The sequence below is a fragment of the Lacerta agilis genome, chromosome 7 (assembly GCF_009819535.1).
Source record: "Lacerta agilis isolate rLacAgi1 chromosome 7, rLacAgi1.pri, whole genome shotgun sequence".
NCBI classification, from domain to species: Eukaryota; Metazoa; Chordata; class Lepidosauria; order Squamata; family Lacertidae; genus Lacerta; species Lacerta agilis.
The window spans coordinates 30,154,434-30,276,329 of record NC_046318.1 but is presented as its reverse complement, the minus strand read 5'-3'; the positions used below and the strand labels follow the sequence as shown (position 1 = coordinate 30,276,329).

Sequence of the window (121,896 nt, the reverse complement as noted above, 5' to 3'; positions counted from 1 at the left end):
AAAAGGTCCTAGCCCCTAAGAGCATACAGTTCCAAATCAGATGGCCCTGAGAGGGAAGAGGGAAGAGTGGGATTTCTTTTTTGTCCGCCCTTCACACCCAAGGCATACCTGACATGCTTTCAGTGCACTTAATGCCTGTGATGACATGTATTGCTGTCCATCCAAAGTTAAGTCTGCAATAACAGACTACTTGAGACATGTCCAAATGGAAACTTCCCAAACCGCAGTCGGCTTGTTTGGCACTTCTTTTTGGCACTTGCCTGCTAATGGGTGTGAGTGGTGATACTAATGCACATTGAGTATTTTAACAGTGAGATTTAACTAGGTGTATAATGTATGAGAAATCAACAGTGGGTAGAAGCATTTTCACATGTGAGGCTTAAGCAGATTTGTGCTCAGATCAGTCTATGATAAACCCTACATTGGTTAGAGGTTGTTGTTGTTTTTTTAAATTTTATTTCCAGTGGGCTAGCCATGTTAGGTCACTTCCAGATGATTTGTTTGGTGAGCATTCATCCGAATTTGTTCTCACAAAGTTTGCAGGAAAGTTAGAGAACATTGACTAAGTACAGTACACATTAATCTGTTTGTAGTACAAAAATGTAGTTCTTCTCAATATGGAATCATTTGTGCTAGTCTGCAATATGCAAGTCTTTTAGCTTCAGAACGAAACCAGTTTATTCAGAAGCACTTTTCAGAGGCAAAAAATATGCAAAAGATCTAAATTGTGCATGGACTAGGTACAAAAAACAACCAAACACAAGTACACCGTCTCCACTGATTTTAATAAAATGTCATGTGTACACAGCCATTAGCAATTGTTTGTCAAGCAAAATGATACTTCCCAGTGTATTTTTCAATCACTTTCCGTATTGCCAAAAGCTCAATTTTTGGTGGAGTGCTAAATCAACTTTAATGGCACAACCTGCATTTGCTATATGCGAATCCTACCCAAAAAGAGTCTGCCAGGGACCTTTGGTTGTTTTTGCTGCCACAGACTTAGGGTGCTTCCAGGCAGAGGGGGCAAGGAGGATCAGTTTACAAAAAAAAAGGTTCTCAAGATACTGCAAATCGGGGGTGTTGGCCAAAGGTTTGTTCGTGCTTGTTATCGGGCCCAGAAACATTACAAGCGCGAACTGGCATGCACAAGCAGCACCAATCCTACAATAATCTGGGTTCATATGTGGAAGCAGCAGCCCTTCCATTTCTTCTTCGTTTTAAAATAAGTATATTCATTTATTGAACAAAGTTTCCAGCAATACAACCATCTGCCCCCGGTCCATCCCTCAGTAACAATAACACCACAAGGCACAAATATGAGAGAGGGGGGGGGGGCTTTCTTTCCCGCGTCTGGTGCAAAAAGTCTGCATGCACAGTGGAGCTGCGCGCTCTTCACAGACAGATCCTTCTGAGGAAAAAGAGCCCCCATTCCCAGGATGGCGCGCGCTCCTCTCCCCGCCACCGCAGGTAACCTGGAACCTGCCCTCGCGCCCACACGCCGAGCCTCCGGGCTGGATGAAATTACGCGCCTCTCGCCCTCATGCATAAAACATGGAGCAGGAGGAGGGGAAGGCGGCGGGCGACCGCGCGGAGCCCAGCAGAGCCGCCTGTCCCCCGTCGCCGGGCTTCCCCAGAGCCGCAGCTGCTGCTGGTGGTGGGCCCCACGCCCCACCGGCCAGAGAAGAAACTGGGTGTCCTCGCTTCCCGCTGGGCCCGCGTCCCCTCGGCGCGTGGATTTACGCAGCGCTTCGCGCGCCGCTTTGGCCACCACCGCCGCCGCTTCGAGCTGCAGCCTCTTGTGACCATGGAGCTCCCTCCGCGCTTGAATTGCCGCTGCCTGCTGAGGAACCGGCCTTGGAGGCGCAGGACCAAGCGCGGGCCTTTCAGGAGTAAGTGCGCCTGCGAGGCGGGCGCTTTGGTTTTGGGCTGCTGCGAGGCCCCAAAGAAAGAGCGCGCCCCCAATTTCTCTTTCCTCTTCTGCTGCCTTCCCTCCCTCTGCCTCCCTCTCTACCAGAGACCTGTATACCACTGTTATCTTCTTCAGTGGGTTTGCTCCAGGAAGATCACATTTGTTTGTTTGTTTGTTTGAAAAAATTAGCTACTACACCTTAGATTTTGCTTAAAATTGCTGTACAGTACAGTACTGGATTATCTCACATGGCAAACTCACCAGCTGAATGAAATTTTCCAACGCCTTATACTTTTCGAGTTATAGCTCTGTTGGTAGAGCATGAGGCTCTTAATCTCAGGCTCATGGGTTCAAGTCCCATGTGGGGTGAAATATTTGAACCAGGTGGTCCTTGTGGTCCCTTCGAACTATTCTGTGATTCTGTGAAAGGGAGATGAAAATTAGGGAAATGTTATGCATGCATAATGCACTTTTTAAAGCAATTTTTTTTTTAAAAAAAAAAGCAATGTGGGCTAAAGTCAATTGTGCCTGGGCCCCTTCTGGGATTAGGGGCCCTGAAACATCAACTTCATTTGTTTCATAGCAGAACCGCCCTGATCAACCCCCATTATTGACTGCCTTTTTGTCTGCACAATGGAATTTAATTCCATTAGCTAACTTGATGAAGTGGCTCAGCTTCTTTACAGCATGGAAGAACATGCTGAGTAGTCACACAATTAATTGAATACCTATTAATTAAATGCCCATTCCCTGCCCCTAACTAACTTTACAAGGAAGACAATCGAATCAGGGAAACATTTTCAGATGATTTCATTGTGCTCAGGTAGTCTAAAACGATGAATGATTAGCAGGGCTGGCCCACCCATGAGGCACATTGAAGCAGCTGCCGGAGGTGGCAGAACCTCACTGGGGCAGTGCCACCATGGGCGCCCCCACCCGCTGCCATCCCATCTGGCTCCAGAGAAGCAAGGAGAAGGGGCAGCGGCAGGTTCTGGCACGCTCTCGTGAAATCTTGCTGCTGCTACCACTTCTCCTCATGGGTGCCACCTAAACCTGGAAGCCATGCAAAAAAACTAGGCCACACGACCCCAGCTATCCCTTTCACCTTAGGCAGTGAAACAGGTCGGGCTGCCCCTGATGATTAGGCCTGGGGAAAACTAATACAATTAGCTTCAAATTCAGTTTGCTAACCAAGTTTAGCAGCAGTGTAAAACATGCCATACCATGCATGGTTGATGCTGGCAAGAGATGAGAAGATGCTGGCAAATGCATGCTTCCTTATTTTCTTATTTCTCATTTCCTTACAAAATAGGAGATAAGAAGCTGTGAAGTAAAAGAGGAAACTGTGGCCATTCGGATGTTGCTGGACTCTAAATCCCATCAGCCCCAACCCTTATGGACAACTGTATGGGGAGGTGATAGGAGTTGTAGTCCAACAACACCTGCAGGGCAACAGGTTCCACAGCCCAACTTTAGACAGAAGGGGGTTCTGCATCAGGCCCACTTTTATCAGTGGGTACCCACAATACACAGGCTGCCTGTGCTGGTCCGATGCAGATCACTGCTTATCCAAATGGATAATAAGTACGTATGTGCAGCCAGCTATCCTTCTCTTAGGGCTGCTGAGAGAACGGCTGGTGGCATAAAATTCTCATGCATGCATAGAGGTGATGGGGAGGTTGTGAAGGGTGACTGGATCAAGCCTCAAGACATGGCAAAAGCCCTGTGAAATGCATTACCAAGTTGGGTAGGGTTGAGCTGAAAATGAGTGACTCACATCCCAGTGAAGTCAGTAGCAGCGCTACAGCACAAAACTATTATTCAAGGCACAATTCCCCACCTCCCTTTGCCTTAACTTGATGAAGATACACAGGCTCTTCAAACTCTTTAGACAGGCAGCTATGTGCATGTTTAATAAACGGGTAACCTGTCATCTTTCTGCCCCTCTGGCAAGGGGACAGTGAGCAAGTTAGGCTGCAGTTATGTTTTTTTTATATATCAAAGGATGGCTACTTTAGATCAGTTTGTATGCCGCATGACAGTCTTAAACCCTGATGAAGAGAACATGACAAATGGTTGTTGTTTTTGTTGATATTTTCTTTACTATTGGAACAATATTTGTGGAGAGGGACATCAGCACCTTTGATTTGAGAAGCTGGTTAATGCACACAACAAGTGAAAAACTGTAAATGAGGGAGTAGCTGATGGGCGAATGCAGGTTATTTGCCATGACAGCCTGGCTTAAGCCTGAGGCAATCATTTGAGTTGATACTGTGAAATATACAATAATTGCAAGAACCAGCATTAACCTACTTATCCACGATTAAATGTGATGCTGAAAAGACTTTGGGGTCCTGAAAACCTTGAGATGGAAGGGCAACGAGGTGGGTGGATGGGTGTGGATTGGCTGCTTTATAAAGAAAGCCTCAATTGTTTGGAACCGCAGTGCCGGCTGCAATTTCATTGATTTCCAAACATGTAACCCAGAAACGTCAGACAAACCTGTAATAGAAGACTTCTAAGAAGAATGCAAATGTGCTTTGGGTTCCCTGTAATTGCTTGTTTTTCTTGTGCTCTTGTGACAAATGTAGGCTGGGGTGGGACCACAGCACATGCTTTGAATGCAGTTAAGTTGCAGGTTCAGTCCCTGGTGCCTCCAGCAGAAAAGGTCAGGTTGATGGTGAAAGGTCCAAGCCTGAAAGTTTGAAGAATCTGGTGCCAAGCAGAGAAGACAGTAAAAACCTGGTCTGGTATAAAGCAGCTCTCCCTATGTGCCCTTTTAAACTTATTTTAATATAGAAGCTACTTACTTAGGAACTGGATGGACCAAACCCACAGATGAACTCTTCAACCATCATAATTCATCTGCGTTGTCATGAGCCCTGTGGGGATGGTCAGATGCCAAGGAGGAAAGGGAGGAGCTTGGAGAATTGCAGCCAGAGGACCCAGGGGAGGTTCCCAGCATGATGGAGGAGCTGAAATTGGGCTTCAAGGGGGTGTCTGATCCACCCCATCTCCAATGCCAGCAGTGGCAACATGAACAAGCCTTGCATGGCCACTCAAAGGAGTGCCCATTTGATTGCCCAGTCCCAGGATTCAGTATGTTTGCTGCGCAAATAGCTGTCTCTGTCCCCTACTTTAAAATGAAGCTGCAGGGGGCATGTTGCTTGTTGGATCAATGTATTTTCTAGTGCTGAGGCATGTATTCTTGCCTGTTGTGTACCTGCTGACCCTTGTAACCTGTACTATGCCTTTATGCACCAATCTGATTTGAGCATTATCGCCTTTAGCAGAACTCAAGCTGGGAGTTGCAAATTTTCATATTGCAGTTACAGGTAGGTAGCCATGTTGGTCTGCCATAGTCAAAACAAAACAAAAAATTAAAAAATCCTTCCAGTAGCACCTTAGAGACCAACTAAGTTTGTTCTTGGTATGAGCTTTCGTGTGCATGCACACTTCTTCAGATTTCATATTGCAGTGAGAGCCCGGACAGGCACAGCTTTTGTTGTTGATGAAGTAGATCCTTTAGGCTTATATGAGTTGTCATCAACTTCTAAAATAATGCACACTGACTGTTCATTGTTGTTCAGGCTCTCCCCTTTTAACTATTTCCAAATAAACAAAATGGAGACTTTAAAATTGGCCTGTATATAATCTTCCTTTGTCCCATCAAGCCAAATGCAGCCCATTAGCAATGTATGGCAAGTCACAATGGACTTTCTGCCTAGGACTATGAAATGGCAGGCCAAATTGCATGGCTGGATGGACTGTGGTCAGTTTGGCGAGTCACAATTTCTGTTGGGCTCCTTTTAAAGTGTGCATTTGACTTTGCAGATTCTGCCATTATCATTCTCTCTTTCCCTAGAAGCATTCCTTCCTCTGACAAGGCTGCTCACATTGCATTCAGCCTCCGCTGAATAGGCTTTGTTACTTTAGATTCTCTTGAACCCAAAGTAGTGCATAGGGTGGTTGCTATGACAACACAGACTAACAGCTTTTACCACCCTTTGGGTAGCTAACAGGATGAATATGCCGTGTAGCTAAAGGAAAACTCATTGACAAGAATAGCAGCTCAATAAGCGTTTCTCATATATTCCCGCAATATGGTGTTGGCTTCGCTTGAAGTGATATTTAGTATGCAATATGGGGAGAACTTGGTGTGTAGCTAAATGTTGCAACACACCTAAATTATCTGCCATTTCCTTTTTGAGTCTTACTACAAGTTTCACTTTCCTCATGTACAGTACTGTACTGTATTTGCATTTTGTTCCCCAGTGCATTTAAATGACTGGAAAACCAGCTAGCCTTCCTGCTCGCTTGTTCTTCTCTTCCAAATTGCCTTTACTTTGTTTCAACTCACACCACTCCCCAGCTACAGTTGCAAATGAAGATACTGTGTATACGAATACCTTCCAAACAAATCACCCTATCATGCTTTTAGGCTATAGTGTTGCAGCAGTAGGACAGGGAGGGTGGGTAGTGGTGGGGAGAGATTCCGTTATTTAAAATAAACTGGAAAGTATGGGCAGTATTCAACTACAACACCCCATCTGTTCGGGAATTTCCGCTTGTGCAACAAAACTTTTCTGGGTCTGCTTCTGCACACCTTCCCTAGATGGTTGAGGGAACCCCCAGATCAGGTTTAGGGGAAGGCGATAGAAAGGACGGCTCATTGCACAAGCAGAAATCCTTGTGTGCTGATGGAACAGTCGCATAGTGCTACATTGGATAGAACCCTCTGCAAGTCTTTGATTGTGCTAAAATACTTGTCTGTCTCTTTTAGGAGACATACCACCTCTGCTCTCTCTTGCAGCCTTGATTGGCTGGGGAAGGAGAGCCAGCTGTAATGGGGTCCAAATGCAGATTTATTGCAACTGTATGGCTAGGGCTGTGCTTTTCCCAGCTCTTTCAAGTCTGAGGAGGTGCCTGAATGTACAGAGCCAGCACAAGTCTTATAACAAGACAGAGTTAGCATTGTTTGCTCTGTTAAATATGCTTATACCAGGAGGTGGACAGGAAGAGCTTGTCTCTGTTGGTTCTGCCACATGTTTTGTGATTTCCAATATCCCTTATCATGGTATCCTGCTGGAATGGGTCTTGGATCACCATGCTTTATTTATTTACTTCATATATATGTTAGAGATATGTTAATTTATATTATGCTAATCCATGATTTGTTGCAACCATGGTTTGCTTCACAAACCATGAGTCATCTGACAGATGAGCAAGCATGATTTGTTTGTTCAAAGCTTGATTTGTTTTCACAATCCTCTTGCTGTATGTCTCTGTAGCTTGATAGGTGCTTGTTGTGGGGTGGACAAACAAACCATGGTTAAGCAAAGCTGTTGGGCTCAGACATACTGCCAAACCACAGTTAAAGCAAGTCATGTTTCCTAAGCCAGCAACAAATTACATCATAGTTTGTTGGTATTGTTACTCTGATGGGCTGGATTTTCACATTCAAACAAGCCATAGTTAGTCTGAAGAACCCATAGCTTAGTGTTATGTGCAAAATCAGACCACAGTCTAAGCTGGCATCGTGCAGCTTCCTATGCTAGAAAAAATTGATTTTTTTCTTTTTTCTTTCTTTCTTTTATGAATTCATTAGAGTTGTAGGATTTTATACAAATTGTGGTACACAGCAGAGACATGATGAATGAAATGCTCTTCTAACACAATCAAAGTTAATGTACCAGAGAACCAAATAGGACATTAAATGTCAGTATCCAACAAAAAGAAAATTAACCAAAGATATAATATTATTTGAAGTTGGGTCTAGGGGGCTTAAATTAGTGAATGGCTCAGTTGCAGATGAGGTTGAGTGCAACTGTAGAGGAACCATCTGTAGTGATAAATTTTGGCATTTAAAATTCAGATAATCATTCTTCGTTTTAAATCACTTCTATTATGTTTTATCATGTTACACATAAGCTCAGTTTTATAAATGGTACAGGAAATATCATTATGATATATTTTTACAGCATTTGCATGTCACAGGCAGCCTCTGTGCTATATTCAGATCATATAGAATTCAGATCACTAAGGAATCTAATTATGGAGAACTGCTGGGTTTACACAGCTGTCACTTAAATTCTAGGTTGCTGCTTTTAATTTAGTTCACCCACAGTGAAAAAGTGCATTGCTGATCTATTTTAATATCTTTTGGAAACAAACAAAAACAGCAGTATGTAAATTGACTCAGTGCATTCTCCACCCAGTCAACTGGATAGCGTGACATTTGCTCTTTTGCTGAAATCCCCAGTGGCTAGCTCACTCTTCTGTAAAATGGGTGACATATTTTTCTGCCATATATATTTGACCTAGTTAAGTAGATTACATTCAGAACACGAAAAAAGTGATGGCACAAGCTTTGATGTTGTGCCTCCGTTATATAGTAGATGCCAAAACATCTATATTCAAGGACGGCTATATATACATGGAGCAAATCTTCCGAAGTATTAAGTTCAGATATTTCAGAAGGCAAAGAACAAGGGCAATTTAAAACCAAAACCATTGAGGTCTGTTTAATGTCAAAGGCTTAAGGGGCATTCCTGAGGTCCTGCTATGCCAAAAAGCAGCATAATGTAGTTAGGATCCTATGCACTTCCAGCAATAAAATGATCAGTAAAATGACAGCATTTTAAGCAGGAAGAAAATATACCAACACCAGCAGACACCCCTACAGTGTATGTGGTATCCACCCACCATTCATGGTGGTGCACACTAACAGTGTTTCTACATGAGACATGCACATGTGGAACCAAGGAACACATGGTGATGGCAGAATGGCCCCATGAAGTGACTGCACCAGCACACACACAAAACTAACTGAACAAAGAAAACTGCTTTTAGCACTACTGTGGTTTGTGAGCCAGGCATGGACAGGCTTTAGAGCTCCCTGCAGATATAGGTTGAGTTTCTTCCCATTACAAATGAACTTGCACACCAGCATGTTATTGTGATGATGGCATCCATTTAGATGGTGCTTTTGTAATAATGTGTTGCTACCAGTACTTTGAGGCTCCAGTACTTTGGCCACCTCATGAGAAGAGAAGACTCCCTAGAAAAGACCCTGATGTTGGGAAAGATGGAGGGAACAAGGAGAAGGGGACGACAGAGGATGAGATGGTTGGACAGTGTTCTCAAAGCTACCAACATGAGTCTGACCAAACTGCGGGAGGCAGTGAAAGATAGGCGTGCCTGGCGTGCTCTGGTCCATGGGGTCATGAAGAGTTGGACACGACTGAACGACTGAACAACAACAAACTATTTGTTAGATACAACAAAGTGTGTGTGTGTGTGTGTGTGTGTGTGTGTGATGACGAAAAATAAACTAGGGCAGAGGAAGAAGGAAGCTTTAATATTTTTTTAATCTACATTGTCCACTAAGTGGCAGTGTGACTAGGCTCCAGAAATGAGTTCTTTTGTATCTGACATGACATGCCAGAAGTGAGAAGCAAAGAATAAGCACTACACAATGGGAGGGAAAAGTTGATTGATGGGGTGAGCTCCCATTGCTCGGTCCCAGCTCCTGCCCACCTAGCAGTTCAAAAGCACATCAAAAGTGCAAGTAGATAAAAAGGTACCACTCCGGCGGGAAGGTAAATGGCGTTTCTGTGCGCTGCTCTGGTTCGCCAGAAGCGGCTTAGTCATGCTGGCCACATGACCTGGAAGCTGTACGCCGGCTCCCTCGGCCAGTAACACGAGATGAGCACCGCAACCCCAGAGTCAGACACGACTGGACCTAATGGTCAGGGGTCCCTTTACCTTTTATAGTGGAATATGGTGGGAACATAGTCACTGCTCCCCTGTCATGCAGCGAGAAAACATTTGCTATGCCCTGAGTCCAGTAAAAAAAGAAAATAAGTCTGTTTGGCACAGAGAAGGACTATGATTGCACTACAGCAGAGCTCCCAGTTTCATGAGGGTGTCCTGAGGTAGAATTTTCAGTGCATAGCAAAAATCCCAGCACAATGATTGCTGCACTAGCATCCAAAAACCTTTTCCCATTGCGGCAGGACATGCTAGTGGCATTGAGCTAGCCCCCTACAATGTTCGCACCACACACACCCGTGAAATGTAGGCAGAGAAGACACATGGAGAGGTGGACCAAGGCAGGACTCGCAATGATTCAGTTTCATGCCGCTGTAAATGCCTTTTGGCCACCACTGCGCCAGTGATCTACAGTAATGCAACTCTATACTCCTGAAATACAATAGCATCGGGCTGCAAGACGTTCCCTGCTTGCTTTGTCACAGGAACTTCACCAGCAGTAACCACACTTCAAGCAGCACTGAAGTTCTAGATCAGGGATAGGGAATCTGTAGCCCTCCAGATGTTTTGGGTACAATTTCCATCAGGCCTAGCCAGCAGGACACTGGAAACTCTGTCTTTCTCCAACCAGCAAGTCTTGGGTAGTCAGGCCCACCTACCCTTCCACCTGATGGTGCTGTTAGTGAACACCAGGTCAGTCTATGACAAAACAACACTCCGTTGCAGCATGACTGCTGATGAAGGAGCTAAATGGATGTATATTACTGAGACCTAGGTGGGAAAGATTTGACTTAAGCTTTGCCCATTGGCTTCTTGATGCAGGCAGCTAGGTAGGATCATATAACCCCAATCCTTAAAACACTGTACTCTCTGCCTCTGAGTTACTGGGTCCAGTTCAAACCATTGGTACAAGTGTACAGTGCCCTATAATTGGTCCAGAACCCATGTACTTAATGGACAGCTTCCTCCAATACCAATCGATCAATGCTTTGAGATCAGCCAAGGAGACCCTGCTTAAAATCCTGCCAATGGACATGACCTGTGGTGTGTGATGACTTGAGATGGGCTCTTCTTGGTGGCAGCAAGCACCTCAACTGTGGAATTTCCTGTGTGATCATCCGCTATGATGTCATGTTTTAGATGTCAACTGAAAACATTTTTGTCCGTTCAGGCTTTTGAGACATATTTTTTTCCTCTGGGTCTTAACAGTTTTGTTGTGCTGCTGTATAACGTTTGTTATTTTAGTTTTCTAATCATTGTGTACAAGTGCTGTTATTTACATTGTTCACTGCCCTTGGCTCCATTGATAGGAAGGTTGGTATATAAATAAAATGAATAAATAATAATATTCTGCCATTTTTACCTGTTCGGTTATGTACCTCTTTCCATAGTTTTTGGAACACTTTCCATAACTTTTATCTTGAAAGAAAATGGCTACGGTGCTATACAAAATTACTCTGCCAACCCACTAAGTGGTTTGAGGCAATCCTGGGTTCTGCAGCAAGATCTCTTTTTGCTGCGACAGATGAATGCAATAGAGGAATTCCAATAAAACATGAGCCTTGGATGTGAATGAAGATCACTAAAGCAGTTGTTTTGTTGCTGCACATCTATATGCCTTGAGGAATTTGTAGATATATAGGGTTTACAAGCTACTGAAGAGAGCGCTTTGTTCTTGAAATGATGGTAAAACTTTGTGAATGGGAGAAAGGCCAGTGTTGAGTCAGGTTTCATTTGCACTCATTATGTGTTCGTGCCAAAAATATACAGCAAAATAGCAACAGAGGCAACTGTATGAAAATTCCTAGGTCCTGTTACAATTTAATGTGACCAAGAAACAGAGCCCAGGGTGAAGTTATGTTGGTGAAGCGGCTGGGCTATGCAGAAAGAACAGTTTCAGCTCAGTGGCTTGCATGAACGTTGTGATGGATCAGATCAGAGGTCTATCAGTAATCCAGCGTCTTGTTTTCCACAGTGGGCAACCAGATGCCTATGGGAAACCCATAGGCAGTAAATGATAGCAATAGGCATTTCCTTTGTTTCTCATCAGCAAATGGTACAGTAGTAGGAGATGTGGTGCCTGTGATCGTGGATGTAGTATGTACACCAGTTAGCATGATCAGTTGGGAGTTTGCTATAACTCTTCTAAATATCTGAAGAAACCTGTTGAGTTTGGATTCATTTGCCTTTTCCTGGAGTACATATATGGTGTAATAAGTAACTGAGGTTGACAGGGTGACTGCTTTCCCCAGTGGTGGAAATGCTTCACATTCCAAGTTGGTGGTTTGGCATCTCAGCTTCCATTCACATAAACTTTCAGCAATTTTCAGCTGTGCTATAAACAGCATCTGTTTGGAAGCCTAGGAGCTTCAAATGCCTGAAGGAAACAAAAGTTGCTGTGGTGTAGCATCTGTGTCTGCTGCCTTTGTTCTTCACTGATGTAATTTAGGACATGCCATCTTCTTTCATCTCCAGAAGGTTTTATTGAGATGAGAAAAAGCTAGCACGTGTCTGCTATTTAATTTGAAGATTTTATATTCTTTGTGGTCTGGCTTCTTATTTATGTTTACTAGCTATTACATAGGTCATAGCCCGACAGATTGTTATAGCTGAGCCAGCATACTTATTAGTAGAGATGTGGAAGCCGGGACAGGGGAAGGGTAAAAAAAAGAAACAGGTAAACTTTCCCTCCTTGTTCATTTCTAACTACTTTATATGATGTTTTCCAGTGGAAAAATATTGGGGGACACTGGAAAAAGTGTCTATGAAAAGCAATCTTTTTTAGAGTGATTGGTAAAAAGGTAAAGGGACCCCTGACCATTAGGTCCAGTCATGTCCGACTCTGGGGTTGTGGCGCTCATCTCGCGTAACTGGCCGAGGGAGCCACCGTACAGCTTCCAGGTCATGTGGCCAGCATGACTAAGCCGCTTCTGGGGAACCAGAGCAGCGCACAGAAACACTGTCTACCTTCCCGCCGGAGCGGTACCTATTTATCTACTTGCACTTTGATGTGCTTTCAAACTGCTAGGTGGGCAGGAGCTGGGACCAAGCAACGGGAACTCACCCCATTGCGGGGATTCAAACCAACGACCTTCTGATCAGCAAGCCCTAGGCTCTGTGGTTTAACCCACAGTGCCACCCTTAGAGTGATTGAGATGCCGTTAAATTTGTTTTAATCAATCACAACCATAGAGAATGGTAATTGTGACATATGCAACTGTCAGAATGAAGAATGGTTTTTCCACCTAGAGGATGCTGCCATCTTCATAAGAAGAGCATGAATTGCTGCTTGTCTTCTTCCAAAGACCTTTGGTTTGATTTGGAGACAGTCAAGCCAAATATTCTGCTTCTGCTGTCATTCTGGCTTTGGTCCTCCTTTGTGGTCAAACCTATCACCTATTCCTCATTGACACAGATACCCTTCCACGGGTTTTTTTGTTTTTAAAGCAGCTTATTGCCCAGTCTTGCTGGAGAATAAAAATATCAGAAGGTGTTAGGGCAGAAACTGCAAAAGAACTAGTTACAGGTAGGTAGCCGTGTTGGTCTGCCATAGTCAAAACAAAATAAAATTAAAAAATTCCTTCCAGTAGCACCTTAGAGACCAACTAAGTTTGTTCTTGGTATGAGCTTGGTATGAGAACTGTTGTGGATGCCAAAGCTTAAGAGGAAAAATCTGAAATGTTGGGTGAGAATTGAGGTCTAACAAATACCCACAGAAGAAAGATGTATTGAACTGGATATATTCCTAATTTTGTTTATACAAAACTAGGCATCTATAGAAATGCTCCCTTTTATGTTGTTAAAGGTGTAAAATAAGTTTAGGTTTCATTTAATTTTTTAAGTAGGTATAATGTATATTTCAATCCCTCCTCCCAAAATTTCTGTTGTTTTTTATTTTAAAAAAAATCTTGTCCCCCCCCATAGTTTCAAAATTCCCAGAAGTTTTACATCTCTATTTCCTGCACTCACAGTTATTTGAAAGATGACCTTTAACACAAAAAGGAGTTGAGTAATTATATTTCACAGTGAAACTTCACTTAGGATAGCTGTCAACCTTCTTGGAGCTCATTTATTTATATCCAGATTGATAGGAATTTCTAGTATTGGTCTTATGTGACAAAATGCCTTTCCAACTCTATCATTGTCCTTCCTAGTGAGTAGTTTTCTTAGGTGTAGCACCCAACATTTTCACACTGATGGGGTTTAGGCTATTGCTTTTGAGTAGCCTAAGGCAAATCTCATGAATATTCTGAAAGAAGGGAAATGGAGGAGAATATAAAATCAAACATATAAGAAAGCACATATATAATACAACATGCTTACCCAATGCACTGTTTTATCTTAGATGGGTTGGGGGGAATGCAAGGCCATAGGTTTACTAATCCATTTAAGGTGGGCCTTTGCACTTTCAGCCAGAGAGGAAAATAAACTCTTGAAGCTAATTTATGCATTTGATGTGTTTGTTTTAGCTAATGTGAATAGTGTGGTGTTAGAGGAGAATAAGACCACACACAACTGCTTCCATGGACAAGGTGTGTGGAAATCCTTTTTAGTGGAAGTAGCTACATAAGCCTAGTTTGCATGTTCTCATTGTGCCAAACGATGGCTTAGCAGAACCATGTGCAGGCTCCCAGATAAGAGCTTGCTCCTACCAGATCTTTTTTGCTGCCACACCACACTGAGCTAAGCCAAAGCTTTCAGCACCTTTCCCCCTCTGCAGAGGCGGGGAATCTATTAGGATGGTCTACCTTCAGAGGCAGAGGGATCCAATGGGTTTCCAGATGGCTTTCATGAATTTTCCAGCTAATATGCCTGGCACTCCTGTCAAAGCCCTGGCCAACCTCTGGAACATCCGAATGGCTTGGGCCATTGACACAATCGCCCCTGAGCACTCTTTCTCTCTTCATGGAGCCTTTTTGGTCACCCTGTATGATTATCTCTGCTGGGAGAGATTGGGGAAATGCATGCCTGTGAATTCTCATTGACCTCTCAGCGGCTTTTGATACCATCAACCATGGTATCCTTCTGGAGCGGCAGTCTGAGTTATGGGTGGGTGGCACTGCTTTGTGATGATGAACTATAAACAAGAACAAACATTTGTTTCCATTCATGCCTAGCAAAGAAAGAGCTTGCCCACAAGTCCTGATTTACATGACATGCTAGAAAGTGGGAGGCAAGAGCAGAGTGGAGAAAAAAGATTGGATGAGTGTCAGAGAAGATGGGAAGAGAGCTGGCGAAGTGGACAGTGAGGGGACTTGTGGGTCTCATAATGAAACCAAATGTTGAGCAACCCATTGAGAAGGCACTCTTATCACATGCAGGAGGGAACTGCTGGGTGCCACTGCTCCTGTACAGAGGGAGAACCGCCTCCGCAATCCTGAGGCAACAGCCCCCTCAGCCACAGGCTCAGGTAACACATGCACACCAAGGACGCACTGCAACATTTTGTTGTGGAGCCCCATTTCTAATATAGTAACAGAAATATATACTGAACATTTCAGGGTATATATATACATATCCTTGCTGAAATGTAGCTGCTTCAGGAATGAAGAATAGCAACAACTGGACAGTCTGCTAAAAGAAAATATTTGGGCTTCAAAAGTGCAGAGTACATGGGCATTTAGATCTCACAGTGCAGTGCATAGCTGCTCAGAAGCAAGTCTTATAATTTTAGTGGACCTTAACTTCCAGGAAAGTTTCCATAGAACTGTAGCATTGGTCAGGAACATTTCATCTAGTGAGCAACACAACATTCTGATTATCTCCTTCGGGAGTATGAAGTCATGACTTTGCATTTGTAGAACTGAAACCTAAATTCCAGGGGGGCTTGTTCAAGATCCAGGTCTGGCACCATTTAAACTATTGGGGGGGGATTGTTGTAGCTCTAAAAGCCTTATTTTGGAGATAATGAGATTATTTATTAATTTTTTAAAAAGGTTTTACAAGGCTATGTAAAAGAAATCAAAGTTATTTTTATCATTTATAAGATGGGCATGTTATTGCTCCTTAATATAAAAAATATTATTAGTTACTTTTAGCTAATAAAATGGAGCATTATAAGAAAAGCATAAGCATGCAGTTGAAAGCTAGGAGGCAACCTGAGCAAGGAAGCAGTGGGTGGGAAAGAGTTAAGGACCGTCTTTCCAAACCATTTCTCCACCCTCAATCACCCCTTTAAAAGTCATCTCTGCCCCACTCAAAACATTGCCTTGACACCATGGAGAAAAAGGTTGTTTTTACTATAAAAGAAGACAAAGAAAGAACCTTGCTTTATTCTACAGTAAAGTGCATTTCAGGAGTACTGGAACACAAATGGCATACATTCTATTCTATTCTTCTGTGTTGGAACATCATAAGGTGACTTCTCTTCTCATATGTGTATACCTTTTGTCTCCAGGAGTGGGTAGACGAAACAGCAAATATTCTAATGCTCCATCATTTGAATGAAGAAATGTCTCAGTACAAATGGATCTCTGTGGGGAAAATAGCTGGTCAATGTTAAACCAAGCCAGTTGGCTGCAACTCAAACCAGGAGTTGTCACGGGCAGCTTAGATCCCTAAGACTGGCAGGTGGCCAGTTCTTAAGCCTCCTGTGAATTAGGGTCTGTGGAGGTAGCTTTAAAATGGTTCCGGTTATGGGGATAATTAGAGGTGTAGTCAGAAGTGAAATCAAGACATAAAACCAATGGAGGTAGCCTTGTTACTGCTCATCTTTTTTTTTCTTCCTTTAAAAAATAGCACACCCTGGATATGGATGAGTTATGGCTAGCCATGCAATGACAAGAGTAGTTTGTGGGGAAAATAAGACTTCACACTGACAACGTTGTTTTAGGCTGTGTACACATTACTGTCTACAACGTCTCCAGTGTGCTTCCACCACTGGTGTTTGAAGCTGAGTTCACGTGGTGTTAGGCACAATCTGCACAGATCCTGCCATTTTTTTGATCAATACCCCTGTTTGATGCATTTTCCCTCCAGCCAGCTTCCATGCGATTTGAACATGTAAGCCGCAGTTAAGCTGAGGTGGGGGCCACTTCAAACAGCCGTTGTGCAGGCACACACATGGCAGCAAATGTGTCAGCCACAGCTTCATTTAATAGGAGTTGGGGAAGTTGTGGGTGCGATGAAACAAATCAGGTAATGCACATTGCTTGAAGACACCCTTGCTCCCTCTCAGGTGTGTACAGCAAGGTAAGAATGTGACTAGGAACATAGTGGAGGGAAACAACGGCACTGTGTGGTAAACCACTAATGTGTACGCAGGCGTAGTGTGGGAAAATGCAAAAGGAAAGCCTAAAGTTTTTAACTTCTGAAAAATAGCAAAATTTACATTTCTGTAACGAGTTTTTTTTAATTTATCTGACTTAAATATTTAGTCTGTCCAATAATGAAATCCTATATTTGGAGGATGGTGGAGCTGTGTTAGGGGCCTAGTGCCAAGAAGATCAGCACAATTTCTGGTGTGTGGAGTCTTTCATTGGTTAACATTTCAAAGACTACAACTGTTCCACAACATGAGAATTCTCTGATCCTTAATTAAGTAGCATTTATTGCTCTGTAAAAGAATAAATATAACATTACCGACAGTTCTATCCCCCACAATTCAAACTCTGCCCCCAACAGAATCAAATACATAATGGGGTCAACATTGTATCATTCATTTATCAGACAGGAAAGGGGAAATGCAAAATATGAATGAATGAGCTCTCACCAAGGTCTTAACTTTTACTGAAAGGAAGATTAGTGAAATACAAAAGGGTTCAAGATGAATTAATTCTGAATGAGTTTCAGAATTAATTTGTGGATATAGAACATGGGTAAGAGGCATCCCAGTTCTTGTTTGAAACCTATTAAGGATATGGATAAGACAGTGTCTCCTCCACCAAATTAGATTATGCTTCACACATACCCTTACTGTGCCAACCTGAATCTGGTGAATGGAAGTAAATCGTTTGAATATTCAATAAACCATTACTTCATCAACCAGTTGTTTGTACTGAATATTGTTGAGATAGATGGCACTTACATGCATGTTTAGAATTTGGTCCTTTGTCTGCTATTACAAACAGTTGTAGGATTATGATGAAAGAGGGATTTTGTAAGGTGAAGTCCATAGATCTGCACGCCAAACTGGCTTCAAAAAGCAAAAAAAGATGGCATTGGAACAATAATAAAGAAATGTAGAACTGTGGTTCTTATTGCAACTAGGACATTATTTAGTCAGGTTAGAAATAAGAGCCAGCTTTCTCTAATCTTAGCTAAGGCTTAATAAGAAATATAAACCTATGAGCAACTGAGAGAAAATGCAGATGTCATATAGTCATGGTCTGAGTTTGATGTCATGTTTCGGAAGTAGCTGTTTTTTTAATTCAAATCCTCGCAAGAGCTCCAAATCTGAAACTATGAAAACATGGGCTTCATGTTTGGGGATTATGAATTCTGATGAGAGCTTCAGATTCCTGGGTGGCAGGGATGCATTACATCAGGAGAGCGGATCTTCCTGCTGGCAGATTTTTATCCGCTGAGAACATAATTGCATGCCCGTCAAGTTTGATAGAGAATTGTAGCTCTTAAGTTTCTAAATGAGCTTAATGTTTAAAAGGACTAATTAAAGATGTGTATTTTTTTAGAAAACAAACCCCATTACGGCAAAATTACAAACAGTCCTTTTCTATTTTCATAACGAAACTTAAAATTCTGGTGGTGTAGCCATATTTGGTGTTTCCAGGTCATGCAAAATTAAAATAAGTGTCTGTGCTCTCTCTCCATTAGCTATCAAAATGAACAAAGTGTTACATTGATTCAGATGTGCTTGTATATTTGTTGATGATTCTCTGCTTCCTAAGTGGGCAAGTTTAGGCCAGTGGATGGTGCGTTGGAAAACCTTGATGAAATTTTGCCACAGCTTTGACTCGCTGACCCAATTCAGATTACACACTAAACCATGGTTATAGAAGCTAAACTGTGTTTTAGTGTAAAGTCTAGATGGACAGACCATGGTTCACAATTGGTAGGTGAAACAGACCCTCCAGATGTTACTGGACTGCAATTCCTATTGTCCCTGACCACTGACAATGATGGTCCACAGGTTCCTCACTTGCTCTACCTGATATTAATTAACATGAAGTTCAATCCTTCTGCTCAGAAGTAAGTCGTAGTGAATACAATGAGACTTAACTCTTGGGTAACGGGGTATAGGATTGCCTTCTCAATGGCTCACATATGAACATATAAACTGCATTAATTCAAAACTCAGAGCCGTCTCATCCATAGAAGCCGGTGGCGCGGTGCGCCAGGGCGCTGGGCGCCCCAGGGGCGCCCCCGCGAGCCCGCCGGCATACCGGGCTCCTCCTCCCCAACTCGCCCCCGCCCCCACGGGCAGGCGGGCACTCGCGCGCCGGCGGGCGGGCTGTAAGCCGCCCGCCCTCGCCTCCCAGAGCCCCAGCTGGAGCGGCGCGGGGCTTTGCGCGACCTTCCAGCACTCCAGCTGGGGCTCTGGGAGGCGAGGGCGGCCGGCTCGCGCTCCCGCGCGCAGCCGGCCGCCCGCCCAATGCAGCGCGAGCTGCCCAGCAGCGCCGCGCCGTCCAGCTGCGCGCGGAGCGCGAGCTGCGCGGGAGCGCGAGCCGGCCGCCCTCGCCTCCCATCCCGGAAGCGCTGGAAGGGCGCGCAGAGCCCCGCGCCGCTCCAGCGCCACGCCCCTCACCCCCCCGCTCGCCCACCCCCCTCCCAAGGGGCGGCAAGCGCGGGAGGGAGGCGGCGGAGAGGCGGCATGGCGGGGCGCCGGAGGGATAGCCGCGCCAGGGCGGCAGATCCCCTTAAGACGGCTCTGTCAAAACTCTTTCCTTTAAATAATATAAAAACTTGTTTGGCAGCTGTTTTACATCTGGAAGTTATCCCTTATTGTTGCAACTATCAAGACATAAAATGTGTGTTTGAATTCACCCATATGCCATGAACCAATATAATAATAATTTAATAATAATAATAATGAGCATAAGAACATAAGAGTCCCAGAGATTCAACTAATCTAGCATTCTGTTTCCCACACCTGTGGCCAGCCAGTTGCCTCCAAGGAAATGCTTATGGCTAATAGCTGCTGTTGATAGACTTGCTCTTTATGAATGTGTCTAAAAGGTAAAGGGTAAAGGGACCCCTGACCATTAGGTCCAGTTGCGGATGACTCTGGGGTTGTGGCACTCATCTCGCATTACTGGCCGAGGGAGCCGGCATACAGCTTCCGAGTCATGTGGCCAGCATGACTATGCCGCTCTAAGCTAGTGGTCATTGCCACAACTTGCAGCAGAGACGGCACAATCCTATTCAGTAGTCAGTTCCACAATCCTATTCAGTAGTTCAGTAGTCAGTTCCATCGGGACGTTCTCCAGGTAAGTGTGTCTAGGATTATAAACTCATTTCCCTAAATTGATTATGTGTACTTTCTTTGTCTGCCATTTCCACACATGATGCCAAGTTTTATAAACCACTATTATGTTCCTCTTTGGGGATATAAACTGCAGCCTCTTCTAATAGGGAAGGTGCTCCAACTCCCTGTTCATTTTTCTTGCCCTTTTCTGTACCATATGCCTCTACAATATCTTTTTTGAGATGGGGCAACTAGAATGGTACGCAAACATTCAAATGTGGTTGCACCATAGATGAGGGCATTGCAGTACTGAACATTCCATTTTGACTCTTACCTAATCCTCATTTTGGAGTTTGCCTTTTTCACTAGCTGGTCCAAGCTGGCATTTTCATTGACTGCATCTGCCTCAACCCCAATATCTCTTTCCTGTTGTGAGATGCTGTTGTGAAACATTTCATTGAATTCATTTCTGCTCTCATCATGACAGCTGTTTTGAAATGGAAAAGTGTAACTTCCTGTTCATAAAGTCTGCTTCAGCTTTTTTGTTTCTTCATTTCTTCTTTGCAATTACATCTGCATTTCCAGTGCTTAGAAATGCTATGTATTTCATGTGTTGGGTACAATTTTTTCAACTGTTTTCATACTGTATCTGTCCCATATTTCTTACACTGTGTCTACTTCTGCCACTGCAGGCTTCCTTTTTAAGCTAGGGTTATTACCATAAAACAATTTGATGGTGGATTTAATTTATTTCAAATAAAATAAGCTGCCTTCAAGACTGGTCATCCAAACTTTGTTTGGTATGTGTGTATATCTCCTCCATCCCTAATTATGAGACTGACAGCTTATACCAGACAGCTGATGTTGGACAGCTACCCAAACTGTTGGATTCATGATTCTTAGTGGGGGGGGGGGGGGGGGAGAGGATGATTAAGAAAAAATGTTCTCAATCAGTTTAGCTGTCACTGTGAAATCCTTGCAATGTAGCCAGGCTCTGGTTACATGTCAATTTAGAAATCATGTGGCGCTGCAGCTATAACAACTTGTTAATTATTTGTGAAGTAACAGGCTGTAAGATCTCTGGCTCACATTTTTCTTACTGTACATGTTGTTGATAGGCATGTAATATGAGAATAATCCCTTTGCTAATAGGCCTTGGAGGGAACTGGGTTGAGAATTTTCAAGAGTATGAAATAATAGCACTTAAGTAAATATTGTTTAGAGGAGGGGAAAGCAATTGTTGGTATGTTTTGGGATTGTTACCATTACTACTACTGCATTATATCTGGCATGCAAAGCCAGGAAAAGACTGGGCCACAGCAGGTTCTTTTGCAGCTGTCCTAATGGATGAGACAGTAGTATCATGTCAATGAAACATTGCCATTATAGACAGAATGTTAATGACTTTATAGAGCTGGGAACATAGGAAGCTGCCCTGTATGGAATCAGACCATAGGTCCATCTAGCTCAATACTGTCTACACTGACTGGCAGTGGCTCTCCAGGGTTTCAGGCAGGGAACTCTCCCAACTATAACCTGGAGATGCCGGGGAATGAACCTGGGACTTTCTGTGTTCAAAGCAGATGCTCTGACACTGAGCTATTGCTCTTCCCATGGGTTCCACTTTGAGATGCTATCCCTGACTCCTAACAATGCCCAACACAGCTGGCTACAACCCTGTCCCCAAGAGTGTTGTTGCATATTTTTCTTCCTTCCATTGTGCCTTGAAGGGAGTATTGGTAGCAGTAATGCCAGAGGCAGAAACCAGGCAGCGGTAACTTGTTTGAATGGAACAGCATATAAGCCCTGTAGTGTCTATCTGGACTTGCGTCCTCTATTTAAATACTTGGGGAGAGAGATGAGGAACAGTGGGTACTTCCCTTCTGTAGCAAATGATCTCTGTCAGAGTCTCCGCAATTGTGACCCCTGCCTTCTTTGCAGAGCTTGCACCTATCCCCAACTGCAGCTTGAGAGCAACTTTGAGAGTTTTTATGGTCAGCTTCAAAGGAAGATTGTATGACCAGCCATTCTTTGAACAGGCTGTAATATTCGTTTCTAATGCTAATGTGGCTAATGCTCCATTCAGAGATATATGAAACTTTCATTTTATTGCTGTAATATTTAAGTATACTTATCTTAAATATATTGTGTAATGATCTAAGATTCTAAGATTGAGACAGTAGAAAAGACCTGATGGACGTAAACAGGTGTAATTCCAGGTTGACACTATGTTCCTGTTGTTGTTTTTTGAATTACCATCCTTAAAGCTGTAGAAATGTCAGTACGGTCATACCTCTAGATACGATCGCTACGGGTTGTGAACGGCGCGGGTTACGAACACGCCGAACCTGAAAGTACTGGAACAGGTTACTTCCGGGTTCGGTGGTTTGCGCATGAGCAGACCCGTCAAATGACATCACGCGCATGCGCAGAAGCGCCGAATCGCTGCCCACGCATGCACAGAAGTGGCGCTGCGGGTTGCGTTCTGTTCAGGATGCGAATGGAACGGGGCTCCGGAACGGATCCTGTTAGCATCCAGAGGTACCACTGTAACTCGCTTGGTTAGAGTGTGGAGCTGAAAGTGCCAAGGTTGAGGAGACTGCAAATAAGGAAATCAAAGAATGTGAAGGGAAACAGGCTTATTGTCCAGAAATCTATGAACTTTATTTCCTTTCAATAAATCAGTATCAGTTTCTCTTTTGTGGGCACCAAACCAACACATTCCTGCATCATTCTACTTGGTTAAAGGTAAAACCTCTCACCTCTTTGAGGTAAAGAAGGGCTAGGTGTGAAAAGAACCACAATATGAACAAATTCATGTTTTCAACTTTCATTTGTGGGGATGACCATGCCATTTCTGAATTTCCCTTTACTTCACAATATTTCAAAATAGTATTTTGCAGTATATATTTAAGAAGCAGTTTTGCTGCTCCTGCCCTTGACAGTGGAGCAATCCTGCTTTAGTAACTCTGCTGTGACCTTGGATGTTAGCTATTTCCTGCATATGTGATGTACTGTGGCCATATTATCAGAGTGGAAGTTGAACTGGGTGGGCATTGCTTGTGGTCAGCTTTTCCTCCCTGCGGGTTCCGTTCCCATGTGCCCTCTTTATCTTGTGGTCTGAGAAAAAGGAAGGAAACTTTGCTGTTGAAATTGTTCAGAAGTTTCTGTACAAAGCTGACATCGGGTGTAGCAAGTATTGGCAATTATAGGGAAATAGCATTTTGCTTAAGAACTACCTGGAAGTCAAGTACAAATGTGGGAATGGGGCAAAGACTACAAGGACCACCTCTCCTCTTGTCAATGAGAAGCCTTCTTCTGAGGAGGTGACTATGAGTGGAAATCAGGTGTTGAGCCTGCACTGATACCTCCTCCATTTCCAAAGACATGGAGACATGGGTGTGAACAAACCTTGCAGACCCAACCCTCTCAAATGAGTGCCCATTTGCTTCTCCAGCTGCTTGCACTAAGTGTTGTGCTAACTCTGCTTTTCAAAAGGAAGGTGCAGGGGAACATCACTTGTTGGATCGTTGTCTTAACATGTGCTCAGCCATGAGTCTAAACTTCTTGAGTATTTCCTGCACCTTGTCTTATATCTTGCCAATGTACCAGTCTGATTTATGCATTAAAGCCTTTGCCAGAAACAAAGCTGGGAGTTTTAGTTTTTTGTCCAGCAGTGAGGGTTAGGATACCAATCTTGCTTGTAGATGCTGAGGGATGGACCTGGAAACTTCCGCATGCAGCAAATCTGCTCTGCCACTGAGCTGTTGTCCTTGTTTATTTTCACTAGGAGATAGATAGGAAGAGTGATTCTGTTGACTATCTGGGACTTCTTACCAGCTTTTGATACTTACTCATATGATATCCTTGGTTGGCAGTGTTTTGCTGTGGCTCTATGGTTCCTACCTTTCCTGAAGATTCCAGAATGTATTGGTACTTGTAGTAAAGATTTTGTAGTATCTTTCTTGTGGGACTTCATATCTATATGAAGCCACCATGAGAGGTCACTTGCAGTTTTTGAGTGGGATCTCTATTTCTACCTTTCTTTTGTACCAGATGTGGTGGTGTCATCTTTGAGTGACAGCATGAGGGATGGAATTAGCAATTTTGAAACTTAATCCAGACAAGATGTTCATGGTAGGTAGTCTTAAAGCTAGACAATTAATGAAATTACCTGTTCTGGTTGAGATGATTCATCTCCTTGAGCCAGGTCAACATCTAGAGTTTTAGGTGGAAGAAGTGGTCGGGAACATGTACTGTCAGCTTTTTGCCCCAGCTTTGCCTCTTCCTGAAAAAGTGAGACCCTGATTGAAATACTGCATTGAACTTTATGTGAGTCTGCCCTTGGAGTCAGTTCAGAAGCTTCAGTTGATGCATAACTCATCAGGCAGATATTTGCTGTTGCGAAATAACTGCAATACTGTAAGAATTATATTGGTTGATAGACTAAATGTCATATTGCTGGTTCTTACTTTTGAAGTCGTTTACAGCTCCAGTGTATGTGTTGCCCCAATATGAACCTCTCCAATCATTGAGGCCCAGTAACAAGTCTCTACGGCTGATCGCCGTAGAATTGATGCTTTTGAATTATGGTGCTGGAGGAGACTCTTGAGAGTCCCATGGACTGCAAGAAGATCAAACCTATCCATTCTCAAAGAAATCAGCCCTGAGTACTCACTAGAAGGACAGATCCTGAAGTTGAGGCTCCAGTACTTTGGCCACCTCATGAGAAGAGAAGAATCCCTAGAAAAGACCCTGATGTTGGGAAAGATGGAGGGCACAAGGAGAAGGGGACGACAGAGGATGAGATGGTTGGACAGTGTTCTCGAAGCTACTAACATGAGTTTGGCCAAACTGCGAGAGGCAGTGAAGGATAGGCGTGCCTGGCGTGCTCTGGTCCATGAGGTCACGAAGAGTCGGACACGACTGAACGACTGAACAACAACAACAACAACAAGTCTCTTCAACAGAAGTTGAATTGTCTGTAAGGCTGATAGAGAATTTTCAGTTGTGGTCTCATATCTATAAAGTTTCTTACCATCTGGGTAAGAATGTGGTCTTCTCATTCTTTAAAAATTGTTTTTTCTAAATATTTAGACTTCTATTGTATACCCTCTTATGCAAGAGTAAGCTACACTGAAAATAAGGGGAGTTACTTCTGAGTATGTGTGTATAGGATTGCATTGTTTGTCCCTTTTTTTACAGGCTGGGAGTTTACCTGCGCTGCATCTATTTTTTTGTGATTTCAGAATAAACTTCAGGTATAGCAACTGTCATATTTTATTATTGCTTTGATGTTTTAAATCATTCTCTCCCCCCCCCCTTACAGAACCCTTGCAAATGGAAAAGCTGAGTATACATTTTCTAAAGAAATAATACATAGTAACAAAATATAGGTCCTGGAGACACTGGGGTAAAATATTCAGAATATGTATAAAATGGAGTGATGTTGTCTTAAAACATTTAAATGGAAGCATATTTTGAAACATCTAAGCATTTTTTTTAAAATGACCAATCAACTTCTCCCCCCGGAGGCACCGTGCTTATTTATGTCATGTGCCATTGGGAATATAATTGCATTTGTCCTTAGATTTCTCTAAATGTATACCATGCGTGCACATGCCGAGTGCATTGAGATAGAAAATTTTGTTCAAGCTACCCAAGCAAATTGACGTGAGTCTTGGGAATTTTCTTACTGTTAGGAATGAAGTGATGACATCATTCCACCTGTTCTGGAAGCTATTTTCCCTAGATTCTTTGTGTGTTGGAGGGGAAGTTGTGGCCATCATCACTTGAAGGGTATTCCATTAAAGGAATCCGGCAGTCGTGGTTCCTGTCCGATGCCCAGGTGGTGGCTAGGGCCATGGCATGACCCACCAGTGACTCTAGGGGAAAGCTTCCAGTTGATTTGCATCAACAAGCTCCCCCTACAGGTTGTTAACCCTTGTGTGACTCCCTGCAGAGCGGGCAGGAGTCAAGTATAGTCTATTCGGATCCAGTGCCTAAGCCAATACCAATCACGTTCTGTAACCAATAAAGTTGTGGCCTTTTTTAGCCCATTAACCTAAAATACTTGTGTGCATGTGTCTTAATTCATCACAAAGTGGGGAGCGGGGCCTCGACTCACAAGTGCTTTCCACCAAAGAAACCACCATCTTTGTATAATCAGGCTGTGTTTTCCCAGTGATGGTTCCATGTTTTTCCTCTGCTACAGAAAACTCAACTTCTCTTTATTTTTTAAAAAGTATATGAAACATTAGCAAATACTCCACAGGTTTGGGAGTTTCTTTTCACTGTTTTCTCTTCTTTTTAAAAGCTTCCTCCCCCTGGTTTCTGCCTGATTAATTACATCCTCTTTGTACTTCTGCTAATATAATTGCCCCTCCCCCTGTAATTAGAGACATATCATTTCCCATTGTGTGTGTGTTCAATTAATCAGGCTGCAAGAGGGGAGGGTTGAACTTTCTTAGGGCAGCACAGACAACACGCAACCGGAGGAAAAGTCGCTGAGCGTAAGCTCCTTTACTGGCTCACCTTGTAGCAATCATTAAGCACCTGCAAGAGGTTGGGAGAAAGGAGAGGAGACTCATGCCTGTTGCATGGGTAGGGTATAACAGAATGCATAAACACACATAAGTGAAAATGTTCTGCTGCCATTCCTGATGCAAGAAAAAAAAGAGGAAAAGCAACTGTCAGAGAGCACTAAGAGCCTTGTATCTGGGACCCCCCCTTACCTTGACTTTACAACCTCATAGTAGTTGTTGCTGCAGACACAAGAGAAAGTTGCTAGGATTCAAATTACAGTCGCTAATGAAATGAACAGACCAACGATAAAAAAGGGGCCAGCATTAAACAATCTATTTATAATTTTCAAATAGGAAACCATGTTTCATCTCAAATAAAGACATCCCGCATCCTCCCCGTATATTTTTGGAATATACTTCATAGGATGCCATTTAAGTGGTGAAAGGGTGGCAATCAGAGAAACTTCTCTTAGGGGCCTTTGAAGTGAAGTTTGAGTCATTATTATTCATCACCAGGCTAGTTTGTGTGCTCATTTAGGTGACAGTTGTTTTCTCGAAAGAAAACAGCCTCTTGATGCTTTTTAATTCCTGAAAACAAAAGAAACAAGGACTGTCAAGGCATCCGGATGTAGTGCTTTGAAAGCAGTGTGCAAGGAAACAAATTTAAATCCAACGGAAAAACTGAGTGGCATAAGAAGGAAGGAGCCAACAAGAACACTGTTGAGCCATTCTTTAATGCTTCAGAAACAGTGTTATATGGCTAAGTGCAATACAGTGGTGCCTCGCAAGACGAAAATAATTCGTTCTGCGAGTGTTGTCGTATAGCGAATTTTTCGTCTTGCGAAGCACCAACGGGAAAATAGTGGTTTGACGAAAAAACATTTTTTCGTCTTGCGAGACAGCCTTCCGCTAGTGAATGCCTTTCGTCTAGCGAGTTTTTCGTCTAGCGAGGCATTCGTCTAGCGGGGCAATAATGTATATCTCTTAAACTACATTTGTAAATGATGTGCACTGTCTGGGCATTGCACAGTGCTGAACAAAGAAGGAATATGCTTTCATTGCTCTTCTGTGTCACCATGGCAATTTTAAAGTACCATTCCTGTAGCATTAATCAGAAATGCAAAGGCATAAGTTAAGGCCAGTGGACAGTGTATTGGAAAACCTTGATTCAAATTTGGCCACAGCTATGACTCGCTGACCCAATTCAGATTACACACTAAACCAGGGTTATTGAAGCTAAACTGTGCTTTAGTGTAAAGTCTATATGGGCAGACCATAGTTTACAATTGGTAGGTGAAACAGAAGTAGGGTTGCAGTTCAGCAGCACTTCCAGGGCAATTTACAAAAATCATAATACAATATAGAACTGTAGAGTTGGAAGGGACACTGAAGATTGTCTAAGCCATGCAGCTGTCCCATACAGGGATCAAACCTGCAACCTTGACATTGTCAGCACCACGTTGCAGCCAACTTTGCTATCCAGCCTCTAGGCAATAAATTGCAACAGATTATGATAGGTAAATGGAAAGTAACTGTGAGAGGTGTAGCTTACATTTTGCTCCGGGTTATTCTGGAAAAACAAGAGGCATCTAGTTGGAGAAGCTGGAATTTGGATTTACTCTGCAAAGCAGTTCTTGCAAAAGAACCTCCCTAATAGAACAGACAATTATGCTAAATAATATTCTGTTCGCTGGAGCTTGAGTATTTATTTTCTTTGATAAGAACTGGGCTCTATAACAATGTAGTAAATAAGTTGCCAGTCAAATGTAGATTGTCACTTGACAATGGCATGCTTAGTTTTTTTCATGGCAAGTCCATGAAAAGTCCATATAGTTTCCCAGCATAATTACATTCCACAAAAAGGGTACACATTGCATTCCATTTCATACAATGGGATGCCTTCCATGTGGGAAATCCATAGCATGTGAAGTGGCCTTACATAAGGTAATACACTCAGGGGTGGAGGAAGGGGGTGCGGTGGGGGTGTCCGCCCCGTGTGTCACCACTTGGGGGGGGAGACAAAATGCCAGACGGTACTCACTGCGGGGCCTGCAGTGTGCCTGAGCCACGCGGCTCTCCTGGGAGTGGCGTGGTGGCTTGGGTGCCTATCACAAACGGTCCACCCATTGCCTCCCCCCCAGCTGTAGGGTGGCTGAGTGGGAGGAGGCAGGCAGACTCCTCGGAGGCCCTGCAAAGCGTCCTGCCCCAACTTGCCCCACCCCACAGGCGGCTGGCCCCACCCCTGGGCGCAGGGCACGCGCACCACCCCAGGTGCCGAATCGGCTTGTTCCACTGCTGAATACACTTGATCATTTTCTCTTTGTATGTGCAAGCTTCTTAACATTACAGAACTTTACTACAGAATTAACCTAGCCACACTTCCTTCCTTTAAACAATGCACATAAGTCAACTCTTTTCTTCAGAGCCCTTTTAAGAGTAGATTGATGTGGTGAAGTGAATTCACCGTACGTTTTCTTACACTTTGCCTCTCTTTTTTCAACTTCCTGCCCCCGCTTCAGATCTCAAAAGCTACACCCAAGGTGGGGCAGGGAGAGAAACAAGACAGGCTATCATGTTCATGTAAATGAGGCTGTTTCGAGTTGTGCAGATGCGGAAGCCGCTGTCACCGGTGAAAGGAAACAGCCCTGCTGTAGTACTAAAAGCAGCTTTATCATTCAATTCAGTAGTTGTTTGGCAAGCTCATGCCCAAGATGCACATGGAAGAGGAGGATCTGGCTGTCTCTGATGAAGCAGATGATATCTTCTGTGAAGGTAAAAGATCTCTAACAAAGCTGCTGCTGCTTTTGCCGCCACATGTTGAAGATAGGGTGTCCACATTACACTTCTTAAAGGATCAAGTGTTCTTGAAGAGTCGGGAAGCTGCAGGGATGAAAACACACCACAAAGGGATGCCTTTTCCCTGTTAAATAAAAAAGCATTGTGGGTGTGATATAACAAATGAGATTCATATTAGTTACAGAGAAAGCTTACTGCAAAGGAGGGCAGTAGGGAGTAGCTAGACCTGCAGCCCTAGTCTGATGCATGTTTACTCACAAGTGGAGTTAGGGATTTACCGGCACTCGCTACCAAATATGCATAGAAAAGCTATAGAAAACTATAACACTAAATCTATAGTTGCAGGTTGCATGTCACTAAAGTGGTTGTCCTTACACATGTGCATAATAAACATTTGCAACTCCTACTGATATAATTTTTAGTATGCAAGCAAAAAGGATTACATCAACTTCAGTGCAGCTTGGCTGGCTTAAGTAGTTGTAGATCATGTCTCCGCATCTCCAGAAGTGAAGAGTATTACAACCGCCTGACAGCCATTTTCAGCTGGATTATAAAGATGTGAAAGCAACAGAGAATGTTTTATCTGTCTATCGTTGTGTTTGCTATCCTGTCACAGCTTTTCTTGTGTTGTATAATGTTAGCATAGAACTATAGCATGAAGTTCAATGAGCTTTTTGGTGGTTTAGCTCATGTGCTACAAGCTGCAGCTCCCAGTTGAAATCTCAGCTTGGCCATGAACCTTTCCTCAGCTTTCAGTCTCCAGTCTATACTAGCGAGCTAACAAAACTGACCTATTTTACAGTGTACCTGGAACACCAGGATTTTGCTACATAAATGTAAGAGACCCTCTGGGCCCACCACCCATGATATCCTGATAACAGCATGGTAGGGAGGTAGGATGGGTGGGGTACATGCTTTGTGGGACCCATCTCTCTTGCTGAATTTATATTTTCTTGTTTGGAACATTTGGAGCAGTTTTGCTTGTTTTATAATTGTAATGGTTTTATCTGTTTTCATAATTTTGCATTCTGTTGTTGGAACCTTTGGGTAAGAAATATTTTGAGCAACTAAATAAATAATGGCAGTGGACTGCCTGCGACTTGTAAGAAAAGCACAGCCAATGCCATCTTAATTTTTCCAGAATGCCACATTCCAGAATGTGTGCATGTGTACAGCTTGCTGAAATGTCATACATTTTGGAGCCTGAGATAGTGAAGGGTCATTAGAAGCAAATTTAGTGTCAATCTCATCTGCTGTTCTGAAATATTTCATTGTTTGGTATGACATCTTTAGTGTGGTAGATTAGCACAGGACTATTGATTCATTCACTAGTGGACAGTACATTCAGCATGGCAGTAGATACCAGAGAATCCAAGAATCCATCCAATTCTTTTTTTCATTGTATGATGCTTTCTAATTTGAAAGTTAGCTGGTCTTGAGCTGATGGAGCTTGGAGGCAACTGGAATGGCTGTTGATGATGGGCAAGCGTGGCTGTGGATACAACAACAGTTTCATGACACAATAAAAAGTGGAGGCTGAATAGAACTCTGCAGTGCACCAAATCTTTCAAACAGCACATTTGCATCTCTCAACAGGTGGTGAAACTGAGTCACTTACTGCTACCCTACCACAACAGGAGTATCTGTTTGCAATGAAGCAGAAGGGAGCATATGCCTTTAGTTACTGAGTTCTTACGTATTTTATTCTTGCCAAGGATCTCTGTGCATCTTTATCCTGATTAATCATGTATGCATAATCCATAAGAATTCAGTTTATACAAACAACTTGGTTCTCCTTCTTCCTTTTGAACAGCTGGTGATTTCACACGTCCCGTCGTCCTCCCTTTAAATCTGTATGTATGACAGCTAGAGATACTCAAAGTAGCTGACAAAAACAATCCCCTCACCTAGCTGGGTAGGACAGGTTTGTTTCCTGCTCTGAATTGCTTTGCCTGTCAGCAGTGTCCACTCACTTCTGGTTTCAAACAGAGCAATTGTAAGAACAGAAGTGAAAACACCTACACAAACCAAATGATTTGGGACAGGCCCGGAATAAGCTGCAGGTGGTACACTGCTCCAAGGTTGTTTTGTTTGTATTGCCTTTATCACCATAGCATTCTGGCAGAGTGAAGTTGCTGGGGAGAAAGAGCATCTATTGAAAGAGGCGCTGTTTGATTTCTATAGCGAAACATGGTGAACACTTCTGTACTCCTCCACCTGCTGTCATTCTTTACAGTAGAAGACAGTTTAGATATATCCAGGTCAGAAAACCTCCACATGTGTGGCAATGCATTTAGCAAAGTCAATGTACCTTTCCATATATTTCTTGAAAGCATAAGCCTGTTACCTTTTTTATATATATTGCTGGGAGGTTCTGCTGCGGCTAAGATTTTTTTCCATGACTTCACATTGGCTTGGTTTGCACAGCAAGTGGAGAGGAATTCATAGCTGCTTTGCTCTTCCCAGTCCCTTTGCTGCTATGCTGAGATAAGCAGGGGCGGAGGAAGCTGCTTTGCCACCCGGGGCGGCAAACCCAGGGGCGGAGTCACTCCGTAGTGTGCATGTGTAACGTCACTATGTATAATGCATACGTCATTACATTTGACGCATGCGTAGCGACGCACATGCACATTATGGAGTGGCGGCAAGTCAGGGAGGGGCGTCAGCGGCCCAAGAGAAGCCCGCAGAGGGGAAGGGCGGGCTTCTCTTCGGCTGCTGATGCCCCTCCCTGGCTCACATCCACCCGCAGCCCAAGCAGCAAAGCACGCGCCAACGGCTAACCTGCTCGGCGCGTGTTCTGCTATTTCCGGCTCGGTTTCCGAGCCCCTCCGTTGAGCGTGGCTTTTTACCGGTCGTCTGCGGGGCTGGCTTGGGTGTCACGCCGGGGGGGGCGCCCAGAGTGTCACCCCCTCCAGGGTGGAACACGGGGTTCCCCGCCCCCTTCATCCCCCTTCCTACGGCACTGGAGATAAGGTTTGGATTGGCATGCCATCCAAACTGGGATTTGTGGTTAAGGTCTGACCTCACTAAACACAAGCTGTAGCCAAGGTTTGTTCTTTGCTACTGTTCATGGTTGGTAGTGAGAGAGCTTAACTATGAGTCCCAGTTTGGATGACACACTAAGCCAAACCTTTGCTGAGCTCAATATGGTGCTAAAAAGGACCAGAGAGGAGACAATCAGTTAAGACCTTCCCAGAAGCTGGTTCCAGTATGCCATAGTTTGGTTTACTGTGTCATGTGAACCAGTGCTGGCACAATGAATCATAGAATTGTAGAGTTGAGAGGGATCACAAGGGTTGTCTATTCCAATCCCCTGCAATGCAGGAATCACAGCTAAAGAATCATGACAAATGGCCATCCAACCTCTTTCTTAAAAACCTCCAGTGAGCCTGACCACCAGACTTGGAGAGTCATTGGCCTCATACAAAGAAAAATAAATTATGATTAAAAAAAAAAAAAGATTATCTTTGAAGATGTTTAGTAGGGCCAGTTCTGGGGTGACTTCTAAAACTTGCTTAGTTATTTTGCATCTTTTTTGTATGATTGATGTCCAGAAGAGTTGGATTTTAGGACATTCCCACCACATGTGCCTGTGGAGGTGCATCCTCTCCAGCATTTTGGTGAGGTTCCTGGGCGTATTGGCGTTACTTTCCATGGTGTTAGGTACCACCTATAAGTGAGTTTCAGAGTGAATTCTTTTATTTTTGCTGATGTGGATTTAAAGGGAGGTTTAGACCACATTCTGGTCCATTGGGTAGGGTTAATCTCATAGCCTAAAAAATGGAATGGCTCTTCAAAGCACATACTTTACAGTGCCATACTAATCATATTTAGTAAGTTGTATTGAATTCAACAGGGCTTACACCCAGGTAAAATGGGGTTAGGATTGCAGCCTTGATTCTGCAGCCTTGGTTGCATTGATATTATTAGATCTCTCTCAAGACATAAGAGATGAATTAATATTAGCCCCTATTTTACTGCAATGTCCATGAGACAGCTACCCAACACCATGCCTATGCTTGCCTTTAGGGCCTTAATTGTTCCCATTCTTTCCATTTTCCAGCTGAGTAACTTGCTTGGATGCTCTTATACTACATGACCCATTTTTCAGCTGTTTCTGCAAAGATGACACAGAGTTTCTCAAACATTCCAGAACCCTCAAGATATCTCTCTTCAAAGATGTTTGAGCAAACAGTGAGCCTGTAACTTGCCACCAAGAACCTCTGAGATCCTTCTCATTTATTTATGTGTTTATTTTATTGAATATTAATTGCATCATTCTCCTTTAAATTAATTCAGATCATCTTTCCATTTGCCCTTTGCAATAAAGACATGCAAATCCCCACGTACGTGCACATAACCCCTAAACACTTTTATTTATTTATTTATTTATTTTTTAAAAGGTTATACAGAAGGGGGATATTGTGGTAGCTGTAGTGACAAGAGTTTGCAACGGTAACTTGCTGCACTGCCTGCCTGTATAGAAAAGCCTTTGGTGGCATCCGGCTTACCTCTTACTGATTCTCAGTGATATTGTTTGGCTTTGGTTTTGCTGCTTGAGAGAGATAGCCAGGGCGAGGCAGAAAGTAAAAGAAATCAGAAGCGAGGAAAGGAACGCTGGGAAGAAGGTTCAGTGCAATGACAGGAAGAGAAGAAGACCTGAGGCAAAGAGCCAAAAGGCGAAAATGAACAGAGAGAAGAATCACGTGTGGCTAGGAACTACAGAGCTCCTGCCAACATAGCAGTTCGAAAGCATGTCAAAGTGCAAGTAGATAAATGGGTACCACTCCAACAGGAAGGTAAATAGCATTTCTGTGCTCTGCTCTGGTTCACCAGAAGCGGCTTTGTCATGCTGGCCACATGACCCGGAAGCTGTACGCTGGCTCCCTCGGCCAGTAAAGCGAGATGAGCACCTCAACCCCAGAGTCGGACACGACTAGACCTAATGGTCAGGGTTCCCTTTACCTTTACCTTTAGGAACTACAGAACTGAGAAATGCTGAGAATCACATATTGATTTGAATAACTACTGCAATTAAATCTTTAATTCTGATGAACAGTTAATATCCATAGCCAGGTAAAAATACCCATTGCGTCCCACTCACCGGGGAGTAAGCCCCATTGAATTCAATGTGCCTTTCTTCTGAATAGACGTGATTAGGATTGCGCTATAAAAGCCTTTTGAACAGGGGATGTTTCAACAACTTCTGAATGCCAGAGGTTGGGCACCTGTGTGTCCCCGTGGGGCAGTGTTCCTGAGGCCCTGGGACCCTGTTTCTAATCCCCACAGGTAATTCATTGCCTAGAGCTGATTTGCTTATTGGGTCATGCAGCCACAATCTTGCTTTGCCTTCTATTGAGATGTTCCTTCCAGAATTGTAATTGCATAGAATTTGGATGGTATGGTTTAAAAATTTAAATAGAGTTGCATTCTGCCTCCCCCTCTCCCTCCCGCAGCCGCTGCCAATGCATGTTATAAACTCCATCTTTGAAGCTCAGGAAGCATTATACATACATACATATAGGTTAATACGTCTTTTTTAGACAGAAAAGGTGCAAGTAGCACTGCTATCAAGACAGTACATTGAAAGGGTACTTTTACTTTGAATAAGTGAAAGGACAGACAGATGGAATACATAATGTGAGCACTGGAGGGATAAAACATGAACATGTAGTGTTGTTCAGGAAGACCATTAACATTCCATAAGGGTTTAAGAAAACAGAGATGGCCTCTTTAAAATGTACAAAACACTTCTTTAAAATTCCAACCTTGTAGATTAAAAGAGAAACACTGAAATGCACAAATAGATTAGAGAGAGAGAGAGAAAATTAAATGGGCTTCCCCCTTGTAAGTAACCACAAAGCCATACATAATTTGTGTGTGTGTGTGTGTGTGTGTGTGTGTGTGTGCAACTTTTCCGCCTTAAGGGTTCGTCAGACACATTGCATGACCCAGTAATGGCTGCCTGTCTCTTCTAATCCTCAAGACCAGAAATGATCAACTAGCAGCTCACAGGCCAGCTCTCTCCCCACAGAGCAACTTTTATCTAGCCTCTAGTTTCCCTACCAATTTTTAAAGCAAGCAGAGCAGGAGGTGGAAATGTGCAAACGATTTCCTTTGCAAAGGAGACAATGCAATGGGATTGTGTTTGTTTTTCATACGCATTTCATTTCATGTCCCTTTCAAACCCATACTGGTAAGTGAGGAGGCCAAGGAACACTGCCTTTTCTCAGCTTTTACCACCAACACCCCAACCTCATACCACCCAAATGTTCATGCCTGTGAGGCTCTTGCTGGTAGGTATGCAATGCCAACTTTATTACCACACAAACCTTTCTCAAAAGTTTTCCTTTGGCAAAATTAGCTGCTGATCAGTAATCCTGAGAAACTGACAATACCTTTCAGCTGAAGTTTATGGTGACTTTTTTTAAGAACATAAAGTGGCTGCCGGATCAGGCAAATGACCCATCTCATCCTGTTCTCACAGTGGCCAGCCAGATGCCCATGGGACACTTGCAAGCAAGATCGGGGCACAAAAGCACTCTCACCTCCTGCGGTTTCCAGCAACTGGTTTTTGCAACACACTGCCTTTGACCATGTTTTTTCTGTCTTAAAACACAATGCTGTGATTGCTATATTCAGAAGCAAGTCCCACTATGTTCAGTAGGATTTACTCCCTAGTAAGGGTGTTCAGCATTTCAGCTTAAGCCATAGTTTTCATACTGAAACTTTCCAAGTTTAAAGATATTTAAGCTTGGCAGATATCCATACTAGTATTATAAGAACAGAACAGACTATGCAATGGAGACTTTATTCTGATTTTGCAGAGGATGGAAAGGATTCTGATTTTGTACTTAAACCTGATTATTAATAGATCACTTCTTCAGTACAACACACCCTCAAACTTGGATCCTAAACCTCTCCCCTACCACAACAATAATGCCATCAACAAGCAATCTTTGAAAATATCCTCTTTGAAATGTTGCGTTTTCCTTTCATAATGATTTCCTTTAATAACGATGCTGCTTCAGAATAAACATATGCAATAAATACTGCAAATTCTACGCATTTTGTGGGAAGCGCTGTTATATTTTAACAGACAGGCCTTCATTTTTTTTCCATTTTTCCCTTTATAAAGGCAAGTCAGTCATCTCCCATTCCTACAAAAAAAATAATGGAATGTTACCATGTATTCTTTGGTAATTATTCTGTAGCTGCCCAGTCTGCAAGGTATTCTACTTGTTGGGAGCCTGAGAGCAACTTCTCCTGAAAGCTTTCACAGCTCATTTATTCTGCCTATCCCCTTTGGTTTATCTCCCACTCTGAGGGAACATGAATGCACATGGAACTCCCTGAGCCCTGGTGGAAAGAAAGGATAATTCTCTCTAGTTCATCACCAAGGCAACTGAAATTTCCTATAGAATTTACTTCTCATAGCAGGTTTTTTTTTTTTTAAAGTTCCTGCTGTACATCAGCCCCTTGAGAGAAATCTGGAGCTCTGGGGAAGATGGTGTTTTTCTTCTGTGTGTCTCCCACCATTGATTTGATAGCATCCTCTTCCACAGCCTTCCCACAGAAGTGTGCAAAGCCCTTTATGCCTCCTAGCTTAACACTTGCTGAAAAACAGCACAGTCCCTTGAGAGAGGCCTTATACAAACACAATTGTAGACAGTCTTTAATAGATGTCTTCACAAATGTTGCCCTGGTTCATACATTATTATACTTGATGTCTTTGCATTGGGGGAAGAATGATAAACCTCCTCCCTTCCATCATGGAGATTAATGGATTGTCTGTCCTGAATGCTGCTCACATAATTTATTTCCCACGAAAAGGGGGGGGGACTGAGCCTCCATGTGATCAGACCTTCACATGGAGACCCTGACTCATAACATTTGGGTTGGGCAGAGTGGATAGACCACATTGTTCCTTTGCCTCACAAAGGCCCTAGGTAGTGTATGAACCAGGTCCTTGACATTTATATATATAATGTTAGTGGATTTTTGTGTGCTGGCACCACACACCTTTGGAATGGTTTTTGCCTTCCAAGCAGCCCCACTGGCCTGATATTGCTGGGACATTCTGTTCTAACCATTCACCAACAAGTCATATCTTAGGAACTAATTATTGCCTTTTGATTACTTCATTTAAGGTAATTAAGGCTTCAAGGCCATATTTATCGGCGTGGTGCTGATAATGCGAAGGTTGCAGGTTTGATCCCCACGTGGGACTGCTACATATTCCTGCACTGCAGGGAACTGGACCAGATGATCTTCAGAGTGCCTTTCAGCTCTACAATTCTATAAATCATTATTTGGGTGTTTTCATTTTGTTTAATCCTTTAAGCCACAGCCGTTGGTACTGTTCATCAGTAGCATCTTATCTGATACAAATTTGTTGGGGGTTTTTAGTTCCAAATCTATAATAATACCAGTAATTAATGATAGATTCTAACAAAATTTCTGGAAGAACTTTCTGACGATAAGAGCTGTTCAACAGTGGAACAGACGTCTACGAGAGGTACCGGACTCTCCTTCCTTGGAGGTTTTTAAAGCAGAGCTTGGATGGCCATCTGTCATGTGTGATCTAGCTCAGATTCCTGCATTGCAGGGGGTCATAATGGGGACATAACAAAAACAACCATACTGGGCTCTCCTGGCTAGCTTAATGAATGCCTGTACAGCCTGGTATGACATTTTTCATGTCAAGGCAACTGACACTGAAAGGAGAAGTGTCAGGCACAGTACAAGCAACAGCATGTCCCTTCTGCTTGTTCCTGCTACTGCCTCTCCTCCCCCCCTGCAATCTAGAGGCCCCACTAAGGAGGTGCTTTAGGAGGTGGTACCACAGGGAAAGCACACTGGGTGGGGTCTGCCAGGAGCTGATTGGGGGAGGCAAGGGGCATTTTTCCTGGAGGAGCCTCAGATCTAATCCTAGATCTGCAAACATGGCCCCAGAAAAAGTCGTCTCTTGAATCCTAATCCATCTTGTATCTGCCACTGATGACATGTTTGAAGGAGAGCCTCTAGAGCAGGGGTAGGCAACCTAATGCCCATGGGCCGGATGCAGCCCAATTGCCTTCTCAATCCGGCCTGTGGATGGTTCAGGAATCAGCGTGTTTTTACATGAGTAGAATGTGTCCTTTTATTTAAAATGCATCTCTGGGTTATAGGAATTCATTCATTTTTTCTCCCAAAATAGAGTCCAGCCCACCACATGGTCTGAGGGACGGTAGACCAGCCCATGGCTGAAAAAGGTTGCTGACCCCTGATTTAGAGCATCTTCTTGTTTTGGGGGGGAAAATGAACGAATTCCTATGCCCCACAAATAACCCAGAGATGCATTCTAAATAAAAGGACACATTCTACTCATGTAAAAACACACTGATTCCTGGACCGTCTGCAGGCCGCATTTAGAAGGCGATTGGGCTGCATCCGGCCCCTGGGCCTTAGTTTGGGGACCCCTGCTCTAAATGAAAAAGTTGTTTTCTCCATTCCCAACATTTTCCCACCACCTGCTAGGTATCTGAGTCCCAAATTCCACATACCGGTATTCACTCTCAGCATGGTAAAGTCATTGCTAGCTTATCATACCTCTTTAATTTCACACAGCAAATAGTTCTTATAAATGCTCCTCCATATGTTTGACAATTGCTATTTACCGCATAAGAGAAGCTGTTTGTCTTGACGCCTTCCACCTGGCATTGTAAATGTCAGAAATGGAAGCACATTCATTAAAAAACATCTACCACATGTAACTTACAAGGTTAAATGAACCCAGGGAGTGTCATCTCCCAATATCTCTGCATAGTGGGGAATCTTATTGGAGAAAACTTAAAATACAATGTACACTTTAGCTTACCTAAACTGTAGCAATATATAGTTGCACCATTGCTTGCTTGTGCAACTAGTTCAGTTCTGTGTTGAATTCTAGCGAAGTCCTTTTGCAATTCTCTCCTTCACCACAGCCCTTCCTCCTTCACTGTTAGATTCCATGACATCACACAATAGGAACATTCAGTGCAAAATGTCTTGTTACATGGGATTAGTTATAGCAATAGGAGTACAGAAACATTTCCTCACCCTTCTCCTGCTATGGGAACTGCATACACTGGTAGTTTAAGCTAAGACAGGGATGCAGCAATTAGGGGGTTGCCAGAAGATTACCAAATTTTTAATGGGGACACTCATTTTCTTTTCATTGGTTCTTAGGTTTATGCAGATCTTGTGGCAGTTCCAAAATCATTGCATGCCAATCTTGCTCATCTTATAGCATGTGGAGCCATATGCCCATCATGTGTGCCCATCATATTGTCACATGTTGACACCTTTTTGAGGGTTTCAGCTAAAGTGTGTTTCGAGATCCACGCTTGTCTCGATTCTTTGTACGGCATTCCCCCATAATATTTTTATTTAATAGTATTTGCTTTAAAATCCCAAAAAGTGAGTGGATTTAGCATAAGTAGGCCACAGAATAAATCCAATTTTACTCTTAAGCCACTTTGCCCCCCCCCCCTTTTCCATGGCTATGAAAACAGGCCTGAGTGGAGTTACAAAAATGAAAATCTAAAGAAATTGCATTATTTATTAAGATGCACTTAATTTCTAGAAAGCCTACCATAATCATTTTACCCAGCACCCTACGTTATAATTGTATTATCTGTTGGGTATACTAACAAGCAAATGGTTATATGTATCTGCATTAGCTCAACAACTAAAAAAGCTTTCTTACATTAATTAGATTCTGTTCTGCCACATAAGGGAATCCAAATTGTAAAGATGTTATTGGTGGAGATGGCATGGTGAAAAAGCATAACATGATTCTTTTTTCTTTTGTCTCCTTGAACAAAATTATTGTGTTGTTGGTGAGAAGCCTCAATAAGTTACCATATTTTTCCGTGTCTAAGACGCCCCCTATTTGTGAGGACTCCAAATTAAGAAAATGGGGGGAGATTTATTGAGCTGTTTGGGGGGAGCATTGCCCAGAGTTGTTGAGCTTTTCTTGGGGAGGATTTCCAAGAGTTGTTGAGCTTTCTTGGGGGGGGGGGTTGCCAAAAATCACTCACCCACATGACCTACTCTGCCACTCGCACACATCACTCAAGCCACCAATTGTCTGCCTCCTCGCCACCAGCAGCCACCAATCGCCTGCACAATTGCCACAGCGACAACCAATTGAAACCAGCCCTTGAAACACCCACCAATCACCAGCACAATCACCGCTGACAATCTCCTGCTCGCAACAGCAACCAATCCCCACTCACCCCAATGCACTATCCGTGTATAAGACGACCCCCAGTCTTTAAGATTAAATTATAATAAAATAAACCCTCGTTTTATACATGGAAAAGTCTGGTATAATGTTGACTCAAGGGAAATTGTGCAAGGATTGAGAAGTGTAACCACGTTGATTTCTTGCAGCAAAACACAAAGCACAAAGCAAAGAGTCTTAACCACTTTCTTTCAGCATAAGCTGTTGTAAACTACAATCCACTCCATTAGATCCACAAAGTGCTATTCTGAGTTACACACACAAGACCACAGATAGAAAGGATTGAATGTTGGGGGGCCGTTGTAGTATTTTTTTAGATCTCCAGAGTTTTGCAAGCTTTTTGTTTTGGTTTGCCATTTTGCTGTAAAATATCAGGACTATGAAATGTTGCAGTTAAAGCAAAGAGGTGCTGCTTTTGTGAATGTTGACTTTTTCAGATGAATGACACTGTATGTTTGTACCTTGCTTTTGCTACCAGGGTTGTCTACTACATAACCCTTTCTGTCTTTGTAACAGCCCTGTGAGGTTGGCTAGGCTACATTAATATTTGTAGCAGTTCTTGCGAATAGATTGCTGGGGGTGGGTGTGCCCAGGCACCAGACACCAAGGCATACTGGACCCAGGGAAATCCTGTTGGCATTCCTGTTTACACATGGAGGGGGTACTGTAAACTGTGAGGTCAGAAGAAAATGAGTTTCAGAAAAGCCCAAACATTGATAATTATGTAATTCACAGTGGCACTTCACAGAACACTTGCTGATAGTACAGACATCCTGGCATTGGTAAGACAATGTGTGCAATGCCAAGAGAATGCGTCCTTTCATCATTACTTGCAAAAGATTTATTAATACATTTATTTTGAGTGGTAGGCCAAGTTTATTTATGACTTTGGGATACCCAGGCTGGAGTTGCTTTTGAGACTGCTGAGGACAGTATGATTGAGGCAGTCATTGCTTTTTTGTGCATACTTATCCCATTGCACACTCTGATTAAACAGTCTCTGCAAATATTTGAAGCACTACAAAACCCTGCAAAGCCTGTTAAACAGACATGACATTGGAATGAGTGTGCACACCATGAGCGTATTTCATATCACCTTTAACAGCCTGCAAAAACTGTTATTTGTCTCCAACCCCGATTTATCCACCCACACACTAGCATTCCCAGACATGTGCAGGGGAAAAAATATCCTTCATGCATACCAGTTTACCCAGGGGAAAATGGCATGGCCTCGTTTTATATAGCTTCCACAAAGTATGGGGTGGCACTGCTAAGCTCTTCTCCATGTCCCTCTTTACGAATCCTTGGTGCAGTCTCTGTACTAGGCGCCCAGCATCAATTATCTCATCCTGGCCTCCCACCCTAAAATTAGAAATCCATATTTCACAAAAATAAATAAATAAATAAATAAATAAATAAATAAATAAATAAATAAATTGAGCTGAATAAGGTACACAAATTTAGTGCCCGTCCAATCAGCAAAAGCTATTTGACATGTGTTGGCTTTTCTAGTTGCACTGCTTTAGTACAGAATTATAGACTGCTGGACTACTTAAAAGGGCCTAGAATTGTTGTCTGAAATGAATTACGCAGATTGGACATGCACTTAATTTGTACACAGACAACTCTATTTTTGTGGAACATGGTCAGTGTAATGGGCACAGTCTGGGCCAATTAAAATTACTGCGAATTTTGAGCTTGCATCCAGTGACGTAGATCTCTCCCTCTTTTCTCAGTATCCATTGTGTTTCTTCCCCTCTTCTCTCTCTCTGTCCCTTCCCATTCCTCGCACTTACCACAAAGCAGGAGAGGCAAGCTTAGTGAAAGAAAGAAAAAAGCACAAGCTGATGATTAGCATAGCAACTACTTATCCCTAATCGCTTCAAATGCTGATAATAGAATTGTGGGTCATAAGTTAGAAAACTGGATATATCCATCAATGCAAAGATGATAAATGAAATGGATTATTTCTCATTCTGTATTGGCTATTTTTTAAAAGAATAAATAGAAAATCTGTTTTCTGATAGGTAGGTCAAAGAATGCCAATGTATGCAAAGCTTTGTTAATTTTATACGTTGCAATTAGTCTCTTTGAAATCACTAAGAGGTTGATCCCCAAAACTTTTTTGTGCGGCGTCTGTAAAACATATGGGAAGGACCACAGCTTTTGGCTGGCTGGAGTGTGTCCTTCAATGTGGTAATGCATCTCCTGCTTGCCTGGGTGGAGAAGGGAGCTAGTATATGTAGGAACCTCTGACTTTTGCCTGGTTGAAATTTCCCTTTGTACAGTAGCCAATGGGTCACATGCATTGTTTCAAGCCCCTCTCAACAGTGGATGTGGTCCCTGGAATTTTGCCATGAAAAAATGCAGCCCTCAAAATATAATATTATTAATAATAACAATTTAATTGTTGTAGTAGTAGTAGTAGTAGTAGTAGTAGTAGTTATACATACTGCTTAATGCCCAGTTGGCTTCTAAAAACCAACAGCACAACATTGTTAAAATACGGAGTAATTAACACCATGATTGCAATACAACACAGTAAGGCAATCCCACTGAAACAATAAAATGTAATTGTCAATGATTAAAACAGACAACCAAACAATGCCATTAAAATAGAAATGAAAACGGGTGACTCCGGTCAAGAGATAACGGGAATGCCTTTGTAAACAGGTGTGCCTTTAAATGCCAGTGGGATGCTAATACAGATGGGGCCTCTCATATTTCAGCAGGAAGTGGGTTCCACAAAACTTATATCCACAGTGAAAAAGCCCACCTCTCCATCACCACAGCCTGTTAATCATCAGGCTAACTGGGTTTCATTTGTTGTTCTTAATGCCCTTGCTGGGCAATGAAGGGGAAGTCAGTCTCCCAGAGAACTTGGTCCAGAGTTGTTTTGAAACAACTGTCTTAACATCTGTAGTCACCCATGCCTTAGCATCTGTAGACAACTGTAGCTTATTTCTCCCAGTTGGCTGTAGTTATTGACAGTATTGACAGCTCGAGTTGCAGATAAGCAAATAAAGCCAAGAAGCAATACTATTTCATAACTTTTCTCACCTTGCTTCTAAAACTATATATTTCTCATTTCCTTAATAAGCCAAAGTCATGCCTCATCATTTTGATTATCAGGTAGACCGTGTTCAGCATATCATTTGTGTAGCACTCCTAGGTGCCCTGCTTATTAGTTATTTGTGACCTTGCAGTTAATATTGATCCCTCAATAAGGTTCAGGGCTTTGTGTCCCAAATATGCAATCTCTATATGCAGCGAACTCATAATATTCCCTAACATATGCTAATGAAATTGCTTGAGATTTTGTAGAATATATTTGAATGGGGTGTGTGTGTGTGTGTGTGTGTGTGTGTGTTGGGGGGGGGGCAAATACATGGTAGAGAAGGAAGACAGAAGGCAACAGCAGCACCCAGAAAGACTTAATTGCCTAGGGATGCAAAGGAATTGAGTTCCTACTTCTGGATCCTTTAATGAGCCCCTAAGCAGATTATAGCCACGTTTGCACACATTGCTGAACCATGATTTCGCAAAGCATGGATGAACCTGGATGAGCCAGAATAAAGTGTCAGGCTTGTGTGCTCCCTCCTCTTCTCTCCTCCCTGCACACAGCTGAGAGGAGAAACTTGCCAGAATTTAGTTTCACTTTTAAGAAATCTCTTTTTAGCATTAGGTTCTAACCAGACACTCTGGTTTTAAACAAACTATGGTCAGTTTCATAACAACCCAGCATCAGACTATGGGTTAGGGAACTCACTCGCTGAACTAACCAGAATTAATTTTAAACCAAGATCTCTGTGTCTGAATTCATATACATATTATGCATATTATGCACCATGTTCACCTAGGTGGTTGTAATACACACAACCCTGGTTGACTCAGATAAGAAACGTTTATGTCCTGCCCACAAGTCTCTACTTTTCTCTACTTCTTACAAAGAAAGAAGAAAGAATGATAAGTCCATCAGTTTCAGTGGCTATGCTGAATGAGTCATATACTTGCCATCTATAATACCTCTAGGATTAGATCCCATTACTGCATTTGCATTGATAATCTTTGCAGTTATCTCTTTTTACTGTTGCAATAAAACATAACAGGTTTCCAGATGCTTTTTAGGCGTATTAATTAGAGAACACAGAATTCACGCACTCTCTCTCACACGCACAACATGTAGAAAAGCTGCACAGCCAGTTCTGGTTGCTAAGCATTTTGAGAAATTGGAATGTACAGTTCTATCAAGCCCACTTGTGAGCTTACTTCTGCCATAGAAAAGGGGGGTGGCGTTGAGGGAAATAGTATGCAAGAATGACTAGAAATGTCTCTTGGTGTGGCTGACAGTTAGTGAGAGAAGTCAGAACTGAAAACGCATTTCAAATGTGACATTTTGGTGGTGAACGTGGCAGGAGTGTGCCCAAAGCAGAGTTGGCAGCTGCTTCTAGAAATCTGCATGCCAGAGATTGTAACCTCCCAAATGGGCCAATGCCTGCCTCTTACAGTTGTTACTATTGGTGAGCCAAGGCCCTTTAAGAAGAGCAAAGGGATAGACTAAGGAAGCAGAACCCTGGACAGGTACAGTAGCGTAACAGGTACAGTGGTACCTCCAGTTACAAACTTAATTCATTCCGGAGGTCCGTTCTTAAGCCAAAACCGCTCATAACATGAAGCACGCTTTCGCTAATGGTGCCTCCTGCTGCTGCTGTGCTGCCGGCACGCAACTTCCGCTCGCATCCCGGGGCAAAGTTCGCAACCAGGAGCATCTACTTTCGGGTTACCGGAGCTCGCAACTCGAAGCGTTCGCAAGGAGGACTGTACGTAACATGAGGCTCCACTGTACAGCCAGTGTTCCGCTGTCTGGTTTGCATGGAGAAGCCATTTTCAACAGAGTCCAGCAATGGAAGCGCACAGCTGTACTGAGGGAGCATCAGCTGTTGAAATTTTGCACCCCTAACAATTTTTGTGCCTGGGGCAGCCGCCACTGTGTCCCCCCTCACTACACCACTGGACAGGTGGGAAGCATATTTGTGAAAGGTTGTTCAGAACTCCCTACAGCAGCTAGAAAACTAGCAAATAGATGACAGGACTTATTTCTCCCAGATTTGTTAGTGCACCTCAGTCTACCTCCCAGTTCTACAGTAGCCTTCCCCAATCTGGTGTCCTCCAAATGTTGCTGGACTATTTCTATCATCTCTGACCCATGTCCATGCTAGCTGGAGCAGAAGGGTGCATTTTGACCTGCTGGGAGCCTGACAGGCTCCATAAAGGAGTGCTGCTGCTGCTGGGCAGAGAGAGCTTTGTTTTTGTTTTGTTTTTCTTTTTGAATTGCTTTTATTTTTTATCTATGTCATTTTAAACTGTGATTGATATTAATGCTGTATTATTAGTTTTAGATTTTATGATATATGTGGGAACTGTTTTTTATTTGGTTGTGTACTTTTTGATGTGTTTTATTTATTGTTTATGACTTTTGTCATGTTGGTAATTATGTAAATCTTGTCATGTTATAAGCCGCCTTGAGCATTGTTTTAACTATGGAAAGGCAGCATACAAATAAAATGATGATTGACCTACAGGTGGTATCTAACGCCAAGAAAATTAGCGCTAATACGCCCAGGAACCTCACCAAAATGCTGGAGAGGGTGCACCTCCACAGGCACATACTTCCACATGTGGTGGGAGTGCCCCAAAATCCAATCATTCTGGACAACAACCATACGAGATATATGTAAAATAACCAAGCAAGTGCTAGAAACCACCCCAGAATTGGTCTTACTAAACATCTTCCAAGACAATAATGCCCACTTACACCACAAAGAACTCATAATCCATCTACTCTCAGCAGCCAGAAACATCACAACCAGACACTGGAAAGACCTGTCAGGAGTAAGCATGGACCAATGGTACCAAGTAGTATGGGAAACAGCCCTACTAGAAAAACTAAGCAGCAACCTGAAACTGACACGGGGACAAACAGAGGAAGACACCTTCACCCCGGTATGGTTCCCCTTCATCACACACACAGCCCAACAAGACAATGACAAAAATCTACCAACAGCATACAAATCAATACGGCTAACCTGATCAAAAACACCCACCCACCCCACTCACACAGGAGACCAAAGAACACCACAGCCAACCACAAAAGAACAATCACACCCTACGCCAATCCCGACCTCTCTCACCATCAAAGAAGCACAAGCAAACAACAGGGAACCTACACAAACAACGCTGACACCAAGGACACTAAGGAAAATAGAAACATCGCCACCCTACCTCACCCATCTCCCCATCCCACCCACCTCTTTCCCCCTCCTCTCCCTAATGTCTCAATAACCAAAACTGATTTGTAAAAATGTCACATGGAAAAAAATATGACAGACATTGCGCACACCTTTGTAAATCAAGAAAATCCTTAATAAAAATTAATTTAAAAAAACAAATAAAATGATGATGATGAACAGCTGGAAGGTATAAGATTCTCCACTCCTGGTTTGGTGTGTCTGCACTTTCTTTGTGTGTGTTTTATTGCACTGTAATTCATGTAACTTGAATGCAGGATGTATTTTTTTAATATTGTGAGAAGTGCCATTAGGAGTGGATATAGGGTATGTTATAAAGAAATGAGTAAGTTGTCAGTAGTAATAAAAATAGATTGTATTGTTAATGTTAGGAGATCTTTTCCATGACACTACTATTCCCATTGCACATTTCCCAGATTTTCATAAGAATTATCACATATTGTGCCCCCAAGGGAAATGCATCTGCAAACGTGTCCTAAATGTTCACCCCTGTGCGAAAATTGCAAGAGAGTTGAGAGTTAGCAGCACAGATTGCAAAGGTAAGATGCTTTTAAGCACCCATGTGATTATTTGAAGAGTTAATACATGCAAAGCATTGAAATATTACATTTTTTATAATGTTAGTGAAGAAGAATCCGTTTGTGTTCATGTAAATGTAATACAGTCCAGAGTTAACACAGATTGGTGTTCCTTCAGTTGCCCAAGGCCAACCTTGCTTTTGTGGTTCTTATTATGTGTTTTGTACTTGGCTGCTTCCTGGGTGACCTATTTTTAATGCAATGGCAGATTACACTTCAATAGAGTGAATAATTCATAGGTATAGTAGCACTATCACAGTAGCAATACAATAGAAGCTTTTATGCCTGTCTAATTGTGGAGAGAGGCAGCATTCTCTGGCATTTTCTACTGAATTAGCAAAACAAGATACATGTGAAATGAATGATTCTTTCAAATGCAGCAACACTGGGGACACTGAATGATGTGGAAAGGCAGGTTAGGGCTAGCCTATGTGGTATTCAAATGTTTGTTATATAGCTATTGAGGTTTTGGGGGGATTTGACTGAAATAAAGGAAGACAGGATGAAACTGAACGTATTGCTTTTCTGCATTTGCTACTGCAAAGTGATATTGAAAACTTCCCCAGAGATAGCTTGTAAGTTGTATATGCACCAGTAGAATAGATGCAAAGTAGGAAGGTGAGCAGGTATTAGCACCCCAAAGCTTCCTGGAATATATATAGCCCAGGGAAAGTTTGTGTATGTCCAATACATACTTTAAAAGTCCAATAACAAACTGAGGCATTTCAGGTGTGCAAGTAGCAATAAAAAATATAGTATACTTTTATATGTCAAATCAGCAGAATTTCCATTTCACAGCTATCCAGCAGGTCTACAAAAACCAACTCAATCTGAAATTGTTGTGTTGGTGGAAGCAGTCCCTTGACTACTGGGGGAGAGGGGCTAGCTGGGTTTTTTTGTCCCAGATGAAGCCTTCAGGGGGGGGTGCTATTCAGGCCCCCTGCCTATGTGTGTATGTAAACAAATGTGTGTGCCAAACTGGGTCTTTGACCCAGGTGAAATAAAGCCTACTTTCGCCCCTGAATGGAAGCGGTGCTTCTAAATGACAGGAATATAATATTACACCAGAACAAAACTTCTAAGGGCCTGTCCATAGCTCGGCTTAATGTGGATTGTGAACCCCTTGTCCATGCAGAAGTCTCCTCCAACTACTTCTGTTCTCTACACTTTCTGCCCCCTAAATCTGGAGATTCCCAGTGCTCTGAAAATCCAAATAGGGGAGCTACATCAGTTGTACATCCCAGGTATGAAGAAGTCAGAGGTTTTTACATGAACACACCTCTCTTGATTTCAGCCAGGCAAGTTCAAACATACATTCCAGCCATCCAAGCCGAAAACTCTCGAGGAGGGTGTGAAGCAAGGGCAGTGACAGTTGTGACCGGGGAAGGCTAGAGGTCTAGAAAGGCATAAAGAGGCATGTTTGCTCCCCAACCCTGAGGTTGAGCACCCCTGCATTAGAGACTCTGCTCAACGCACAGCCGAAGGTTAATGCTGTGTTCATCTACAAGGTGTACCACTAACGCTCTGGATGGTAGTGATTAATCAACAGTATAATGACACCTAGCAACAAAAGGATTTGCGGATGAGAAGCCCCTAAACCATATGATTCTGGAAGTTGCTGATTTAGTTGTTAAGTGCATTCTGGTGCGCATGAGCAGTCCCGCCCATATCTAGTGCTACTAGTCACACATAATTCACACTACTAAGGCTGCATATGAACTATACCTTGAACACACATTTGAAACACATCCCCACCCCAAAAAGGAATTTTGGGCACTGCAGTTTGTTGCTGGGAATTGCAACTCTGCCCAGAATACTTTGGGAAAGAATGTGCATCAATTGTGCCTTATGGTGGACACACAGACAGAATCTGGATCAGGGCATAGATGAGTAGTATTAGTGCTTCTGTTATGCCGCTATACCTCTGCTGGTCTTTAATGTTCCACAGAACTCTTCTCTGCTTACATTGTTGAGAGTGGCATAGTGCTTATAAACATCCAGGCACAGAAACACATTTTGATGAATACTGTATTCAGCCCCTGGTTTTGCATTCACCTACCAGTCCTCCCCCTCCCCCCCCCCCAAAAAAAACCAGGTTGGATAGAACTGGGCATAAGGAAGGCTTTAGATAATTATCCACCCTGGTGGAACAACAGCGCGTCAGAAATTGAACCTGGCAAACTGCTGCGGCATTCACTCTCGCCACGGTGCAGAAAATAAACTCGTGTCTCCCCTGAGGCATGGGAGACGGCATTACATAAATATTTGCAGAGGAAACAAGAATGCCAGAGTGATCAAATGAAGGAAAAAGGGAAAGCTCTCCTCACCTATAGCAGCTAGTTAAGTCTCAGAGAAGCAGCTGTTTCACTGATCCCTATAGTCTCAGCACGGAGGATGACGCTGGAGTCAGACGCTGCGACGACCCCCCCTTCTTCCCTCCACCCCTCCCTCTCACACACATTCCCTCTCTTCTCTACTGTAACTTTACCAGGGTAACAGAATTGTAGATGCTGTAGATGCTGGCAGAAGAGTGAGTCAGAGCAGCTAATGACTGAGAGCATGCTGGTAACTGATGCGCGCTGTCTCTCTCTCTCTCTCCCTGCTCCACCTCCCCTCTCAGTCTTTTTCTCCCCCACCCCCCCCCCTTCTTTAAATCAGAAACACTAAGCCACTACTGGCTGCATAGTAGAGAGCAGTACAGTCTGCTTCTCAGATCCTATTGCTGCTGTTATGAGGATTGACTGTGGAAGAGGAGCTTTGGGATTGCAAACCAGTGCATACAGCTTCCCTACCATAAGTGTGAGTCTGTGCATTTAGGTGGGTGCTTTACCCCCCCTCCCCCTTTTAATTTTCCAACTCATGAGGACAAATATTGTTGCATGTTCTTTCCAGATATTGTAGTGTTTGATATTGTCCTGTGCACTGTGCTTTTTTGTGTCATCTGTCCCTGGTCATAAAGTTATTACAGGATGGTTTGTTTTTAACACTGATTCTTTGCAACGTTTGGATGTAAGGAAATTGTTGCTAAACTGTAAAATAGTATTGTCCCCATTAAATCTGCAAGGCATGACATTCCAGTGCAGTTGTGTTGGTATAGGGCTAGGCTCTGAGTGAAATGTTATTGAATCAATTGTGTCTCCAAATCCTTAGTCCGATGCTTCTCTTTTAAATGCAGCGGAATCTTGAGCCTGATTAGTATTCTGAGTAAGGGAGTAAAACATGGAAATATATAACTGGTGTGTAACACTGAAGCTAGTTCTGTAATGTGAAATGATTCTACTGAGTTTAGCAAAGTTGCCTTTTCACGCTGAGTGCTAACCTACCTCCAAAAGCCTGGAAGCACAGGTATCATAAGAAGGAAAACAAATATTTGAAATCTTTATGTTGTATAGTAATCAAGATTGTATTTTCAGTTTAGTTTGTGGCTTCAGTAAGGTTTGTGGCTACACTGATAAAAATCAGCTATTGTTGTTTCGCCCCATTGTAATGTTGCCAGATGCACCTTCGTTCCTGAGTGGAAAGGCTTTTTCCTGACTTTGGAATGTTATAGTCCTGTAAATGTCATTGGCAGACCCTGGCTTGTTTGTTTGTTTTTTTACAAGTCCATAGAGCTGGGACTTATCATAGCACTTCAGTGCCCCTTGACAACCCTGTCATTTTCAGGAGCACACTCATCGGGTTTGAAGGAGCTTAATGCCATCTTTTCCACAGTTACACATCTTGAGCTCAATTTGCCAAAACATCCTGCTCAAGCGCCCATTCATTTCAGCACAGTTTGAGTAGCAGAACATTTCAGCGGATTGTGCCCTGACTTGTCTTTGAAGAAATCCCTTCCATATAGGCTACTATGCTTCCTTTGAAAACAAGGATGCTTTTCTAGAGAGAAATGTATGTGTATTGCTTTATCACTGAGTAGCACTTTTAAATCATGCTTCCAGAAACATTTCAGGCTTTCCTTATGTGTGTTGTCCAAACAAACCTTTAGGATATTATTGATTACAATGTGGATAAAAGCTTTTTGCACTTTCCCCTCATTCGGTGTACTGAAATAGAGTTGCAATAGTCTTTACTTTTTAAAGGAATTGATTGTGCAGTATTTGATTCCTATGACTTTTGTGTTCTCCTGCCTTTGGGAAAACACCGGTACTTGTAGTGTTAGTGGTGGTTATAGTCTCCATTGTCATGTGTCCTTCAAAATGCCGGTCTTCTTTTTCCCCCCAAGCTACATATTCAAAAGCATTGCTTTCACGTCATTTCTCTGCTGCCTGCCACACACCAGGAGACCTCAGCAAAGAACAGTCCCAATTAGAAACATTATTACTTGTATTTGCCCACAGCTAATTGGGATTCAGGACCAGACCTTCCTTTCTGAATTAACAAAGGCAGGGATGTGTTCAGTGAGGGTGGCATGGGAAGAGAGAAGGTTCCTTTCCACTTAGGGTAACTGTTCTGTGCTGACTGCCAGACCTGGCTAAGACACGTTGTTTTATATGCAGCTCAAGGCTGGCAACTGTTGGCCAAATACAAATCCAACCCCTTTAGTTGGCACAAAGTAACTTGCCAGCCCTCTCTTGCTCCTACCAATTCTGAGCATCGGCTTGGCAGAATCACCAGGAAGGCGAGACAGGAACAGGAACACAAAATCATCCTCCTCCTCCTCTTCTTACTCTTATGCCTCTTCCTTCTCTTGAATTGAAACAGCTTGATGAACATGATCAAGAGAAAGTTGGGTGCATGCCAGGTAGAGGAAGGCACCTCTTTCTTCTTCTTCTTCTTCTTCTTCTTCTTCTTCTTCTTCTTCTTCTTCTTCTTCTTCTTCTTCTTCTGCCTTGACCCACCTGCTCTACATTCCCCCAGTAGCATGGAGGGGAGGGCGATAAGGGGAGTGGTAACTTTGGAGAAGGTTTGGCACCCCACCCACCAGCATTCGTACAAAGTTAATGGCAAAACTAGGGTCATGCTTTCTGAGTATCTCCTTCCAAAAACCTCTTCTAATATAACCAGGCTATGAAGGAATCTGAACTTTGTTCTGAGTCAAAAAAAAAAAAAAAATTCTTCCAGTAGCACCTTAAAGGTAAAGGGACCCCTGACCATCAGGTCCAGTCGTGTCCGACTCTGGGGTTGTGGCGTTCAACTCACGTTACTGGCCAAGGGAGCCGCCGTACATCTTCTGGGTCATGTGGCCAGCATGACAAAGCCGCTTCTGGCGAACCAGAGCAGCGCACGGAAACACCGTTTACCTTCCCGCTGGAGCGGTCCCTATTTATCTACTTGCACTTTTGACGTGCTTTCGAACTGCTAGGTTGGCAGGAGCTGGGACTGAACAATGGCAGCTCACCCCATCGCAGGGATTCGAACCGCCGACCTTCTGATCAGCAAGCCCTAGTCTCTGTGGTTTAACCCACAGCGCCACCTGGGTCCCGAGCTTTCGTGTGCGTGCACACTTCTTCAGATACCGTATCTGAAGAAGTGTGCATGCGCACGAAAGCTCATACCAAGAACAAACTTAGTTGGTTTCTAAGGTGCTACTGGAAGGAATTTTATTTTTTATTTTGTTTTGACTATGGCAGACCAACACGGCTACCTACCTGTAATTTGTTCTGGGTGGCAGAAAAGCAACCTTGCTGTGAGAAAAAGGCACATTTGTTCCACTTAATAACGTTGAACACTGGGAAATGGTGGTTTCTCTACTACCACTGGTATTAAGTGCCTACAGTAATACACCATAAACTGTAATAATAGCTTGTAACGTTATACTGGCATTCAAATGTCCTAACCTGGGCACTTCTGTCCTTGCTCAGTAATCCTTGGGAACAGTAATACTAGTAAAATCTCTTTAAGATCTCCCATTGAAGAGACTGTGGGTAATAATAATAATAAATAAAATAAATCCTGTAGTAAACCTGAACCTGGCTATTATATCTACATAAATTGTAGTTCCTGTTTTGCAATTGCTCCACTGTCTGCTGCCCCAAGGGGCAAAACACTCAGAGTGACAGGTCAGAAGCACATGTTGACAGATCTTCATATTTTATCAAGCTGAATGGAACTGCTAACACTGTGATCATGTACTTATATCAGCAGCCTTTTCTTCATTGCTTCTTGTAACACTGAACTCTAAATAAGAAGCAATGTCATTTCCACAGGAGTTAAGGAGAATGGACGACTGTCACAAGTGACTACTTGCACCTGAGAAGTTGTAATAATTGAAAAAGAAGGTGGGCATTGGACTTTCCTGCCATTTCTTCCAAAATTGTGGATTGGAGAAAATCTGGAAGGCTATGATTATGTACAGACTTTCTCAGCAAACACAGCAAGCAAGGAATCCTAATTTAAAAACAGATATTTTGGCATCATGGTTTCTGTTTATTTTCTATGTGGAAACTCAAAACTCTTTATTAATTTCTAATCAACTCCAGATGTCTATATGTTTCCTGACAATTATTCATATCACACACACACACACATTATACAACTTGCCTATCCAATCTTTCCAAAAGGAGGCTCTTCCTCAGGCTGTTTTTGCTGTAGTCATCCCACAAGCATATCCATTGTATACTAAGGATTGTACTGTAATCAGTGATCTTGCTGTGTATTCTCTTTTGTTGCCTGTACATTTAACTTTACTTTAAAATTAAATTAAATTTCATGGAACCAGAGAGAGACAGACAGACAGAGAACACTTTGCAAACTGCCAAAGCAAAGAATACCATTCACTTGTGAACTGTTTGTGTGTTGCGGTTATTTTTCATTTGCCATGCTAAGCTGTTCTGTTTGCAAGATAGACCCCTTGTGTTTGTGGGCATTGAACCAGCAAAAAATACCAGCTGAAAATAGACAATGAAGGACCTGAATGCAGCAGTGCCCTCCAAGCATGCAGAGGCATACCTCAAAGTAGACTGGGAAGTGTAGTAGCTCTGCTGAAGCAGTTATAATGTCAGCCTCAAGGTATGTTCACTGCATGATTCTCTTAGTGAACTGTAGGGGTTTGGGGGTGCCAAACTCTAGGCTTCTTCTGTCATGTTTGCTCAACTTCCCTTGTTTATGCAAACTAAATTCTGCACTTAACAGCCAAACTGTGTTTCGCACAAATCAGAATAGGAAAGCATAGTTTTGTCTTAGCATGATGCATACTCTTAACATTTATGAAGATCTTCCAAATGTTAAAAGAGCTTCACATATACCACACTGTTGCAATCCTTATGAAATAAGTTGCATTAGTATGATCATTCCATATTGCAGATGGGGGAGGAAGTTGCTAGGCCATAAGAAAGTGAGTTGCTTAAGTCCAACACTAGAGATGTCATGGCAGAGGTGATAAGGGAGCCAGAGACTTCCTGGTTCATAGTTGAGTCACTTAGCTGCCTCACCACACCATGTCCAGTTCTGGTTTGCAGCCAAGTATGATTTGTGCAAACTGCAGTTCAGTTAATGGTAACTATGTTTGGCACAAGCAAGGAAGTGAGGAAGGTTTTCAGAGTGCATGAAGGGAGGAAAAGAAGAGTGTATCCAAGCTGAGGCTCATGCATGAATGACTGAACTCCGACTTGCTATTATGTGCGAATGAAGCCAATGTTTAAAGTTTATTTTCACCATTATCAAGAAGGTGTAATGTTATCCTGACTGCCTGAAGAGGTGGGATCAGTTCAGGGAGAGATGCAAAGCTTCTCTTGTGCAAAACTCACAGAATGATTTTCTTCCTCCCTCTTCTGTTTTGCTGAAGAAATAATCCAATGGTTTATCAAAATAAAAGACTTAAGATTATGCATATGCATTTTCACTTGTGGCTACTATGCATAATGAGACTATGCATCATCAGCATCTTACAACTCAATAACCATGTAGTAATAACTACTCAGACCTTGTGATCAGCACCAGATTTTGGGCAGTGTGGGCTGTTCCCCCGCATAGGGTGACAAGATGAGGGAGTGCAAAATTGAAAAGATCCATAATTGAGAAGATCCATTTTGGGGCACCAAATTTTGGCCTTACACAGGGCACCATATTACGAAAGATTATCAAAGTCTGTCCCTGCATGTTATGTCCCTTTAAATTTATGCTATAGATGGACTATAATAATTGCTCAGTTTTTCATACCTAACTTAATAAGGTTTGACCTAGCTATTTCTATTCATTGGCCAGCAGATGGCTCAGACAATGAAAGATGGTAAAGTGGGATCAGCTCAAGATCCGGACACTCTGTTCTGGAATCCTGGTTCACAGATCAGTGGAGTCACAGTGATAGAAACTCTCATAGCACAGATCCATTATCATGGCGAGATGGATGCCTGAAGAGTCCCACCCCCTGGGCATTGCTACCTCTGGGGAGCTATATGCTCCCAACTTATCAGGGAGTTAGATTAGAAATTGGGAAACCTGACCTGAACTGATTGCAATATGTTAGAGCACAATAACCTTGGATTTAGGCAGATCGTGAGCCCACAGGGGGAGATGCAATGAAGCAAATAAGGGATACAGTATTTTAATTTCAGCAAAGTTAAGTGTTGCCTCCCCCCCCCACCCTCCATCTGTCTAGAAAATTGTCTCTTGGTATGATACACTAGTCCCAGATAGCAAAATAAGTACCTGGAAGATTATATAGCACACTCAACCAAGCCTGTGATTTGCATCAAGCTTTTTCATCTAAACAACTTGTTCAGAAGTCCTTCCATATTCAGGGAACTGAAATATCTTTTGGGTGAAATATGCCAGCTTGTTTGTAGCCTTAAGTGGTGCAGGAATGAGCAGGATGTATTTTTGCTGTTTTGTTTGACCAGGATGTCATGCTATCATATTTTTTTTCAGGAATCTAAATAGGTCAAGGTTTAAACCACTCAAAAGATCTCTGTTAGATGTAGGCAGTAAGCAATAAACTATTATTACTTCATTTGCCATTAAATTTATATACTCCACCTTTCTTCTACAGAACTTAGGAAAGCATCCATAGGATTCCCTCATGTTTTCTTGTTCAAACACTAATGTGCCTTCAGACCACCATGCTATGGGGTCACAACAGTGATATAATCGCCCCAAAACTCTCCCAAGATAATCCAACAATATTTTCCATATGATTTTTCTTTTTTGCTGAAGCTTTTAAGATCTGTCCTACTTTTGATAATCCAAAAAATACATTTTAGGTGTGTATATGTAGCCATAGTCACACAACATGGTAAGCATGAACAAACTGGGCCCATTTTGCTTCTCTTCACTCTACCCTGCTAGTGCACAAATGGGGAAAAAAACCATTATCCCTTCCTTAGTGCTTGTTCTTGCTGATGGATAATGTCGTGTTTGAGGCATACAAACCATGATTTCTGGTTTAGACGTAACACTAAGCCAAGGGTTGTGGCTTGTTTCCTCTGTGCAGTATTGGGGGGGGGGGAGCAGGGAGAGGAGAGGAGCCAGGTGGGCATAATTTGCTTATACCTAGTGAGCTATATGGTTTATGGCTTAGAACGAAGCTTGAATGTGGCCAGAGAAAGGAGGAGAAGTGGTTATTACAAATTCATACAGATTTAATGCAAGCAAGGAAAGGAGATACCGTAAATGATCATTACTTTTGTCTTTCAATGATAACGAATGCTGTCAGATCTGGTTAATCCAAGCTTCGTTTATCCTTATGTCTCTGTATTGAAAAGATTTAAGTAATTACTAATCCTGTGATGTGCAGAATATGATGCCAGCCTCTTAAACTTGAAGGCTTTTGTAAATCAGCAATTCAAATGGAGTGTGTTGCTTTTAAATTAACAGGCTTGAGCATAATTACTGAATCAAGGACCCAATCTTATCTTCAGTGGCACCTGCTCGAATTCTACATTTAAGAGAAAATTAAAATCCAAAATCTAGCTAGTTACATTATAAAAGGCTATAATGATTCAGCTTGTGTGTCTTAATTCCCATTAGCTTTTAATGAAACTTAGGTGTTTTAGGGTTCCTGTCTTGCTTCTTTCATAGGCCGTTGCCACAGTATTCAGTAATAGCAGCATTATCTTTAATTGTTTCTTTTTATGCTTCTCCCTGATCCAGACTCTGTAAAGAGGACCTGTGACCTGCAAAATGAGGAACAGTAAAAGAGATAAAGAAACACCCCACCCTTATTTTTAACAAGTCTCGGGCTTGAGAATGTGTTGTATACTGGTAAGCCTAGGAATCTTGATTCTTCCTTTGCCAGCTCAAGCCAGACTCCAGAGCTTAAAATGCACTGGTTGGTTTCGTTTTCCTGACACAGGCAAAGAAGTCTAACTTCATCATCTTCAACCTGAAGCAATATCATTAAAATGCCAGTGACACGATAAGCAGCAAGCACACACATAATTCAATTTTTTGATGCTTGATTAGCAAGCAAATTATGCAAATGTGGCAAAAGCATAAGAAAGGGATAATATATTCCCCATTCATCCTTTTATTCGTCTCGGGTATGGCCCAAGATTTGATCATTTGATCTGTTTAGTTTCTAGGACAGTAAAAACTAGGAGATAGCCACTTTTTCAAAGAATGCCTTATCTTGGTTTCTCTTGTCAGTTGCTGATCCTGTCACACCCTGGTTTTTCCTCCTCAGTCTGTATGCAAATCAGCTGTATTTTACACATGCACTGCCTGCTAAATCTGTTAACATTCGCATGCATTAGCATTTACACCCAAGGTGCAATTCTCCTCTTGGGAAAAATGGCCTAAAGATTCTGCTCCCTTCATGGTTGCACCTGTTTTCCCCGTCTTCACAGCTAACATTCCTCTATTGTTTCCATATTTAACTTTTTTTCTGTACCTGTTGAGTGAGAGCTGTGATCAGAAAATAATCTTCAGAGCCCCAGACACTTGTATATTGGCAACGCCAGCAGCTGCGGCATTATAATACTGATGCAGAACAAGCAGCGAGAAAACTGGCCACATTTTTGTAGTCTGTGAGTTCCTGTCATCCAGCTTTTGCAAGGGGTCCTTAATAATTATTGCATATGAACACTGATATCACATCTATCTACCTGCTGCCATATCCCAACAGTTTTGAGCAGTAAGAGCTGCTGGACTATACAAAATACTCATGTGCTATTCCCAATGTATGTGCTTGCATGAACAAATGTAATGGGCAAACACTGGGAATGTCTTGACAGAAACTCCTGTGATTCTGGGACCATCTGTTCCAGAAGCAGCTGTCATGGGAGTAGCTACTGGCCATATATGTAACTTCAAATATTGCACTTCCCCCAAAATGAACGTATTTTGTTGGAATTGTTCTCTGCACCCACTGTTTTCTGTGTCCAGGTACTTTGCTTAAATGGTAAAGTTTCAGAAAATGCTTTGGCCAAATCTTATATCAAACTGTGAACAACAGTCATTGCTGCTCAAGTTGCTTAAGTATTATGGAAGCTGTTTTGTGGGTGATAATGGACGATAACACACATGGTCATAGTAGGACTGAAGACATCTCACTCACACACTATCTTAAACCCATTTCAGTCATCACAATACCGCTTGACTCAGACACAGCTCCACATGCTACTGTAGCCAAGTTGGCATATAGCCCACTGGGTGGCACCATTAATGCAATCTTATCTTTTTAAACCACGACTGTACATCATACACAATATATATAATGCAATGAATAAGGACAGATTTGAAGGCCAACTGTCAACTTGAAGTAAATGCAGAAACTTAAATAATGAGACCGGACTCATTATTACCCAGTTCTGAAGCCATCTGCTACGTCTAGGAGCCATGAAGTGTCTAGAGCTCTTATTTATTGCAACAAGATTTAGGCTGACTTGCATTTTTAGCTTATGTATGTAGAAGTTAAAACAGCAAGACCAAGCACTGGTTCAATGTGGGCTCCACATAATCTCCTTTGGGCTCAGGCTCACAGACATTTGCCCTCATCGTGAATATAGTTGCATGGAAAGTATGTTATGATGACCAGAAGTACATGAGTACCCATGGACAAAACACTTATAGAGAAGGATAATTAATGCACCCCAGTGTAAGCTCTTGCTTCATTATTTATTTGTTATACATTTACACCAAAACCACTGGATATCTCACCAAGTATACTTCCATTTTGTCCAGATTAATTCTTATTCATTCCCATGCACTCCAGTACAAGCTTCAGGTGGAAGTCCAGGATGTCTACCATGTTTTAAGATTGAAGGATGGAAATGAGAAATAAATCTGAGCGATACTGGCATAGTGATGACATTCAGCCCAGATCTCCAGATGGCCTCATCCATCAGCTTCATGTAAACATTAAAAAGCATGGGAGACAAGATGAAGTCTTGCAGTACCCCACATAGACCAAAGGCCATGGCAAAGAATGAGCGTGCATGTATGTGTGTGACTGGTTTGTTTGTGTGTTTTAACAACTCTTCCACAGGTCCCCAAATGTACCCACCCACAGCTCAAAAAGGTTGGTGACCCCTGTTTGTTCTCTACACTGACTGGCAGTGGTTCTCCAGAATTTCAAACAGAAGCCTTTCCAGTTCAACATGGGAGACCCCAAGAACTGAACCTGAGTCCTGCATGGACTGTTGATTTTTGCTATTGACATGGCCCTTCCCAATTAACATTGGCCAGAAACACATGACTGGAGCATCTGCTGTAAAATCACCCAAAATGGATTGTTCACTTCGGCCAAGTATAAAAGTAGAGGTAAAACTCGCAATGCATGTTTGCTCAGAAGTAAGTTTCATTATATTCAATGAGGCTTATTCTCAGATGAGTATGTGGAGAACTGCTGCTTTGCACTATGTGCAAATGTCTCCTGGCAGTCAAAATCTGTTGCATGGATGGTATTTGTTGCTGTGGGCAGGGGGAAAAAACCGTAAGGGGAATCCTGAAAGGAACAGGCACAATGCAATGCTAGGTATACATGACTGGAATAGCCCTAAAGCTATGGATGACTCCCATAGCAGCATATCACATTTGATTTTGCAAAATTGTTTCTAATTTTTCCAGCAGCTGTTAAAGCGCCTTGAAGGTTGCAAACTTAGATTTATCATTCTATAAGCTTAGGGCCCCTGTACAATCGCAGTGACAGCATTCCTGACACACAAATGACAGCAGTGGAAAAGTTCAAAAGAATGAAAGATCTTCTCTCAAACCTGTTCTACTTATTAAAGATTTACTGAAAGAGACACAGATGCTGGTAACTTGCATAAGCCAGCGTGTCTCAGCTCTGTGGCCTTTCCTTCAAGGAAGTACCTTTGCTTTGAGGATCCTTGAAGGCGATGGTACGGTTTCAGGCTCATGGTAAGGTATCTTTTGTTCATCTTCAAATATGATATGATATATCTTTCCTGAAGGAACGTGTCATCTACAGTTTTGGACAACAAACGTGCTGTTGCTGAAGAAGAGCAGAATGAATGTCACTCAGTTGTTGTTCTTTGTGTCATGATTTTGTACTCTGGGTAATCTTCAGGTCTTCTGTGCTCACTTCAGAGCTTAGTCCAACATCTGTCTCCTTAACGACGTCATCAGTTTGATCTGATCTCTTCAAACCAGAGACCTGAGGCTGTACCAGGGTGCATTTGAAGCTCCTGTACAGGCATTGTTTCCAAATTGTTTCACTAGAGTGGGCAGCTATGTACACATATCCCTTTGCACATGTGGAATTTTGGCCCATCTGTTCATGTAGATGAGAAAATTATATGTGTTGGAAGCTGCCCAGAGTGGCTGGGGCAACCCAGCCAGATGGGCAGGGTATTACTATTACTATTATTAGATTCAGGTAGGTAGCCGTGTTGGTCTGATGCATGCAAACAAAAGCTTATACCCAGAACAAACTTACCATAGTTGGTCTCTAAGGTGCTACTGGACAATTTTTTAATTTTTATTTATTTATTACTATTACTATTACTAGAATTACCTCCAGGAGCACATACCTCATCTGTAACAGACAGCTGAATTTGACTGGCTCAAGATATTTATATTGTATGTAAATGTAAATGGGTGTACCATTTTCAGTTCTTCAAATCTCTCGGAAGGATTTTGTTTCCCTGAGTTTTACATTTGTAATTCTGCTAATTAGTCTGTAATCAACAGAACATAAACATCTGCATAAGCGATGGAACAGCGGAGCCCCTTCAATTTATCACATTAAAGCATTTGGGCAGGGGGATATATAAATCCATTCATGAAACAAATCCTGTCCTCAGGCTCTCTGCTAACTAAAAGCAGAAGTGTGGAAATGGAAAAAAGAACTCACAATTAATATATTTAACTATTTCAGAGAGCTTCACCAGCTGAGCACAGTCACAGTAAAACACAAGTTCAAATACAGCCATAGAAACCAAAAGACAGAAATACATGCATAGAATAGTGTCTTCTCAGTATGTGTATTTTTCCCCATGAACAATCACTCTGCACATTCCTTCCCCCATAATGTTTCTTAGTTCTTATCTAAATATGTTCAGCATTGTTCTACAGTCTGCTTTGGTTTTTTCTGTGTAAGCAGTTGTACTAGGTGTAGATAGATACCGGTACATAGAGTTATCAAACTGCAGAGCTTATGGTTAGCAGAAAAGACCCATGTTCACATCACAAGACATTTTAAATTATCCTATCTAAGATGCTCCCTTACTCATTATAGGCAACTAGGCAAGTTGCTATTTGCAATCATTCATTAGTTACAATTTTGTAGCATTTTCTGTTGTCAAAACAAAATGGTTTCTTCATTCAACACTTTGCTATATAGAAGGCATATTATGGGTGGTTCATTCAGCCTCAAGTTAAATATTTTGTAGAACAAGAATTTATGCACAAGCACTTTAAGACAATTAAATATAAATGAAGCATTAAAATATTTTCCTCGATAAGCAGAGGCATATTATGGATTTGAAACAAACTTTATTCAGCAGAAAATGGTCAAATTGAAGTCCCAGAGGCAAAGACTTACCATGCACCTTTCTTTGGAGCAGGTGTGATGAACTACAGCTTCCATCATCCCTGATCACTGGCAATGCTTGCTGAAGCTGATGGGAGTTGTAGTTCAACATTTGGCATGCCCAGAGTTCCCCATGGCTGCATTGAAGGGTAACCTGAATAGGGCAAAGTCTAAATTCATTCCTAATTCCTAAAATGCTGATCTAACTAAGCCCAATTGCCGATTCAGTTTCATTATGTTCCATCTATGGAACTCCTTCCCAGGTAGCATTCAGTCTTCCCACCACAGTGGACACATTTTAACAAAGGCTCAAGATGTTTTGGTTTGTCCAGGTGTTTGGAACATGAATTGTTCTGGTTTTGGATTGCGGTTTAATAGGTAGTGTTAACACTCCACTCCAATCTCTATGAGTGGTGTGGGATTCCAGGGGTTGCAGTTGCACTTACCAGGGTCTGTGGTCTCTCTGGGGACAATGAGGCACAGCGGAGTCTGTGGGGTGTTTATGATACGTGGTTTATTTACACATACATACAACCAGGGGCGTCGTAGGGTGGGGGCGGTGGGGGCGGGCCGCCCCTCGTGCCGCCCCTAGGCGGGTGTGTGCGGTGCTGCTGCTCCCGGGGTGACGGAGGGAGCGGCGGCGCGTCCCACCACTCCCATGCGCCGCCGCTCCCTCCATCACCCCGGGAGCAGCAGCGCTGCACGGACGAGGCTCCCGAAGTGGCGGCCCGGCATACCCCAGGGGCGGGGGTGTCGCTGCGCGCGCGTGCGTCATGACGCACACGCAGCGATGCCCCGCCCCCTGGGATGCCGGGCCGCCGCTTCCGGAGCTTCGGTGGGCTGCAAAGAGCTCCGAAGCCGCAGCCTGGCAGCCCTTTGCGCTATGGCAGCGGCTTCGGGGCTCTTTGTAGCCCGCCGATGCCCCCAAGCCCCCGCCCGGCATACCCCAGGGGCGGGGGCGTCGCTGCGCGCGCGTGCGTCATGACGCACACGCAGCGATGCCCCGCCCCCTGGGTTGCCGGGCCGCCGCTTCCGGAGCCTCGGTGGGCTGCAAAGAGCTCCGAAGCCGCAGCCTGGCAGCCCTTTGCGCTATGGCAGCGGCTTCGGGGCTCTTTGTAGCCCGCCGATGCCCCCAAGCCCCCGCCCGGCATACCCCAGGGGTGGGGGCGTCGCTGCGCGCGCGCGCGTCATGACGCACACGCAGCGATGCCCCGCCCCCGGGGATGCCGGGCCGTCGCCGCGCGCGTGTGCGTCATGACGTCATGACGCACGCGCGCCCCGCGATTCCCCGCCCCCCAGGGGTGCCCCTTGGCTTCCCGCCCCGGGCAGCCAAGGGGCTAGGAACGCCCCTGCATACAACCCTTGTCTAGATGGAGAGAGTGCAGAGCATTCACAACTCAAGAAAGTCCGGTTCCTGCCACTGCTGCAGCCATGGATTCCAAGAGACCCCAAAGAACATGTCTAGCCCTCGCAATAGCATAAACAGACTGCCCACCTTGTGATCTGGCCACCCACCTCTCCAGCTTGCAAAAAGGACACTTTCCCCTGTTCGTTTACCTCATCACCCACTGTATCCCTGGAAACTTCTCCCTCCCAACTGGCTGGGTTTCCCCCCTCTGTGTCCGGGAGCACCTTTTGTCCTGTTGATAGTTTTCATCAATGGTTAATGGCTGGCCATCATCTTCTTTTGTCCTCAGCGAGCTCTGCCAGGCTAGTCTTGCTTGTTAGCATCTGGATTCTAATTTTTACAGAATCCAAGAATTATGGGTGACTTGCACCCACAAACTGTGGTACCCAGTACCTATAACCATATTTAGTAGTGCTAACTATTGATATGATATGAAATTTATTACAGTCAGAGACCAGCTTGTGAAACACAAATGGAACTACAATCCCAAAAGCAAAACAAACATTTAAAACAATATACAACAATGGATTCTAAGTTTAAAAATGTGGCAGGCAGGCATATAAAAACATAAAAACTTTAAGATAGACTACCATAAAGAAATGACCCAGAGTCACCCGTGGATCCAAGTTTGGGAATTTTCTTAACAAACTTGATTGAAACGGGATGGTCTGCACCTACAGATCTGTGCGCAGAATCTGTCGACCAACTGGGTCGTCTTGTGATCTTTGCCTAACAGGAGAAGATCGAATTTTTGCTTTACCAGGAGGTCAGCAAGCCTCACCAGCAGGGGGTCAATGGTTTCTCTGCATGCCTCATCGTAAAAGGGACATCTAAAAAATATGTGTTTGGGGCTTCCTATATCCCCCAATGGACAGGCGCAAATTCTCTGGTCATATGGGACTTTTTAAAGGATCCTTCCAAGACCGGCGAGCGCAGAGCTGAGCTTCTGGCAAGTGTAAAAGCCCTTCTTGCATTTTTGGATGCAAGAAAAAAAGAGATATGCTGCCAGTGCAGCTATATATCTCTCGATTTCTACAATTTTGTAGTCAGGGTACCTTAAGCAGTCCTGCTGTCTTGCGGTGTCTATAATTCTTTGCCTAACCATACCGGTAGCTTTTGCTTGGCCCAAGCCCAGACTTAGAAGGGCTTGAGGGGCAAAACCCAGTTTCTGAAGAGTGTTCAGGACTGCTGTCTGGCAGCCTGACTGGAACTGGTCGCAAAGGATCAGTGGAGCTATACCACGGGGGAGCAGTTTCAGTGACAGCCTTTTGTAGATTGATGCCTCCACTCACATCATCCCTGTTTCTAGTCTGATCCATGCGTTTGATACGCATCTGGGGACTTGTAGGAGGGGGCTAACTATTGTATTTTTAATTGTAATCTTGTGATTTTATCAATAGTTTATTTGTTATGATTGTTTTAGTTTATTTGTTCATGTTAAACCACTCTGAGGGGAGGGATGGTATCCAGCAAATTAATTTCATTAGGGCAAAGATTTATGGCTGTGCAGTGGAACTTTTCTTTCCTCTCCTGCTGCCGCATGTCACCTAAATGGGTTCTGGAGTTTTCCCCAACCCTCTAGAGCAGATTTGGGGAGGTTGGGGGCTGAATGCAGGGATAAGAGGGAGAGAAAATCCTACTGCACAAATGGAGCTACTTCATTGGATAGTTGGTTTTATCCTGTTGCTAGCATGACCTCTGTTATGAATGAGCTTTGCAATGTACACATTGGTGTTTTTCTTTTATTCTTGTTTGTGCTCTTAGTTCCTGGTGCCTTTGTTTATGGTGAGTTAAGATATCCTTAAAACCACTTGGAAGCCCTTCTGCACACGCACGCACACACACACACACACACAGAGGGATTTTTGAAATCTGCCCGATACTGAAAATATATTTGCTTTATATAAGTAAAGGTTGAATACCCATTCTTTCCTTACATCACATCAAAGAGCAACCAAATGCCAATTTCTGTTTTAATCTTTGCAGAAACCATGGGAGTTAGGCTGTATGACGACTCTTTGAATGAATGCACTTAGTTGCTACCTCTTTTACAGTGTCATGGTTCTCAGTTCAAATGTTGCACCACTCTTTAATATAAAGTACAATGTAGTGAAGTGAGATAATGTGTTCTCGAGCCATTACAGTAATATGCAACTTCTTGCTCATCAGTTTGAACTGAAAAGATACTAGGCCACTATTGTCAGAAGTTACTGGCAAAAATAAAAATACATGACTGACCTTGCTCTCCATGTCACGCTGTGTCACCCACAACCCTTCCATTTTGCCTAACGAAAAGTTCTGTGTAAGTCAAAAGCCTGCCTATTTCCATCCTGATGTAATTTATCCAGATGAAAGCTGTCCCTCTACATTTTTTATTATTTTATTTTGTGGGTTTCACATGCATCATACATGATATTAAATGTATCAGGAGCGCAGCAATTTCAGGATTTATTTTATAGAAAGTTATTCATCAGAACATAATGAGAGCTCAAAGGCCCATCTATTCCAGCATCCTTGTCTCACCATGGCTGACCAGATGTCTATGGAAGCCTGCCAAGAGACATAAGTCCAACAGAACCGTCCCCCATTCTGATTCTCAACACCTTGCATTTAGACGCGCCACCATCATGGCTACTTGCCTTTGATACCTTTATCGTCCATTAATTCTTATAATCCCCTTTGTAAAGCCACGCAGGCTGTTAGTCATTACAACATCTTGTGGTAGCAAATTACATAATTCACCTGTGTGTTGGGTGAAGAATTACTTTGCCTTCATAGTGAATCCATCTTGAGGATTATGCAGAACGAAGAAAAAAACCACATTATTCAGCATATCTTCCAAATGTTAAAAACTATCACTCATCCTTAAACCATTTAGCATCTTTTGCAGGCTTCTGGTATATGTTCTCTTTCCTATCGTCTTTGGTGATTTCAGCTTTAAAAAGAAGTAGCAGTGTTCCAAAGGAAATGGCATTTATAGTATTGGTGATACTTTACATCCACTAAGGTCAATGGAAATTTGTAACTGGCTTCAGTTGCTTTTGCATCAGGAAGTCAGGGAGCAAATGTATTTTTCATGAGCTACAGATGCTTTTAATAGTGTGCAACCTTTGTACTGGAGTACAGGTGTATTACCCTAGCTTAAACAAGTCCTCCATTAGCATGCAGTGTCTTCAAACACACATTCAAAATTAGTCTGAGTAGAAAACCCAGTGCAAAATGTCAGTGTGTAAAATGTGCAGTGCAGTCTTGAAAATACTTGTGGTGTTATATTTTTCTTTGTCTCCTGGATTAAATGTTTTGTAAAGGGTTATTGGCACTTAGTGATGGAGAGGGGAGGGGTGATGCAGGGGGGAGCTAAGTGTGAATGTGTGAGCAATGCATGCAGGTGCTCACAACAGAAATTGCAACCACTTCACTCTTCCACAGCCCTCTTGCTGCTGTGCTACCTAGAGCCAAGCCATGATTTGGCTTAGCATTCCATCCAAACCAGGGTCCATGGATTTCCCTGCTTTGGGGGGGCAGGGAAGCATGAGCTGCAGCCAAGGTTTGTTCTTGGGTAACCCTAATGGTTTAACCAGTCTTGTCACCAGAATTTTAAGTTCCCTTCTTCTCCTAATTGTGATTAGTGAAAAATCTCTTTGAATTTGCTGGAAGCATGATTTATCTTGCTTGAGATTGGCATACATATGCATTCCACAATAACAGAGTTTTTTGGGGTTGTTGTTTTTTTACACTCCTGTGTGCATTAACAAAGACCTGATGGAATATATTAACTTGGCAGTGTGTTGTTTTGTTTTGACAGGATGAGGCTTTTGACTAAGAAGCCGATCATCATATGCAAATGAACTCCTCATAATTAACACTAGTCTTTGCCATCCTTCTGCTGTTCGATATGCTGTAGAATGTTTTTGCCACTGAACCCCATATGCCTGCCACTGTTTTTGAGCTCTTTCCTTAATAGCAATCTCTAAGTTCAGCCTCAAGGTTCGTAACTCCTCTAACATAACCTAGGCAAAGTCAACAGTTATCAGTGTGTAAATCCCACCTTCCCATTGCTTCGCCTTTCGAACCCATTTGGAGTATGTGGCTAATAACTGTATGAATCGTAATTAAAAAATAATCAATTACAAAAGTAGAATATCTCATTTTGCAAAATGATGTCAATGCACATTAAGATAACAGAGCTGTCGTTTCATTTCTAGCTTGCTAGATCTGAGAGAAATTCGGATGCCTTTGCTCTCAGGTGCAATCAATGGTTTCACTTTGTGCAGGGCCCAGAAACATGTACAGTATTTGGTCCTGATTTTAAGCATTTGTTTTACATAGATGGGAGCTGAAGAAGCTCTACACTACTCTGCTGCTGTGCTGATATAGATAAATGACAGAAAGAAGACAGTCCCATACCAAAGAGAGAGAGAGAGAGAGAGAGAAAGAAAAGGAGGAAAGCCTAAAAAAAAATAAAAAAAATAGGGAACTTTAATAAAACAGTAAGTTCTCTATTGTGTTTCAATGGAAACTTTTCTCAAGGGCACAGTAATTTAGTTTTGTTTAATTATTATAATAAGGGAAGCTCTGGGGTACTAAGGCATGGAAAGAGTTTTGATTTTATTCCAAAGTTTATAAAGTTTCTCCTGGTATGGCTCAGGTAGCTTGACGTTTAAAATAATCAGATACAGAATTTTCTTCATGTACGTACTTTTTAGTTCTTTAAGCATTTGGGAGGTACACTATAATGCTCAAGATGTTGTTTTTCAGCAGCACCAATAAGTACTTGGTGAAATAAACAAGACTTCTGAATAAGCATGCATAGTATTCGGACGTAAGACACAATTTTGTATAAATTCCTTAATTCAGAGCTTCTGACTAAAGAGCAAAAAATGTCTGCTTTCCTAATTACTGGGGGGGGGGGAGAGTTCTTGTTAATCATTTTGCATACTTTTACTTATGGTTCCTGAATTACCACACTGATAATATTCTACCTTTCCAGCCTCTAAATGCACCCACCCTTCTCTTCGTTTGCTGTGCTTCTTTCTCCTCTGAATGAAAATGCTTGTAGGGCTCTGGCAGTAATCTCCCATGTTTCATTTCTGATACAGATAACCATTTTCCTACTCATGCAGACAGTTACCCCAAATATTCCTCATATTTGATTCTATCACATTAACTTTTGACAGGGGTGGGGAAGCAAGATAATTAGTAAATGGATGTAGACTTTTGTACAAGCTAGAAAAATAATGCACATTGGACTTTGCATTCCCATGACCAGTCATACACCAAGTCAATAGTACACATGTGCTAGCCTAGTACTGTAATCCACATTCATTTGCCCAATTCCTTTTTCAGGAGCAAGAAGCAAAGTTCTCTTTGCATGCACACAGCTTTGTTTGGAACACAAAGATCTCTGAGACACAGCAGACTTTCTGTGGGTGTCTGAGAGCAAAGGAGTCAAAGGGGGGGGGGTGGAATCCATGGAAATAAAGGGATACATTTTCTCAGACTCCTATTTACAAAGATACCTCTAGTCCTAAAATGGGACTTCTGGTTGCTGAAAGAAAATGCAACTTTAGTATTTAGAGACTTGAATATCTTTAATGATCTCATGAGTCGTGTAGTTAATTTACCTTCTGTTGTCCTGAAGCTGTAGTTTGGGAAGCTGTATCTTAAACCTGCCTGTGACTTGCCACTGCACCTGACCTCCTTACTCTTACCTTGCAGGAATATCTTCCAGATTCCCAGAAATCATGTCAGTAGGATCACATTCGTTCTCCCCAGGAGGCCCTAATGGGATTATTAGAAGTCAATCCTTTGCTGGCTTCAGCGGTCTCCAGGAAAGAAGATCAAGGCAAGTAGCAGCTCCAAAGCCAGGCTTTCAGCTTGTAAATAGGGGGTGGCAAGCTTTGTTGGGGTCTGTTGCTGTTATCCCTTTGTTATCTATTGCAAAGGATGCCTGTGTTATAGACCTGACAATCTATCTGTGGTGAAATTTAAATTAAGCAAACAGAAAACAGCTCTGGCTTTACCAAAGGTTATCTCCTTGACCTATCGTGTCTTTTAAGACTTCAGCAAGGTTTTTCATCAGCTTCACAATTGAGGGTGGCTGATGGGGAGCCGTTGCACACAGTCTAAGAAAACAAAGGAAACCATTACACAGGGAATGCAGTCAGGGTCTAGCCCTTCCTTTCCCTTACAGATGTGTCAAACATTCTGATTTGCTTTTGATCCAGTTTAATCTTAACTGCTCCATGGATTCTCTTTGCTGCTACAGTAGGTTCAGACATGCTGTTTGCAGCAATATTTCTCAAGACAGTGCGCACTCACCACCACAAGGCCAGAATATGGAAATTAACAGGTAGCAGTGTAGACCAGGGTTGGAGCAAGAAGTCAAGAGTAGGCAGCAGCCCTTTTTTTCTCCTCTTCCTAGGATCAAAGTCAGCAACCTGGCATTGTTGGGCAGTGCTGAGCATCTGGGTCTAGCTACCACAACACCACAATGTCCACACTGCCAAAAGCAGCACTATATGGAGGAAATGGTGGGAATTGAAAACGGAGGACATAAACAAAACATTGGTGCTGTCAAAGCTATGCTGCCCACCAGGCCCCACTGGTGGAGGCAGAAACCTGTCAGAGGGTGCTTAGCTGAGGGCCAACTTGAAGTTGTCCCTGTCTCCATCCTGTGTTTCTGTGCCCCTTTTGTTTCTATAGCTGAATATCACCTGCAGTTTACGTGACATATAGTAATGTTCTGGTATTAATGATGCTTAGGAATAGATGGCTATTACACTTAACTTTTTCAGCAGTGTTGCAGAACTCCCCCCCCCCCCCATTTAAGGTGGCTTCTGGGGCCAGGTTTAAACTTGTTGCAGGTTGCTTTTTTATTTATAGTCTTTACTTGATATTAACTTTTTCCATATGCATACAAAGCATAAAGGCAAAGAACATCTATCATGAGCTTATTGCAGGTTGACTTGAGTTAAGGCCCTAGGCCACCAGGGCATTCTCCTGCAAGAGCTCCACTAAAATGACAGAGAACAAGCTGCATTTGGATTGTGCCTTTGTTTAATATTAATTACATCCTGCCTAAATATGAATCAAAGTGGTTAATGGCCTGAAAGATCCACAGTGCAATAACCTGCCCTTCTCTTCTTCTTTTTAGTTTCATTGCATGGTACATTTTAAATCTATTGTTACACTGAGCCTTTGCAAGGGGAACCACTGCAGATCTAAATAAATCAAAAGAATTAAACCACATTCAACGGCACTGCTCATTTCTGCAAGTAGAATATCAGGTGCTGATAGAGTGTCATGTTAGCTCAGACCTATTAACCCATAAACTTTTCGTCCTCTGGCAGTAAGCAGATTTCTTTGAGTCAGTAAAGATTAAGTTAGGGAAAGCTCCTTAGGCGATGCTCCTTTGAGATAACCAGATAATCACGATTTATACATTTTCTTCCACCCCTTGTTCTCCTTTAATGTTCGTTTTGCAGGTGTAACTCCTTTATTGAAAATTCCTCTGCGCTCAAGAAACCCCAGGCAAAACTGAAGAAGATGCACAATCTGGGACACAAGAGTAACAATGCTGCTAAAGAGCCTCAGCCTGAAAGGATGGAGGAGGTTTACAGGGCCTTAAAGAATGGACTGGAGTAAGAGCTTTTATAAGTCTGGAGCAGCACTAAAACTGCCTTTACTGCTCTGCGGAAGAACAACTTGTTGCCCCCCCCCACCCCCGGAGTGAATAAGACTTTAACTTCTGATGTCAAAGATAGGTTTATCAGCTCCCCAAAAGCAATGAGTTCCTGCTTCTCCTCTTAGCAGCTCAGGGCAGATCTGCAGAATCTTTAGATGTTCAGCCACAGTGGTACAGCTGGGTGATACTAGACGCTGGACTTAATGGGCTTACTTGGGGCGAGGGGGTGGGTGACTTTAGATAGCTGTGTGTATTACTTTAGTTGTGAAGCTCACAGTTCACAGTTCCCTTTGCGCGCACACTCACCATGTGCTTTACAATTGATTTTACATTTTCTTTATTATTAAGAGAGGAAAACAAACACAAAACAGTTTGCCAATGCTGATTAAAAAAGCATAATACTTGATCCTACTTTTGTTATAGAAAAGGAGTGTATAAATTTAATATAATAATAATAATAATAATAATAATAATAATAATAATAATAATAATAATAATAGCATCAGAAGCCATATGCATGTCTGGCCAGCTGCCCCCTGACTATAAAATGTTTTTTAAAGGTAAGAAGAATGAAAGCATCCCATCATCTTCTGATTTAAGATTGTGCAGATCCTTACCCAGACCAGCTCTACTCTTTCCCTGCCTACCATGGTTGGAGCATACTGCCAACTTTAGCTTCCACTTGCCCACATTTTTGGCAGATGCAACCAGGGACTTCCATGGTGGTAAAGGCACTGCCCACATCCCCACCAGCGAAGCCCAGAAAATCTGGTACAGAGGGAAACCTCAGCTGCATCCAAACACTCTTCAGCCAGTGTAGTGGATTGAAAGTGGGGGGGGGGAGAGACTGCTCTCTAAGGCTGCAATCCTATACACATTTTTACCTGTGAGCAAGTCTGACTGAATTCAGTAGGACGTGCTTCTGAATCTGAGTGGACAGGATTGCACTGTTAATTAAGCAAACTTTGCTTGATTGAACAGTTCGTGGCAAGAGTAACACTTAACAAAACAGGCAGGGTTCCCCCCCCCCCCCAGAAATCAGCAATCGGCACTTCATTACTGAAACGTAACAGGGCTGATGTTTCGCTTTTTGTTATCTTTGCAGTGAGTATCTGGAAGTGCATCAAACAGAGCTGGATAAGTTGACTGCTCAGCTAAAGGACATGAAAAGAAACTCACGGCTGGTATGTCTTTGTCATAGGACTCAAAACAGTAAGGAGGTTCAGGTAGCCGTAATGGAAGCGGTACAGTCCCCCCATGAAGTCTCCACAACCAAAGATTTCAGACTAGGAGGCGTTTGTGTTAAAGTGTCCACATGTTAAAAATGTACTGTCTGGATAGAAACTTCCCTCTGATATTGTAATTTTATGATGTGGTGGCAGTTGTCACAGATAGATGATCTCACCGCTGAAATGTGTTACACTTTAGGAGCTGTGCTTCATTTGAATAAGGCCCTGACACAAAGTAGTGCCTGACCCACACTGTTTGGTACTGTTCCGTGTTGCCCTCCACATCATCACTCAAGGCAGATCCAATCGGTCAGTTTCACTCTTTTCTTTACGGTTGCTGTTTTGTGCGGAGCCACATGCGGTTCTCTCACAAACAGTGCTGCAGAAAACCCAGCATTGCTGGGCATATGGTGATGAAAAAAAATCCAAAAGTTGTTGAATACTTCTAGAAGTCTTCATGATCTATCCACACATTTCAGGGCCAGCTACAAAAGTCGCTTCATCATGGGGAGGGAAAACTTGCCTTCTTAAATTAACTTAAGGCCCAAGACAACAATTCAGCACCGCACTTGAGAGAATGTCTACTGAACTATTAATCCTTCCCTTTCATTCATTACAGGGGGTGCTGTATGATCTAGACAAGGTATGTCTATCTGCAACTTACCTGCAAAAATAAATGTTAAACCCGGTCTATGTGGCAGCAGACCATAAAATTAGTTGTGCAAGGGAACCTTTCTGATTGTGCTACAGTTATGCAAGGAGACAGTAGAAGAATGGGCATAACCAGTCCTTATTCATTCATTTTGCAACAGCAACTTTTAATCCAGAATAATTATTTCAGAGAAAGTGGTTTGAGGATTGTGGTATGAACTCAGTATTGCTCTCAGCAAGTTTTTGACCCAGACTTTGTAATAGTTCTACTACTATATTTTGAGGAAACTGGTAAAAGTCTGAAAAGGCTCCTCTTTGTCTAAACTCTCGCTGATTTTTACATTTTCTTTTAGAAAATCATGTACTTTCAAGTACATGATTCTATTATTAATTACAAAAAGGTTGCTATGAAATTAAAAGTATTCACTTTTAAGGAAAGGCAGTGTTCCTTCCGAATGCCAAACTGGTTTGACAGGAGAATATGACAGTTCTGCAAAAAGGCCAAATCAATTCAGCTCATCTCAATTGCCTGTCATTCTTCCCATTCTAATTATTTTTAATTTATTTTGCAGCAAATGAAAGCAATTGAAAGATATATGAGAAAGCTGGAGTTCCACATCAGCAAGGTAATCAGCTGTCCTTTCATCTTGCTTTTAACTTTGTTCTTAACCTATTTATCAAAAGCCAGTCTAGCATTCTCCTTTATTCCACAGAGATCTCCTCACAAAGCACCTCTTCAAGAAGGTTTTGGTTAGGTGGTATTGCTTATGTCAGCTGCAAGTGGGGTGTGGGGATTCAAGGGAGTTCACAATGTGCCCCCAGTTGTTGCCACCATCCAACAATTCAGCATCATACTGCCCTGAGGCATGTTGCAAGATAAGGTAGGCCCAGCAAACACAACACAGGGAACATTGTTCTGTGCATGCTCCAAAGGCTGACACAGGCAGTCCAGTTTTCTGCCCAGTTGCTAGGCAGAAAACCTGCCAAGGGGACTTCAGCGGGAGATGGGACATTTTTCTCTGCCATCAAATGAACCTGCAAATATTAAACAAAATATACCCACTTCAGGTTAAAATATGTGCATGCTATTTAGCTAATCCTTTCCCATTTTGACTAGGTGACTATTTCATATAATACTAGCAAATTCTTGCTATTTTAATGAAAGCGTTCCTGGAGAGAGTGCCTGTGCATTGCTTTGATTCTTGAGGGCGAGGGTGCACTGCATCTCTATGTGAAGAGACACCTAGCATGGACCACAGAGTTCCTATAGTTGACGCAGGTGGGGCTGTGGTCTAAACCACTGAGCCTCTTGGGCTTGCCGATCAGAAGGTCAGCGGTTCGAATCCCCGTGACAGGGTGAGCTCCCGTTGCTCTGTCCCAGCTCCTGCCAACCTAGCAGTTCGAAAGCATGCCAGTGCAAGTAGATAAATAGGTACCGCTGCGTTGGGAAGGTAAATGGCATTTCCATGCACTCTGGTTTCCATCACAGTGTTGTGCTGCACCAGAAGTGGTTTAGTCATGCTGGCCACATGACCCGGAAAGCTGTCTGTGGACAAACACCGGCTCCCTTGGCCTGAAAGCAAGATGAGCGCCGCAACCCCATAGTCGCCTTTGACTGGACTTAAGTCCAGGGGTCCTTTACATTTTTTACCTTTTATATTTATAGTTGTATTCAGTGAATGCCAGGCTATCCTGTGGACCAAATAACTGGATAAATTAAATTCTCTCTTCCCTCCCCTGAGTTGCAAAGCCTGATTAGGCCCCCTGCAGTGGCTATTTGCATTTTTACAACGATTCACACAACTTAAAGATACTTAGGTGTAGTTGCTTTGGCCCTGTGCTAGCAGTGCCATTCCAGCATTACACTGCAGTTGTGTCCCCAAGGGCAGCCCTTGCTTATAGCAAGGAGCAGAGCAGCAAGTAGGAATTGTTTGCCTGCTTTCAGCTAAAATCTTCTGTGCTAGGGCATCCAGAACACAGCCATTATTCCCATACTCACGGATCAAATATTCATCAAGAAAATAGTTCCTAGAATAATATGTTCCCTGCCAGCAAAATGTCATGCAGCAGAGTACTTTTTGTTCAAGTCCCTCCCACTCAGAGCCAAGTGATTTCAGTGTTTTAGCGAAGAGTGAGTTGCTACAGAGCTAATTCCACACTAAATTGTTCAGCATATTAGCTTACTGTTCTGTAGCCCATGGTGACAAATAAAAGGGACTTCATGTGAAGCAAGGTTTTATGAGGCCAGAATGTAAGCAACTAACTCATGGAAACCTTTTAATGGAAAGTAGCGAAACTTAAGCTGACTGCCTGAGGACCAAGTGCATGCTGGTCTTCCAGTGAGAGCAGTGACTCGAAATTATACTCTGAACAGGAAACAAAGCAAGGAAAACAGGAAATGTGGTAACTAATGTGTCAGCTCTGTAGCACAGCAGATGGGTCTGTGATAACTCCACTCAGAAAGAGAAAGAGAGTGCAAGTGTCATGCCACACCCTTGTTAACACCCTTGTTAACAGAAGTGAACAGCAAAGGAAACATTTTCTAGGATGGAGACAGTAGCCTGACACCCATTTCTAAACTGAGCTTTGAGGATTGGCACAGAACGTAATACTAGCTATAATGTGTGTTGTAGGCATCTATATCTTATTTTTTAATGAAGCAGGTTTAGCTAACTAGTTGTTGCTGTTGGCATCTGTCTGTCTCAAGAGACAATGGAGTGCACTTCTGAGGGTGAAGTCAAACAGCTGCATTAGCAGCACCAAAGTGACCTCCCTGGGACGCAAGCCTGGGCAGTGTGTGTGGTGGTTCTGGGCTGCCCAGACGACAAGACCCCTCTCTTGGCCTCGCTGATGTGGTCCAAAGAAAAGTAGAGCAATACATTTGACAAGAGCTTAGCTGCAGGAGTTGCTGGAACAAGGCACTATCCAACCATCTTAGGGACTCCACTCTGGATTTGTGTAGGGTTTACTCCTTTGCCTTTTATTCTCCCAAAGATATCCCTCAAAGCAGCACAGATTTAGATTTTCCTCCTCCTACATGGGCTACCCTCCCAGGTCGATGAGCCCCATCTGCCCCTCACTTCTGTACAGCATGTGCAGAAACCACCTTCAAGACTGATGGACCCACTACTGGTCTTGCCAGCTCAATCTCCCAGAGCCTGTATTCACATGCAGGGTCCCTAACTCACCAAAAGTTTGCGACCCATTGGTTATCCTCACCTGGTTTAGCCAGCCTGTCAAAGACATTTCCCGGGGTGTGACCACTGTTGCATGCTGACAGCTTCTAGGAGCCGCAGGTGAGAGCTGTGTGCAGGGTGGGGACCAAAGGTGGAGAGACTACCCCAGAAGGAGCACAATGTGTTACCCACCAGAAGTACCACCCTAACACACCTCCCTTAACACCCCATACACACATAGGATTATTCTGCCATTTATCCATTAGGAATAAAGAGGGTTGGGCTTTATTTTCTGGTTTTTCTCCAGCTGGCCAGTTTAGGCATGGACAATATGTGAAGCGTATTATATTGCAAGAATTGTCAGTGTTACTTGACAATAATGTATGAGCCTTGCTCCAACTAACGTGTTGTTGTTTAGTCATCTTAGTCGTGTTTGACTCTCTGTGAACCCATGAACCAGAGCATGCCTTGGAAACTCTCACTTCCTTCGCAAAGCTTCTCCTTTTTTATGTCCATGGAGTTTTCTTGGCAAAATACTGGAGTGGTTTGCAAGTTCCTTCTCCAGGTGGATCACATTTAGTCCGAACTCTCGGCTAAACTCTTGGGTGGCCCTGCATGGCATATCTCATAGCTTCTTGGAGTTATTCAAGCCCCTTTGCCACGACAAAGCAGTGATCCGTGAAGGGGCCAACTAACGTAGAAGCTTGGATTTTCTGTGGAGGAGCTACTTGGATTTTCTGTGGAGGTGCAATAGAGTGGCATATTGCTGACGCATTTTTCTTATTCTGAGAATTAATCCAAGCAACTAAAGCTGATAAGCAGGGATCTTTTTTAAATTTTTAAAGAAAGCTTAATGAGAGAAGGGAAGGTTTGAATGAATTACAGAAAAGCATGTGGCAGTGACAGGGATACAAGAGGTTGCCGATGAATTCATTGTTGTCATTGTGACATTGTAAATAGGAAGGTGCCTTTTTCACACTGGAATTACTTTCACTTTGAAGGCAGGGATAGCATCAGCAATGAAGTTGTCTACACACCAATCTGTGTATGGAAAAATATTCTGGATTGCTTCATTTAACTTCCTTTCAGTTAACTTTCCTTTTTCTTTCCCTTAAAACAAAACTCAGAAGGTCTATTGTTTTTCCACTCAGGTTGACGAACTGTTTGAAGCTTATTGTATCCAAAGACGGCTCCGCGATGGTGCCAGCAAAATGAAACAAGCATTTGGGTTGTCCCCTGCCAGTAGAGCAGCTCGGGAGAGTTTGACAGAAATCAACAAAAGCTACAAAGAATACACAGAGGTACATGATGGCCCATTGCACGTAATCTTCCCCGGGTTAAATTTACCACTAATTTGTGGTGGGAGCATTGATTGAGTTGTTATAGTGCTGAGAAGACAGATTATAGATTGATCAAAGCATGGAATCAGCTGCCGCTGATAATAGCATCATATGTGTGCAACCTTGTGGATCCTACCTCCCAGAGTGGAGGTTCATACTGTGGACCTCATCTTGCTAACCCAAGAGTTACAAGAGGATCAACACTTGTTCAGTGTTAACTGCCCAACAGATATTGGAATGGATTTCTTCCTTTACCATGGAAGTAATCAGCAAGGAAGTATTCTTTCACCAATAAAATCCTGACTGGTGTAATAATTTCAATTCCAGAATTTTTGAAAGTTATCTGGGGGAACAGAGGTTTAACAGACTGGGAAATTGTCTGTAAAATTGTCTACCGGGGCTTCACTTCAACTCTTTCAGTGCCCATTTCTGCGTGGGAGAGGATGAGCTTTAGAAACACTTGTGCGGGAGTTCTGGACTGGGGAGGGGCAGAAGATGTGGCTTGCAGGCTAGAGGGAATTGCAGGGGGGCAGGAGAAGCTGGAGTACTGAAGGCAGAGCTAGACTTCATTCCCAGGTGCAGAAGGACTGAGAGAAGCTTCTAAGTGCTTGTCTGAGACCAAGAGCTGGAGGGTTGTGGGCTGTTACAAAAAAAAATATCATTACAAAATTCCCACTTGGAAAGCATTTCCATATGGAAATTGTAGAGCTTCTCTATAAATTGTCACATGTGAAAATTGCACAAGTGTGCATTTCACTGTGTGTGCATGCCCTGGAAGAGCTACAGTTGGCCATGGCTTTCTAGAAGTCCTGAAAGGACTTCTAAGCCCTGCCAGCAGTCAAAAGGGATTGCTTGCTCCAGAATTTCATGACTTGTAAAGATTTCAGCCTGGCTCGCTGGAGTCTAGACATTGGGGAAGACTTGCTAAGCTCCTGACTCCGTGGACAATGAGGAAGAAAATAGCCGTTATTTTGGATAGTTGAACTGATACTAGTCTCCTCTTTTCCCACACAGAACATGTGTACTATTGAAGGAGAGTTGGAAAATCTAATGGGAGAGTTCTGCATTAAGATGAAAGGTAATTGGCTGACTTTACATTACTTTCACTGCACAAATAGCACAGTGAAAGCACTGTCTCGCTCCCTCTCTCTGTGCTTGTGTTTCTGAGAACACTGAGAGCACAAACCAATTTAGATGAGAGGTTTGTTTTCCTTCTCACATCCCATTGGTTAAGGGCGCTTTAGAACCCCTCTGCTCTGCTCGACACTCAAAGCAACAGGCAGGAATTGTACATGGTGAAATATCAAGTATTTACAGCACATTTTTCTAAGACTTTCAGCATGCTTTCTTCTTCAAAGTGATACGGTTGGGGTGAAGCTTGGGGGACAGCTAAGAAATGCTGTCACTCTCAGGGATTCTGGGACAAAGAATGAGAGTATTTTTTTAATACCTATCTAGATTATAATGGGAGTGTAATATATTTCCCAGAATCAAGCCTTTGATTTTTAAAAGCATGAGCTCCGCCACTGAGCTATGGTCCTTCGCAAACCGGGCAATTGAGATTTTGTCATTCCGCATATTGATGTTGCAAAAGTCTGCTTCTCCTTTGCATGTGAACCCAAGTAAACCCGTGCAATAAAGGTTTCCCCAGAAAGTAGTAATGAATGTAGGTGCTGGGATTAAACCAGAAAAAAAACACTTTGGAGCCTATGTTTCAGGAAGCTGGAGCTTAAACCCTAACCATATATGACAGGATGCAACAGTCTCGAGCTCTGAAGCCCAGGCCTCACAAATTAGACTTTCATTAGGGTTCCTAATGTGCACCGGTGCACAGCAAACTGATGCAGGGGCAGTTTGGGAATGCCTTAAGAGTTTTTCATTTCTCATTTGTTTTCACCTGCTTCTGTTTGCCCCATAGTAGGCCATGTGTTTAACAGGGGAGATGGGCTGCAGAGATCAAGTTGTCCCATACTAAGGCATCAAAAGGGAGATGGAGCCAATGGCGGCGTGCTAGTAAATTTAAATTATTTATAAATAATAAATAAATTAGAAAGCGGGAGGTAATACGAACCTGAAAGAGGGCTGCATTGTTCTGGAAGTTGGAGCAGGGCAGGAGAAACAATGTCTTTATTTTCACAGGCAGAGGGAAAGATCCCCTTGGCTATAAGAATAAAGCTACAGGGCACAGCCGTGTCAAGATATGTTAGACCAGCCATTAGTCCAAGAGTGACATTTGCCCCAAATAATGTTGTTTTAATAAATGCTATGTGACAGCAGAAAGGAAACCAGTTCCCATGAATTAAGGATATTGGGACTCAGGAGATATGTGTCCTATTTCCGAGTTTGACACGGGATTTCTGTGACAGGTTTTCATTGATTAAAACAGAGCACCTTTTCTCCTCCCTGCTATTGTGCCGGTGCGAGGTTGTTCCTGAGTATGTTATTTAAGTGAAGTTGCTCCGGAATAATTATTTTGTAGACCGCAAATGAATAATTTCTCCAAAAAACCCTTTAAATACATGAAAAGTCAGCACAGCTTGTGAGGGGCTGCTGCCACCTTTGGGCTAAAAACAGCGGTGCCACGCAGCTATACTTCCATTGACATCCCTATACTGTATATATATATTCAGGCCACTATCACCTGCACAAATATAAGCTGTCTGATTCCATAATCAAAACTAGTAAATCAGGTGAGCTGTGCAAAATGCAGCAGTGTATCTATGTTGCCAGTGTGATCATGTAGCTGAGTGCCTTATTATTAATGATAATAATGATGATCAGTTATTGTGGTTAATAATGTCGATTGTGGGTGAATTGGTTGGTATGTTCCTTTCCTCTGGTGAACACCATATGCCTGGGATATGATCAAAAATTCCCCACAGCAAGAGTTCATAAGCAATCCATAGGCTCTGTGGGGCAGAGGAGTTGGGTGGGTATAGAACTCAGGAGTGCTGCAAATGGAATTGTAACTCATTTTACCTTCATCTGAACTTTCTTTGTGCTCTGCCTGTCATGTAGAATGAACGTCCCAAATATGTACCCCCAGTCAAGAGGCCCACGTGTGCTCTGCTATTCCTGAGTGGGGTTACCCTTTCACTCCAGTAAAGAGCACACCTAGTAGACAGTTTTTCACCCTTCACAACAGGGAGCTGAACCCTCATCTTACATTTCTGGATAGTCAAATACCGTATGTGTTTTGTATGTGGAATGTGGGGGTGGGGAGCATATTTGAAGTGGCCCTCTCTGGTTCAGAATTGTGAGGATTTTAAAAGTTAACAGGAAAATGTTCCCTATTTCATTTATTAATTACTATTTGTGTGGTGGCGCTGTGGTCTAAACCACTGAGCCTCTTGGGCTTGTCGATCAGAAGGTCAGCGGTTCGAATCACCGCGACGGGCTGAGTTCCCATTGCTTGGTCCCAGCTCCTGCCAACCTAGTAGTTCAAAAGCACGCCCCAAAAGTGGAAGTAGATAAATAGGTACCGCTCCTTCAGGAAGGTAAATGGCGTTTCAGTGCGCTGCTCTGGTTTTGGTGTTCTGTTGTGCCTGAAGCAGCTTAGTCATGCTGGCCACATGACCCGGAAAAACTGTCTGCAGACAAACGCTGGCTCCCTCGGCCTGTAAAGCGAGATGAGCGCCGCAACCCCAGAGTCGTCCGCAACTGGACTTAACTGCCAAGGGTCCTTTATATTTTTTTTATTTGTAGTAATAGTAGCTGCTGCTGTTACTACATAAAAAGGAAGGTAATTGATTGTCCTCATAATTCTGCCTATTTCAAGAAATATAATCAACAAAGCCTGGTGTATGGGGAGGGAGAATATGAGATGGAAGATTTTGCAGTATCCGTGTGCTGCCCAGTGCACTGCCTGTTTGAAGATGAGCTTGATTCTTTATCTCTCTTGGTGAGCTGTACTTAAAAAGCCTGGTCAGAAGTCAGCAGACAAATCCTGCCAGGGAACAGAGAATAAATTAGGCATTCAGGGCTCCCAAATAAATGAACCTACCAACTACCCCAACAATCTCCCCATGCACCCCACAACAAACCCTAGTAACAGGAAACAATAAACCAGGCATCCATCACTACCGTTTTCAGAGGAGCAGTAGTTTAAGGCGTTGGATGGAGCAGCTTGGATCCTCCTCCTTTGGCGAGAGAGGAGGATGGAGTTCAGAGTTGCTCTCTCAATGGCATAAGAGCTTTGGCAGCATTGTGGAGTGTTGGTGATCAAGTTCCAAGTATAGAGTCACTGATGTAAGAAAGAGAGGGCATAAGCATTTCTTCTGAAACAGATCTCAAATGTTGTTGGCTCCTAGGTCTGGCTGGTTTTGCTCGACTCTGCCCTGGAGACCAGTATGAGGTGAGTGACTTTGTAAAAATGGCATTTTCCATCACATTCAAAGGTTTCCACGTGGCATTTCTTCCTGTTCTCATATCCTGCACAGCAAGAAAGGTCCCACTATTCTCTATTTATGGATGAATGCACTCTGAGCCTTTCCCACGTAAAGACTATGAAATTGGTCCCAGAGAGCTGATGGATGGCTAGCAAGATAACAACAGATCTTTCTTTAGCTTTGTTTTGGAAGGGTGTCAGCATGTCTCTCAATATTTTGTTCTTGGCATAGGTTTTCTTCCTCTTGTGGCTCCCATATCCAGCCAGGACAGGCTGACTTGAGCTGATCAATTAGAAAAGTACAAGCCAGCCTCTCTCTCCTTTTCATTTCTCTCCCCCCCCCCTTCAAGGACAGAGATGTAAGTTCAACAACAAGTAGGACCTACAACGTAATCCCTGTCTCTGGCCAGGCCACAATTTGTGAGTCTGTGCTCAAGTGGGGTGCGTTGGTGACGCTGCATGAAAACACATTGTTTGCATTGACATTCAAGGTTTCCAAACTTCCATAGCACCCCTAAACAAAAGCAAGCATTCCTTAGCTTTCTCTTCTTCCTAATGTTCTGAAACTGCAGAGTACAAATCTATTCGGCTTGTTCTCTGGAAGATTACAAAAGCTATGCTTTACATTGTGGTTGTCGTCATTAAAAAAAGAGAGAGGTCGAACAGTAAAATGCATAGTGGTGTTCTGTCACTGTGCATGCATTGTAGCTATTAGGTTGGATAAAACTCTTATCCTTCTCACTATGGTTTGTTCAAAGAGACAGAGTGTAAGAGAGAGAAACAGATAGTACAAATATGTGAGCTGTGAGAACACACTACAACTTTCCCTTTTTTTCACAGATTTTCATGAGGTATGGCCGTCAGAGATGGAAACTGAAAGGCAAAATAGAAGTCAATGGCAAGCAAAGCTGGGATGGAGAAGAAATGGTCTTCCTCCCTCTTATCGTTGGGTTGATCTCCATTAAGGTATCAGTATAAGTATAATGGTTTTCAGTTAACTAGCCACATGTCAGCCAAGCAGGACTATAATGCTGCTCTACAGGTAGTAAGCAGTGCCATTCAGACTTCCCGCTATTAATTGAACTTGTATGTATTATCTTCATACATTTATAATCCCACCTTCTTTTCATCTTGGAATCAAAGGCAATGTGCATGTGATTCTCCCACCCAGTCACTGACCAAACTCAGACCCGCTGAGCTTAGCTTCAGCAAGGTACATGTGCCCTCAGACCATATCCTGGATGCCTTTAATTTTTGTGAGAGACTCCAGGTATCCTGCAGTGATTTTATATATTGAGTCAGGTAAGGAACTCGGTTGTCAGTGCATCACTACCCTTCTCAACCACTCTTTAAAAAAAAAGTTTTTAATATTGTTTTCAATGCAGTAACCCATCTTGGGACCTTAGGGTGAAAGGCGGGTAGCCAACCACCACCACCACCACAACAACAACAACAACAACAAATATAATGCTTATGCAAAATTGAATCTTAGGTAATAATATGAAAGCCACAGTTTAGTGTACCCAAAAAACAACAAATGGCATATGTTGACAAAAGTGTGCTAGGGCAGCTTACCTTTCTTGTCGTGGATAAAACAAATGTCCCTTAAAAAGGCAGGTTTTCACATCATTGCTCATGGGCATAACAGTCAAACGCTGATTGTTCCATCTTCCGGTTCAAAAAATATGCAATATTACGTAGCAAGGCCACTGTAGAAAATTGCGGAATACAGCAGAACCTTGGTTGTCGAACATAATCTGTTCTGGAAGACTGTTTGACTTATGAAACGTTCAACAACTGAGGCGAAAGGGGTTGTCAGCAATTTCCATTGAGAAAATGGAAAAACACACAGCAGAAGCCGTTCGACTTGTGAGGCACGTTTGAAAACTGAAGCAATTACTTCCAGGTTTTCAGCGTTCGGCTTCCAAAACGTTCAGCTTCCGAGACGCTTGAAAACCAAGATTCCACTGTGGTTGACTCTGAGCACTGCTACCAACCTAACTGTGCCATTCACAATACATAGTTATTCTGTTTCTAATTATTAACATGTGTTGCTTTTGAAGGTCACAGAAGTTAAAGGCCTTGCTACTCACATCCTGGTGGGAAGTGTTACCTGTGAGACAAAAGAGTTGTTTGCTGCTCAGCCTCAGGTTGTTGCTGTGGACATCAATGACCTCGGCACGATAAAGCTGAATCTGGAGATCACCTGGCAGTAAGTGAAGCTGACTTGGTGGTTGTGCGAATGGTGCTTTAGATCAAGTGGGTTCCTGCCTCCCTGCGCATAGTCTTTCCCTTCTCTAATAAGGAGATTGAAGAAAAGACTTGCTGTAAACTAAGAATAGTAATACGAGACAAAAACCATAAGGTTTCATATCTCAATATGTACTTTGGCTCTCCATGACTGTAAAATGTAAACCAGTAGGTCATAGTTATTCCAGATTAATTAACACAGAGTACCAGAGGGTTATCTTGTGAATGTGTTGTTTACAGAGACTCACTGGGAAGATGCTGGAGGCCCCTGCTCTGATGACCTAAAAATGAACAGAAAACAAGTGCTCCTTGTAACAGTAATTCAGTCTAATGAGAGGCTTTTTCTTTCTTCTTTTTTTACAGCCCATTTGATGTTGAGGACTTGACCCCATCTGCAGGCAGCACAAACAAAGCATCTGCTCTCCAAAGGAGAGTGTCCATGTATAGCCAAGGCACTCCAGAAACCCCAACCTTCAAGGATCACTCATTCTTTGTAAGTTCAATGCACCTCTCTAATACGGACTCAGTGGTTAAATAACAGTTATAGTCAATGCATAGTTTCACACCACTTTGTGATTACATAAGTTCAATGCTGATGCTCCTCAATGCTCTTCTAAGCTTTTTTAAAGCAAAATAAATTTATTTCTAACTCATAATAACCACTATTAAAATACCTGTCACCTTTAACTATGATAGCGGCTGTTAATAGATCCATCGCTATTACCCAAGTTGCAGTAATATTTTTAACATTTTACCTTAATATGTGTATTCCTTATTTGTAAACAATCTACTGCTTTATTGAAAAACTTCATTGCAGATATTTTAGTAGTAGTAGTAGTAGTAGTAGTAGTAGTAGTAGTAGTAGTAGTAATTTATTATTTATACCCTGCCCATTTTGCTGGGTTTCCCCAGCCACTCTGGGCAGCTTCCAACAAAAGATGAAAATACATTAAAACATCGGTCATAAAAACTTCCCTAAACAGGGCTGCCGTCAGATGTCTTCTAAACGTCAGATAGTTGTTTATTTCTTTGACATCTGATGGGAGGGCGTTCCACAGGGTGGGTGCCACTACTGAGAAGTCCCTTTTATTGGATGGCCATAAATTTGCTTTAAGGGGGAGGGGGGCTGAAGGCAGTAGCAGCATAAACATAGTTGATCATTTAAACTTCAAGAATACTTTAAACATATATATTAGTTGCACACCACCCCAATCCCTGAGCAGTGCAAGATTCCAGGGTTTCCAGGGATGCTTACACAGGGTTTGTGTTTCCTTTTGGAAGTGAGGCACTGCAGAGACTGTGGTGTCTTTATGATGTATGGTTTATTTGCACACATGTACACATGTATACAACCTGAGTCTGCAATGAAGGGCTTCGCAGCATCAACACCCCAAAGGGGTCTTGTTTCCCCCATAGTCACAGCCTTGGATTCAAGCAAAGGTCCAGCATAGCTCTCTCTCTCTTTCTGCTTGTTGCTTTGCTTCTAGGTCATATTACAGCCAAACGCAACTCTAAACTCTGGATTTTGTTCTTCCCACTATCTACAAGTTGAGTACTGGATCCAGGGGTTCAGGAAGCTAGCCTGGCTTGATTAGCTTTTAACACACACACACACACACACACACACACTATATATATATATATATATATATATATATATATATATATATATATATATAAAATTTATTGCTGTTGCAGCTCCCTATGAGGCCTTTGACATGTTCTAATTCCCAAGAGTTGCTTTAGCCAAAGATTCCTATAACGTACAGTCTCATTTAAAAGTGATTTAGTTGAACTAATTGCTTCCTTTTTGCTTAATGGTTGAAGAAATGGCTGAATCCTCCACAAGACAGGCTCCAGCTTTCCATTTTAGATCCTCTGCAGGATGCTTTCTTTGACAAGCTGCGCCGCAGTCGTTCCTTTAGTGATCTGCTGTCTCTCAGGCTGAGACCTAGAGCAGGGCTAGAACATTATGTGAGTCTGAATGGTGGGAGCTCTCTTTATAAGTTATCTCCATGCATTGCTCAAGCAATTACTCTTATTTTCATGCTTGCCCAGATTCTGATACTCTCAGTGAGATCTGTCTAGTTTGCTGACCATGTGTTGAAGAAATTATTGTACACTCACACTTGGAATTAACTGATGTTCATGGTTGACCTTAGTTTTGTAACCTCTTTTTGGGCAAGAGATCAAGAGAAAACACATGAACATCGGGAGAAGACATATATACATGTATGTACAGTATATATATACATATGTACATTGAAGGGGGCTCATATCTTGTAAACAATATTCCAGCAATATTCTATATGCAGCGTAGAAAGAAAATTTAAATGGGGACCAATTTTAGTGAAAGGCAGGATGAAAATAAAATAAAATAAATTTGATGCAGGCTAGAAATTAATTGTTCATATTTATGCCCCATTGGGGTTTGAGGCTGTTTCTCTTTGAAACAAAATACCAAAGAGAAACAGCCTCTAACACTTTAACCTATTATCTGTCAACACGTAGTAATGCCAATGAAGTCATACTATGTGGCATTACAGTATTCCATATACATACTTTGTATATGGTCAGCAAACACAAATCTTTTTGTTCCTCTGTTTTGTGCATGAAATTAAGTAAGTTTGCAATACCTCTCACAGAACATCAGTTCAGGATTGGTTTAGAACCTTCCTATGCTCATTCTAGACCAACTGTGATCTTTTCTGTTTGCTGTGGTTTTTTCTGGCCTACTGATATCTTCCTGTTCATATCATTTCATTTAAAAAAATCAGTATAATAAAAGGTAAGTTTTTTTTACAACTAGGCTTCAAGTAAGTCAACAGACCTTTAACACTTTTCCATTTTCTGCTAGTGGCTTGACGTTAATTTTGTGTGGAAAGTTTTCCATCTTTAACTGTTCCTGTTAACGTTTGCAGTCAAATTCACCTGATGACGTCTTTGAAAATGGGACGGCAGAAAATGAGAAAAGGCCACTGTCATTCAGCTTCAGTGATATTCCCAATGGAGATTGCACTCAATCATCCAGTTTGGTGGGTTCCTGCGCCATAGACAACCCTAATCCTGAAATTACTGTCACGCCCCCAGAACACAATGGGCAGAAGTTATCAAAAACTCACACGATGGACAATATCAGTACAAGCTCATCTGTAGACTCTACACCTGAATCCAGAGACTTAAAACCACAAGAGCATGTGCTAGTGAATGAGGAAAATAAGATTTCGTGCATAGATTCTGAAGTTTGCCAAAAGTCTCTAGGTTCAAGAAGCAGCAACCTGTTCTTAGATAATAGTGCCCAGGTGTCACTTCTGCAGGACACAGATGAGTTGTCAGAGCTCAAGCCTGTGGAACTGGATACTTTTGAAGGTAACATCACAAAGCAGCTGGTTAAAAGACTCACTTCAGGAGAATGCCCAGTGACACCTGAAAAGCTGCACTGTGAGGGGTCAATAAGTGGTGAATCGGAAGGCTATAAATCGTGTGTTGACGGAAGCCTAGAAGAAGCATTTCAGGGACTTATTCTAGCACTTGAACCTCATAAAGAACAATTTAAAGAATTTCAGGATTTGGACCAAGAAGTAACACACCTAGACGAAATCCTAAAAGTAAGTTGTCAGGCATCCTCGCTTTTAACTTTCTTGTATCTCTTGAATACTTTTGTTGTTGTTGTTCTGACAGGCCTTTGCAGCTGTTTAATTTTTTATTAGTTAGTCACCTGAATGATTATCTGTAATTTTTTCTTTTAAATGATGTTTTCTGTTTTATAGTGTACACTGCCTTGTACATATATAGCGGTATAGAAATGCAGTGGAACCGCGGTTTTCGAACGTAATCCGTTCCGGAAGACCATTCCAAAACATTCAAAAACCGAGGCGCAAAGGGCGGCCTGCAAATTTACAGAGAAAATTGAGAAAAATACAGTGGTACCTCAGCAGAAGCCGTTCAACTTCCGAGGCGCATTTGAAAAAGAAAGCATTTACTCTGGGTTTTTGGCGTTCAAGTTCCGAAACGTTCATCAACGGAGACGACCAAACACTGAGGAACCACTGTAGCTTTATTCATAAATAAATAAATTAAAAGTGAATAACAGATGTTTATGTGACTAAAATCAATGAGCATTCAGCTCACACAAGTAGACTCCACCAATAGTAGAAAGTACGTCACATATTGTGAAAAACTATTGTTGAATCTGGTAGTTTCAGGAAGATGCAGAGAATTTCGTATTTGTTAAGCCAGTGTGGTGTAGTGGTTAAGAGTGGTAGACTCGTAATCTGGTGAACCGGGTTCGCGTCCCCGCTCCTCCACATGCAGCTGCTGGGTGACCTTGGGCTAGTCACACTTCTCTGAAGTCTCTCAGCCCCACTCACCTCACAGAGTGTTTGTTGTGGGGGAGGAAGGGAAAGGAGAATGTTAGCCGCTTTGAGACTCCTTTGGGTAGTGAAAAGCGGGATATCAAATCCAAACTCTTCTTCTTCTTCTTTTTAAAAATGTTTCTATGCCTTTTTGTTGGGGGTGGGGAAGTGAGAGTGTATGGATTCATCAGCTCCCTCATCCTCACATATTCATTCTGCTTTTCCTGTTGCAGTGCAGACCAGCAATCAGTCACAGCAGGTCATCCAGCTTAAGCCTAACAGTTGAGAGTGCACTGGAAAGTTTTGATTTCCTCAACACCTCTGACTTTGAAGACGATGGTGGTACTGAGGAGCTTTGCAATGGTGGTCGAGGCACTGACTGTGTATTCTCAGATACGGAAGTTGAGAAAAACAGGTATGGAAGCCAATATCTTGTACTTTTCTTCCTTAAGCCCAAACTCTTGCATTTGTCCTTTCAGTCCTGGTACACACACATTGTTAAAGGAAGATTAAACTAAATATTGGTGTTTATAGATAAGTGATTTCCCTACAGAGCAATTATAATTAAGTTTAGAAGAACTGCTTACAGTGTTGCCCACATTTTATTTACCGTTTGGCTGAAATGTCCCCAACTCTTCGCATGCAAACGAAAGCTCATACCAAGAACAAACTTAGTTGGTCTCTAAGGTGCTACTGGAAGGAATTTTTTATTTTATTTTGTTTTGACTGTGACAGACAAACACGGCTACCTACCTGTAACTTAGTGTAGAAGATCCATTGAAATCAATAGGCATGAATAACTTAAGACCATTGGTTTCAATGGATCTACTTTGAGTAAGAGTTTGTTTGATAAAACTCATAAAGTCTTTGTTTAAGATGGTTAAGGAACTTGATGTTGTTTGGATGAACATCCTAAAAAGCCTGGTAGCATCCCTGCTGCTGCTTTAAAATTAGTCAGCACAACTATTAACACCCTTTAGCTTTTCTTAAATGTTCTATGATCCACCTTTCACTGAGAAATACTGGAACAATTGTTTAAAGAGTGAAACAATCATTTAAACATTGATATTTGTATTATTCTGTAAATAAATAAATAAAAGTTAAACCTGAGTTCTGTGCCTGAAACACCTGATGAAATCATCATGTCTTCTGCTTCAACGACGTGGGTTGTTGTTTATTAATTTCTTGCCTAGCAATTAATCATGTGCTAGTAAAGGACTGACAGATTAAGTCTTAATTGTATAACTTTTCAAAACCACTAATCTATAATCCAGTGAAATCTGCAAAACAGTTTGGCAAACCATGTTGTCAACAGATCAGGGTGGCTGGTGCATTTTTAATTTTTATTTTAAAAAAAGAAAAGAAAAGAAAGCAAGTTCTAATGAAGGCCGATTTCAAAGATTTCACAGCGAGAGCTCTTTACAAAAGGGGCATTGTTCGAGAGAAACAAGTAGGCCACTGTGGAAGCCATATATCCTTTAAATGTGGACACTTACTTGGCACCGGCTACCTTGTGCCACTGCCAGTTTTGAGGTATGATGCATTCATTAAAAGCCTTTTGGCCTCGTGAGGGCTTTCTGGTTACAGGTCGGTGCTTTCAACAATCCCTCTTTTGCGTAGTGTTAGTCATATTGAGCCTGCATAAAAAGAAATCCAAACCACTCACTTACCTCCCAGCATGAACAGTTACAGGTCAGAACACCCAGAAGCCAGGGGGCATCTCAGCGAAGCATTGACAGAAGACACAGGAGTCGGTACCAGTGTCGCTGGGAGTCCTCTTCCGTTGACCACGGGGAATGAAAGCCTTGATATCACCATAGTCAAGCACTTACAGTACTGCACACAGCTTATTCAGGTACCTATAGTGGGATACCTTTTTGGGGGGGGACCCCCTAAACCCTAGAAATTAAAAAAATGTTAGGATTTTGATTATTTAGGATGTGAAGGGAGAAATACAAGCTGCAGAGGAATTCCTGGGCTAGGCCTTGCAAAACTACCTGGGCAAGCTAGAGCCATTAAGAAACAATACAGGGTCATTGAGGGCCATTGGCAATGCAAGAGAACTGTCGCCGCCCCCCCCCTCCCCTTGCCCTGAAGTGTGAGCAGAGACTGGGGGTTTGTAAGGTTGCCAGGGTAACTGGGTGTGAAGTGACAGGGAAAGAGAGCCTTGAGCAAGGGTTGCTGGGAAGAAGAAAAAAAGACTGGGATCCATCTTGAGCAGGCTGGCTGCAGGCTGGCTGGGAAAAATGCCTTGGACATCTCAGCTGCACTACTGTGGGAGACAAACCCCTCTTGAAATGACCATGCTATGACTCCCTCCATGGTGACTGAAGGTGTAAATAGAAACAGAAATAAACCATATTTCTTAGTGCCACGACAGTCTCCACCATGTCTCAATTCTCCAAAGGACCACAGAACCTCTGTGAGTGTCTAGAACCCCATGGGCTCTTGCCACTGCTTGGCAGAGAGGGGGAGGCACCCAACTTTTGTGTGTGTGTGTGCGCGCGCGCGCGCGCGCACGCACGCACATGCGCACACACACACACACAAAAGTTGGGAGGGGATTGAAAACTTGGGATGATGGGGTGGAATATCTTGATAGATGGCATGACTGGATGGAATCCTGAGCAGGACAACCTCACACTGCAACACTTCATTGAAGATCCCATCTGTACAATAAAATACTATTTTTGCTTGCTAAAATACATATTCTTCCGCATTACACATATCAGCAGAATTAATGTAAGTTCTATCCAGAGAATTTATTATACATAACATGCAAAATTTTGCTTTTCTTTGTTGTTTCACTAGCAAATTGTATTCTCCAGTAAAACTCCCTTTGTGACAAGAAACCTCCTTGATAAGCTGTCCCAGCAGGTTCTGGTGATTGAGAGTCTTGCAGAGATCAGCAATGAGAACACAGGGAACATCAGACCTGTAAGCGAAGGTAAGACCTGGCATAGACAGTGTCCATTTTGAAAGGATGGGTGCCTTTTTAAATATTCCTTAAGCATGGCGTGCAATACAGTCCTGTATTTTTAAGACAGCATCTTAAAAAGCAAAGACATCACCTTGCCGACAAAGGTCCGTATCGTTAAAGCTATGGTTTTCCCAGTAGTAATGTACGGAAGTGAGAGCTGGACCATAAAGAAGGCTGATCGCCGAAGAATTGATGCTTTTGAATTATGGTGCTGGAGGAGACTCTTGAGAGTCCCATGGACTGCAGGAAGATCAAACCTATCCATTCTCAAAGAAATCAGCCCTGAGTGCTCACTAGAAGGACAGATCCTGAAGTTGAGGCTCCAGTACTTTGACCACCTCATGAGAAGAGAAGACTCCCTAGAAAAGAGCCTGATGTTGGGAAAGATGGAGGGCACAAGGAGAAGGGGACGACAGAGGATGAGATGGTTGGACAGTGTTTTCGAAGCGACTGGCATGAGTTTGGCCAAACTGTGAGAGGCAGTGAAGGATAGGCGTGCCTGGCGTGCTCTGGTCCATGGGGTCACGAAGAGTCGGACACGACTGAATGACTGAACAACAACAAATCCATTTATTCACAAGTATTTATTCAGGGTGTGTTGTTTTTAAAGTGTGTTCACGATAATTGCATTATTCATGTCCACCAGATCTTTGAAATTAAACAGCCATATTTCTAAGGACTATAAAACAGATTAGCAGTTTCTGTTTCCCCTCCTACATGCATCATAGGCTTTAGTCATAGGTTAGGATACAAAAAATGTTGAAAACTGAAATAAATTATTAGTTTCAGAAGTGAAATGCATGTTCACAAACATTTCCTGTAAATTTCATAATATATTATCAATGCATTTCTCTGCCACTATGTGGGCTAGATTTAAGTTTGCGTCTTCCTTTTTTAAAACAATGAGATCTGAAATTCTTAAGAAACCAAACCCTTTACCATAGTGCCTGGATGTGCAGAAAAGCAATAGCCCTAGATTGAAGTCAGTTTCTGTTGTATGCACATACAATCCAGTCAAGCTTGTGAGCCATTGATTTTCAATAGAAATGTACATGGAATCAATGGGATAAAGGTGCTTACATTGACCTGGATCCATGTCCAAAGTATACAAAGGGTGATTAGCAATTGAATTATGGTTATCCTTTTCAATCAGAACAAATCAGCTTTTGCCTTTTAGATTTTTCACTCCAAAAAGCCAATGCAACCCCTTATTATTTCAAATGAAGTTGGCGTTTTCAGTCCATGTTCCTTCAGTGGGGCCTCTTAAGCTTTGCAAACATTCAGCTGTGATTAGAATATTTATCTTTCTTATGCTGAAATGGTGACAATCTCTCTTCTGTGATCTTCTTTCCCACCAGCAATTCCGGAATTCCAGAAAAGGACTTCTCTACTTTCCTTCTGGAGTAAATGTACCAATCCTTCTGGATTCTACCACATTTCTGCTGACAAGATGATCAAACAACTGGATGCCATGTTCGCTACAACGGTGAATGATGAGTGCCCAGGACTTGCAGAAACAGGTACAGTTTTCCAGTGTGTTTCTATAGTAGCAGCAGAGAGCATCCATCTCGTTGATGATGTCTGCAAGAAATCTCTGCAGCAGAAATAATGACCACTGACAGCTACATTAAGTAGTTCAAAGATGCTTGCTGACATTTGCACACTAAAATATTTTGTTATATTTTCCAAAATGCAAAATGACTTAACTCATACAAAGGGCTTTTGAAGCACAAATATTGATTTAGTTGCTGATTTATATAAACTAGTGTATACAGTCAGGCAAAAATTGCTACTCTGCTCCAGTCTTCCAGTTACTCATCTTTTGTTTTATATTATTTGTGGATAGATATGCTTTGTGTGCATTTTTCAGCAGATTCCTGAGAAATATAGGTCCCCTTTACAAAAGTAGGTAAAGGGACCCCTGACCATTAGGTCCAGTTGCGGGCAACTCTGGGGTTGCAGCGCTCATCTCGCTTTATTGGCCAAGGGAGCCAGCGTACAACTTCCGGGTCATGTGGCGAACCAGAGCAGCGCACAGAAATGCCATTTACCTTCCTGCCAGAGTGGTACCTATTTATCTACTTGCACTTTGACGTGCTTTCAAACTGCTAGGTTGGCAGGAGCAGGGACTGAGCAACGGGATCTCACCCGGTCACAGGGATTCAAACCACCAACCTTCTGATCGGCAAGCCCTAGGCTCTGTGCTTTAACCCACAGTGCCACCTGCATCCTTTTACAGAAGTAGCAAGCTCCTATTACCCCAAAACCCATTAACTGGCTCACAGCTGAGTTTTGGCCTTCCAGAATCCCTTAGATCCTCTTGAATTGCCTATTGGCAAGCTACAACAAAACATGTCTCTCCTGTATTGGTCTCTACAGCCACAGAAGGTGCTGTAACTCTCCATTGGTTTAATTTCACAGTCCTCCATTGTCTTCCAAGAGACGGATACCACCAGGCTGGCATCATTGCATGGCCACACATTTAGCAATAACTGAGCTGTTGAATGTGGTACTTAATACTGAACTACTGCTGCTGCTGCTACTACTACAGGTTGATCAAATTAAGGTTCAAAGTGGTTCTGTTGGTTTCCTTTCCAAATCCTACTCCTACCACCCTCTACCTACCCCTAGTCCAATGTTTTTCTACGTTGAGGTTTATTCCATGAGGCTTTACTCTCATTTACAACACTCAGGCCTTTTTCTGTATGCTTGTAACTGTTGCCCACACCACCTGTGTGCTACCACCTTTTTATTTGCTTCAAATCCTTCATAAAAACCCAACTCTTATGTTATGCATTTGCCTAAGTTCCTTAGTCCTCGTGCTCTACTGTGATTTAGAGAGCAATCCTAAGCCCTGATCCACTGGCTGTAGATGATTAGGATGGGACAGGGGTGCCTCTCTGCTGGTAGAGAGCAGCTCTGAGCTAGGGGCATGTCCACAGAAGAGGCGTGCATAAAGCACTCTTGGGCTTAGATGTACCACCAATGGTGCTTCTGCTGGTCATACATACATACATCCAGATTTCCCCAGACATTTCAGTGATTCCTGCCTGGACACTGTTTCTGATGGCCAAATCCCGGCAGTGTCTGGGAAATTCTGGATGTGTGGCAGCCCTATCATGAGTGCCATTGGCATAGTGAAGGTAGGCTCTGATGCACTAGGGAAGTAACGTGAATCAAAAGCAACATCCGCATTCATGGTAGCGTGACTTGCAAACTTATTAAACAAATCAGCACAGTGCCTCCTAGAATTTTAATCTGCTTTTTTATTATCTTGTCACACACAGTGTTCAAAACCTTGGTATCACATATCTTGGACCGAGCGGAGCCTGTCCTCTCCTCTAGTCTGCCCTTGGAAATCATAACAGTTTTCCAGTATTACAACTATTTTGCCAACAAAAATGTCCATGATCTGGCAAATTATTTGCTTCAGCTTGCAAGAGAAGGTAAGGATGTTTCCCAGGGAAGTTACCCATATCTTAAAAAAAAAGCACAGCATGAAATAATTACATTTGCTGCTCCAAAGAATCCAGGAGTATGTTTTATTTTTTAATTTATTTTTATTTAATTAATTTTTATTAATTCATTTTGTTTAACAAAGAAAGAGGGGGAAAAGGTAACAAAGTATTACAACTGCTATTATATGATATTACTGAATAAAATCAGGAATATGTTTTAAGTTAAGATTCACAATGCACACATGAACGATGTGCTTTGAACTAAGGCAAAAATGACACCTTTTGATCCTACGGCTGGGGAAAATCTGAAGGGCTCTCCCTAAATAGCAGGATCTGCTATGTGTTAATTTGTATAAAAACCATACACATTCACACACAAACACGTAACTTCTATTAGCCGAGAGAGTCTTGAAGCTATTGCGAATGATGTAATGTAAAGTCTGTTTTAGTTGAAGGGTGATAGCTCGGTGGTAGAACACATAACGTCCCAGGGTCAATCTCGGCATTTCAAGACAGGTCAGCGAAAGAGTGCAATCCATAACTCAGCCAAGCAGTATAAATTACACACTGAGTTAGATGAACCAATAGTTAGGCAAGCTTCCTGTGTAAACTCTGCAGTTTGCCACAAGGTGTCCCATATCAAAGATGCCAGCAAAATAACCTGGATGGTTGAAGAAAGTAAGATGACTGTTAAACTAATTTTGACTTATGAAAGCTGCTGGAAAAGCCCACGGTTGATTCGATTCCTCAGATATTCCTTAAAATTTTCTGTGTTCAGTTTTTTTTTTTTTTAAAGATTACTTTTGGAGATGAATGAAAGCAGAATTCTAACCAGTAGCACAGTAAAAAGCAGCAAGCTTTCCAGTGCCCTGTCCAATGAGTTGCTAAAGAACAAGCACTGGAAACCTGATTAAAAAAAAAAAAAGGTTTGGGGGTTTTAATTTTTTTTACATGCAATAGAATTAGCAATCGCAAACAAATTTGGCAACATATATTTATGCTCTGTATTGATTCTCCTCTGCCGCCAGTCCCTTTTACCGCTGAATTTCCGGCTATGGACTTTAAAGACCCAACATGTTGGCCGCTCCAGGTGGTAGCAGTGACACCTAGAGTGCCTCCTCCTCACCATGTGGATGAAGTTGCCAGACTTCCTGGTAACAGTTGGTAGTGATGTGGACACTGCCTTCCAATGAAGGCAATTCACAAACTGATTCTAGACTTTGCCATTACCAGGGGCGTAGCAAGGGGGACGGGGGGGGGGCCAGCAGCACCCTGCTAAGGGTGACACTTTGGGCGGTGGCCCCACCCCCTGGGCTTTAAAAAAAATTTAAGGCTATTTTCGGCACTGCTGGGGTAGAGCCGCAGGGGCGGCCAGCCAGGAGGGGTGTCACCCCCCCTCACTGGCCGCCCCTGCAGCTCCACCCCGGCAGTGCCAAAAATAGTCCTCCCCTTCTAGCGGCGGAGCTCGGCATGGAGACAAGGGGCGGGCCAGCGATAAGGGGTGCCACACCTCCTCGCTGGCCCGCCCCTTGCCTCTATGCCGAGCTCCGCTGCTGCCTGGCTTGCGGAATCCTCTCCCTGTCCCGACTTGCGCTCCACAAAGGGAGCCCAGGCACGCAGCCCGCAGACTCCCGAATCTGCCGCCCGACACCCCTTTGTGCAGCGGCTGCTTGCGCAGGCACGAGCAGCCGCAGCACAAAGGGGTGCCCCCGCCGGGCGGCGGCTTCGGGAGTACCCCGAAGCCGCTGCCCGGCACCCCCAGGTGCGGGGCGTCACGTGCGTCATGATGTCACGACGCACACCCCCGCGATGCCCCGCCCCCAGGGGTGCCTCTTGGTTGCCCGCCCGTGGCAGCCAAGGGGCTAGAAACGCCCCTGGCCATTACCATATGGAGTAGCTTAAACACATGCAAAAGCTTGGACACCTGTTGCTGGGAATCACAAGCAGTTGCACTCAGGTCCTGCTTGCAGGCGTTCAGTAACCACCTGGTTGGCTATGACTATGAGACCAGGATGCTGAACTAGGTGGGCCTGTGACATGATCTTACGTTTCTATGTTATGTTGCTGTCTTTGTGTGGTGAGCATAAGCATGCCCTAACTTAGAGGGACATTCTTGTTACATTTCAGCCTTAATGGTGCAGACTCTACAGTCCTTAAGAGATGAAAAGTTCTTGCAGAATAAAGCCACTTTAACCTCCTTCAGCCTCCCACCTCAGCAAGAAGTACTGAAATCCTTGGCTCTCCTCCTCCTGACTGAAAACAAAAGGGAGACCCATGAGGCTGTGGCATCCTTGTTGTCGGCTGCAGCAGAAGACAAGCACTTCAGGGAAAAGGTAGGTGTGGTTGGAAACGGTAACGAAATTATGAGTACTAGGGTTGTTGTTGTTCAGTCGTTCAGTCATGTCCGACTCTTCGTGACCCCATAGACCAGAGCACGCCAGGCACGCCTATCTTTCACTGCCTCCCGCAGTTAGGCTAAACTCATGCTAGGAGTACTAGGGTAGAGCTGTTAGATTTCAGCTAGGACATTTTTCTGAGGGTATTAAGGCTTCATGGCGGGAAGGAACTCTGTAGCTAGACAGGGTGGCCCAGCATTTCATATCAAGTGGGCTGCAAGAGTGCCGCAACCTGGAACCCATGGGTCACATGCTGCCTTGTTGCATGGTGGGGGGGAGCAAGGCCAAAATTTGATGCATAGCCCCCAGCCCTCATGCTGCATTCCCAAAGCTAAGTCAGGCACCAGGCTCTGAGAAAGAGGTGTTAGTCTCTGGCAGGGTCCTAGAGGCCTTCCACCTCCTTCCCAAAGCGGGGAAAGTGCCAGTTAGGCTTTGGGAAGGAGGATGGAGGACTCGAGGACCCTGTCAGAGCTCTCACACCTCCTTCATAAAGCTCCATGCCTTGCTTAGCTGGCTTTGAGAAGGCAGCAAGAGAGCAGTGGGAGGATGGGCTTCAAATGTTGCTGAGGAGTACCAAAAAAGCCATCGAGAACTGCATGCAGCCTTTGGGCCTTGCGTTGGACCACCCTGAGTTTGGAAGTGGGGTTGGGACTATAGGACTGTTTAGCCCCAGTTCCAAGCAGCAGCACATAGAAAAACAGCATCTCTCCCTATATAACCCCGGCTGGGATAGCTCAGTCGGTAGAGCATGGAACTCTTAATCTCAGGGTCGTGGGATCAAGCCCCACATTGGGCAAAGGATACCTTTGTTGCAGGGAGTTGGACTTAGATGTCCCTCAGGGTCCCTTCCAACTCTATGATCCTCTACACCCAAGGAAACACTGCTTCAGGTATTGCATTGATTTATTGTGAGTTTGGATTGGGGCCCTGGTGTAAAGGTATTCAGGCTTTTTACCTCTGTTTTTGATCTAGGATTGCATTAGTTAGGTGGTGGTTTTGCTATAATAGTTGTTAATCCTAATTTATCTTGCTTTTATAGTTTTTAATTGGAATAAGTAAGCTGCATGCACTACACATACGCCAATAATTTGGAATGGCCCCTGGAGCACATAATCTGCTTTAGTTACTCCTTCGGATGGGAAACCACATGTTGCTGAACTGCAATGCCCTTCATTCTTCATCATTGCCCATACTGGGTGGGGCAGAGTTGGAATCCAACAACATATGGAGGACTGCTGGTTCTCAATCTTTGCCTTAAGTCTTTCTGTGAGATGCAGCTGCAGCTTCCTCCTCATTGCCTCCCTCTTTTTCCCCCTCCCAGGCTTTGATTTATTACTGTGAAACCCTTGCACAGCCCAGCCTCCACCTGCAGAAGGCAGCTTGCCTGGCCCTGAAATGCCTCCAGGTAAAGTTTGCCTTCTTTTCTTTCCCAGGCATATCAAAAGGTCAAGCAACAGCAAGGGTTTCAATAGCCCCTCTTTAGCAAACATCAACAATAAGAGTTGCTGCTTAAATCGCTATCATGTTGTGGTTTTTGTACTTCCAGACAAAACCACCACATAGATTGTAGCACCATTTCAGTTCACAAGAAGTACTAGGGCAGAGCAATTGCACCAGTGATGGGGTGTGTGTGTGTGTGTGAGATCCACTGCTATTTCTCAAGTCCTGCTGGGTCATGGCAGCCAGGGCAGAAAGTGATGGCGGTGGTGGGAAACCAATTGTTTTTCCTCCTCTCCCACTGCCTACATACCGGTAACTGCCGGCCTAGCTTCCAGCTCTGTTTGGGAAGGGGTTGTTGGAAGAATGAAGAAGCTGAGGATTCTGAGGCAGTGGCGGAGCTGGGTGCTCTGGCTCCCGGAGCAGCACACATACCACGCACCTGGGGGCGGGGCGATCTGCCACAGGGGTGGAGACAATCCGCCCAAGGGGCGGTGCGATCCTCCCATGGGACGATCAGCACAGCTGCACAGTCCTCCCCGGAGGCCGATCTCGACGCGGCGCCACAATCCTCCCCAGGGCCCAATCTCAGCGCGGGGGTGTGCTGAATGTCACCCCCTTTCAGGCTGAAGGGGGTGACATTCGGTGCACACACACACACCCCGCGACTCCCAAGCCTACAGCGAGCCGGGGAAGGGGGAGAGCCGCAGCAGCTGCTTCACCGCTTGCCACTCGCTGGGCTTTGGGGGAGTCGTGCCAAATGTCAGTCCCCTTCAGGATGACACCCGAGGTGGCCCACAAGCCCCTTCCTACACCCCTGTTCTGAGGTTCCTCAGCCCCCCCCCCCATGCTCCAAACATTCCCCGTTTTAGGCCTCACTAGTGGTGGAGCACTACCTACAGGATATCCAAGACTATAGCATTGCACCCTAAACTTCGCTTAATTAAGAATTAAGAGCAAGTCATGAAGTGACCAAAAAGGGGGGGGACCTCCCTACATAGAAATTTGCCTGTATAAACCAAAAACAGCTGTAGAATGTCATTGTAATACAGAATTAACTTAAGATTTTTAGTAATAACCTTTTATGGTAGTTATGACAAATGTGGATCTTGTAGCATAGTGGTAGTTTAGTAGTAATAAATCTTTTGTTAAGAGCGTTTGTTCATAATGCAATAAGGTACACAAGACAATAAGACAAAAGTTAACGAAGCTCATGAAAGAGAACTAGGACCTGCAACAGCATTTCCTGCAGGGATCCAGCTGACGTGAGCTGTTTATTTTTTCTTTGACTGCTTCGTGCATCTTCAGTTTCATGCCACAAGCGCTACCAAAATGTATTAGGTTTCTCCCAATGGAGGGAGCAGATCCACCCGATATTTCATTTTGCATGTGGCTCTGCTGTCCCCACTGAAATTAGTGAGGAAAGTCGTATGTGGATAAAAGCCCTCCTCTGTTGCACTCTGTGGGTGCATCACAGACAACACATGTGAGATTCTGGATTTGAGCTCTGGGCTTCTGCAGAGAAATTGCAAACTCCAGATGAGTTCATAAAATGTTTCGCACAGATTTGAACAACTGGACAGAGAATCAGTGATTATCACAAACCATTTGGAACAAGAATAGAAAATAATTAACTTGTTTTTGTTTTTGGTATAGGCAACTGAAAGTATTAAAATGCTAGTCACGCTTTGCCAGTCTGACAATGAAGAGATCAGGAAGATAGCCTCTGAAACCCTTCTTTCTCTTGGTAGGTTGACTAACTTTATGCCATTTATATTTAAAAAAATATGAGAGTAAAAGAAAACTGATGAAATATTGGGACAAAAATACAGAGTAATAGAAAAGCAATGACAAAGAGAAACTAGGAAGCACTAGCACAGTACTGGTGATTCCAAAACTCTATTTCTCCATAACATCTGAATCAGGAGAGGCAGTGCAAGACCTCGATCAGTGCCTGGATGCAATGGTGGGCTGGACTGAGCGATCAATGAACTCAGCTCGGACCCTAGGAAGGGGTGGGTGGCTCCTACGTGCGGGAGACAGATCTGTCACCTGTTCTGATGGGGTTGCACTCCCTCTGAAGGAGCAAGTCCATAGTCCTCTGTGGCTAGGGGTGCTTTCTACAAGCTCTGGCTGCTATGCCAGTTGTTACTGTTCCTGGACCACAGTAGCCTGACTGCAGTGAGCCACGCATTGGTAACATCAAGACTTTATGTGGGGCTACTCTTGTATCTGGTTCAGGAGCTGTAGCTGGTGCAGAACACAGCAGCCAAACAGCTCACAGGAGCAAGTTACTGGCAGTGTGTTTACTCCTCTGTTGAGATGTGCCCTGGTTGCCAATTTGCTTCTGAGCTAGCTTCTTTTGCTAATTCTCAAAGCCCCCCAAAAAACCCTTGGGCTCCAAGTACCTTAAGGACCATAAGATCCCTTATGCTCCATCTAATCACCGAGATCCTCTGATGGGGCACTTCTTCCACACCCAAGGTTTGCTCAGCCTTTATTAGGGACTGAGCCTTTACTGTGGCAGGCTCTGCCCTGCAGAACTCCCTGCGGTAGAGGTTCAGCAGGAATTATTCCTTCCCTTCCTTTAGTCATCTCCTAAAAGCAGTGCTGTTCATACATGCCTTTGCAATGCAAATTTCTTTTTCCCAAACCAAATTTTATTGCTTTTTAATAGACGCTTTTATTGCTCCTGCTGTAGTTTTGTATGGTATATACCTTTTTGTTGGGGTCTGCAAAAGTGGAACTTTACAAATATTTAAATCCATAAATTTGCAGCCACTGAACAACAGCACCTAACCTTCCCTTAATGCATCTGAAGAAGTGTGCATGCACACGAAAGCTCATACCAGGAACAAACTCAGTTGGTTTATATTTTCTGGATGTCTCATGATCATGTCGTAAAGTAGTTGTGTTCTATGTTATAAAACAAGCACTGCTAGTTGTTTCTTTTTGTTTTCCAATGTATTTATCAATTTTAAAAAAATCGGTGTGGTGCAAGCATATTTTTATTCTGAAAGTGTGGCCTGGAGAACCTCTGCGTTCATGCAACATTTGCTTTGCTTCTCTCATTTTTCTCTGCTCAGGAGAAGATGGACGGTTGGCATATGAGCAGCTAGATAAATTCCCTCGTGAATTTGTTAAGGTTGGTGTACGACGTGGGACTGAGGTAGCCACAGCCTTTTAAGAGTTTAATCTGCATATTAACACAACAGCTTCAGAAGCTGGTCTTCTTTAACCACAATGGTGCTGTAGCTGAACTGCAAGAAGATTCACAGGTGTTTGAAGAAAAAGAATGAATTTGAAGGCTTTGGTTTTGAGGGCTGTTATTGGCTTCGCTCTGTAACTTATAATGAAAACAGTGATTTTGTCAAAGATTGCAGTTGCTTTGCTTTTGAGTGAAACTAGGTCACTGCCATATAGTCAGCCCCAGCAAACACAACAGAAGTTTTGTAATCATAAATGAGGTATTTTAAATTGTATATGGTGGGTTTTCTGTGGATATTATTGCATCAGTTTAAAACTTTGTGATGCTTCCTCTAAATCGGTGGAAAGGAAAAAGCAAACTGAGTAGGACTTTTAACAGCAGTTCTGACTCCCATCTGTGCTGTGCCTCAGTTGCCTTCAAGTATCTCCTGCCTTGTTTTTGTTATTAGTAGCACCATTTAGTATGAACAATCTTCAGATGATGGGCCTGACTCTGGAAACAGCAGGATGCAAACTCCAGGTTTCCTATTTCCATTCTTGCTCTTTTCTGGCTTCTAGTAATGACCTCTTAATAAATCCCAAATGATTTTAAAACAACAACAAAAAACAACACTCAAGCAGTTGTGCAGGTTGTATAAAACAAATAGGTGTTTTCCTTTTTTCCAGAAAGGGCATATGGCCACATTATACTTTTACATGAAAACCCCTAGATTTAATCTTCCTTTCCCCTTCCTTGACATTTCAAAAAAGAATGAGGTTTTGTGCATTTGTAGCTGGGAGCTACAATGATTTCAATGTAAAAGAGAACAAGTGGCGGAGATCTCTGGGACTGCTTCAAATTGAGTTGTTCACACACACTCTCCCTATCTGCAACAATCAAGGTGACAGACAGCATGCTATGATGCTAGTTTTCTTAGAAGTAAATCCCACTGTGTGCAATGGTGGTTACTCCCAAGTTAGTATGCATGGATTGTAACTTGAAGGTGTTTTATTGAGGCCCTCATTACTCAACAGACAATAAAGTTTGAAGCGGCTCATAGCTCTTCAACCATTGGGCACTCATCCTTGGAGACATGCAGATTGTGAAGTGCTGGTTGTTTTTTTTTAAAAAAATAAATCTAACAGAAGTCTCCACCCCCCCTTTTTGCCAAAATGCATTGGCAAGCCAGTATTCTTAATTGTAATGTTACAACACTGTATATACCTGTATATTATAAATTATAAATATTCTCTGATTAAAAACTGTACAGTCACTGAAAGGTTTTACTGAAGGGGAAAGTTTCTTTTATGAAATGTGAAATAAGTAATTGTGCTCTGGTTTTTACAGCACATTGCTGCCACAAGCCTACAGTCTTTCATTGTCGTCTTTTGTATTGATTTTTGGCTTACATTTGCCTTCTAGGTTTGTGGTATTTGTACTTCTCATATATACGGCTCCTGTTTAAGTTATAATAAAGATTATTTTTGAATTACTAAATAGCATTGTTTTTACTTTGGTCAACTTATTTCTTCCACCAGTGCTAGACCTGGACTTCCAACTTGATCAAGATGGTAGTTCTGAGGAAAAAAATAGCAAGAAACCTCAAATGACAATATGTCCAGTTATCCCACACACTGTCACCCAAGCTTTGTTTGCCTATAAATGTCAGAAGAGCTGGCAAAAAACATGTTTCAGAACTAGGGAGAAAGCACTGCAACCGCCTCCCTTCTCTTTTCGAGTTTTTAAAGCTACAGCAAAGATCTGCAAGTACACCTGGAAGTCTGAGTGGGCTGCCTGCAGACAGTTGCTGATTGACCTCCAGGAAACTTTGGAGAACTAACCCTTCTGCAGTTTGTTGGGGAAATGGTGGTAGAGGTGGTGTTTGGATTTGCCAGCCTCCACTGCTGGACAGGTAAGGGAAAATAGCTCTATCTGTAAGAAGGTATGAGCAACAATGAAGTATTGGTTCTGGAGGGAAACAAGTTTCTTTACAGAGATAATTTAGAGCCATGGGGGAGAAGGATGAATCTCACTTTTTTAAAAAGGTGAACATATAACATTGGCTTAACCCACCACCAACCTCAGGACAGGATAGCTAAGAATCTACGTAAGTATGACATCATACTATCTCCGTTTTCCATTCTATTTACTGCACGCATTGCCTAGTTACCAGCTGCATGGACTTGGGAGTCAAATGTGAATCAATACTTCAGTGTCCCAACACTTCCCTGTGGGTAGAGTAAAATACAGCTTTAGAAAGACATTCTTCCTGGAACAAGTCTTCAGGCAATATGGGAAGCAAGTTTAGCAGAATAGCAGCCTGGTATAACAAGTATATCAAGCATGAGAGGGAACCCGCAATCAAGCTCATAGACCCTGTCTTTCACCACCATAAAATCAAAACCTATGGCTTTGAGCTGAGAGATTCAGAGCTGCCCCTGGAGGACAGAGCCATAGCTGCATTCTATATTGGACTTCTAACTTACACAGGTAATGCACGTAAATAGACACAATAGCTACCAGTTTGAGAAAAGTGTATTGTGTCCAACTAAGTTATAGTTGGGTTAGGCCCATTAAAATGAAGAGACCAAAGTTAATTGTGTCCATTAACTTCAGTGGACCTACTCCAAGTAGAACCAACATTAGATATGACTGAGTAAATGTGCGGTAAAATTTTAAGTATGTTTAAAAGCTCAAGTGACAGGATTCAAGGGACTCCATCTCATGGCTAGGAAATCTCTCAATTTACATTAGCCATTAAAAACAGGGACAAATATTCAGGCATAGCAGAGTGTTCCAGCATATTAGTGAAATAATCAGTAACATGTCTTCCTCTACAGGTGGTGTCAATGCTGCTTTGCTTGCATCAGAATACATTCAGGATATGATCAATATTTTGCTTATGCCAGATACTTCTGGGGAAGTGAGGACCTATGTATTAAAAGGGTTGTGTGGCATTTGCTACCTAAGCTACTTAAACCAAAATGAAGCCAAAGACAGACATCTTATGGAAATTCTCCTTGCTTATCTGGATGAAGATGAAGACCCTGAAGATGATGACCCTCTAGATATAATCACTATGAAGCTCTGGGTTTGCTACCTTATGACTGTTGTCTGCTGCAACAACATCCCTTATCTCAAGTTATTTAATGAAGTAGGTGGCCAAAAGCTACGTACAAGTCTGGAGTCCCTGGCTAAGATGGAATGGTTTAGCTGGCCGCAAAACTATGCCAAGTTAATGCTAGCACTTCTAGCCTACCAAGAACAGGTAAAAGAATCACTTAACAAATAAACCCAAGAAAACCAGCTTACCATGAAATGTAAAAGTACCAGGTGGTAAATGGTGTTTGGGGAAGTATCCAGAAATACTAAATAAATTACTGGTTGGGGCTGATATATAGCATATGTACTACACTGCTGTTCTCAAAGGTTTAAAGCGGGTGGGTGGGAACTATTATTCCATGTCCAATACCTCTTAAGTAGCTGGCTTAGATAATATAGGTTGCAACATATGTTCTAAAGTACAGCACTTTGCAACTGTGTAATATCTGTGCAGAGAAGTTTATTTGGCAGTTCCACATACATGAATAAAAAACTATTTACAAATTGAAATACATAGTATTCCCATTTAATCAAGTAACCAGATGAAGTCTAACACTTCCATTATGCTTCCACCGCTGCAAAACCAACCCTCTGAAATTTCAAGTGAATCTTTAGATTTCAAAGGATTCTACATTTCCCCACCCCAGACATGACACATGGGCAGTTCCTTTTCCCTTTCAGAGGCCCAATACTTTCAGAGATTACTTGTTTCATTTGTCAGCAGATCTGTAGAATTCCTCGAGAGCTGTGAAGGTTCCCCTTCAGTTTCTCCATCTAAATCCTCCTCAGTAGAATCACTTTCCTCATATGCAATTTCTTCCAGGTCTAGATTTTTCAGTGTCTCTAGACTTTCTGGTGCCTGTCCAGTTAGTCGCTAGAGAGGTATGATGAGGCATTAGTGATACTGCCAGAACAGTGCTAGAATTTAGCTTTTGAAGCCAAGTAATATATTATACAGCAGTTAACTTTTTCAGAGATACTACATCAGAACTACATGCTTTATACAACAATTTGCAAAGCACCTTGCACATTCTCCTAGTAATTCTTAACGTCCTGTAAGATGTTATTATCTTACTGCAAATCTTGGGGGGTGAGTGGGAAGGGAAATAATGCAGAGGCAAGATGTGAATGACTGACATAAAATACAGGATTCTGTGACTGTTAGACCTGGTTGAGATGAAGTAAAAAAAGTTCACATTGTCTCAACCAGGTCTAACAGTCACAGAATCCTGCATTTTATTTTTGGATATACAACTTAAACCTGCAGAGAAGTGTACAGTATATTAAATTTTGACTTTATAGTCAGTTATCAGCTGAAATACATGACCTAAAAACTGGTGCGTACATTTAAAAGGGGGAAAGCTAAGTAGAACACAATACAATTCACATTTGACATTTTGCTTTTATATCAACACCAGATTAGACTTCTTACACAAGATGGCAAAGCACTTTGAACTACTGTTTATCAGAAGCATCTTCTCCAAGAGATAATTTATAAGCATAATGTTGTAACAATGGTGAAAAAAGCACAAGCCAAGAAAAAGATTCATGTTCCAAGATATCGTCCTTTTAGAGTTTAGATCAGGATGCACAAGATCTTTGTGAGACTGATCAAAGTAACACATTTTGTCTGGGTTTATCAACAGGGCACTTGAGCTCACCCACATTAGTCCACCATTTACTCTTTTTGCAAAGTAGCCCCAATTATAGATGGTAACAATCTCTTGTGCAAGATTAGACAAGATGCAGAATACAGTTTAAGAATATTGCTGTTTACAATCACTGTAGCTTACCTCAATCATATTTGCCATATATTGTACATGGCTGGCAAGCTCGGCAAGCTCTTCATTTTCTTCTTTTAGGTAAGCAATTTCAGCATCTTTTAATTCAATTTCCTTATGGAGCTAGGGGGGAAAGCAGACAGTTTAAGCATCAATGGTAGTGAAAAGCTGATACTTTTGCTGATACTACATACACTTACCTTTTCATTTTCTTGCAACACGTCATACAGAGCTTTCCTCCTCTCCTCAGCCAATTCCTTCCAATACAGAGATGAAGGATTGCCTGCAAAGAAATGTAAGGATTTTAAAGTCCCCGTGTGCACATCACAGAAAACCACTGTTAATGGTTTACTGTGAACATGCAGACAGGTTCTGCTTGCTCCTCCTAGTGTGAGCAATAAGCCATGATCCTTGGTTTTTGCATTCTGTCTGAACCAGAGTTTATGCTTTATTTGCTCAAATCAACCACAACTGACCAGAGCAAATGTTGGCTTTACAATGTAGTTTGTTCAGAATGAAAAAATGCAATCCCCAGTTCAGACATAATGCCTTATAAGCCAAGGATCATCACTGATTGCTCCCACTGTGGGGAGCAAAGTAGGAGCCACCTGTACATTCAGGACAAGCCATTAGCTATAGCTTACTGTGGCATACAAATGCCACAACAAAGGCTGTGCCTCATGCTTTGCATGCACACGGTTGAAGGTTCAATCCTTGGAATCTCCAGGTAGGGCTTGGAATGTCCCATCAGAAGCCCAGGGAAAGTGCTGCCAGTCAGTGGAACTTGATGGAACAATATGGAACCTGATGGAACAATGGCCTGACTCAGGCAGCTTCCTATGTTCCTAGGACTGCAAACTATGGTATTCAATATTTGATTTCTGGGACTCCTTTCCCCAACTTTTGACTCAAGTCATATTACTATTAAGAAAATATATAGCCAACTTTTCCACTGCAGAAACACTCAGGCATCTTACAGTTACAGATAGGTAGCCGTGTTGGTCTGCCATAGTCAAAACAAAATATAAAATCCAAAAATCCTTCCAGTAGCACCTCAGAAACCAACTAAGTTTGTTCTTGGTATGAGCTTAAGTGTGCATGCACACGAAAGCTCATACCAAGAACAAACTTAGTTGGTCTCTAAGGTGCTACTGGAGGGATCTTACAGTTACTAAAACCATCCACACACACACACACACACACACACACACACACACACAAACAGCATTAAAGCAGACAGGAGCAGCAAATCATGACTTAAACGTAAGAATTGCTGCTGATCCAGCTGCTTATCTCCATGCTTCCAATTGATTAAACTAAGCCTGCTCAACTAGCTAAGAGTATTGGGGGAACCCAATGCATGATGTCTCAAGTCAAATGCCATCTGCAAAGGCAGTGTGGCACTATTACTAAGTGAATCTTCATTTCAATACAGTGCAGTGCTTTCCATATTCTGCCAAACTCGCCGAACTTTGTCAAAGCAGAAGCAAATGTGAGCAACCACACTGAGAGGTGTGTACCATACTATTTTCTGCAGGTATGGGATTCACACTTGCTTATCAATGGCAAAGTACCGAGAGGGAAAGAAAGCAGCAGAGGAGAGGACTAGAAGCAGAAAATGTTTTGCCCTATTTTCATCCCCTTTCTAGTCTATTTCATCCCAGCTAGCCCATTTTGTTCATATTTACCATATGTTACACAGCTCCAGCACAGCAACATAAAAGGAAACTGGACAAATTCATAGAGGATAAAGCCTGTCAATGGCTACTAGTCAAGTTGCATATATGTTACCCTCCAGATTCAGAGACAAAATACTTCTAAATACCAATTGGAAAGGCCATTGCCTTCATGCAAGACTAGATAGATCTTGGGTCATATCCAGCAGAGCTCTTTCACCAAGGCAATTCATGTTTGCATATACCTTCCAGCTCAGCACTTATTAGAAGATTGTCACTGCTTTTTTTCTTAAGAAGCAACATACCTTTTACTGTAAGATCGGAAGCCTGAAGAACTCCTTTTACAGTTTTGTATTCTGTTTCAATTGCAACTTCTGGTTTGGAAGCCTTTGAGGAAAGCTGATCACTCCAAAGTTTTCTCTTGATTGAAGATTTGGCCTGCTGAGAATTTTATTAGTTGAGAATTTCAAGCAGGCATGCCTTAACAAGCAATTCTCCCCACCTACTCAGTTAATCTTAAAACTATATTCCCACTTGTCATCTGGTGCAAAGTTTTGGGCATTCAAATGACTGAAGATGGATCTTCAGGTGCATCTAACATAGCATTCAAACCCATTGGTACATGCAAGCCTATATACTGTGTAGACTAGCAATCTAATTGTATATTATCAATGAAAATTAACAGAACAGGCAAATTTCAGCTTAACTGTCAGCTCACTTAAGCTTTCTAGCTGCCAAAAATATATTGCTAAGATTGCATTCCAGCAGCAGTACATACCTCCTTTGCCCTTCCAACAAGACAACCTGTAATAGATGGCTGTATCATCTTAAGGGTCTGTCTTTGTGATGTGCAATTTTTATTGCTTGTAGAAGCCTGCTTTGAAAAGAACACATTCAGTGAATCTACTTCACCTAGGATTTAAGGTTGTCAATTCAAAATTTTCAATAAAGCTTGCATTGACATTTAAGGGTTACATACATTTCAGTTACATGCAGTAAATCAGGTCATCTTTATACAGAAACTGGATCTCACATGATGTAGTGTTAAACACAAGTTTTGCATCTTAAATACTGGCTTTTGAACTGTTACGGAAAAAATAAAGGTGTGAGCCCGTCCTTTTCCATATCAGAACTCTGTCTTAACTGCAGGCCTGTGTGTCTGCTTAATATAATCTCATTTCACCAATAAGGAGTATTGAGAGCACCTGAGACACACACATTTTTACATGAACAAAAAATTACTTAAGTGCACATTTCCTTTTATTTGTGCTGAGTGCCTAGTTGCTTTGCCTGAGACATAACACACTGATCCAGCCAGGGTATTGTTTTGGAGGAACAGAATGTCTATCACCTTCCTTGTCATATGTAAATACCCATTTCCTGCATTAGTTCTTTTTTTTAAAAAAAAAAGTTACACTGCCACCATGAGATAGCAAACAATGGTAGATAATCAAACAAGGATAGCAGGAACATAATGTCATACTAGCGTGAGAAAGTTAGCGATTCACACTGTACTTCACATGGCAAGAGCTCACCTTTCCCACGGTAAAAGTTTCTACTGCCAATTAGCTTTACTATTGAACTAAAAGGACAAGTGCCAGGTACTGTGGGAACCAGCACTGTGCTACACTTCAAATAATACTTACTGCTGTTGAAGTAGCCAATGAATATTTCTGACAACTGCAGCCTATCACCTGCTTGGATTAACCTATTACTTTTAATATTTTATGTTTAACGAGGTAACAGCAAAACCAGACAGCAAGTACAAATTTAACTAAGAATATGGAGGCTGGCAAAGTGGAGGGGGGGGGGAGAGAAAAGGGTGCACCAGGGTCAAGAACAGATGGGTGTGAAGCCAACATCCCAACAACCCCCTTTATCACTACACAATTTAGATTCCCTCTTCAGTTTCCTTTATTCTACCAGAATGAGTAGCATCACTCTTCAGTAAGAATCCACAAATGAGCATGCTGTGGAAACCATGGTGAGTATTCGTCCCACTTTAGCAATTATGACCTTAAGTGCAACAGAACATGCCTCCCTGGGCAAAATATGATCCAAACACCTTAATAGTGAAGGGTGACAAGCACAAGCTAAAAGACAGGTGCAAGGTAGGTGATTTACACCTACAGCTGTATTGTGCTTTAAAGATGCTACAAGCACCTCCTTAGCCTCTTATGAGAGAATGGGTCTCATCTCTGACATGCCAATCTGTATTGTACCAAGCTACATCCTGTGTCTAGACTGACTAGCAGCACCTCCACACAGTTTCAAGCAGCAATTTTTCCCAGCCCTGCCTGGAATCAAGTATGGGACTTTCTGCATGCAAATCTTACGGTTTACCACACAGCTATAGCCCCTCCAAGCATGTGAAGGGGAAAGACTGATGATGAACAAATCAACCACCTGTGTATTGCAACTTTGTACCAGTTACAAGGAACATAGGGAATGGATCCTCTTCATTGGCTTGGCTGCCAAGCAATGTGCCTTGTAGAACTGAAAGCACAGAGGGCATAGGCTCTTTGCACACAACTATGAGCAGATCACATTTTAAGACACTAGGACAGAGGTTTTCAACCTTTTTGAGCCCACGGCTCCCTTGACCAAATACATTCTTTCTGCGGCACCCCTGTGGGGCTCAGGAGCCTAGTTACGCCATCCCTTGCCTGCAGAGCTAGCAGCCTCTCACTCTTTATCGAACACCCTCCCTTGCGGAATGCTCCCTCAGCCTCCTCTCCTCTCTCATTGGGAGTGCCTCTGAGGCAGCTGCTGCTGTCGCTCCTAGCCAGCCCCAGAGGCACCATTAGCCTGGGGAGCTTGTAGCCAGGGCTGCTGTAACAAACAGCTGTGCAAGCCTTTAGGAGACAGAGAAGGAGGGGAAGGAAAGAGGGACAGAGGCCAGTGTTGCTCGTGGCATCCATGACCATCATTCAAGGCAACCTAGGGTGCCATGGCACACTGGTTGAAAATCACTGCTCTAGGGCATGACATACATAATGTGTGTACATGCTGAAGTACTGGCCAAGACATATTACCCCAAACATCTGAATTAATAGCACCTAATTATTATTAACAGGTGCTTCCTCTCTTACCATATTTTCATGCCTTTCACCCTCCAATTAAACAAAAACAGTATTATGAATGCAAATGAATTTACAGCCTCTGCCATGGAATCCTTCAAATCCCTTGGAAAGGCTACCACCATTACTGTACAGTGGTACCTCTGGTTAAGTACTTAATTCGTTCCGGAGGTCTGTTCTTGTACAGTGGTACATCTGTTTAAGAATGGTCCAGTTTAAGAATGATTTGGTTTACAAACTCCACAAAACCAGAAATAATGTCCCAGTTTGAGAACTTTACCTCGGTCTAAGAACGGAATGAGAACAGTGGAAGGCAACCGGTGGCGGGAGGCCTCATTAGGGAAAGCACGCCTCTGTTTAAGAACAGTTTTGGTTTAAGAAGACTTCTGGAACGGATTAAGTTCGTAAACCGAGGTACCACTGTACATCAAACTTGCTTGTTATAACTCAATTAGGTTCCAGTCTCATATGTAAAACACAAATCCTGGTGACAATAAGCAAGGCAGTAGGACATACTGCAGTTTTGCAGAGGTATCTGTGGTTGGTTCTAGGCAATATTTAATCTATACAGTTCTGAAGACAATTTTGAATACATATTGTAAGCATCATATGACAAGGGCTCTTATGCTGTAGGAATCAGGTGAATAGTTTGAATGCACTAAACCTTCAGTCTTGGTCTATTTATAAAAAAGAAGAAGTACAAGCTTAATTTCTATGAACTCTATGAAAATAGAGCTGTATACACAACCACCATTTGTCATTACACCTTGGCAAGTATCAATATTACCTTTGTAGCAAGGGGCTTCTCAACATCCAGTTTCTGTTTCATCCTTGAATTCATTGTCTGCTTTCAAGCAGAGTCCTATACGGGCATAAAATGTACAAGAAACACATTAAAGTAAGCAAAGATGTCCAGTGCAGCCACAAATCAAAGAGTTCATACATTGGGTATGGATGCTTTTCTCCCAATTCCTGAAAGCAGTTTCAAACCTCCGTTTAACTCTGAGTTTAAAAGCCATAAAGCAAACTGAGCTTACAGTCATCTGCATAGCCCTCACAGTTATGGTTTTGCTAACAGCAGTTTTCATCTACCAAGAGAATATAAGAAGAGAATTTTTTTCCTAACTTTGTAGTTCACTTTAACACCTTATAACTTCCGGTCATAATACCAGGACCAGCAATTTCATTATCACAAGTGGCCACTCCATATGACTAAACTGAGGCATGGGAGAAAAGGAAAGCAGGGACACCATCTTTCCATTCCAGCTGATTGTTATAATGCTAGAATGATTGATCTGAGCTAAGAAATGTGTACTTATGATAGCCCTGTGATGCCTCAGCTTTACATGGCAAAATATATTGCTTATATTTTTTTAAAAAAATGCACATATATAAATCTCACTTTAGCTAACCACATTTCTGAGTCAGAAGGCAATGAGTATTAGGATCCTTTTGTGTTACAGCACAACCCTGAGCCTGTATTTTCACCAACTGGGACCATCTTTTTTACTACCTCAAGATAGCAAACTTGTATCTGGAAGTAATGTGTTAAACATGGTCAAAATGCTAGAACTGTCCTAGGGATAGGACCTCTAAATATTCCAGAAGTAACAAAGCTGGTCCATTATTATGTTCTAACTACAGTGATTTTACGTGTCTCCATTTCCTTTGGCATTTCAATGTTCCAAAGCACTAAAGACAAATTGCAATTGTGATTACAGAGTTTTATTCCTATGCTATCCTCTTCCACTTTATTTACCACTAATGGTTTCGTATGCACAATCTGCACTGCACCTGCAAGAATAAGAAGGCAAACTAACAACAGTAAAGGATGGTTAAAACATGGCAAGTAGTAGCTTATCTTCAATAAATGCTCTCAAATGTGCACCTTAAATGTTATTTTATCCTCTAAGAGACAAGGCAATAGACAATTCTGACCTGGCCACAACCTAATTCAACTTTTAATATTGCAGATCAATCCCTGAAGAGCTTTGAAAGCTGTAAAAGGTACCCCGAATGAAGGCAATTTCTAATCACACCCAAACAGCACTTATTCCTTCCTTCTAAAGCTAATACAGTGGTATCTCAGTTTACGAACTTCAACCGTTCCTGAAGTACGTTCTTAAACTGAATCCATTCTTAAACAGAGGTTCGCTTTCCCTAATGAGGCCTCCCGCCGCCGGTGCCCTTCCACCATTTTGTTTCCGTTTGTAGACTGAGGTAAAGTTCGCAAACCAGAACACTACTTCTGGTTTTGCAGTTTGTAAACCGAATGATTTGTTAACTGGACTGTTCTTAAATCAAGGTACCACTGAATATATTAATTTTGTTTTGCTATCTGAGCATTTATCAGTAGTAGTTTATGTGGCTGTCAGCTCGTGAAAATATCCAGAGCACTTGAACAGCTGGAATATGGGTTTTTTAAGTGCAGGCTAGGGAAGTGCTGCATTTGGTACCAAGACCACTATTCTTGTAATAGGAAAGAGTTGAAAGCAGCCCACAAAGTTTAGCATCTGTAGCTTTCCTTCAGACATGGCAAGCCTGCGATATCATATGCAGCTGTACATCTTTTTTAAAAAAATAGTCAAGTAGTCCTTGCCAAACCCATGAAAAGGTAACTTGTGTGCCTCTCACAGCCACACCAGATTATTTTCAGCAGGAGCTCGGCCTGTTCTGAAGGGTAGCTCGAAAAAGGAAATGTGCATGTTCACTCTGTGTATGTCAATGTATACTGAGGTCCTCTGGCTATGCTCCCTCACCAAAAGCAAGGAAAAGGCCTTCCACGTGGAAGGGGGGAAACTTCCAAACCGCCTGGAGCCTCCCCCAAAAGTTGCATTGCTGAGCTCGGTCACTTCTCGTTTCAAACAAGTGGGGCTCCTTCAGATGTCGAGTCGGGTCACAGATGCAGGCGAGGTTCTCAGATAATAACTATAACCAAGCACAAGCCACAGCACCACGAGCGCCAGCCCCTCTTTGAATTAAAGGGAGGGTGTGGCGGGGGAAGCCAGAAGAGGGGAGCCTTCCCTGCTTTAGAAATGGCTGACATCACCATATACTTAAAGCAGCTTCACTCCATCGCCAACGCAACCAGTGAACTGTAGTTCACACACACCCCTTTACCGAGCTACAACTCCCACCACCCTTCACGAACTACAGTTCCCAGCGTTGGTGTGTGTGTGTGTGTGTGTGGCCCCTCAGGATAACGACTCTCTCGCCCTTATACTCACCAGCCTCGATACTCGCTCAGGCGGCCCGCGCGACCAAGACTCCCGGCGGCCACCGCTGCCCGCCTTTTTTTTTCCTCGCACGTTAATCCCGCGCGTTCGCTTGAACAAGGAAAAGCCTTTCTCTCCTTCGCGCGCGCGCAGCCGTAAAATACATCGCGGCGTCGGGTGGGCGGGCGAGCGTCGTTGCGTCAGGCGGGCTCTCCGCCAGTACCCTGTCCTCCGGCGAACAGTTTCTAGCCAATCACGTTCAGGGGGTTGGGGGAAAGTCGCAACCAATGGTTGCTTCCGGCGTTTCCTTTGAGCCGGCCCCACCATCACCCGCGCGCGTTAGCAGCATAACAAGCTTCTTGGGAGGAGCTTTGGGCTTGTTGTGTTTTTTAAGGTGGGTGGGTGGGTGGGGAGTTGGAGGCCGTCTAAGGCGGAGCAAAGGAGAGCATCGCTTATAGCCACAAACCTAATCTCTGCTGAGTTCAGTGGGGCTTTGTTGTTGTTTAGTCGTGTCCAACTCTTCGTGACCCCATGGACCAGAGCACGCCAGGCACGCCTATCCTTCACTGCCTCTCGCAGTTTGGCCAAACTCATGCCAGTCGCTTCGAGAACACTGTCCAACCATCTCGTCCTCTGTCGTCCCCTTCTCCTTGTGCCCTCAGTCTTTCCCAACATCAGGGTCTTTTCCAGGGAGTCTTCTCTTCTCATGAGGTGGCCAAAGAATTGGAGCCTCAGTTTCAGGATCTGTCCTTCCAGTGAGCACTCAGGGCTGATTTCCTTCAGAATGGATAGGTTTGATCTTCTTGCAGTCCATGGGACTCTCAAGAGTCTCGTCCAACACCATAATTCAAAAGCATCCATTCTTCGGCAAGCCACCTTCTTTATGGTCCAGCTCTCACTTCCATATATCACTACTGAGAAAACCATAGCTTTAACTATACGGACCTTTGTCGGCAAGGTGATGTCTCTGCTTTTTAAGATGCTGTCTAGGTTTGTCATTGCTTTCCTCCCAAGAAGCAGGCGTCTTTTAATTTCGTGACTGCTGTCACCATCTGCAGTGATCATGGAGCCCAAGAAAGTAAAATCTCTCACTGCCTCCATTTCTCCCCCTTTTATTTACCATGAAGTGATGGGACCAGTGGCCATGATCTTAGTTTTTTTTGGTGTTGAGCTTCAGACCATATTTTGCGCTCTCCTCTTTCACCCTCATTAAAAGGTTCTTTAATTCCTCCTCACTTTGTGCCATCAAGGTTGTGTCATCAGCATATCTGAGGTTGTTGATATTTCTTCTTAATTCCGTCTTGGGATTTATCCAGTCCAGCATTTTGCATGATGAATTCTGCATATAAGTTAAATAAGCAGGGAGACAATATACAGCCTTGTCGTACTCCTTTCCCAGTTTTGAACCAATCAGTTGTTCCATATTCAGTTCTAACTGTAGCTTCTTGTCCCACATAGAGATTTCTCAGGAGACAGATGAGGTGATCAAGCACTCCCATTTCTTTAAGAACTTGCCATAGTTTGCTGTGGTCGACACAGTCAAATGTCAACAAAAGAGTGGCAAAAGCTGTACTGGGGTGCAATCTCAAAAATGATAGAATGATTTCAAAACGAATCCAAGGCAGACCTTTTAACATCACAGTAATCCAAGTTTATGCACCAACTACCGGTGCTAAAGAAACTGAAATAGACCAATTCCATGAAGACTTACAACACCTAGAAATGACACCAAATAAGGATGTTCTTCTCATTATAGGGGATTGGAATGCAGGCCCTTGCAGAGCCAGGCAGAGGTCCGGGCCAGGCAGATAATGTGCCCCCCTTTTTATTAGCCTGGGGATTTCAAGGCTTGAACCATAACTGCATATAAAGACACAATGGAAAATATAGATATACAATAGTGCTTTTTAAAAATACATTGGGAAAAGGATTATTTTAAGTATTTACATTTAAATAATGGTGAGCGATTGTGAATATGCTAACCGAGGCCCCCTTTGGAATCGGAGGCCCAGGCCAAGTGGCCCATATGACCCCCGTCCCTCTGTTTGGGCCTGTTGGAATGCTAAAGTAGGGAGCCAAGAAATAAAAGGAACAACTGGCAAGTTTGGCCTTGGAGTTCAAAACGAAGCAGGGCAAAGGCTAATAGAGTTCTGTTAAGAGAACAAGCTGGTCATCGCAAACACTCTTTTCCAACAACACAAGAGATGACTCTTGGGCAGCATTGAAGTCAGGTATAGATAGATAGATAGATAGATAGATAGATAGATAGATAGATAGATAGATAGATATGTTCAAGATGGGTCGTTTGATGTAGCCGCAATGCTCCGTAACCGCTTGACCAATTCTCTTTGAATTTGAACACAACATTCCATGGGTATATGGGAGTGATCTTGCGTACCTGGATTGCAAATATACCACACCTTTCATAGGTAGAAATATGATTTTACATCAAAAAAAATTACCCCCTCTGTGACTAAGGGTGCTTCCAGACTGTTGCTATTTTAGGTGGCAAATTCAGGTTGAACAATGAAAAGTGCACTTTGAGCACTTGTGCAACAGACCCATTTCCCCCCAAAGAGCAGACTTTTTGCAGTAAGGAAATGCACTGGAAAGTGTGGGGTTACACTGTTTTGATGTGACTGAAACCTCCCTGCAAACAAATCAGGACAGGACAAACAATAAATAGGTCAGCTGAGATCTTTTCACAAATATTTGGAAACCTCAGATATATTGCTTGTGTGAGTTCTACAATCATTTAGTTAAAATTTGTAGATTCGAAATAAGCAATACTGTACGATAACTTTAATGTAAGAAGCCTGAAATTCTGCTTATTTTCCCTTTACTTTGTCTCTGGCTGTGGATGTGTGCTGGCCAGGTGTTCCTAATAATGGAACCACTCCTTCTTTACCTGATGAAAAGGTTTCCTATTGTGCACCATTATGATTCAATCAGTGTTCTTCATTTCCTCAGCTTGGAGGGATTTGTAAAGAATCCCTCATTACAGAACTGAAAGAATTTTCCTTCAATCATTTTAGATGAGAGGCTCATTTGTGGGAACTGCCATATATAATTAATCCTAGATTTCCAAAAGAAAGGTTTCAGGTTACATTACTTTATTTCAACCTGCTGAGCACAAAGGTCTGGCACATATAAAAACATGTTGTAACATTTGCATTCATTTAAACATTTTGCCAATCTCAATATTTCTTTTCTCTACTGCTGCATATCAGAATGAGTTCAGTTTATCTGTTTCAAAACAAATTAATACTTCTTATGTTATGACCGTTTGCACTTCAATAGGCTCTTGAACAAACAGTGAGGTTTCCCACTGAGGTCAGCCAATTTGTTTTGCATGAGAAGGCAACATTAAAAAAATGCAGAGTTATGGAAAACAAAATGCCCTCTTCTCTTTTTTTACCAGAACATAAGAACAGAACAGAAGAACAGTTTGGCCAAACTGCAGGAGGCAGTGAAAGATAGGCATGCCTGGCGTGCTCTGGTCCATGGGGTCACGAAGAGTCGGAGACGACTGAACGACTGAACAACAACAAAAAGAACAGAATCACTTGATTAGAGTAATAAATAGTAGTGACACTTCCATAACCATACAGTGTTCCCCCATCCTGGGATCATAGCCAATATCTAGGACAAAGTTTCAGCATTGAATATAGGAAGTTCTGTTGAAATAAACTATTTCCAGCCAGGCTTTATCATTTGAAAATTGATGTTATCTAGTGGACAGAGTATTGCTTGGTCCTGGGAGACAAGTCAGTGCTATTTTGCTAGAAAAAGAGGTGCCAGAACTCACAATGAACATCTCCATAATTCTTTTAGAATGGCAATGGTGCTCACCTGGGAGTTACTACCGGTAGAACTGAGTTCCGGCTGAAAAAAGCCCTGGTTGAAGTAGTACCACAACTGCCATGGACTATATGCCATTGACCGTGGGGTTTCTGGCAATACTGTGTTTTTTTGTGATATGCAGGCCTGGCACCAGCACGCAGCCAACTGCTGAGGCTCAAGTGTAACAGCTGTTGCTGTAGGAGCAGCCAGCGAAGACTAGGAGTGGTATGGCAGCAAGCCTGATTGGCGCTTTGGGCAGCACACCTGAACACCCTGGCACTGTGGCTGTCTTCCTAATTGTGGTGGTCCTGCCCCCCAATGTGGGTATGTCAGAGGCAGATCTAGCATTAATAAGGCAGTGCTGCTGGTGAATCTGGGCAGGTGGCCAAGACCACTTCTCAGCGCTGCTGCCAGGCAGACTGTCTGCAGCAAAAATTGGGACACAGCAGCCTCACTAAGTGGCTCTCCAGGTTGCATGCCTGAACTTGGTGGCAACTGTTAACATAATGCCAACCCTGATGTACCTGTAAATAAAAATACAGCCCAAAGTTCTGTTCAGCACCATGGGTGGGCAGGCATGTAGCCCCTCTGAAACCAAATCAGGGGAACCAGGTCTACTGAGTGCTGAGGGGGGCACCTTGCCCCAACCCTCCAAAACCTGTAGCTGAGTGTGATAATATGGAAAGTTGTCAGCTTTAGGTTGCAGGGCAAAGTGCCCACTTGCCACAGGAGAGCATGCCATCACAAGCAGAGCATGGTGTGCATTTAACCCTCAGCATCTTAGTACTCCCGACAGAGGATGAGATGGTTGGACAGTGTTCTCGAAGCTACTAACATGAGTTTGGCCAAACTGCGGGAGGCAGTGAAGGATAGGCGTGCCTGGCGTGCTCTGGTCCATGGGGTCACGAAGAGTCGGACACGACTGAATGACTGAACAACAACAACCTTAGTACTCCAACCCTTTGTAAGATTTATTACCCAGCCTTCACCATGTCCCAGGACAGGTTACAAGTGTATAATAATATATAGTTGTAAAAACAAAACCATTATAATGATAAAAAACTACAGTAGTAAAGCTGTTCCAAATGGAACAAAACAGTACACATTCAGCAAAAGAGCCGTCGCACAAAATATACTTTAATTGTCAAAGGCCAGGATGGATTGATGTGTCTTCAGCATGCAACAAAAGTTGTACAATGAAGATACTAGACACACCTCTGTAGGAAATTCCAGTTTAGAGGCTGCTACAGAGAAAGCCCTCTCCTGTGTTAGCACTTGAACATGCAGAGACCAAGAAGAAAATCCTGGTAAATGTTTATTGAACACACTGAGCAAAACGGCATACAATTTAAGCTTTATTTTTGACAGGCCTTCTCGAGAGCAGGGAGACATTCGCCTAGATATCCAGAAGAAAACTCCCTCGCAGCTAGACAGCCTACCAAAGCAAGTGATACTTTACTGAGCATCTTTACCTCTGTAAAGAAGATCATGCCACCTACCCTCTTGGGTAGTTGACGGACACGAAGAATATAATTAACCCTTAAGTTACACACTGATCTCTGCTGTTGCACTTCCAACATCTTACGCTGCTGTTCTCCACATTTCTGAGGGTGACAGGACTACCACCATACAGCCCCTCTGCAGATCTTACAGTGCAATAAGGTTTTTAGGTATGGAGGTTCCCAATATTTGTGGCCTAAATCAATTAGTTTTAAACGCTCATGTGAGCACCTTAATCAGTTTACTTGGAAGAGATGCCCCATTAAAACAAATAAGGAATGCTTACAAATAAATCTGCTTCTGTGACTGAAGTTGTATACAGTAGTGGTTTAGAGCGGAAGGAAGTTCAAGGAAAGAATGTTTCTTGCCTCCCCTGCCCTGCCCTGTGCAACAGTTGCTCAATCTAGAGGACCTGGGGATACTTTTGAACAATGTTGGATGACATGTAGAAGGCTGGTGGAACTGCTTGAAATAGGGTGGACCTCCTGAAAATTGCCCCTTCCATAGCTAGTGTGAGAGAGCCAGTGTGGTGTAGTGGTTAAGAGCGGTAGACTCGTAATCTGGGGAACCGGGTTCGTGTCTCCACTCCTCCACATGCAGCTGCTGGGTGACCTTGGGCTAGTCACACTTCTCTGAAGTCTCTCAGCCCCACTCACCTCACAGAGTGTTTGTTGTGGGGGAGGAAGGGAAAGGAGAATGTTAGCCGCTTTGAGACTCCTTCGGGTAGTGAAAAGCGGGATATCAAATCCAAACTCTTCTTCTTCTTCTATTTGCTTTCAAAGGTGCTGTTTGCAATAAAGGGATTTCAGCAGGAAACTGGTGGAGGGTCCAAGTCGAGATCCACAGCATGATCAGAAAAAAGTCAGACTTTAAAAAGCATATATGACATAGCATGTTGGTCTGTCCATGGAATACCACCAGGAGATTAACAGAATGAAGAAATGATAAGAAAAGACACTAACCATTTTTGACACACGGTCCATTATGAGGAATTTGATTTCAAATATATTTCAATTGTTTGTTTTTATCAGTCGATGTCTAGCCTGAACTTTTAGGATGTGGCAGTTTATAGACTTAAAACAGAAACATGTTCCATCTCTGTTTATGCACTCTGGTTCATGGCTCTCAAATCAAGAGGCAATGTAAAGGGGAAATGTTTAGTTTGTCCCCAAACTTGAATACCGGTAGGTTGTACAGTACGTAACAGAAACACAAGCTACTGACAACCTTTAAATTTCCACTAGATGGCAATACGGTAACATGAACATTAAAGGCACAATCCTAGACTGCAGAACCATCAGCTAAGGAGCTACAGGAATTGGTTAAAGCCCCACTATGCTGGCAGAATGCCACATACCACTGTCATGGC

The 121,896-nt window shown here is 42.8% G+C and overlaps 3 protein-coding genes across 11 annotated transcripts; 2 read left to right on the top strand and 1 right to left on the bottom strand.

Annotated features, from left to right (window-relative positions):
- Positions 1–1,777: 1,777 nt before the first annotated feature.
- RIPOR2 (RHO family interacting cell polarization regulator 2) lies at positions 1,778–103,827 on the top strand. Of its 7 annotated transcripts, XM_033154722.1 has the most exons (23): positions 1,778–1,889; positions 69,516–69,642; positions 71,285–71,440; positions 72,590–72,668; positions 73,333–73,356; positions 73,937–73,990; positions 77,692–77,841; positions 78,895–78,958; positions 82,191–82,234; positions 83,108–83,233; positions 84,331–84,479; positions 84,881–85,010; positions 86,345–86,491; positions 87,439–88,125; positions 89,106–89,287; positions 90,559–90,727; positions 91,684–91,819; positions 93,211–93,372; positions 95,140–95,298; positions 97,438–97,643; positions 99,028–99,111; positions 100,800–100,890; positions 102,230–103,827. In XM_033154722.1, the coding sequence occupies exons 1-23, from the start codon at positions 1,805–1,807 to the stop codon at positions 102,328–102,330; spliced, it is 3,312 nt and encodes a 1,103-aa protein (XP_033010613.1). In that variant the 5' UTR covers positions 1,778–1,804; the 3' UTR covers positions 102,331–103,827. The 7 variants fall into 7 exon arrangements, with proteins under 7 accessions (XP_033010613.1, XP_033010610.1, XP_033010607.1 ...); XM_033154719.1 differs by lacking the exon at positions 86,345–86,491 and having other exon boundaries at positions 90,565–90,727; XM_033154716.1 differs by lacking the exon at positions 86,345–86,491 and having other exon boundaries at positions 90,550–90,727.
- A 671-nt stretch (positions 103,828–104,498) lies between these two features.
- Positions 104,499–105,622, top strand: ARMH2 (armadillo like helical domain containing 2). Its single transcript, XM_033154689.1, has 2 exons — positions 104,499–104,820; positions 105,171–105,622. Exons 1-2 carry the CDS (start codon positions 104,622–104,624, stop codon positions 105,620–105,622), a joined length of 651 nt encoding a protein of 216 aa, XP_033010580.1. The 5' UTR covers positions 104,499–104,621.
- A 250-nt stretch (positions 105,623–105,872) lies between these two features.
- On the bottom strand, positions 105,873–115,340 carry GMNN (geminin DNA replication inhibitor). 3 transcript variants are annotated; one of them, XM_033154715.1, is made up of 7 exons: positions 115,197–115,340; positions 112,757–112,831; positions 109,668–109,766; positions 109,195–109,327; positions 107,414–107,496; positions 107,226–107,336; positions 105,873–106,306 (listed from the first exon to the last, which is right to left on the bottom strand). In XM_033154715.1, the coding sequence occupies exons 2-7, from the start codon at positions 112,808–112,810 to the stop codon at positions 106,127–106,129; spliced, it is 660 nt and encodes a 219-aa protein (XP_033010606.1). In that variant the 5' UTR covers positions 112,811–112,831; positions 115,197–115,340; the 3' UTR covers positions 105,873–106,126. The 3 variants fall into 3 exon arrangements, with proteins under 3 accessions (XP_033010606.1, XP_033010603.1, XP_033010605.1); XM_033154712.1 differs by having other exon boundaries at positions 109,195–109,330; positions 115,197–115,338; XM_033154714.1 differs by having other exon boundaries at positions 109,195–109,330; positions 109,668–109,763; positions 115,197–115,338.
- Between the last annotated feature and the right edge of the window lie 6,556 nt (positions 115,341–121,896).

Bases quoted from the DNA above. Each gene is read 5' to 3' on its own strand.
- RIPOR2 (XM_033154722.1), top strand. From the start codon at position 1,805: ATGGAGCTCCCTCCGCGCTTGAATTGCCGCTGCCTGCTGAGGAACCGG. The intron at 83,234-84,330 runs GTATCAGTATAA...TTGCTTTTGAAG, and splicing joins TTGGGTTGATCTCCATTAAG to GTCACAGAAGTTAAAGGCCT. The intron at 85,011-86,344 runs GTAAGTTCAATG...TAATGGTTGAAG, and splicing joins TCAAGGATCACTCATTCTTT to AAATGGCTGAATCCTCCACA.
- ARMH2 (XM_033154689.1), top strand. From the start codon at position 104,622: ATGGGAAGCAAGTTTAGCAGAATAGCAGCCTGGTATAACAAGTATATC. The intron at 104,821-105,170 runs GTAATGCACGTA...CTTCCTCTACAG, and splicing joins TGGACTTCTAACTTACACAG to GTGGTGTCAATGCTGCTTTG.
- GMNN (XM_033154712.1), bottom strand. From the start codon at position 112,810: ATGAATTCAAGGATGAAACAGAAACTGGATGTTGAGAAGCCCCTTGCT. The intron at 107,497-109,194 runs GTATGTTGCTTC...ATTTCTTTGCAG, and splicing joins TTCCGATCTTACAGTAAAAG to GCAATCCTTCATCTCTGTAT. The intron at 106,307-107,225 runs GTAAGCTACAGT...ATACCTCTCTAG, and splicing joins ATATGGCAAATATGATTGAG to CGACTAACTGGACAGGCACC.